This window comes from Coregonus clupeaformis, chromosome 4 (genome assembly GCF_020615455.1).
Source record: "Coregonus clupeaformis isolate EN_2021a chromosome 4, ASM2061545v1, whole genome shotgun sequence".
NCBI classification, from domain to species: domain Eukaryota; kingdom Metazoa; phylum Chordata; class Actinopteri; order Salmoniformes; family Salmonidae; genus Coregonus; species Coregonus clupeaformis.
The window spans coordinates 16698342-16835958 of NC_059195.1; the positions used below are offsets into that span (position 1 = coordinate 16698342).

General features: G+C 41.4%; 5 protein-coding genes and 1 long non-coding RNA gene across 9 annotated transcripts in view; 2 read left to right on the forward strand and 4 right to left on the reverse strand.

Annotated features, from left to right (window-relative positions):
• Positions 1–7015: 7015 nt before the first annotated feature.
• LOC121556106 lies at positions 7016–8905 on the reverse strand. The gene is made up of 3 exons (XR_005998082.1): positions 7805–8905; positions 7494–7643; positions 7016–7312 (listed from the first exon to the last, which is right to left on the reverse strand). It is a non-coding gene; the product is annotated as an uncharacterized LOC121556106 (long non-coding RNA).
• A 1627-nt stretch (positions 8906–10532) lies between these two features.
• On the forward strand, positions 10533–54572 carry mettl8 (methyltransferase 8, methylcytidine). 2 transcript variants are annotated; one of them, XM_041865264.2, is made up of 10 exons: positions 10533–11287; positions 29108–29271; positions 29416–29507; positions 29606–29967; positions 30121–30170; positions 32293–32353; positions 51671–51810; positions 53366–53472; positions 53680–53745; positions 53864–54572. In XM_041865264.2, exons 2-10 carry the CDS (start codon positions 29120–29122, stop codon positions 54019–54021), a joined length of 1188 nt encoding a protein of 395 aa, XP_041721198.1. In that variant the 5' UTR covers positions 10533–11287; positions 29108–29119; the 3' UTR covers positions 54022–54572. The 2 variants fall into 2 exon arrangements, with proteins under 2 accessions (XP_041721198.1, XP_041721206.1); XM_041865272.2 differs by having other exon boundaries at positions 29621–29967.
• A 4336-nt stretch (positions 54573–58908) lies between these two features.
• On the forward strand, positions 58909–80377 carry LOC121552367 (serine/threonine-protein kinase tousled-like 1-B). Its single transcript, XM_041865253.2, has 22 exons — positions 58909–59244; positions 69888–70009; positions 71288–71359; positions 72807–72845; positions 73135–73210; positions 73301–73344; positions 73639–73734; positions 73910–73996; positions 74094–74186; positions 74484–74594; positions 74729–74865; positions 75118–75306; positions 75434–75500; positions 75865–75962; positions 76265–76346; positions 76432–76523; positions 76791–76880; positions 78126–78295; positions 78422–78557; positions 78669–78780; positions 78868–78975; positions 79279–80377. The coding sequence occupies exons 2-22, from the start codon at positions 69893–69895 to the stop codon at positions 79447–79449; spliced, it is 2187 nt and encodes a 728-aa protein (XP_041721187.1). The 5' UTR covers positions 58909–59244; positions 69888–69892; the 3' UTR covers positions 79450–80377.
• A 2607-nt stretch (positions 80378–82984) lies between these two features.
• LOC121556094 (Golgi reassembly-stacking protein 2) lies at positions 82985–88521 on the reverse strand. 2 transcript variants are annotated; one of them, XM_041869976.2, is made up of 10 exons: positions 88321–88521; positions 87798–87878; positions 87184–87387; positions 86943–87029; positions 86708–86838; positions 86488–86620; positions 86226–86358; positions 85543–85629; positions 85325–85441; positions 82985–83633 (listed from the first exon to the last, which is right to left on the reverse strand). In XM_041869976.2, exons 1-10 carry the CDS (start codon positions 88381–88383, stop codon positions 83356–83358), a joined length of 1314 nt encoding a protein of 437 aa, XP_041725910.1. In that variant the 5' UTR covers positions 88384–88521; the 3' UTR covers positions 82985–83355. The 2 variants fall into 2 exon arrangements, with proteins under 2 accessions (XP_041725910.1, XP_041725917.1); XM_041869983.2 differs by having other exon boundaries at positions 86235–86358; positions 88321–88520.
• A 12709-nt stretch (positions 88522–101230) lies between these two features.
• Positions 101231–120908, reverse strand: LOC121552360 (glutamate decarboxylase 1-like). 2 transcript variants are annotated; one of them, XM_041865230.2, is made up of 17 exons: positions 120430–120908; positions 119336–119416; positions 117051–117113; positions 114756–114896; positions 113848–114090; positions 113607–113697; positions 110867–110979; positions 110592–110707; positions 110216–110295; positions 110077–110131; positions 109477–109593; positions 109248–109312; positions 109079–109157; positions 107819–107968; positions 102780–102887; positions 101926–102015; positions 101231–101820 (listed from the first exon to the last, which is right to left on the reverse strand). In XM_041865230.2, the coding sequence occupies exons 1-17, from the start codon at positions 120578–120580 to the stop codon at positions 101647–101649; spliced, it is 1917 nt and encodes a 638-aa protein (XP_041721164.1). In that variant the 5' UTR covers positions 120581–120908; the 3' UTR covers positions 101231–101646. The 2 variants fall into 2 exon arrangements, with proteins under 2 accessions (XP_041721164.1, XP_041721175.1); XM_041865241.2 differs by lacking the exon at positions 117051–117113.
• A 14961-nt stretch (positions 120909–135869) lies between these two features.
• The window catches only part of LOC121556086 (transcription factor Sp5), a 2315-nt gene continuing 567 nt past the window's right edge, over positions 135870–137617 (reverse strand). Inside the window, exon 2 of the mRNA XM_041869965.2 lies at positions 135870–137414. Coding sequence (XP_041725899.1) covers positions 136347–137414 — 1068 coding nt within the window. The 3' untranslated portion in view covers positions 135870–136346. The remainder of the gene's footprint in view (positions 137415–137617) is intronic.

Sequence of the window (137617 nt, forward strand, 5' to 3'; positions counted from 1 at the left end):
TGTTCACTCATTAGATTGTTCTCCAATTGAACGTGTTCCCGCACATACAGTTGAAGTTGGAAGTTTACATACACCTTAGCCAAATACATTTAAACTCAGTTTTTCACAATTCCTGACATTTAATCCTAGTACAAATTGTCTTAGGTCAGTTATGATCACCACTTTATTTTAAGAATGTGAAATGTCAGAATAATAGTAGAGAGAATGATATATTTCAGCTTTTATTTCTTTTATCACATTCCCAGTGGGTCAGAAGTTTACATACACTCAATTAGTATTTGGTAGCATTGCCTTTAAATTGTTTAACTTGGGTCAAACGTTTCGGGTACGCTTCCACAAGCTTCCCACAATAAGTTGGGTGAATGTTGGTCCATTCCTCCTGGCAGAGCTGGTGTAACTGAGTCAGATTTGTAGGCCTCCTTGCTCGCATACGCTTTTTCAGTTCTGCCCGCAAATTTTCTATAGGATTGAGGTCAGGGCTTTGTGATGGCCACTCCAATACCTTGACTTTGTTGTCCTTAAGCCATTTTGACACAACTTTGGAAGTATGCTTGGGGTCATTGTCCATTTGGAAGACCAAGCTTTAACTTCCTGACTGATGTCTTTAGATGTTGCTTCAATATATCCACATCATTTTCCTTCCTCGTGATGCCATCTATTTTTTGAAGTGCACCAGTCCCTCCTGCAGCAAAGCACCCCCACAGCATGATGCTGCCACCCCCATGCTTCACGGTTGGTCATTATGGCCAAACAGTTCTATTTTTGTTTCATCAGACCAGAGGACATTTCTCCAAAAAGTATGATCTTTGTCCCCATGTGCAGTTGCAAACCGTAGTCTGCCTTTTTTATGGCGGTATTGGAGCAGTGGCTTCTTCCTTGCTGAGCGGCCTTTCAGGTTATGTCGATATAGGACTCGTTTTACTGTGGATATAGATACTTTTGTACCTGTTTCCTCCAGCATCTTCACAAGGACCATTGCTGTTGTTCTGGGATTGATTTGCACTTTTCGCACCAAAGTATGTTCATCTCTAGGAGACAGAACGCGTCTCCTTCATGAGCGGTATGACGGCTGTGTGGTCCCATGGTGTTTTTACTTGCATACTATTGTTTGTACGGATGAACGTGGTACCTTCAGGCGTTTGGAAATTGCTCCCAAGGATGAACCAGACTTGTGGAGGTGTACCATTTTTTTTCTGAGGTCTTGGCTGATTTCTTTTGATTTTCCCATGATGTCAAGCAAAGAGGCACTGAGTTTGAAGGTAGGCCTTGAAATACATCCACAGGTACACCTCCAATTGATTCAAATTATGTCAATTAGCCTATCAGAAGCTTCTAAAGCTATGACATAATTGTATGGAATTTTCCTAGCTGTTTAAAGGCACAGTCAGTTTAGTGTATGTAAACTTCTGGAATTGTGATGCAGGGAATTATAAGTGAAATAATCTGTCTGTAAACAATTGTTGGAAAAATTACTTGTGTCATGCACAAAGTAGATGTCCTAACCGACTTGCCAAAACTATAGTTTGTTAACAAGAAATGTGTGGAGTGGTTGAAAAACAAGTTTTAATGACTCCAACCTAAGTGTATGTAAACTTCCGACTTCAACTGTAAATACTTAGGCATCTGGATTGATATGGATTTGACGTTTAAAAAATGTATAGATGAGCTGGTTAAGAAGCTAAGATTTTAAGTTGGCTTTTTCTACAGAAACAGATCGTGCCTTTCTCTAAGCAGTAGGAAGCAGATTATTTAGTCAACCTTTTTATTTGTTCTTGATTATGGTGATATTATTTATTAAAGTGCAGCTGCTACTACTCTTAAACCATCTACCATAGTGCTTTTCATTTTGTTACAGGTGACAGTTTTGATACTCATCACTGCATCCTGTATCAAAGGGTTGGCTGGACTTCGCTAAAGACCCGTAGATCTCTACATTACTATCTTTTTGTTTCCAAAGCCCTACTTCATAAACTTCTATTTTATCTAACTTTGCTGTTGAAGTATAGACACCTGAGTTGCCTAACCCGTTCATAGGATTGGTTAACTCTTGACGTTTCTAGGGTCTCCACCAAGCTAGGTAAATCTGTTTTTAGTTTTAAAGCACCATATTTCTGGAACAAAATTCAAAATACATTTAATCATAATGTTCTGGTGCCGTTCGGGCAGTTTAGAATATTGACAGGTGTCTTATTTGTGGAGAAATTTAACTGTTTTTCTAGGTGATTTGTGATGTTTTACTTGTGCTTCCCATGACCCATTTTAATGTGTGTGTATATACAGTATATGTATATGTTGTGTATAAAAATCAAATCAAATCACATTTTAGTGCAAATAGTCCGGGTAGCCATGATTAGCTGTTCAGGAGTCTTATTTTACATTTTAGTCATTTAGCAGACGATCTTATCCAGAGCGACTTACAGTTAGTGAATGCATACATTTTCATACTGGCCCCCCGTGGGAAACGAACCCACAACCCTGGCGTTGCAAGCACCATGCTCTACCAACTGAGCTACAGGGGATTATGGCTTGGTGGTAGAAGCTGTTGAGAAGCCTTTTGGACCTAGACTTGGCACTCCGGTACCGTTTGCCGTGCGGTAGCAGAGAGAACAGTCTATGACTAGGGTGGCTGGAGTCTTTGACAATTTTGAGGGCCTTCCTATGACACCACCTGGTATAGAGGTCCTGGATGGCAGGAAGCTTGGCCCCAGTGATGTACTGGGCCGTACGCACTACCCTCTGTAGTGCCTTGCGGTCGGAGGCCGAGCAGTTGCCATACCAGGCGGTGATGCAACCAGTCAGGATGCTCTCAACGGTGCAGCTGTAGAACTTTTTGAGGATCTGAGGACCCATGCCAAATCTTTTCAGTCTCCTGAGGGGGAATATGCTTTGTTGTGCCCTCTTCACGACTGTCTTGGTGTGTTTGGACCATGATAGTTTGTTGGTGATGTGGACACCAAGGAACTTGAAGCTCTCAACCTGTTCCACTACAGCCCCGTTGATGAGAATGGGGGCGTGCTCAGTCCTCTTTTTTTTCCCTGTAGTCCACAATCATCTCCTTTGTCTTGATCACGTTGAGGGAGAGGTTGTTATCCTGGCACCACACGGCCAGGTCTCTGACCTCCTCCCTATAGGCTCTCATCGTAGTCGCACCCCTGAGGGGCCCCCGTGTTGAGGATCAGCGTGGCAGATGTGTTGTAACCTACCCTTACCACCTGGGGGCGGCCCGTCAGGAAGTCCAGGATCCAGTTGCAGAGGGATGTGTTTAGTCCCAGGATCCTTAGCTTAGTGATGAGCTTTAAGGCCACTAGGGTGTTGAACGCTGAGCTGTAGTCAATGAATAGCATTCTCACGTAGGTGTTCCTCTTGTCCAGGTGGGAAAGGACAGTGTGGAGTGCAATAGAGATTGCATCATATGTGGATCTGTTGGGGCGGTATGGAAATTGGAGTGGGTCTAGGGTTTCTGGGATAATGGTGTTGATGTGAGCCATGACCAGCCTTTCAAAGCACTTCATGGCTACAGACGTGAGTGCTACGGGTCGGTAGTCATTTAGGCAGGTTATCTTAGTGTCCTTGGGCACAGGGACTATGGTGGTCTGCTTGAAACATGTTGGTATTACAGACTCCGTCAGGGACATGTTGAAAATGTCAGTGAAAACACTTGCCAGATGGTCAGCACATGCTCGGAGTACACGTCCTGGTAATCCGTCTGGCCCTGCGGCCTTGTGAATGTTGACCTGCTTAAAAGTCTTACTCACATCGGCTACGGAGAGCGTGATCACATAGTCATCCGGAACACCTGGTGCTCTCATGCATGCTTCAGTGTTGCTTGCCTCGAAGCGAGCATAGAAGTGATTTAGCTTGTCTGGTAGGCTTGTGTCACTGGGCAGCTTGCGGCTGTGCTTCCCTTTGTAGTCTGTAATAGTTTTCAAGCCCTGCCATATCCGACAAGCATCAGAGCCGGTGTAGTACGATTCAATCTTAGTCCTGTATTGACTCTTTGCTTGTTTGATGGTTCGTCGGAGGGCATAGCGGGATTTCATATTAGCGTCCAGGTTAGAGTCCCGCTCCTTGAAAGCGGCAGCTCTACCCTTTAGCTCAGTGCAGATGTTGCCTGTAATCCATGGCTTCTGGTTGGGGTACGTACGGTCACTGTGGGGATGATGTCATCGATGCACTTATTGATGAAGCCAGTGACTGATGTGGTGTACTCCTCAATGCTATCTGAAGAATCCCGGAACATATTCCAGTCTGTGCTAGCAAAACAGTCCTGTAGCTTAGCATCTGCGTCATCTGACCACTTTTTTATTAACCGAGTCACTGGTGCTTCCTGCTTTAGTTTTTGCTTATAAGCAGGAATCAGGAGGATAGAGTTATGGTCAGATTTGCCAAATGGAGGGTGAGGGAGAGCTTTGTATGCGTCTCTGTGTGTGGAGTAAAGGACATTTAACATGCTGGTAGAAATTAGGTAGAACAGATTTAAGTATCCCTGCATTAAAGTCCCCGGCCACTAGGAGCGCTGCCTCTGGATGAGTGTTTTCCTGTTTACTTATGGCTTATACAGCTCATTGATTGCAATCTTAATGGCAGCATTGGTTTGTGGTGGTAGATAGACAGCTATGAAAAATATAGATAAAAAGTGTCTTGGTAAATAGTGTGGTCTACAGCTTATCATGAGATACTCTACCTCAGGCGAGCAAAACCTCGAGACTTCCTTAGTATTAGATTTTATGCACCTGCTGTTGTTTACAAATATACACAGACCGCCACCCCTTGTCTTACCGGAGTCAGCCGTTCTATCCTGCCGATGTAGCGTATATCCCGCCAGCTGTATGTTGTCCATGTCGTCGTTCAGCCACGACTGTGAAACATAAGATATTACAGTTTTTAATGTCCTGTTGGTAGGATAACCTTAATCTTAGGTCGTCCAATTTGTTTTCAAATTATTGAACATTGGCTAATAGGATTGATGGAAGAGGCAGTTTACTCGCTCGCCGTCGGATCCTTACAAGGCACCCCGACCTACGTCCACGATATCTCTGTCTCTTTCTCATGCGAATGACGGGGATTTGGGCCTTGTCGGGTGTCTGTAGGATATCCTTCGCGTCCGACTCGTTGAAGAAAAAATGTAGTCCAATACGAGGTGAGTAATCGCTGTCCTGATATCCAGAAGCTCTTTTTGGTCATAAGAGACTGTGGCAGAAACATTATGTACAGAATAAATTACAAATAACGCGAAAAAACACACATAATAGTACAATTGGTTAGAGGGCTGTAAAACGGCAGCCATCTTCTCCGGCACCACTTCCTGACTTATGTGTTGTATTGTGCAGGGCACATTTGAAAAAGAGACCTAGATCTCAATATGTGTTCCCTGGTAAAATTAACAAAACAAAAAATATCCAGCAACTTCGCACAGCCATTGAGGAGGAGTGGGACAACATACCACAGGCCGCAATTAACAGCCTGATCAATTCTATGCGAAGGAGATGTGTCACGCTGCATGAGGCAAATAGTGGTCACACCACATACTGACTGGATTTCTGATCCACGCCCCTACCTTTTTAAAAAGGTATCTGTATTCCCAGTCATGTGAAATCCATAGATTAGGGCGTAATGAATTTATTTCAATTGACTGATTTCCTTATATGAACTGTAACTCAGTAAAATCTTTAAAATTGTTGCATATTGCGTTTTATATTTTTGTTCAGAGTATAAATATGCCCCCAATGCAATTCTGACTTCAAATACATCCACAGTGCGATTTCAGATTTTTCAAATTAACTAATTGTCTGTTTAATTTTTATAAAAATATTCCAACCTTGTTTAGCATTATCTTGTCCAATTGTGGCATGATTCCATCATTTTTGCATCAGTTTCAATGGGGGACTTTTATTTTGAAGGAGAACTGCTGATTCCTCTATTATTGCTCACTCTAATGTTGTGCACAACTGCTATGTGTCTGTCTGGCCCTTTTGTAACAAAGGAGGTTACACAACTTTGGTATTTGAAAACATTTGCAGACCAGTTATTGGAAAATCATGATGTATGACCCATCCCCCCGAGTAACCTCTTGAAATTCCTCTAGTTTGAGACATCACCTCAAGTCACTTCCTCCGTTAATCCAGTGTTGGCGATGAAGAATTTCAAGCAATTCCTGTTTGCTCTGTCCGCTGCTGTGTCCGTCGGTTTTGTGTGGATAATTTTTGTTTTGAGATGGGTATTCTACTTCAAGGAAGATTTAGCATGGGATGGAGGAATGGCCGAATTCAATTGGCACCCGGTTTTAATCGTTACCTACTCAGTGACACTCACAGAACACAACTATGTAGAGTTTACACAAATATTAGCGTCTTAGCTCTTATTGCGGGACCTTGAAACCACTGAAATGAGCAACATTAAGCTAACTGGTGAGTTTAATGTTGCTCGTTTCAGTGGTTTCAAGACCCGCAAATGCCGCAATAAGAGCTAAGAGGCTAATATTTGTGTAAACTCTTCACAGTTGTGTTCTGTGAGTGTCACTGAGTAGGCTGTACCCCATTTCATAGGTGCACAATCCATAAATTAGGCTGTACAGTGCATATAAGTATGCCCCCAATGCAATTCTGAATTCAAATACATCCACAGTGTGATTAACTGATTTTTATTTTAAAATATATATATTTAATATTTGTTGATTTTATATAAAAACATTCCAACCTTGTTTAGCATTATCTAATCCAATTTGGTCATGTTTTCACTATTTCTATCAGTTTGCATCAGTTTCAATAGGGGATTTTTATTTTGAAGTTGCTCACACTGTTGTTCACAACAGACACACAAACAGATCAGGCCCTTAATTCACAGCTCTTCTTAAAATATAAAACATTTACAACACTGTTATTCAGTAAATTATGAAATTGAGAGACTTCCTTCATATGTCCTAAAAATAAAATGTAGAAGTAGCCCAGTTAGGCAACAGGTGGATTGGAATAATAAAACATTAATGACAATTTCAGACTTTATTAGAGTACCAACAACATCTTGAAAAGAACAGGATGACAACATGTAGTCATTATTGGCAAAGAAATAAGCGGGAAAAAATAAGTAGAAAAACATATTCAACAGGGCTATTTACTTTAGGAATATTTTTTAATTACATAATTAGCAGTTGGAAGGAATGTCCCATGATTTATCCCAGCTTCAGGTGATCATTTCACTCATCTGCTTGTCCACGACTGATGATTTTGTAGACATGGCAGCAAAAGTTATTATTCTTAATCTGTTCAATATAAAGAATTGTATCTCTGTCAAAGAACAAATTGTAGCTGTAAGTCTGAAACAAGAAAAGAGAATATATTATTAAAATCATTTGAAAAGGAGAGATTCACAAATGTTTCTCCTTTACACTAGCCTTGTTCGACCATCCCGAGCTTACGTTCCATTGAAACAAAACGAGAGTGCAGTGGTCAGGATATCTTTACACAATATAATATACAATATTATAAAGAACTCACCACATCCCATGACTCCACAAGCGGAACCCTCTTCAGTAATGCGCCAGTGTTGTTGTCGTGGAGTCTAACGTGGGCTTTCCCCTCATCCTCTCTGTGGGTCACCTCCACAATAGCCAGAAGGTCAAGCTCATTCTCCACCATCCAGAATGTCTTTGAAGTAGCATGTTACAAGAGGCATCAACAAAAACACTCACCAGCAATAACCAATTTGGCTGCATGGAATGCCCCTGAATTGTCATTCAAAGTAATTTAGTCAGGAGTCAGGTCAGGACAACAGTCCAACTTCTCATCAGTATACATAAGCTACTCACATTAACTTCAGTGAGGCAACCTTTCCAGTGTTGGCGATGAAGAATTTCAAGCAATTCCTGTTCGCGCTGTCCGCTGCTGTGTCCGTCGGTTTTGTTTGGATAATTTTTGTTTTGAGATGGGTATTCTACTTCAAGTAAGATTTAGCATGGGATGGAGGAATGGCCGAATTCAATTGGCACCCGGTTTTAATCATTACCTACTCAGTGACACTCACAGAACACAACTATGTAGAGTTTACACAAATATTAGCGTCTTAGCTCTTATTGCGGGACCTTGAAACCACTGAAATGAGCAACAATATGCTGACTGGTGAGTTTAATGTTGCTCGTTTCAGTGGTTTCAAGGTCCCGCAATAAGAGCTAAGAGGCTAATATTTGTGTAAACTCTTCACAGGATATGCAAAAAACACATTCCTATTTCACACCACACACTTGTGATACTGATCTGGGAGGTAGCCTATGGAGGTGTTTTATGAATCCAGTACAGCAAGAAAGGCACTTTTAACCCTCATATCTCTATGATGGAGAAAATGTATTATGACCAATGGATAAAAAGGTGCCAAAACACTATGTTAACTCACATCATCTCGATGAGCTGTGATGGGAAACTCCTTCACTATATCGAACTGTGACTCACTCTCCAGTTCACTCAGAATTTTCAGCACACAAGGGGAAAGTATTTCAAGATTCAGACAAGGTATAGGAGAAATATCATTGTGTGAAATCTGACTGATGAATAGCACTGACCTAAATACCATAATGCCGCAGTGACTGCATGGTCTTGTGGACAACTGTGTTGGGGGGTTTTAGACTCACTTTATGGTGCAACATGGATGATTATTCCTGAGTCATCACGATGGAAGTAGATCCAGTCAGACTCCAGAGAACAGCACTTAATGTCTTGCATTCCATTCTTTGCGTATTTAGAAATGTGTACAGCGGGAATATTGAAGATATTTGTACTGGGTATGACAACTACAAAGCACTTTGGACCTTTTCTCAAAGGGAATTTACTGTAATTATATTGATCAGAGTATGTCAAATAAGTGTATGTATAATGATTTAGTAGAAGCTTTCATTCAAAGCAACATAGCACCCAAAGTATTTGTGAGCCACGCATAAATTGACTTCATAAGAATGGTGCTGCCAGTACCATGCCCCAACCAGCTGAGCCATCTAGACATCCTTTTATTGGGGATTATTTGTGTTTCTCAGTAATACATTTGTTGTGACAGTTAAAGACAATGCCTGTCAAAGACACCTGCATCTGAAAATGACATGCACAAAAGGCTCTGACACACTAGCAGCAGGATACTTAATATGCTTAACGGTCCAATGCAGATGTTTTTTTATCTGGATAACAATGAAGTACCTTACTGTGCTTGTTTAAAAAAAAGAAACAAACATAGCTTCTTAGCAAAGAGCAATTTCTCAAGCAAGAATTTTGCTAGGGCAACACACTATGTTAACTCACATAATCTCGATGAGCTGTGATGGAAAACGCCTTCACTATATCGAACTGTGAATCACCAACAAGTCCCTTCCTTATTATCCCTACCGCGTTAGAAGTCCAAAACGGCGAAAGAAAGTGTAGGCTCTATCGATGATAGAAATAATGACAGGCTAATGCATGTTTTCTATGTTCATTTGGATGGGGGGATTAATAGCCCATCAATCTAATCGAGGTGTAGGCTAGACAATAGTACATTATGCATTCAAGTGTTTGAACTTGTAACGCGGCTGCATGAACTGTAATGCGACTGCATGGGATTTGACGGATATAAAGTCTGGTGTGGTTTCGTTGCATCGAACAGAAGTAAGCCTACAGTAGTTCCTGATGGTAGTCATGTAATGCAGCATAATAACAATGCCACATAATGTAGTTTGAAAATAAAATATACACATTACCTACTGTAGGCCAAGATGTACTCTTAAGGAGCCTACCATTACTCATGTAAGGTCCAAGGACCTTATGTTATTTTCAGAGGTAGACTGGCTCTGGCAGCCAAAACAGCCATCTAAACGTGAATCGATTCTCAATTGCAATACGGTTCTAGAAACATAAAGCCCTTTATTTTCATATCACATCAAAATAATTTAACAAATGCAAAATACACCGTTTTAACCGGCTTTATCACAGTTGCAGCTGACAGTATTTTTCAGTTATAACACGTTTCTGGCGGCCTTCATTACACACAGGTGTTCGGAGCATGCTACATAACTAATTAACACAGGTGGTCCCTCTGGCTTCTGTAAACACGCCATAACATGGAAATATGGCTTGTGGGAACACTAACTATTGCTTATATGAAAGATAAGGTCCTTATTCTTCCAAAACCGTCCCGCAAGCGATGCGTGTTAATGTTCAGACCAAGCGTTAGGGCTCTTAACAAAACGCCCCCGTACAGAAGATGCCTTCTCCAATTATTATTATGTGTAATGTAATAGAACTAAGAGTCATCAAGGGCTATACCTACTGTAGCAGCACTGATCATTTTCCAAATAAATCCTCCCACTCTCATAAGATATTGTGGATTTTCAAATCACATTTTATTTGTCACATGCTTCGTAGACTAACAGTGAAATGCTTACTTACGGGTCCTTTTCCAACAATGCAGAGTTAAAGATAAGATAAATTTAACATATAAAGTGACAAGGAATAAATACAGTGAATAACAAATACAAATTACGAGTAAAAAATAACATGACTATATACAGGGAGTACCAGTACCGAGTCGATGTGCAGGGGTATGGGGTATTTGAGGTAGCTATGTACTGTACATATAGGTAGAGGTAAATTGACTAGGCAAGAGGATAGATAGACAGTAGCTGCAGCGTATGTGGTGAGTGTGAAAGTGTGTGTGTGGCGTCAGTGTAAGTATGTGTGGTCCAATGTGTGTGCATAGAATCAGTCAGTGCAAGAGAGTTACTGCAAAAAATAGTAAATAAGGACTTGGTCCTGACTTTGGTTTAGTCTTTGTCCTGGAGTTAATTAATAAAAGCCTTCAACTAGAATCTTCAAGTTGATTCTTGACAAAGTGGCAGCATAAAAAATGGCTCTAAATCTCAGGTCCAGGTATGCAGCAAACGTTTTCCCTCTCAGCTGAGGCGTCACTAGGGGGCGCTCAATGCACAGGGGCTTGTCCACTCCACACAAAAACAAGGTCGTTACCAGCACAGCAAAGTCCTAATTAAACCCCGCCTATTTCTACAATTTATCTTATTAAAATCTGATTTTAAACCTAACCAGACTGCTGTGCTAACCTTGACATACACAAATAAATGTATGCACAAATAAATGTATGCACGCATGACGGTAAGTCGCTTTGGATAAAAGCGTCTGCTAAATGGCATATTATTATTATTGACCTTAAATTAAGACTATAAAGCTGCATTTTTACGATATAGCCAATATTTACTTTGTGGCTGTGGTAACTAGTGACAACCCAAGAACACCAGACAGTGTGCCTAAAACAAAGCAAGGTAAGCACAGTTCAATTGTTATCCACGTCGGTATTCGATACTCCAACCATTTAATTGATACATTTGTCTATACAAACCTGGTCCTTTAGATAATGATAATTAAATGGGTATAACTAACAGTCATGACTGCTAAAATGACGTGTCCTTAGCTACACACGGTGATGTTAGCCGTTCTTTTATAACTAGCTCAATCATGTTAGCTAGCTAGCAGTCTGTGTTGAACGAGACGATGAACTTCCTTCCTTATGAAGTTCATATCTAACAAACAATCTTAGATTTTACATTTCTGAGTCCAATATTAGTTAGAATTTAAGATTTTCCTCAATAACATCCAACTAGTTGGAAAAGCATTTCAAAGTAGTGTTGCAGTCGCGTGGGTTTCTTAAATGCACTGCAGCATGCTGGTATGTGCAATTCTTGAGGGCACACTTCAAAGTCGTGATAGAGGGACATGCCACTGATAAACTAAACATAACCTATGGCAATGTCCTTTCGTGTCTAATTTACAGTTTAATGTAATTGTATAGTTTTGATTTGAGTTTTAATACTTGCTTTGATCACTTTCCCCAAATGTGTAGTTTCATCCATTTCCCAGCTACTTCCGTTTGTTATTATTACCGAGTTCATGGTTCATCCAGAGAGGAAGTGGGCATTTCTCATGTTCCCTCTGATTTTCTACAATCTTTGATAGCTCAATGGATATTCGCATGAATTTGCTGTCTCTGAATATGCACTAGTGAGTTTATTTTTTCAATGAAGAGAGGATGCAATTTGAGAGACAGTAATTTCCATGTAAAAGGACCCATGATCAACAACATGTGAAGTTCATAGGAGCACGTCAAATTGGGTGTCAAATGAAATCTGAATATTTTTTATTAAGACAGTGCATTCGGAAAGTATTCAGACCCCTTGACGTTTTCCACATTTTGTTAAGTTACAGCCTAATTCTAAAATTGATTAAATGGTTCCCCCCCTCCTCCATCTACACACAATACCCCAAAATGACAAAGCGAAAACAGGTTTAGACATTTTTGCAAATGTATATAAGCTGGGCATACCTTTATTTGGATAGTTTCTCACATTCTTCTCTGCAGAACCTCTCAAGCTCTGTCAGGTTGGATGGGGAGCGTCACTGCACAGCTATTTTCAGTTCTTTCCAGAGATGTTCGATCGGGTTCAAGTCCAGGCTCTGGCTAGGGAACTCAAGGACATTCAGAGACTTGTCCCAAGCCACTCCTGCATTGTGTTGGCTGTGTGCTTACGGTCGTTGTCCTGTTGGAAGGTGAACCTTCGCCCCAGTCAGGTCCTGAGCTCTCTGGAGCAGGTTTTCATCAAGGATCTCGCTCTACTTTGCTCCGTTCATCTTTCCCTCGATCCTGACTAGTCTCTCAGTCCCTGCCGCTGAAAAACATTCCCACAGCATGATGCTGCCACCACCACGCTTCACCATAGGGATGGTGTCAGGTTTCCTCCAGACGTGATGCTTGGCATTCAGGCCAAAGAGTTCAATCTTGGTTTCATCAGACCAAAGAATCTTGTTTCTCATGGTCTGAGAGTTCTTTAGGTGCCTTTTGGCAAACTCCAAGCGGGCTGTCATGTGCCTTTTTACTGAGGGGTGGCTTCCGTCTGGCCACTCTACCATAAAGGCCTGATTGGTGGAGTGCTGCAGAGATGGTTGTCCTTCTGGAAGGTTCTCCCATCTCCACAGAGGAACTCTGGAGCTCTGTCAGAGTGATCATCGGGTTCTTGGTCACCTCCCTGACCAAGGCCCTTCTCCCCCGATTGCTCAGTTTGACCGGGCGGCCAGCTCTAGGAAGAGTCTTGGTGGTTCCATACTTCTTTCATTTAAGTATGATGGAGGCCACTGTGTTCTTGGGGACCTTCAATGCTGCAGAAATGTTTGGTACCCTTCCCCAGATCTGTGTCTCGACACAATCCTGTCTCTGAGCTCTACGGACAATTCCTTCGACCTCATGGCTTGGTTTTTGCTCTGACATGCACTGTCAACTGTGGGACCTTTATATAGACAGGTGTGTGCCTTTCCAAATCATGTCCAATCAATTGAATTTACCACAGGTGGACTCCAATCAAGTTGTAGAAACATCTCAAGGATGATCAATGGAAACAGGATGTAACTAAGCTCAATGTCGAGTCTCATAGCAAAGGCTCTGAATACGTATGTAAATAAGGCATTTCAGTTTTTTTATTTTATTTTATTTTTTTTATTATTATTTTTTTTTTATTTGGGGGGGAATGGATCAGCTTAATATTGCAGATAGATTGTATCTTCTATCAATGTAATTGTCTGCATCACTTCCAATCCCCCATGTTTTTTTTTAAATGTTTTTTTTTAAATATATATATTCCCCTTTATTACTTTTCAACCCCACCATCCTTTCCCTACTTGGAGTAAATTAGTGAACAACAACGCCCAGGCCTCTACTTCCGGTCTATACTTACTATCTACACCTTATGGACAGAGTTACTTTTACAATAATTCTATTATATATATATATATATATATATATATATATATATATTTTTTTAAATTTATTGCTCCTGAACTTCTTCTACTCTCAACCTCTCCGATCATTTTCATGATGTCCATCCGGTTTGCTTCTATATGCCATATCTTTCTAACTGTGCTCTTTCCCAAAAGCTCCCAACATACAACCTATATACTTATTATGGACACAGTATGCTTACATTATTAGCTATCTTTGTTATTATTTGTTGTTATTTGTTATTAGTCCCATCCTTCAACTCTATTCAATACCTCCCATCTATCTCTTAACACCATCCATATAGGATTTATATTTGCCATATATATTTCAACCGTACTGTGATGTTTTACAAAAAGTTCTGAACCTTTCTATTCTCATTGCTTCTACAGATTGTGAATTAAAAATAAACATTTTTGCTAAAAGTATTATTATATTATTGATTGATTGACTATGACTTTTCAGATCACCCAGTAATGCTATCTGCAAGGTTAGTTCCAGGTAAATATTGCAATCCTTTAGCCATTCCTGGACCTGTGTCCAAAAACAAGCTACAAATGGACAGAACCAAAACAAATGATCTAATGATTCTGTCTCTTCACAGCAAAATCTGCAGAGCTGGGAAGATTGTATCCCCCATATAAATAACATTATATTGGTAGCAAGAATTTTATATAATAATTTAAATTGAAAGATTCTAATTTTTGAATCCGGTGTCGTTTTTGCGTGTCAGTTCATAAACACTATGCCATGGGATCGGTACGTCAAAGATCTCTTCCCAACTATTTTGCAATCTATATGGGACGGCTGTCAATCCTTTGGTCCTTAAGTGAAACTGATATACTTTTTTATTTATCACAGTTTTCCTTAACCAATTATGTTCTTTAATGCAAGGCCGACAGACAAGTTCCTTACTTTCTCCCCCTTCAACTTTCCTCTTCCACTTTTGCGGTAAGGCTGCAATTATTTGGTTGTAATTTTGGGTAGAGCAGACATTTCCATATGTTTTTGTTAGCTGCATGTGCGACATAACTCCACCAGTCCTACCGATGATATCATTTACGAAGATTATACCTTTTTTAAACATTCTGTCAAAAAATAAAGGTTTTTTGTCAATTAGTATATTTGAATTTAACCACAATATTTGTTGCATTATTTGTTCTGTCGTTTCTGGAGGATTAAATTTCTATGGCTTGTTTTAGAAATAGTGACATTTGGGAGATTATTTCCTTTTCAAATAACTGAAAGTGAGAGGTTGTAATCTGAATAAAGGGAAAAAGGCCTTTCTTGAACAGTGGGTGAGACAATCTTACTAATTTGCTTGAGAACCAGTTCGGATTTAAGTATAACTTTTGGATGACTGAAGATTTTAGTGATAGGTCTAATGCTTTAATATTTAATAATTTCTGTCCTCCGAATTCATATTCATTATATAAATATGCTCTTTTAATTTTGTCTGGCTTGCCGTTCCAAATAAAATGGAATATTTTTTTCTCATATAATTTAAAAAACTGTTTGCTAGGCGTAGGCAAGACCATAAGCAAATAGGTAAACTGGGATAATACTAAAGAGTTAATCAGGGTGATTTTTCCACAAATTGACAGGTATTTTCCTTTCCATGGTAGTAAGATCTTATCTATTTTTGCTAACTTTCTATTAAAATTTATTGAAGTGAGATCATTTATTTCCTTTGGGATATGTATTCCAGTATATCCACATCACCATCAGACCATTTTATTGGTAAACTACATGGTAATGTAAAAATTGTATTTTTAGTGATCCAATACGTAATATAGTACATTTGTCATAATTTGGTTTTAATCCAGAGGTTAGAAAATGTATCTAGATCCTCTATGAGGCTGTGGAGGGATTCTAGTTGTGGATCTAAAAGAAAACATGAATCATCTGCGTACAATGACACCTTTGTTTTTAAGCCCTGTATTTCTAATCCCCTGATATTATTGTTGGATCTGATTTTAATAGCTAACATCTCGATGGCCATAATAAATAGATATGCCGATAGTGGACAACCTTGTTTCACTCCTCTTGACAGTTTAAAACTTTCTGAGAAATAGCCATTATTTACTATTTTACACCTAGGGTTACTATACATGATTTTGACCCATTTTATAAGAGATTCTCCAAAATTGAAATGCTCCAGGCATTTATATATAAACCCCAGTCGAACTTTATCAAATGCCTTTTTCGAAGTCTGCTATGAATAGCAGGCCTGGTTTTCCATATTTTCCATAGTGTTCTATTGTTTCCAATACTTGCCTTATATTATCTCCAATGTATCTTCCATGTAAAAAACCTGTCTGATTAGAATGAATAATATCCGACAATACCTTTTTTAATTCTATGCGCTATACATTTTGCTAGGATTTTTGCATCACAACACTGAAGTGTAAGGGGCCTCCAATTTTGTAAATGGACTGGATCTTTATATTTTCCACTTGTATCCTGTTTCAGTAATAATGAGATCAGACCTTCTTCTTGAGTGTCAGATAATCTACCATTTACATAGGAGTGGTTAAAACATGCTCTTAACGGTCCTCTTAGTATATCAAAAAAGGTTTGGTATACCTCGACTGGTATGCCATCCAACCCTGGAGTTTTCCCGGACTTAAAGTCTTTAATTGCATCCAGAAGTTCCTCCTCTGTAATTTCACCTTCACATGAGTCTTTCTGTGTGGCTGTTAATTTGACATTATCAATAGAAAAAACATCTCTACAATTAGCTTCAGTTAGAGGAGATGGAGGCGACTGAAAAGAAAACATATGCTTAAAGTACTTTGTTTCTTCCTTCAAAATATCATTTTGTGAATTATGGGTGACTCCGTCAATTGTAACCAGTTTCATTAAGTTATTTTTGGTAGCATTCCTATGTTGAAGATTAAAAAAAAAATGGTGCATTTTTCCCCATATTCCATCCAGTTTGCTTTATTTTTATAATATATTACACTTGATCTTTCTTGAATAAGTTTCTCCATTTCTTTTTGTTTTTCCTCTAATTTATTCTGAGCCTCTATGTTACAGTTTTTATTGCCATCTATCTGTTCTGTTAGACTTTCTATTTCCTTTCTTAGTATAAACTCTTTTGACCTAAATTGCTTTTGTTTTCGAGATGAGTACTGAATTGCATGGCCTCTAAAGGCACATTTAAAGGTGTCCCATACAATAAGGGGATTCGCTGTACCTATGTTATGTTGGAAAAAGTAAGTTATAAATTCCTTTGTTCTAATTATAAATAAATTATCATCCAATAGGCTTTGATTAAATTTCCAATATCCTCGCCCACGTGGAAATTCAGTAAGAGTAATGTTTATGCCTATTATATGATGGTCCGACCGCATTCTGTCCCCTATCAACACTTTTTTTTACTTTTGGTGCCAACGAGAATGAGATAAGAAAGAAGTCAAGACGACTAGCTTGATTCAGTCTCCGCCATGTATATCTCACTAGATCAGTATATTTAAGCCTCCATATATCTACTAGTTCTAATGTATCCATGACATTCACAATTTCCTTAAGAGCATGTGGGTGATTGTTTGTGGTGTGATTTCCTTTTCGGTCCATTGAGCTATTTAAAACAGTATTATAATCCCCCACCATAATAATATTGTCTTGAGTTGCTTGCAGGCTTGATAATTTATTATATATATTGTCAAAGAATTGTGGATCATCATTATTTGGTCCGTAAAGGTTAATGAGCCATATCTGTTTATGGTCCAATAACATATTTAAAATAATCCATCTACCTTGCGTATCTATTTGGACAATTTGCACATTCGGATCGAAATTACTATTAATTAATATCATCACCCCTTTTGAATTTCTTTGCCCATGGGAGAAGTATATTCCCCCCATTCTTTTTTCCACGCTACTTCATCTCGAATTGTTGAATGAGTTTCCTGTATACAATAGATATTATATTTAGGGGTGTAACGATTCGTTTTAACAACGATTCGATTTGTATCACGATTCGTGGTTGTCGATACGATTCAAGGACGATATTGGTTCATTTAGAACGATACGATCCGAAACGATTCAGTGACTTGAAATCGATTCAGTAACCTTTTAGCCAAAAATTCAACCAGTGTGACTGAAATAAATACCTGGATACTGGACAGTGCAGGTGAAGTTTCCTAGATTCCTGTTTCTTGTAAGGACCGCAATGGTGGCTTGATAATTTCTCGCTCGTCGGCTTCTCCTCTGTCGTCCGCCATGCTATGTTTTGTTGTCTTTGCGCCTTTGCGCTGCTGCTGGCGTGGGGCGATGACGTCACGGATAGGCAGACTGAATCGAGTAATGTTTAAAGCCTTTATCATTAAAAGTGCTAAGAAAAAACATCCATATAAAGTCTGACGTGCTTAAATCCGATGGGTTATTTCCTAGTATCGATACAATCGATGTATTACATTTTAAAACGATGTTAGATTGATATATGTTGTCCAAAAGGCCAACTCGCCGAGCACAGATCGATGTAGTTGGATCATAGGAATATAAATCGATACATCGATGTAGTAGATGGATCGTTACACCCCTAATTATATTCCTTCTCTTTGAGCCATGTAAATATTGTTCTTCTTTTGTTATTATCAGCTAAGCCATTGCAATTTTAACTGGCTATACTTATTTCACCATACACCATAATGAGATACAAGTTTCAAGTCTATTTATCATTATATATGTTTGTAAATTTACCAATAGAAAATAGCGTAATGATTGAGTGTCCATATAGCTGTACCGTGATATTTGCATTGCTACGGAGTAACCCTTCAATTGTTCTCCACTAATTCCCCCGCTAAAGCCCCTCCCCATCCCAAGTTGAGCCGTCATCCCAGTGATCAGCATCCCACCCACGTCCCTCCGTATCCCTAAGGCCCCGAGAGGCCAGGACCCATCCATCGAAAACAGCACACAGTGCCACCCACAAAACAGAAGCAGATTAACCGCCAAAAGCATTTCCAATGCTTTCACCTCTATATATATATATATATATATATAACTATATATTTGTAAATTATGCATATCCTATTTTCCATCATTATCAATTAATATGCGTAATAATGTCGGCAGTTCACGCATAGGATTCTAACATATAACCTGGATTGCCATTGTATTACATTTAATTCATTGACAAGCAATTATTATCCTAGCAAATAATTCCCGTGGTCCATCCCATACCCTCCCCCCCAACATCCCCACCCCCCCACAACAGATGCCAGACAAGCACACACGCACATACTCACATACTCCAACACACTCAACCCCCCTCCTCCACAATCCACCATAAAATCAGATACTCAACGGCTGTTATATCCCAGAGCCCAACTCGAGAAATAACTTGATCTACGAGTGCACATACAGTTAAAGCTGATTGAGAAAGCATGCAGATTGAGCAGAAATTGATAACAATGTGAGATTTGATTAATCTACTTAATCTATGTCAAGTCCTAGGTGATGGAGATCAGATCCACCCTCTTCACCTGAGACACAAACACTCTGATCCCCCTGTTGTAACCATTTTCCCAAGCATCTCCATGTGGTCAGACCTTTGATTATTTTGTGCCACCTGGGCCACAATGATAAACCCCCTCTCTGATTGTCCGAGTGTGACCCCCTCCCCATGGGTTACTGCAGCCAGTGTTGCCAGCACTGCCACTACCTGGGTGGGCGTACCCCACCGGAATCCCCACCGGCTAGGTAAAAGGTCGTCAAGGTTCTCATTAGCAGCTTTGAGAATTTCCTTGTATATTATGCTCTCCCATCAGGGGCTCTGGCTTTGTAGGACCAACCCTGCCAGGCAGGCTCAGAATCTTGAGGGGGCGGTGCTGCTCAAGTAGGTCTCTGACCGCATTTATTTCTCTGTTTAGGCTGCATATTCACAGCAGGTCCATAAAATAGATGGGAACTTCTCTTTTGTGTATGGGTCGCTCAGGTGGGTGTCCAGGTTATAGGGTTAGGGATCTTTCCATCATGATAGGACAATGAATAATTAGATTAGATGTATACTATATTTAAAAATGTATATCCCTCATCTACACAAAATTGAAAGCTCTCTCTCTCACTACCCCTGCTCATAGACCCCCGGTCGGCTCTGGGATATGCAACCATTTCCCCTCTCACTCACTTAACGCCGCACCTTTTCAAACACAAAAATGCACACCACATGGTTGACTGCGGAAGAAATGGGCCGAGCGTGCAAACGCACCCGCATCCACATCTGCCGCAAGGGGGAAAGGACGCCAGAGAGAACACAGGACCAACCACAACAACCATCCGCCAAAACAACAACCTCCCGCCAAAAAAGCCATGTTCTAATTATTTGTATTTAAAGATGTATTATTCTGCTTGTTATATTTACATTTACATTTACGTCATTTAGCAGACGCTCTTATCCAGAGCGACTTACAAACTGAAGGTACGGAGGCACTGCTCCATAGGCAAGCACCATGGTCTTGTAACGGATGCGAGCTTCAACTGGAAGCCAGTGGAGTGTGCGGAGGAGGGGGGTGACGTGAGAGAACTTGGGAAGGTTGAACACCAGACGGGCTGCGGCATTCTGGATGAGTTGTAGGGGTTTAATGGCACAGGCAGGGAGCCCAGCCAACAGCGAGTTGCAGTAATCCAGACGGGAGATGACAAGTGCCTGGATTAGGACCTGTGCCGCTTCCTGTGTAAGGCAGGGTCGTACTCTCCGAATGTTGTAGAGCATGAACCTGCAGGATCGGGTCACCGCCTTGATGTTGGCGGAGAACGACAGGGTGTTGTCCAGGGTCACGCCAAGGCTCTTCGCACTCTGGGAGGAGGACACAACGGAGTTGTCAACCGTGATGGCGAGATCATGGAACGGGCAGTCCTTCCCCGGGAGGAAGAGCAGCTCCGTCTTGCCAGGGTTCAGCTTGAGGTGGTGATCCGTCATCCATACTGATATGTCGGCCAGACATGCAGAGATGCGATTCGCCACCTGGTTATCAGAAGGGGGAAAGGAGAAGATTAGTTGTGTATCGTCAGCGTAGCAATGATAGGAGAGGCCATGTGAGGATATGACAGAGCCAAGTGACTTGGTGTATAGGGAGAAAAGGAGAGGGCCTAGAAATGAGCCCTGGGGACACCAGTGGTGAGAGCACGTGGTGCGGAGACAGCTTCTCGCCACGCCACTTGGTAGGAGCGACCGGTCAGGTAGGGACGCAATCCAGGAGTGAGCCGCGCCGGAGATGCCCAGCTCGGAGAGGGTGGAGAGGAGGATCTGATGGTTCACAGTATCAAAGGCAGCAGACAGGTCTAAAGGACAAGAGCAGAGGAGAGAGAGTTAGCTTTAGCAGTGCGGAGAGCCTCCGTGACACAGAGAAGAGCAGTCTCAGTTGAATGACCAGTCCTGAAACCTGACTGGTTTGGATCAAGAAGGTCATTCTGAGAGAGATAGCAAGAGAGTTGGCTAAAGACGGCACGCTCAATAGTTTTGGAAAGAAAAGAAAGAAGGGATACTGGTCTGTAGTTGTTGACATCAGTGTGATCGAGTGTTGGTTTTTTGAGAAGGGGTGCAACTCTCGCTCTCTTGAAGACAGAAGGGACATAGCCAGCGGTCAAGGATGAGTTGATCAGCGAGGTGAGGTAGGGGAGAAGGTCACCGGAGATGGTCTGGAGAAGAGAGGAGGGGATGGGGTCAAGCGGGCAGGTTGTTGGGCGGCCTGCAGTCATTAGTCGCAAGATTTTATCTGGAGAGAGAGGGGAGAAAGAAGTCAAAGCATAGGGTAGGGCAGTGTGAGCAGGACCAGCAGTGTCATTAGACTTAACAAACGAGGATCGGATGTCGTCAACCTTCTTTTCAAAGTGGTTGCGAAGTCATCCACAGAGAGGGGGGGATTCAGCAGTGAGGAGAATGTGGCAAAGAGCTTCCTAGGGTTAGAGGCAGATGCTTGGAATTTAGAGTGGTAGAAAGTGGCCTTAGCAGCAGAAACAGATGAAGAAAATGTAGAGAGGAGGGAGTGAAAAGATGCCAGGTCGGCAGGGAGTTTAGTTTTCTTCCATTTCCGCTCAGCTGCCCGGAGCTCTGTTCTGTGAGCTCGCAATGAGTCATCAAGCCACGGAGCTGGAGGGGAGGACCGAGCCGGCCTGGAGGATAGGGGACACAGGGAGTCAAAGGATGCAGAAAGGGAGGAGAGGAGGGTTGAGGAGGCAGAATCAGGAGATTGGAGGGAGAAGGATTGAGCAGAGGGTAAGTGATGATAGGATGGAAGAGGAGAGAGTAGTGGGAGAGAGAGAGCGAAGGTTGCGGCGGCGCGTTACCATCTGTGTAGGGGCAGAGTGAGTAGTGTTGGAGGAGAGCGAGAGAGAAAAGGATACAAAGTAGTGGTCGGAGACATGGAGGGGAGTTGCAGTGAGATTAGTAGAAGAGCAACATCTAGTAAAGATGAAGTCAAGCGTATTGCCTGCCTTGTGAGTAGGGGGGACGGTGAGAGGGTGAGGTCAAAAGAGGAGAGGAGTGGAAAGAAGGAGGCAGAGAGAAATGAGTCAAATGTAGACGTAGGGAGGTTGAAATCCCCCAAAACTGTGAAGGGTGAGCCATCCTCAGGAAAGGAACTTATCAAGGCGTCAAGCTCATTGATGAACTCTCCAAGGGAACCTGGAGGGCGATAGATGACAAGGATATTAAGCTTAAATGGGCTAGTGACTGTGACAGCGTGGAATTCAAATGAGGAGATAGACAGATGGGTTAGGGGAAAAATTGAGAATGACCACTTGGGAGAGATGAGGATTCCTGTGCCACCACCCCTCTGACCAGATGCTCTCGGGGTATGCGAGAACACATGGTCAGACGAGGAGAGAGCAGTAGGAGTAGCAGTGTTTTCAGTGGTAATCCATGTTTCCGTCAGCGCCAGGAAGTCGAGGGACTGGAGGGTAGCATAGGCTGGGATGAAGTCAGCCTTGTTGGCGGCAGAACGGCAGTTCCAGAGGCTGCCTGAGCACTGGAACTCCAGGTGTGTGGTGCATGCAGGGACCACCAGGTTAGAGAGGCAGCAGCCACGCGGTGTGAGGCGTTTGTGTAGCCTGTGCGGAGAGGAGAGAACAGGGATAGGCAGAGGCATAGTTGACAGGCTGTAGCAGATGGCTACAATAATGCAGAGGAGATCGGAATGAAATGAACTAAACATCTGGGAAAGGAGAGAGCAGGGCCTCCCTCACCAAAAAAATATAACTCTCCCAACTTCCACCTCAGAAACTATAATTGTTTCACTGAACCACCCGAATAAAACTCTCCCAACTTCCACTTTAGAAATTAGAATTGTTGTAAACTACAGCGGTTCAATGTTTCAATGAATAGACTCAACTTACTTTATTCAGCTAGCTAACTATGACGCCATAGCTAACTAGCATGCTAGCATCCAATAACACACAGTTTAGCACCAATACTTGGTTACAACAAACTACCAATAGTGTGTGAACACACTAAACAGATAATTTGTGTCCATGTCTAGTTCTTTCATAACGCAGCAATGATTAAACGTTGGCTAGCTAGCACAAAGATATTGTATTTAGCTACTACAGTACAGCCAGCTGGTAGTGTTGGCTAGCTAGCAATGGCTGCTGTGTTGACTTTGTTTGAAAAATGGCGTCGCTGCGAACGAATGTAGCTGGCTAAAAGGATATTGTTTTTAGTTGCTACCGTTGCTAATAGCTACTCGCCAGCTAATCCAGGAGGTGAGTTAGCTAGCTAGCTCAGTGCTACACCCGGCACCGCCGAATACAAAAGTAACCTACAATAACTACATACAACAACTACCCACAACAGCCCACGATGCCTACCTATACTACCTAATAATATACAGCCCACGATGCCTACCTATAATACCTAACTACAATCTAAATACATAGTTTAAGCCTTACTCGACAAAGCCCAAGCTATGTATAAAGCCAAACTTACCCGACGCCAGCTGTCTGGGTGGCAGACTGCAATCAGTAGCTGTAATTAAGTACAGCAGCTACCAACCACCTAACGTTAATGCCTCGGATAATGAGGTTAGAAAAACAGCTGAATGGTAGGCAGCTAGCTGGCTCAATCACAGGTACTCTTAAGCGTGAAATAACATTGGAAACAACTAACCACAGTTGCTAAAAGTTACCAGTAGCTACCCGCTAGCTAGCTAGCTAGCTTTGTTGGTCCAAGTAGTGGGTAAGCTGGCCTCGTGCTTCGCCGGGGTCCGCCGAATACAATACTTACCTACAATAATTACCTACAATAACCTACAATAACCTACAATAACTACCTGAGTAAACTACCTATAATACCTAACTACAATACCTACCTACAATCTAAATACATGGTTTAAGCTTTACTCAACACCATATAAGAAGCCAAGCTTACCTCCTGCTAGAGAAAACACAACCTCTCCCGACAACCGCGATACGAAGTCAAAAAAAAAATATATATCGTTTTATCCTTTTATAAAATACTATACGTACTATAAATGTTATTTAATATTACAATCCCTATCATTGCTAGTATCAGGTGCTCCAATATTTGACTCCTCTATTACAACTTTTAGAATAGCCATGGAGTAGTCTTTGTGTCTCTGAACATTTGGTTGTCAATATATAATTTATCCACCACTAGTGCAACACATTTCCCTTTTAATCTGTTTTCCTTGAAGATTGGATACAGAACTTTGCGCCTTTCTACAATCTCCCTCGGGAACTGATCATTCATGCCTATTTTCGTGCCAGCAAGTCTTTTTCCTAGGCTTTTCACCATAGCTTTATCCTTAAAAAAAGCAAATTTGGCAACGATTGGGCGCTCATATTTCTGTCCTCTTTTTCCAAAACGATGTACACGTTCGAGTTGGATTTTATCGACAGCCTCGAGTGGGATTTGTAGCGCTGTATGCAGGAAGTCCTTCATAATATTCTTTGTTATTTCTCCCTCCTTTTCCTGAATACCCGTAAGTACTAGATTTTCCCTCATCGATCTAGTTTGGATGTCTAGTAAGGCTTCTCTCAGAAGATTGTTCTCCTTTTTTAGTTCCCTAACGTCCGTTTCCATTTTAGAGACTGTCACTTTTATTTCTTTGGTTTCTTTCTCCATTACCAAAGCTTTTTCGTCACTCATTTGAAGACTCGCTTTCAACTCTTTTACGTCTTTACTGACCAATTCTAGTATGCGTATGCCCAATTTGTCATTTATCGACTTCAACAGGTCGCTTTCCACACTTACCATACCCAGTGGTGAAAAGCATATATCATCTGTATCAGTCAATGAGTCGCGTTTCCTTTTGGGGATCGGCTCTCCACGCTTGTCTTCAGTCATGTTTGGGTGTTGCTTGTTGTTGTAATATTTGTCGATATATTTCTCTAGCCTTATGATCTTATTTCTGTTATTATCCAGATTGAATTATATTAACTGCGAATATATGAAATGCTAATATTTAGTCTAACTTACTGATTTTGAATATTATGTTTTTATCTTGAGGTGTTTTGTACCGATTTCTATTCAATACGCCATCTTGTCTACGCTTGCCCCGCGTTAATAGGTTAATAGTTTCATTTTTAATACATTTGCTAAAAATTATAAAAACCTGTTTTCGCATTGTCATTATGGGGTATTGTGTGTAGATTTATGAGGAAAATGTTGTATTTAATCCATTTTAGAATAAGGCTGTAATGTAACTAAATGTGGAAAAAGTCAAGGGGTCTGAATACTTGTCGAATGCACTGTATATAAATTTTTCCAAAACGTTCCATCCCCAAAAAATTTGGAAAAAGCTAAGGCTTTGATTTCTGGTCAGATGGGAAAGGGGTCTTTATAAAATATCTACCAGGAAAAAGTCGTAAAAGGTATTATAAATACATCAATACACAATAATGTTGAAGACCCTTGCCAACTAATATCAACAATTTATTTTTAGTATTGAAGAAATATCTCTGCCTTCTGTAAGAAACATTGCCTTGTGCCTTGAAATTCCGTTTCCAAAAACCCACATATTTACATTTAAGTCATTTAGCAGACGCTCTTATCCAGAGCGACTTTAAGATATTTACTCATTTCTCTCCCTCAAGGAGGGAGGATAATGAAAGTTCACAGAAGTAACAAGTAAAGGTAGACCTATCAATTAGTTAATGTTTTTACTGATATGAATTTTGTTTATGAATTAAGTTATTAAATCTCGAAATTCTGTTACCAAATTGGTAACGGAATATCAGCAAAATCTGTAACGGAATCTCTGCAATTGAACAGCATAATACAGTAAAGAAAAGTATAATATGGTTCAGTAGTGTACAGTAGAGAAGTTCAGTATAGTCAGCACAATAGAATAGAGTACAGTAAAGAAAAGTAGAGTACAGTACTGTAAAGTTCAGTACGGTACACAGTAGAGCATACTAGTCGAGTACAATATAATGTACTGTACTAGGCTATACTTTACTGTACTGAACTATACTCTACTGTACTGAACTATACTCTACTTTACTGTACTGAACTCTACTCTACTGTTCTGTGCTGTAATGTACTCTACTCTACTGTACTCTACTGAGATCTATGCTGTATTTTGATGTCCAAACTTGTGAAACATAGACGTATATTATTGGTTCAGATTTGGTCCGGTCCAGACCAACCAAATGTGGTCTTATTTGGGGGCACCTCAAGCTCATTAAAATAGCCAGTGTGTAGAATAATACCCAGATATGCAAAGGAGGATATTGCATATTTATACCTTTTTGTGTACCTATTTAGGATACATCACCATGAAGAGAATTACATTTTTATATCCATAATTATGCATTTCTGTGTAGTACAGATCAGGGACCCATGATGAAATGCAGTTACCGGGTGTAAATCCAGTTACTGTAGTACATTAAAAAGTCAATTTGCCATGTCATAGCTGACACCCCATTCTTTCTGCAGACATCGTTGAATCTTAATTTGGAGCAGATATTTACGTTTTTGGAAAACGTGAACACAAAAAACAGAGGAAGATTTTACTGAAATTCTGTTACCAAATTTGCATCTGCACAGTTCTTCCAGTAAATGTGTTTTTATAAAAATGTCAGTTTAAATTGTTAAAAGTAGTCCTTGTGCATAGATGTATGGTTTGTTAAACTTTGAAATCAATGGTTTTTGTTTGGCGTACATTTTAAGTGAATAATCTGAGTCTCAGCTCAATTCCATTATCGTGGAATTGCCCAGACTTGTCATTATGATTAATCAGAATTTGTTGGTACAATTTGGGTATACCCAGTTTACAGCCGTACAGCCAGCCCCCCTTGGGTTCTCAGCTGATAGTACTGATCACAGCTGGCTCCCTCGAACTACAATCCCAACGCTCTGTTTAATCCCGACGGTTTGTGTCTAAACGAAAATATGCCTCACTTGCGATACAGTTTTGGTAACCTTTGGAACTTTCATATACAGTGCATTCGGAAAGTATTCAGTTTTTCAAAATGTTATGTTACAGACTTATTCAAAAATTTAATTAAATAAATAAAAATCCTCAGCAATCTACACACAATACCGCATAATGACAAAGCAAAAGCAGGTTTTTAGAAATCTTTGAACATTTATTAAAAATAAAAAACAGATACCTTATTTACATAAGTATTTAGACACTTTGCTATGAGACTCGAAATTGAGTTCAGGTACATCCTGTTTCCATTGATCATCCTTGAGATGTTTCTACAACTTGATTGGAGTCCACCTGTGGTAAATTCAATTGATTTGACATGATTTGGAAAGGCACACAACTGTCTATAAAAGGTCCCACAGTTGACAGTGCGTCACAGCAAAATCCAAGCCATGAGGTCGAAGGAATTGTCCGTAGCGCTCCGAGACAGGATTGTGTCGAGGCACAGATCTGGGGAAAGGGTACCAAAACATTTCTGCAGCATTGAAGGTCCCCAAGAACACAGTGGCCTCCATCATTCTTAAATGGAAGAAGTTTGGAACCACCAAGACTTTCCTAATGCTGGCCGCCCGGCCAAACTGCGCGATCGGGGGAGAAGGGCCTTGGTCAGGGAGGTGACCAAGAACCCGATGGTCACTCTGACAGAGCTCTAGCGTTCCTCTGTGGAGATGGGAGAACCTTCCAGAAGGACAACCATCTCTGCAGCACTCTACCAATCAGGCCTTTATGGTAGTGGCCAGACGGAAGCCACTCCTCAGTAAAAGGCACATGACAGCCCGCTTGGAGTTTGCCAAAAGGCACCTAAAGACTCTCAGACCATGAGAAACAAGATTCTCTGGTCTGATGAAACCAAGATTGAACTCTTTGGCCTGAATGCCAAGCATCACGTCTGGAGGAAACCTGACACCATCCCTACGGTGAAGCATGGTGGTGGCAGCATCATGCTGTGGGGATGTTTTTCAGCAGCAGGGACTGGGAGACAAGTCAGGATCGGGGCAAAGTAAAGCGAGATCCTTGATGAAATCCTGCTCCAGAGCACTCAGGACCTCAGACTGGGGCGACGGTTCACCTTCCAACAGGACAACGACCCTAAGCACACAGTCAAGACAACGCAGGAGTGGCTTCGGGAAAAGTCTCTGAATGTCCTTGAGTTGCCCAGCCAGAGCCCGGACTTGAACCCGATCTAACATCTCTGGAGAAACCTAAAAATAGCTGTGCAGCAACGCTCCCCATCCAACCTGACAGAGTTTGAGAGGATATGCAGAGGAGAATGGGAGAAACTCCCCAAATACAGGTGTGCCAGGCTTGTAGTGTCATACCCAAGAAGACTCGAGGCTGTAGTCACTGCCAAAGGTACTTCAACAAAGTACTGAGTAAAGGGTTTGAATGCTTATGTAAATGTGATATTTCAGTTAAAAAATATATATAAATTAGCAAACATTTCTAAAAACCTGTTTTTGCTTTGTCATTATGGGGTATTGTGTGTAGATTGATGAGGAAAAAAAGCAATGTAATACATTTTTGAATAAGGCTGTAACATAACAAAATGTGGAAAAAGTAAAGGGGTCTGAATACTTTCCGAAGGCGCACTGTAAGCGAGAAAGAATCTTTCAAATACAAAAGATACAATTACTGTGCGCAGTCTAGCAAAGATGCACCCTAAACTGCATACAATAATGTATAAAAATGATTTCTCGCTTATACTAAAGTTACATTCCAAGTGTTTTCAAAACTGTTTCGCGTGCGAGGCGTATTTGTGTTTAGACTGAGCATTTTGGGAGCGTCGGCAAAATCCCCTCAGGCTACAGACAGCTTTGTGAATAGATGGTATAATGTTTAATAACATTTACAGTCTATTTGAATGGGCTAGGTATCCCATAATAAAAATTGATTGACGGTTTCTTGCCTGGTTTTCCCAGTCCACAGTCTAAATGAGAGGATTACGACACCTCTCCCTAGCCTCAGTGGCTATGGTTTGGGGCAGGGTTCCCTGCAGACTAAACAGCAGAGGGGGACGACCCCCTGCTCCTTTGGGAGCAAGGATTCTGACCAACTCTGAGGACATCTTCCAGCATAACATGTGGTATGTGTTTGCACATCTATTATTTTTATTTAATGCAACTTTCAATGTGAAGTCTGAAGTTGATAATATACTGTGTCAAAGGGCACAGCAGTGTATTTTGGGTCAAGCATACAGTACATTCATGTTGAAATGATTGTGTTTTAGGGACCATGTGAAATGGTCTGAGGAAGAGAAAGAAAAAGCCAGACAAAAGGCAGACGATAATTCTAGCTTACGCATTCCATTAGAAGAGCAAGGTAGCCCTTTTCTAAACGTTCCTAGCAAATTATGTTCTTAATTTTGATTATATGAAAACTAATATTTCTGTTGTTTTTGTTCTTCATCCCCCACTCAGGCAAATATGACGTAGACGCCTGTAAATACTGGGACAGCTTTTATGAGATGCACCAGGACAAGTTCTTTAAAGATCGCAAGTGGCTGTTCTTGGAGTTCCCAGAGCTTCTTCCTTTGGGGCCAGAGAGCAGTGCTACTGAGGAGAGACAGTGTGGGCTGCGGGCCACATGCCCAGAGCCTGGTGTGTCTGGCAGGGACACAGAGATGGGGAAGCAGCGGCAGCATGCACCCAGTCACCAGCACATAGATCCACTGACTAGTGATTGCCAGCAGTCCTGTAATCAAGATGGGAGAGACACTGCAGAGGCTGCAAGGCAGACCAGCTCTTTCCCAGGCGAACATGCAACTTTCAGGATCTTAGAGGTATTTTCATTTTGCTTTTATTCCTTACCCCCCACACTGTTCACATATTATGTAGTTAGAATGCTTGTGTGTAGTTAGAACTTTGGTGTTGATTTCACTGGCTCAGTAGTTGAGTCAAATGTCTATTTTGACAGAATGTTATTTTTGTCATAGGTTGGATGTGGGGCTGGTAACAGTGTGTATCCTATTGTCAGTTCTATTAAGTAAGTACAACATCATTACATATGTTTTATCCAGTCTAATTATATTTTATATTGTTATACACTCGGATCAGAAAAACTGATTGATGCATGACATCACAAACTGAGCCTGTGGTGTTCAATGGTTGATAAAAATAGAAATAAACCTAATTCTAGAATAACATTGTCTCTCTTGAAGGCAAATGTTTTGATATTTACTTTGTTATGCAGACAACCTCTGCCAAAGAATGATGTCATCTTGCATAGAACATTTTGTCCAGAGGACATGGCAAGGCTAGGAGAGGAAAGTAAGGAGGAGGAAGTGTTTAACCTTGATCTGCATGTATAATCCTATGAATGACTCTTCAATGAAATGGAAAGTATGTTATCTTATAGCCAATGTATTAGTCCCTCAGTCTCCCTGCTGGGTGTGTGATTAAGAGCTTTTTTGTTCAGTAAATATTTACTGATTGCTACTGTAGATCTTATACAGTTAAGTCAATGAATGCCAATCTACCTGTCATTATACACTTAAATCTTATATCCCTACTCCACACCCCTTGACTTTTTCCACATTTTGTTGTGTTACAGCCTGAATTGAAAATGGATTAAATTGAGATTTTGTGTCACTGGCCTACACACAATACCCCATAATGTCAAGGTGGAATTATATTTTTAGACATTTTTACAAATTAATAAAAAATTAAAAGCTGAAATGTCTTGAGTCAATAAGTATTCAACCCCTTTGTTATGGAAAGCCTAAATAAGTTCAGGAGTAAACATTTGCTTAACAAGTCACATAATAAGTTGCATGGACTAACTCTGTGCAATAATAGTGATTAACATGATTTTTGAGTGACTACCTCATCCCTGTTCCCCACACATACAATTATCTGTAAGGTCCCTCAGTCGAGCAGTGAATTTCAAACACAGATTCAACTACAAAGATCAGGCTGTTTAGCAATGATCAACAACCAACTTGACAGAGCTTGAAGAATTTTAACAAGAATAATGTGAAAATATTGTACAATCCAGGTGTGCAAAGCTCATAGAGACTCACAGCTGTAATCGCTGCCAAAGGTGATTCTAACACTAAGGGGTGTGAATACTTATGTAAATGAGATATTTCTGTATTTCATTTTCAATAAATTTGCTAACATTTCTAAAAGCTATTTTTCACTGTCATTATGGGGTATTGTGTGTAGATGGGTGAGAAATATATTTAATCAATTTTGATTTCAGGCAGAAACACAACAAAATGTGGAATACAGTGAATTCGGAAAGTATTCAGACCCCTTGACATTTTCCAAATTTTGTTACGTTACAGCCTTATTCTAAAATTGATTTAAACGTTTTTTTCCCCTCATCAATCTACACACAATACCCCATAATGACAAAGCAAAAAAAGGTTTGCAGAAATGTTTGCAAATATACTACAAATAAAAAACGGAAATATCACATTTACATAAGTATTCAGACCCTTTACTCAGTACTTTGTTGAAGCACCTTTGGCAGCGATTACAGCGCTGCGTGCTTAGGGTCGTTGTCCTGTTGGAAGGTAAACCTTTGCCCCAGTCGGAGGTCCTGAGCGCTCTGGAGCAGGTTTTCATCAAAGATCTCTCTGTACTTTGCACCGCTCATCTTTGCCTCGATCCTGACTAGTCTCCCAGTCCCTGCCGCTGAAAAACATCCCCACAGCATGGTGCTGCCACCCATGCTTCACCATAAGGATGGTGCCAGGTTACCTCCAGACGTGATGCTTGGCATTCAGGCCAAAGATTTCAATCTTGGTTTCATCAGACCAGAGAATCTTGTTTCTCATGGTCTGAGAGTCTTTAGGTGCCTTTTGGCAAACTCCAAGCGGGATGTCATGTGCCTTTTACTGAGGAGTGGCTTCCGTCTGGCCACTCTACGATAAAGGCCTGATTGGTGGAGTGCTGCAGAGATGGTTGTCCTTCTGGAAGGTTCTCCCATCTCCACAGAGGAGCTCTGTCAGAGTGACCATCGGGTTCTTGGTCACCTCCCTGACCAAGGCCCTTCTCCCCCGATTGCTCAGTTTGGCTGGGCGGCCAGCTCTGGTGTGTTTGTTGTGAAAATGATATAAAATGAAGCTGACAAGTTCTCTATCTGTGTTGCTGTCTTATAGAGGGACAGGGGCATTCTTATACTGCTGTGACTTTTCTCCTCGTGCTGTCCAGCTGGTCAAGGTAAGCTCTCAAAGATCTAGATACAATTTTCCAAACAAGTGAGATTCTTACAAAAAACATTGGAAACAGATTGAAATCTGGTTGAAATTGCATCATTACAAACGGGTTGAAATCTGGGTGAAATAACGTCATTACAAACAGGTTATTACATCACGGTCAAGCTACTTGTTTGTCTTGTTTTTCACATTATCTTTCTTTTCTACTCAAAATGTCTGCCATCTCACCTTGCTTGATTCGAGGCCTGGTGGACATTTGATGCTCTTGGAATTGACAGTCTTTTATCAAATGGCCATGACCAGCAGTCCTGACATTATTACAATAATGTCAGCAGTCTTGACATTATTGTATAGGGTCCTTGAGATGCAGAGCAATTCTCTTTAATCTGAGACTAGAGCAATCTACTAGGAACAGACTGTGTACCCTCATTAGAGGTTGTTACATTTATCCTTCTCTGTTTTCAGTTGCTTTGCGATTTATGGGTGCAATCCTTTCCAAGCCTATTTAAGAGCTTAATATGATGTTGCTCAATTAATGCTACGTATCTACTCATGAAACTCTAGGAAAACACCTCGATTTTTTCACATTGCTAAGACTATTGCCGGCTTGAAGTAACTACCTCATAATAGCTAAATTATGTAATTCTGTCAAACTATACTGTAAAGTTCTGGTGTGTTTACGGGTGCCTTCAGTTATATGCACCTTTTACTGTAAGGTCTTGCCACAACGGCTTATGTTTTTTTAGTGGGGAGTGGTTCAGTTTCCAAGAGTATTATTCATCCCCTTTTAACCTGATAATGGTAATGTTCTTTCAGCAACTGTAAGAAAATAAGTGAAAAATAGTTTTTCATTCAAAATTGCTTACATTCAACATGCCTTGTTATCTTTTTGCATAATGCATAATCGATGTATGTTTGTCAAATCAAATTGAACAAAAATTGTCACATGCTTTTTAAACTTGCTTACGGTCCTTTTCCAACAATGCAGAGTTGAAGATAACAAAAATGTAAAGTAGAAATATAAATAACGACACAAGGAATACATAAACAGTGAATAACGAATAACAATAATGTGTAAATATAACCTGGCTATATAAATCAAATAAAATCAAATTTTATTGGTCACATACACATATTTAGCAGATGTTATTGCGGGTGTAGTGAAATGCTTGTGTTCCTAGCTCCAACAGTGCAGTAGTATCTAACAATACACACAAATCTAAAAGTAAAATAATGGAATTAAGAAATATATACACTACCGTTCCAAATTTTGGGGTCACTTAGAAATGTCACTTTTTTTGTCCATTAAAATAACATCAAATTGATCAGAAATACAGTGTGGACATTGTTAATGTTGTAAATGGCTATTGTAGCTGGAAACGGCTGATTTAAAAAAAAATGTAATATCTACATAGGCATACAGAGGCCCATTATCAGCAACCATCAGTCCTGTGTTCCAATGGCACGTTGTGTTTGCTAATCCAAGTTTATCATTTTAAAAGGCTAATTGATCATTAGAAAACCCTTTTGCAATTATGTTAGCACAGCTGAAAACTGTTGTGCTGATTTAAAGAAGCAATAAAACTGGCCTTCTTGAGACTAGTTGAGTATCTGGAGCATCAGCAATTGTGGGTTCGATTACAGGCTCAAAATGGCCAGAAACAAAAAACTTTCTTCTGAAACTCGTCAGTCTATTCTTGTTCTGAGAAATGAAGACTATTCCATGTGAGAAATTGCCAAGAAACTGAAGATCTCGTACAACGCTGTGTACTACTCCCTTCACAGAACAGGGCAAACTGGCTCTAACCAGATTAGAAGGAGGAGTGGGAGGCCCCGGTGCACAACTGAGCAAGAGGACAAATACATTAGTGTCTAGTTTTAGAAACAGGCGCCTCACAGGTCCTCAACTGGCAGCTTCATTAAATAGTACCCGCAAAACACCAGTCTCAACGTCAACAGTGAAAAGGCGACTCCGGGATGCTGACCTTCTAGGCAGAGTTGCAAAGAAAAAGCCATATCTCAGACTGCCCATCTTAATCTTTTATTTTTATTGGCCAGTCTGAGATATGGCTTTTTCTTATTGCTTCTTTAATCAACACAACAGTTTTCAGCTGTGCTAACATAATTGCAAAAGGGTTTTCTAATGATCAATTAGCCTTTTAAAATGATAAACTTGGATTAGCAAACACAACGTGCCATTGGAACTCAGGACTGATGGTTGCTGATAATGGGCCTCTGTACGCCTATGTAGATACCCCATTAAAAACCAGCCGTTTCCAGCTACAATAGCCATTTACAACATTAACAATGTCTACACTGTATTTCTGATCAATTTGATGTTATTTTAATGGACAACAAAATTGCTTTTCTTTCGAAAACAAGGACATTTCTAAGTGACCCCAAACTTTTGAATGGTAGTGTATATATTAGGAAAGCAGTATCTAAACATTATTAAAGTGACTAGCGTTCCATTATTAAAGTGGCCAGTGATTCCATGTCTATGTATATAGGGCAGCAGCCTCTAAGGTGCAAGGTTGAGTAACCGGGTGGTAGCCTGCTAGTGATGGCTATTTAACAGTCTGATGGCCTTGAGATAGAAGCAGTTTTTCAGTCTCACGGTCCCAGCTTTGATGCACCTGTACTGACCTCGCCTTCTGGATGATAGCGGGGTGAACAGGCCGTGTCTCGGGTGGTTGATGTCCTTGATGATCTTTTTGGCCTTCCAGTGACATCGGGTGCTGTAGGTGTCCTGGAGGTGTCCTGGAGGGCAGGCAGTGTGCCCCCGGTGACGCGTTGGGCAGACCGCACCACCCTCTGGAGAGCCCTGTGGTTGCGGGCGGTGCAGTTGCCGTACCAAGCGGTGATACAGCCCGACAGGATGCTCTCAATTGTGCATCTGTAAAAGTTTGTAAGGGTCTTAGGGGCCAAGTCGAATTTCTTCAGCCTCCTGAGGTTGAAGAGGCACTGTTGCGCCTTCTTCACCATTTCAGATTGTCAGTGATGTGTACGCCGAGGAACATGAAGCTTTCCACCTTCTCCACTGCGGTCCCGTCGATGTGGATAGGGGCGTGCTCCCTCTGCTGTTTCCTGAAGTCTACGATCAGCTCCTTTGTTTTGTTGACGGTTATTTTCCTGGCACCACTCCGCCAGGGCCCTCACCTCCTCCCTGTAGGCTATCAAGTCATTGTTGGTAATCAGGCCTACTACTTGTGTCTTCTGCAAACTTGATGATTGAGTTGGAGGCGTGTGTGGCCACGCAGTCATGGGTGAACAGGGAGTACAGGAGGGGGCTGAGCACGCACCCTTGTGGGGCCCCTGTATTTGTATTTATTATGGATCCCCATTAGCTGCTGTGTGTGTATGCATGTGTCTGCGCCTATGTTTGTGTTGCTTCACAGTCCCCGCTCTTCCATAAAGTGTATTTGTATCTGTTTTTTAAATCTGAATCTACTGCTTGCATTAGTTACCTAATGTGGAATAGAGTTCCATGTAGTCATGGCTCTCTGTAGTACTGTGCGCCTCCCATAGTCTGTTCTGGACTTTGGGACTGTGAAGAGACCTCTGGTGCCATGTCTTGTGGGGTATGCATGGGTGTGTGCTAGTTGTTTAAACAGACAGCTCGGTGCTTTCAACATGTCAATACCTCTCACAAATACAAGTAGTGATGAAGTCAATCTCTCCTCCACTTTGAGCCAGGAGAGATTGACATGCATATTATTAATGTTTGCTCTCTGTGTACATCCAAGGGCCAGCCGTGCTGCCCTGTTCTGAGCCAATTGCAATTTTCCTAAGTCCCTCTTTGTGGCACCTGACCACACGACTGAACAGGAGTCCAGGTGCGACAAAACTAGAGCCTGTAGGACTTGCGTTGTTGATAGTACTGTGAAGAAGGTAGAGCAGCGCTTTATTATGGACAGACTTCTCCCCATCTTAGCTACTGTTGTATCAATATGTTTTGACCATGACAGTTTACAATCCAGGGTTACTCCAAGCAGTTGAATCACCTCAACTTGCTCAATTTCCACATTATTTATTACAAGATTTAGTTGAGGTTTAGTGAATGATTTGTCCCAAAATACAATGCTTTTAGTTTTTGAAATATATTGGACTAACTTATTCATTGCCACCCATTCTGAAACTAACTGCAGCTCTTTGTTAAGTGTTGCAGTCATTTCACTCGCTCTAGTAGCTGACGTGTATAGTATTGAGTCATCCGCATACATAGACACACTGGCTTTACTCAAAGCCAGTGGCATGTTGTTAGTAAAGATTGAAAAAAGTAAGGGGCCTAGACAGCTGCCCTGGGTAATTCCTGATTCTACCTGGATTATGTTGGAGATGCTTCCATTAAAGAACACCCTCTGTGTTCTGTTAGACAGGTACAGTGGGGAAAAAAAGTATTTAGTCAACCACCAATTGTGCAAGTTCTCCCACTTAAAAAGATGAGAGAGGCCTGTAATTTTCATCATAGGTACACATCAACTATGACAGACAAAATGAGAAAAAAAAATCCAGAAAATCACATTGTAGGATTTGTAATGAATTTATTTGCAAATTATGGTGGAAAATAAGTATTTGGTCAATAACAAAAGTTTCTCAATACTTTGTTATATACCCTTTGTTGACAACGACACAGGTCAAACGTTTTCTGTAAGTCTTCACAAGGTTTTCACACACTGTTGCTGGTATTTTGGCCCATTCCTCCATGCAGATCTCCTCTAGAGCAGTGATGTTTTGGGGCTGTCGCTGGGCAACAGACTTTCAACTCCCCTCCAAAGATTTTCTATGGGGTTGAGATCTGGAGACTGGCTAGGCCACTCCAGGACCTTGAAATGCTTCTTACGAAGCCACTCCTTCGTTGCCCGGGCGGTGTGTTTGGGATCATTGTCATGCTGAAAGACCCAGCCACGTTTCATCTTCAATGCCCTTGCTGATGGAAGGAGGTTTTCACTCAAAATCTCACGATACATGGCCCCATTCATTCTTTCCTTTACACGGATCAGTCGTCCTGGTCCCTTTGCAGAAAAACAGCCCCAAAGCATGATGTTTCCACCCCCATGCTTCACAGTAGGTATGGTGTTCTTTGGATGCAACTCAGCATTCTTTGTCCTCCAAACATGACGAGTTGAGTTTTTTACCAAAAGTTATATTTTGGTTTCATCTGACCATATGACGTTCTCCCAATCCTCTTCTGGATCATCCAAATGCACTCTAGCAAACTTCAGATGGGCCTGGACAAGCAGGGGGACACGTCTTGCAGTGCAGGATTTGAGTCCCTGGCGGCGTAGTGTGTTACTGATGGTAGGCTTTGTTACTTTGGTCCCAGCTCTCTGCAGGTCATTCACTAGGTCCCCCCGTGTGGTTCTGGGATTTTTGCTCACCGTTCTTGTGATCATTTTGACCCCACGGGGTGAGATCTTGCGTGGAGCCCCAGATCGAGGGAGATTATCAGTGGTCTTGTATGTCTTCCATTTCCTAATAATTGCTCCCACAGTTGATTTCTTCAAACCAAGCTGCTTACCTATTGCAGATTCAGTCTTCCCAGCCTGGTGCAGGTCTACAATTTTGTTTCTGGTGTCCTTTGACAGCTCTTTGGTCTTGGCCATAGTGGAGTTTGGAGTGTGACTGTTTGAGGTTGTGGACAGGTGTCTTTTATACTGATAACAAGTTCAAACAGGTGCCATTAATACAGGTAACGAGTGGAGGACAGAGGAGCCTCTTAAAGAAGAAGTTACAGGTCTGTGAGAGCCAGAAATCTTGCTTGTTTGTAGGTGACCAAATACTTATTTTCCACCATAATTTGCAAATAAATTCATTAAAAATCCTACAAAGTGATTTTCTGGATTTTCTTTTCTGAATTTGTCTGTCATAGTTGACGTGTACCTATGATGAAAATTACAGGCCTCTCTCATCTTTTTAAGTGGGAGAACTTGCACAATTGGTGGGTGACTAAATACTTTTTTTCCCCACTGTATCTCTTTATCCACAATATAGCACAGGGTGTAAAGCCATAACATATACATTTTTCCAGCAGCAGACTATGATCGATAATGTCAAAAGCCGCACTGAAGTCTAACAAAACAGCACCCACAATCATTTTATAATCAATTTCTCTCAGCCAATCATCAGTCATTTGTGTAAGTGCTGTGCTTGTTGAATGTCCTTCCCTATAAGTGTGCTGAAAGTCTGTTGTCAATTTGTTTACTGTAAAATAGTATTGTATCTGGTCAAACACCAAGTTTATGAAGGGTTGGTAACAGGCTGATTGGTTGGCTATTTGAGCCAGTAAAGGGGGCTTTACTATTCTTAGGTAGCGGAATGACTTTTGCTTCCCTCCAGGCCTGAGGGCACACACTTTCTTGTAGGCTTAAATTGAAGATAAGGCAAATAGGAGTGGCAATATTGTCTGCTATTATCCTCAGTAATTTTCCATCCAAGTTGTCAGACCCCGGTGGCTTGTCATTGTTGATAGACAACAATACGTTTTTCACCTCTTCCACACTCACTTTACGGATTTCAAAATTACAATTCTTGTCTTTCATAATTTGGTCAGATACTTGGATGTGTAGTGTCAGTGTTTGTTGCTGGCATGTCATGCATAAGTTTGCAAATCTTGCAAATGAAAAAATCATTATAGTAGTTGGCAATATCAGTTGGTTTTGTGATGAATGAGCCATCTGATTCATTGAAGGTGCTCCAAAGCTTTTTACTATCATTCTTTGTCATTTATCTTTGTTTCATAGTGTAGTTTCTTCTTCTTTTTATTCAGTTTAGTCACATGATTTCTCAATTTGCAGTACGTTTGCCAATCGGTTGTGCAGCCAGACTTACAGTGGGGAGAACAAGTATTTGATACACTACCGATTTTGCAGGTTTTCCTACTTACAAAGCATGTAGAGGTCTGTAATTTTTATCATAGGTACACTTCAACTGTGAGAGACGGAATCTAAAACAAAAATCCAGAAAATCACATTGTATGATTTTTAAGTAATTAATTCACATTTTATTGCATGACATAAGTATTTGATCACCTACCAACCAGTAAGAATTCTGGCTCTCACAGACCTGTTAGTTTTTCTTTAAGAAGCCCTCCTGTTCTCCACTCATTATCTGTATTAACTGCACCTGTTTGAACTTGTTACCTGTATAAAAGACACCTGTCCACACACTCAATCAAACAGACTCCAACCTCTCCACAATGGCCAAGACCAGAGAGCTGTGTAAGGACATCAGGGATAAAATTGTAGACCTGCACAAGGCTGGGATGGGCTACAGGACAATAGCAAGCAGCTTGGTGAGAAGGCAACAACTGTTGGCGCAATTATTAGAAAATGGAAGAAGTTCAAGATAACGGTCAATCACCCTCGGTCTGGGGCTCCATGCAAGATCTCACCTCGTGGGGCATCAATGATCATGAGGAAGGTGAGGGATCAGCCCAGAACTACATGGCAGGACCTGGTCAATGACCTGAAGAGAGCTGGGACCACAGTCTCAAAGAAAACCATTAGTAACACACTACATTAGTAACACAAGGTCCCCCTGCTCAAGCCAGCGCATGTCCAGGCCCGTTTGAAGTTTGCCAATGACCATCTGGATGATCCAGAGGAGGAATGGGAGAAGGTCATGTGGTCTGATTAGACAAAAATAGAGCTTTTTGGTCTAAACTCCACTCGCCGTGTTTGGAGGAAGAAGAAGGATGAGTACAACCCCAAGAACACCATCCCAACTGTGAAGCATGGAGGTGGAAACATCATTCTTTGGGGATGCTTTTCTGCAAAGGGGACAGGACGACTGCACCATATTGAGGGGAGGATGGATGGGGCCATGTATCGCGAGATCTTGGCCAACAACCTCCTTCCCTCAGTAAGAGCATTGAAGATGGGTCGTGGCTGGGCCTTCCAGCATGACAACAACCCGAAACACACAGCCAGGGCAACTAAGGAGTGGCTCCGTAAGAAGCATCTCAAGGTCCTGGAGTGGCCTAGCCAGTCTCCAGACCTGAACCCAATAGAAAATCTTTGGAGGGAGCTGAAAGTCCGTGTGCCCAGCGACAGCCCCCGAAACCTGAAGGATCTGGAGAAGGTCTGTATGGAGGAGTGGGCCAAAATCCCTGCTGCAGTGTGTGCAAACCTGGTCAAGACCTACAGGAAACGTATGATCTCTGTAATTGCAAACAAAGGTTTCTGTACCAAATATTAAGTTCTGCTTTTCTGATGTATCAAATACTTATGTCATGCAATAAAATGCAAATTAATTTCTTAAAAATCATACAATGTGATTTTCTGGATTCATGCTTTGTAAGTAGGAAAACCTGCAAAATCAGCAGTGTATCAAATACTTGTTCTCCCCACTGTATTTGCCATTCCTTTTGCCTCATCCCTCTCAACAATAAAATTTTTCAATTCCTCATCAATCCACGGGGATTTAACCATTTTTTGAGTCATTTTCTTAATGGGTGCATGCTTATTAGTAACTGGGATAAGCAATTTCATTAATGTGTCAAGTGCAACATCTGTTTGCTCCTCATTACACACCACGGACCAACAAATATTCTTTACATCAACAACATAGGAATCACTACAAAACTTACTGTATGACCTCTTATACACTATATTAGACCCAGCCTTTGGAACTTTGGTTTTGCTAGATATGGCTACTATATTGTGATCACTACATCCGATGGATCTGGATACTGCTTTTAAGCACATTTCTGCAGCATTAGTAAAGATGTGATCAATACATGTTGATGATTTCATTCCTGTGCTGTTTGTAACTACCCTGATAGGTTTACTGATAACCTGAACCAGGTTGCAGGCACTGGTTACAGTTTGAAGCTTTTTCTTGAGTGGGCAGCTTGATGAAAGCCAGTCAATATTTAAATCCACCAGAAAATATACCTCTGTTGATATCACACACACTACCGGTCAAAAGTTTTAGAACACCTAATAATTCAAGGGTTTTTCTTTATTTTTACTATTTTCTACATTGTAGAATAATAGTGAAGACATCAAAACTATGAAATAACACATAAGGAACCTAAAAGGTGTTAAACAAATCAAAATATATTTTATATTTAAGGTTCTTCAAATAGCCACCCTTTGCCTTGATGACAGCTTTGCACACTCTTGGCATTCCCCCAACCAGCTTCACCTGGAATGCTTTTCCTACAGTCTTGAAGGAGTTCCCACATATGCTGAGAACTTGTTGGTTGCTTTTCCTTCACTCTGCGGTCTGACTCATCCCAAACCATCTCAATTAGGTTGAAGTAGGGCGATTGTGGAGGCCAGGTCATCAGATGCAGCACTCCATCACTCTCCTTCTTGGTAAGATAGCACTTACACAGCCTGGAGGTGTGTTGGGTCATTGTCCTGTTGAAAAACAAATGATAGTCCCACTAAGCCCAAACCAGATGGGATGGTGTATCGCTGCAGAATGCTGTGGTAGCCATGCTGGTTAAGTGTGCCTTGAATTCTAAATAAATCACAGACCGTGTCACCAGCAAAGCACCCCCACACCAAAACACCTCCTCCTCCATGCTTTACGGTGGGAAATACACATGCGGAGATCATCCGTTCACCCACACCGCGTCTCACAAAGACACGGCGGTTGGAACCAAAAATCTCCAATTTGGACTCTAGACCAAAGGACACATTTCTACTGGTCTAATGTCCATTGCTCGTGTTTCTTGGCCCAAGCAAGTCTCTTCTTCTTATTGGTGTCCTTTAGTAGTGGTTTCTTTGCAGCAATTCGACCATGAAGGCCTGATTCACACAGTCCCCTCTGAACAGTTGATGTTGATGTGTCTGTTACTTTTATTTGGGCTGCAATTTCTGAGGCTGGTAACTCTAATGAATTTATCCTCTGCAGCAAAGGTAACTTTGGGTCTTCCATTCCTGTGGCGGTCCTCATGATGGATGGTTTTTGTGACTGCACTTGAAGAAACTTTCAAAGTTCTTGAAATGTTCCGTATTGACTGACCTTTGTCTTAAAGGACTGTTATTTCTCTTTGTTTATTTGAGCTCTTCTTGCCATAATATGGACTTGGTCTTTTACCAAATAGGGCTGTCTTCTGTATACCCCCCTACCTTGTCACAACATAACTGATTTGCTCAAACGCATTAAGAAGGAAAGAAATTCCACAAATTAACTTTCAAGGCACACCTGTTAATTGAAATGCATTCCAGGTGACTACCTCATGAAGCTGGTTGAGAGAATGCCAAGAGTGTGGAAAGCTGTCATCAAGGCAAAGGGTGGCTATTTGAAGAATCTCAAATACAGTGGGGAAAAAAAGTATTTAGTCAGCCACCAATTGTGCAAGTTCTCCCACTTAAAAAGATGAGAGAGGCCTGTAATTTTCATCATAGGTACACGTCAACTATGACAGACAAAATGAGAAAAAAAAATCCAGAAAATCACATTGTAGGATTTTTAATGAATTTATTTGCAAATTATGGTGGAAAATAAGTATTTGGTCAATAACAAAAGTTTCTCAATACTTTGTTATATATCCTTTGTTGGCAATGACACAGGTCAAACGTTTTCTGTAAGTCTTCACAAGGTTTTCACACACTGTTGCTGGTATTTTGGCCCATTCCTCCATGCAGATCTCCTCTAGAGCAGTGATGTTTTGGGGCTGTCGCTGGGCAACACAGACTTTCAACTCCCTCCAAAGATTTTCTATGGGGTTGAGATCTGGAGACTGGCTAGGCCACTCCAGGACCTTGAAATGCTTTTTACGAAGCCACTCCTTCGTTGCCCGGGCGGTGTGTTTGGGATCATTGTCATGCTGAAAGACCCAGCCACGTTTCATCTTCAATGCCCTTGCTGATGGAAGGAGGTTTTCACTCAAAATCTCACGATACGTGGCCCCATTCATTCTTTCCTTTACACGGATCAGTCGTCCTGGTCCCTTTGCAGAAAAACAGCCCCAAAGCATGATGTTTCCACCCCCATGCTTCACAGTAGGTATGGTGTTCTTTGGATGCAACTCAGCATTCTTTGTCCTCCAAACACAACGAGTTGAGTTTTTACCAAAAAGTTATATTTTGGTTTCATCTGACCATATGACATTCTCCCAATCCTCTTCTGGATCATCCAAATGCACTCTAGCAAACATCAGACGGGCCTGGACATGTACTGGCTTAAGCATGGGGACACGTCTTGCACTGCAGGATTTGAGTCCCTGGCTGCGTAGTGTGTTACTGATGGTAGGCTTTGTTACTTTGGTCCCAGCTCTCTGCAGGTCATTCACTAGGTCCCCCCGTGTGGTTCTGGGAGTTTTGCTCACCGTTCTTGTGATCATTTTGACCCCACAGGGTGAGATCTTGCGTGGAGCCCCAGATCGAGGAGATTTTCAGTGGTCTTGTATGTCTTCCATTTCCTAATAATTGCTCCCACAGTTGATTTCTTCAAACCAAGCTGCTTACCTATTGCAGATTCAGTCTTCCCAGCCTGCTGCAGGTCTACAATTTTGTTTCTGGTGTCCTTTGACAGCTCTTTGGTCTTGGCCATAGTGGAGTTTGGAGTGTGACTGTTTGAGGTTGTGGACAGGTGTCTTTTATACTGATAACAAGTTCAAACAGGTGCCATTAATACAGGTAACGAGTGGAGGACAGAGGAGCCTCTTAAAGAAGAAGTTTCAGGTCTGTGAGAGCCAAAAATCTTGCTTGTTTGTAGGTGACCAAATACTTATTTTCCACCATCATTTGCAAATAAATTAATAAAAAATCCTACAATGTGATTTTCTGGATTTTTTTTCCTCAATTTGTCTGTCATAGTTGACGTGTACCTATGATGAAAATTACAGGCCTCTCTCATATTTTTAAGTGGGAGAACTTGCACAATTGGTGGCTGACTAAATACTTTTTTTCCCCACTGTATATAAAATATATTTTGATTTGTTTAACACTTTTTTGGTTACTATAGGATTCCATATGTGTTATTTCATAGTTTTGATGTCTTCACTATTATTCTACAATGTAGAAAATAGTAAAAATAAAGAAAATCCTTGAATGAGTAGGTGTTCTAAAACTTTTGACCTGTAGTGTACATTATCAAGCATTTCATACATGTTATGCAGATACTGACTGTAAGCACTTGGTGGTTTATAGCAGCTTCCCCCAAGAATGGGCTTTAGGTGAGGCAGATTAACCAGTAGCCATATTACTTCAACAGTATTTAACATGAGATCCTCTCTAATCTTTAGAGGAATATGGTTCTGAATATAAAGAGCAACACCTCCACCACTGGCATATCTGTCTTTTCTGTAAACGTTATAACCTTGTATTGCTACCACTGTATCATCAAATGTATTGTCTAAGTGAGTTTTAGAGATATTCAGAATATGAATGTCATCTGTTACTAGCAAGTTATTAATTTCATGAACCTTGTTTCTTCAGATACATACAGTGGGGAAAAAAAGTATTTAGTCAGCCACCAATTGTGCAAGTTCTCCCACTTAAAAAGATGAGAGAGGCCTGTAAAAAAAAATCCAGAATATCACATTGTAGGATTTTTTATGAATTTATTTGCAAATTATGGTGGAAAATAAGTATTTGGTCACCTACAAACAAGCAAGATTTCTGGCTCCCACAGACCTGTAACTTCTTCTTTAAGAGGCTCATCTGTCCTCCACTCGTTACCTGTATTAATGGCACCTGTTTGAACTTGTTATCAGTATAAAATACACCTGTCCACAACCTCAAACAGTCACACTCCAAACTCCACTATGGCCAAGACCAAAGAGCTGTCAAAGGACACCAGAAACAAAATTGAAGACCTGCACTGCAATGGGAAGACTGAATCTGCAATAGGTAAGCAGCTTGGTTTGAAGAAATCAACTGTGGGAGCAATTATTAGGAAATGGAAGACATACAAGACCACTGATAATCTCCCTCGATCTGGGGCTCCACGCAAGATCTCACCCCGTGGGGTCAAAATGATCACAAGAACGGTGAGCAAAAATCCCAGAACCACACGGGGGGACCTAGTGAATGACCTGCAGAGAGCTGGGACCAAAGTAACAAAGCCTACCATCAGTAACACACTACGCCGCCAGGGACTCAAATCCTGCAGTGCCAGACGTGTCCCCCTGCTTAAGCCAGTACATGTCCAGGCCCGTCTGAAGTTTGCTAGAGTGCATTTGGATGATCCAGAAGAGGATTGGGAGAATGTAATATGGTCAGATGAAACCAAAATAGAACCTTTTGGTAAAAACTCAACTGAAATCGTGTTTGGAGGACAAAGAATGCTGAGTTGCATCCAAAGAACACCATACCTACTGTGAAGCATGGGGGTGGAAACATCATGCTTTGGGGCTGTTTTTCTGCAAAGGGACCAGGGACGACTGATCCGTGTAAAGGAAAGAATGAATGGGGCCATGTATCGTGAGATTTTGAGTGAAAACCTCCTTCCATCAGCAAGGGCATTGAAGATGAAACGTGGCTGGGTCTTTCAGCATGACAATGATCCCAAACACACCGCCCGGGCAACGAAGGAGTGGCTTCGTAAGAAGCATTTCAAGGTCCTGGAGTGGCCTAGCCAGTCTCCAGATCTCAACCCCATAGAAAATCTTTGGAGGGAGTTGAAAGTCTGTGTTGCCCAGCAGCAGCCCCAAAACATCACTGCTCTAGAGGAGATCTGCATGGAGGAATGGGCCAAAATACCAGCAACAGTGTGCGAAAACCTTGTGAAGACTTACAGAAAACGTTTGACCTGTGTCATTGCCAACAAAGGGTATATAACAAAGTATTGAGAAACTTTTGTTATTGACCAAATACTTATTTTCCACCATAATTTGCAAATAAATTCATTAAAAATCCTACAATGTGATTTTATGGATTTTATTTTCTCATTTTGTCTGTCATAGTTGACGTGTACCTATGATGAAAATTACAGGCCTCTCTCATCTTTTTAAGTGGGATAACTTGCACAATTGGTGGCTGACTAAATACTTTTTTCCCCCACTGTATGTTAACGTGGGCTATTTTAAGCACTTTTCTGGGATGCTTGCTTGTTTTCATTGTTTTACTGGGAAGCTTAGCAGAAGTAGATATTCTCATGTTATTTATGTTAGTGCAGGGTGAGCTGCACACAGTGGACTTCCTACTAGGGCACACCGCCTCAGTGCTAACAGCATAAATCTGGTTCATGGGCACATGATTGCTGCATACAATAGCTGTTCAAAAAATTCAGAACTAAGAACAGATATAGCCCCTGGTTCTCCTCAGACTTGACTGCCCTTGACCAGCACAAAAACATCCTGTGGCGTAGTGCATTAGCATCGAACAGCCCCCGCGATATGCAACTTTTCAGGGAAGTCAGGAACCAATATACACAAGCAGTTAGGAAAGCAAAGGCTAGCTTTTTCAAACAGAAATTTGCATCCTGTAGCACTAACTCCAAAAAGTTTTGGGACACTGTAAAGTCCATGGAGAATAAGAGCACCTCCTCCCAACTGCCCACTGCACTGAGGCTAGGAAACACTGTCACCACCGATAAATCTGTAATAATCGAGAATTTCAACAAGCATTTTGCTACGGCTGGCCATGCTTTCCACCTGGCTACCACTACCCCGGCCACCAGCTCTGCACCCTCCGCTGCAACTTGCCCATGCCCCCCCGCCCACCCCCCGCTTCTCCTTCACACAAATTCAGACAGCTGATGTTCTGAAAGAGCTGAAAAATCTGGACCCCTATAAATCAGCTGGGCTAGACAATCTGGACCCTTTCTTTCTAAAATTAGCCGCCAAAATTGTCGCAACCCCTATTACTAGCCTGTTCAAGCTCTCTTTCGTAACGTCTGAGATCCCCAGAGATTGGAAAGCTGCCGCGGTCATCCCCCTCTTCAAAGGGGGTGACACTCTAGATCCAAACTGTTACAGACCTATATCCATCCTGCCCTGCCTTTCGAAAGTATTTGAAAGACAAGTTAACAAACAGATCACCGACCATTTCGAATCCCACCGTACCTTCTCCGCTATGCAATCCGGTTTCCGAGCTGGTCATGGGTGCACCTCGGCCACGCTCAAGGTCCTAAACGATATTATAACCGCAATCGACCTGGCCAAGGCTTTCGACTCTGTCAACCACCACATTCTTATTGGCAGACTAAATCGCCTTGGTTTCTCAAATGACTGCCTCGCCTGGTTCACCAACTACTTCTCAGATAGAGTTCAATGTGTCAAATCGGAGGGCCTGTTGTCTGGACCTCTGGCAGTCTCTATGGTGGTGCCACAGGGTTCAATTCTCGGGCCGACTCTATTCTCTGTGTATATCAATGATGTCGCTCTTGCTGCTGGTGACGCTCGGATCCACCTCTATGCGGACGACACCATTTTGTATACATCTGGCTCTTCATTGGACACTGTGTTAACAAACCTCCAAACGAGCTTCAACGCCATACAACACTCCTTCTGTAGCCTCCAACTGCTCTTAAACACTAGTAAAACTAAATGCATGCTCTTCAACCGAACGCTGCTTGCACCCGACTATAATCACTACTCTCGGCGGGTCTGACCTAGAGTATGTGGACAACTACAAATACCTAGGTGTCTGGTTAGACTGTAAACTCTCCTTCCAGACTCACATTAAGCATCTCCAATCAAAAGTTAGATCTAGAATCAGCTTCCTATTTCGCAACAAAGCCTCCTTCACTCATGCTGCCAAACATGCCCTCCTAAAACTGACTATCCTACCGATCCTTGATTTTGGCGATGTAATTTACAAAATAGCCTCCAACACTCTACTCAGCAAATTGGATGTAGTCTATCACAGTGCCATCCATTTTGTCACCAAAGCCCCATATACTACTCACCATTGTGACCTGTACGCTCTTGTTGGCTGGCCCTCACTACATATTCGTCGCCAAACCCACTGGCTCCAGGTCATCTATAAATCACTTCTAGGCAAATCCCCGCCTTATCTTAGCTCACTGGTCACCATAGCAACACCCACCCGTAGTCTGCGCTCCAGCAGGTATATCTCACTGGTCATCCCCAAAGCCAACACCTCCTTTGGCCGCCATTCCTTCCAGTTCTCTGCTGCCAATGACTGGAACGAACTGCAAAAATCTCTGAAGCTGGAGACTCTTATCTCCCTCACTAACTTTAAGTGTCAGTTGTCAGAGTAGCTTTCCGATCACTGCACCTGTACACAGCCATTCTGAAATTAGCCCACCCAACTACCTCATCCCCATATTGTTATTTATTTTGCTAATTTGCACCCCAGTATCTCTATTTGCACATAATCTTTTGCACATCTATCATTCCAGTGTTAATACAAAATTGTAACTATTTTGCGCTATGGCCTATTTATTGCCTTACCTCCACAATTTACTACATTCGCACACACTGTATATATATTTTCTGTTGTATTTTTGACTTTATGTTTTGTTTACCCCATATGTAACTCTGTGTTGTTGTTTTTATCGCACTGCTTTGCTTTATCTTGGCCAGGTCGCAGTTGTAAATGAGAACTTGTTCTCAACTGGCTTACCTGGTTAAACAAAGGTTAAATAAATAAAAATAAAATAAATACATAAAAAATGGTAGGGATTAACTGAGCTGGGCTAGGGTCATTGATAAGTCATTATCTCAACGCAGCCTTATAATGCTGTGAAAGGATCCAGGAACCCAAATGATTTGGGTGGATCCCATCCTCCTTATAAAACGTGTTGAGGATCAGCAAAGTGGAGGTGTTGTTTCCTACCTTCACCACCTGGAGGCGGCCCGTCAGGAAGTCCAGGACCCAGTTGCACAGGGCGGGGTTCAGACCCAGGGCCCCGAGCTTAATGATGAGCTTGGAGGGTACTATGGTGTTGAAGGCTGAGCTGTAGTCAATGATCAGCATTCATACATCGGTATTCCTCTTGTCCAGATGGGATAGATCTGTGGATCTATTGGGGCGGTAAGCAAATTGAAGTGGGTCTAGGGTGTCAGGTAAGGTAGAGGGGATAGGATCCTTAACTAGCCTCTCAAAGCACTTCATGATGACAGAAGTGAGTGCTACGGGGCGATAGTCATTTAGTTCAGTTACTTTTGCATTCTTGGGTACAGGAACAATGGTGGACATCTTGAAGCAAGTGGGGACAGCAGACTGGGATAGGGAGAGATTGAATATGTCCGTAAACACTCCAGCCAGCGGGTCTGCACATGCTCTGAGGACGCGGCTAGGGATGCCGTCTGGGCCGGCAGCCTTGCGAGGGTTAATACGCTTAAATGTCTTACTCACGTCGGCCACGGAGAACGAGAGCCCACAGTCCTTGGGAGCGGGCCACGTCGGTGGCACCGTGTTATCGTCAAAGCGGGAGAAGAAGGTGTTTAGTAATCCGTGATTGTCTATAGACCCTGCCACCTACGTCTCGTGTCTGAGCCGTTGGAATTGCGTCTCCACTTAGTGGGATAGTCATTTAGGCAGGTTATCTTGGTGTTCCTGGGTACGGGCACTATGGTGGTCTGCTTGAAACAAGTTGGTATTACAGACCGGGTCAGGCATAGGTTGAAAATGTCAGTGAAGACATTTGCCAGCTGGTCAGCGCATGCTCTGAGTACGCGTCCTGGTATTCCGTCTGGCCCCGTGGCCTTGCAAATGTTATCCTGTTTAAAGGTATTACTCACATCGGCTACGGAGAGCGAGATCACACAGTCGTCCGGAACAGCTGGTGCTCTCATGCATGGTTCAGTGTTGCTTACCTGGAAGCGATCATAAAAGGCATTTAGCTTGTCTGGTAGGCTCGCGTCGCTGGGCAGCTCGCGGCAGGGTTTCCCTTTGTAATTCGTGATATTTTGCAAGCCCTGCCACATTCGTTGAGCCTCAGAGCCGGCGTAGTAGAATTCGATCTTAGTCCTGTATTGACGCTTTGCCTGATGGCTTGTCGGAGGTCGTAGCAGGATTTCTTATAAGCGTCCGGATTAGTGTCCCGCTCCTTGAAAGCTGCAGCTCTAGCCTTTAGCTCAGTGTGGATATTGCCTGTAATCCATGGCTTCTGGTTGGGGTATGTACGTATGGTCACTGTGGGGATGACGTTGTTGATGCTCTTATTAATGAAGCCAGTGACTGATGTGGTAAACACCTCAATGTTATTGGATTAATCCCGGAACATATTCCTGTCTGGCTAGCAAAACAGTCCTGTAACTTAGCATCTGCTTCATTGGACCACTTCCGTATTGAGTGCGTCACTACTTCCTGTTTTTGCTTGGAAGCAGGAGGATAGAGTTGTAGTCTGATTTGCCAAAGGGAGGGCGAGGGAGGGCCTTGTATGCGTTTTCGTATGTGGAGTAAAAGGGATTTAGAGTTTTGTCGCCTCTAGTTGCACAGGTGACATGCTGGTAAAAAATTAAGTTAAACGGATTTCAGTTTCCCTGCATTAAAATCACCGGCCACGAGAAACGCCACCTCTGGATGTGCATTTTCTTGTTTGCTTATGGCCCTATACAGCGTGGTCTTAGTGCCAGCATCGGTTTGTGGTGGTAAATAGACAGCTACCAAAAAAAACATTACATAAATTGGTAAATTGTATGGTCTGCTGCTTATCATGAGGTATTCTAACTAAGGCGAGCAAAAACTTGAGACTTCATTAACATTAGAGATCGCGCACCAGTTGTTGTAAACAAAGAGACACACCCCTCCTCCCTTCATCTTACCCGAGTCTGCCGTCCGGTCTTGATGTATAGAAAAACCAGCGAGATGTATATTATCCATGTCCTCGTTCAGCCACGACTCTGAGAAACAGAATATTACAGTTTTTCAGGTCCTGTTAATAGGATAGTCTCGAACGGAGCTCATCCAGTTTGTTCTCCAGTGACTGCATGTTCACCAATAGAACAGAGGGCAATGACAGTCTATTTGCTCGCCGACGTACAGTAGTCCAGTCAGGATGCTGCCTCACCTGCCTCTCTTTCGAAATCGAGGTTAGTGATCGCTGTTCTGATGTCCAGAATCTGTTTCCGGTCATAGGAAATGATGGCAGAGAAATAATGTAAAAAATAATCATTTACAATCATTTACAAAAACCCACAAAATAGCAGAATTGGTCAGGAGCCCGTAAGACTGCTACTATCCACTGCAGCGCCATCTTGGTTTCGTAACTAACTGTAGGATTTGTTATGTCTTTGAGGAGCTTGTAATACATTCAGGGCCATTTTTATTTTGTGTGAATTAAGCAAGAATTTTAAGAAATCCAAATTGCCATTATAAGAGCTCAACAGTAGGTTTTAAGCTATCCACTATATTTAACCAATAAATGCGTTTAATTGTTAACATATTGATATTATTGTGCTATTTGGAATCAGTGGCCACTTAGTCCCCTCTTTTCCCCCATGTAGGACCACCCAAACTATGACCAGTCTGTGTGTCACGCCTTTGTTCAGGACGTCTGTGATGAGGTGGGCTACTTTCCGTTCCCTCCACTGAGCCTGGATGTTATTCTGCTGGTCTTCGTGCTCTCCTCCATTCACCCCAAGCGGTAGGTGATGGTTAGGAGACAAAGGCAGGAGCGCCAACTCTCATTTATCACCTCCCCATGCTTTGTCTGAATGTCATTACTAATCCAACCCTCTCCACCCTCCAAAAACAGGCCCTCTCTCACACTCTGAGGTTATGCTATTTTGTACTACCGTATGTGTTTTGAATCAAGATCATTCTGGGTTTATTTATACAGATTATATGCATTTGCTAATTGCAAATGTTTTGTGTGGTGCTTGTATGATAAGGCAGTTGCAAGTGAATACACAAAATACCCATTGAAATAGCATGCTGCTTCAGATCAGTTTAGAATGTAAGGTCTGGTGTACTGTTCATGTAGCTAACCCCATCCCTTTAAAAGTAGCAAAGAATATGGGAGCCTGGCGGGTAGGCGTGTTGGGCTAGTAACTGAAAGGTTACTGGATTTAATCCCAGAGCCGACAAGGTAAAAATCTGTTGTTCTGCCCATGAGCAAGGCAGTTAATCCCCAATAACAAATGCTCCCCTGGCGCTGATGACGTGGCTGTCAATTTAAGGCAGCCCCCCGCACCTCTCTGATTCAGAGGGGTTGGGTTGAATGCGGAAGACGCATATCAGTTGAATGCATTCAGTTGTACAACTGACTAGGTATCCCCCTTTCCCCTCATATATAGTACTGTATGTGCCTATTTGCAGCCTATTTATGATTCACTTCAAAATGGCATTAAGTCTAACTGCAGATCCATTTGCACTGGGTATTTGGATGCTTGCTTTTTGTAACAAACAGTGACATTTCACTTCATACTGAGGCCCCTGAAGATTGCAGCTGATTAGAATTATGGATATAGCTGGCTCCCAGCCAGCTCTCACAGCAAGCCGTAATAGATTTTCCTGTATTCCATCACTTTTCATTTTATATTTGATGTGGAGGTAAGTTGGTTCTGTCCTGGGGTTTCATCTCAGTACCTCCTGCCATTTTCTTGCTGTGTGAAATCTTTAATGGTTCAGGTTGTTATTGAGCTCTAAGTGAGTATTGAGTGTAGTGCCAGGAGTATCATGGAGCATATTGTCTCTACTATGGGCCATTGATTGCTGATTCGCTTCGGTCATTAGAAGCAGCTTGTTACTGTATTTATCAGTCACAACATAAGACAAAGTCAAAAGGCTTCTACTGCAGGCATTTTCTGTGGGTGTATAACTGTGTGGTTTTGAAATATGCTGTGTCTCTAGCTAACTAACTTTCTGTCTGAAATCACAGCTGAGATGCTACAGTACATTTGGCAACTGAACAGCTAACATATTGGGGAGGAGAGTACAGTCAAATTCTTACCCCTTTTCTCCCTTGTAAAAACCTTACAGCTTGTACAGTACTGTATATGTTAATTTCCTGGGAAGCCTTGCTCTGGAATGATAAAATGAACATCTCTGAAAATGTCTATCCTTATGAAGTTTTGCATCAACTGCTCAATTTTGTGTATCATACCTTTGCAAATGAAAACAAACTCAGAATCTCTTATTATTTTGAGAAGGAAACTGATTAATTGATTGGTTGGTCGTTTGATTGATTTCTTTGACAGAGTCCAAGGAGTTGTTACCCGGTTGTCTCAATTCCTGAAACCCGGAGGGATATTCCTCTTCCGGGATTATGGCAGATATGATTTATCACAACTACGGTTTAAAAAAGGTGGCTTTCTAATCTTAACTTTATTTAAAGTGCATTTTCACAAAGTATACACTTGACAGAGGAAATAAATATAATAAAAATGGGGGAAACAGCAGATCATAATCATTTGAAATAGGTAGGCAGTTCATACTTAGTAGTGAATACATTTTACTGTCTAGAGTGGCTATTTGTTAATAATGACAGTGAGATCTTTTCTCTGCTCAACAGGTCGGTGCTTGTCAGAGAATTTCTACTCAAGGGGAGATGGAACTTGTGTTTATTTCTTCACAAAAGGTAAATTGATTCAAAAGTCTCTGTAAATATTGTATCTCTGAATATTGTGTGTAGACATAATTTCAAGTCTAATCTCAAATAATTTAGTGGTGGTAATATTATGTTACTCTTACCACAGATGAAGTTCACCATTTATTTTCCAATGCTGGTTTGGAAGAAATTCAGAATCTGGAGGATAGGCGACTACAGGTGAACAGAGGGAAGAAAGTTGTAATGCACAGAGTGTGGATGCAAAGCAAGTTCAAAAAACCTCAACCACTAGCACCACCATCGTAGTCTACCAACACTGTCCCTGCTCGGACGAACATGTTGCCCCAGGTTTGCTTTACCACGGACTCGTCTATCCAGATCAGAGGTCAGAAGCAGGTCATAAGCATGTCTCAGTGCAGTGAGATGTGTCCGTGTGATGCATTTACAGTATCACTGGGATGGTCCACTATCGTGCTGAGGGAGTGGCCAACTATCGTGCTGAGGGAGTGGCCAACTATCGTGCTGAGGGAGTGGCCAACTATCGTGCTGAGGGAGTGGCCAACTATCGTGCTGAGGGAGTGGTCAACTATCGGGCTGAGGCAGTGGTCAACTATTGTGCAAAGGAAGTACCTTCTGGTTGTTGTGTGCTTATTATGGGTTTCAAATGCCATGTATGTAAAACCCACTTTTTGTAAGAAGACCAATTGAATTTATTTGTCTGGTTGAGTGTATGCATGCATATAAATATTTAATTAAACATTTTTATATGTTGTGTAAACCCATAAAATGAAAATCTGTGAATGATACTGTCATAAAAGTTGGATATCTAACAATGCATTAAAATTGCACCTACTATAGTTGTAGTTGAGTGATTGATTTCCAATTATTTGCACACAACAGAAATATAACTCACAATAAGTTGTATGTTCTTTCTCAGTAGATGAAATATATGGATTATATACATTAAACTTTTGACATTATGGTAGTACCTAAATGTTAATGAATTGTGGTGATGCAAATTCTTGAATTGTGCCAATGTATCCCATTTCTGGCACCTGGTATCTGTGTTTTGTACCTATATGCTAAGCAATATGTAATATCTGATTGATATCAAATGGAAATGCAACTCATTTATTTGGTAATGCAGTGAACAAAATCAAAAGCACAAAAAACATATTTAATTGAAATGTTATTTCAATTAATCAAATGCAGAGTAAATTAGTTTATGGATAATATTCTGAAAGTAAATTATAAACCGGTTTATTTTAACGTCCTATTTCAATTGGTATTTACCTAACATTTATCATGAAAGGACATGACAACTATTAAATAGTATGGGTATTTTCTGATACTTACAGTACCTTCAACCCAGTTCATAACTACATGGATGGTAACAATAGTAGTTGCAAATAAATACCAGGTCAATAGTGGACTGCAAAACAATCCAGAACCAAAAATGTAACTTGATGACCAATTAATCTTTAAATAGTAGGCCTAGCCCTAGGCATAACACTGGAGACACACTAGGGCTTTCCTCTGTAGCCAGTCAGTCAGTGCTTGACTTGGTCAGGAGCTCACCGGAGTCGAGTACCGGCACCTCATACAGTATGTTCTGCTTGAGCTCCTGTTCTTTTAGAATATTAGCTCAAAAGTATTGTGGAGCTCCTGCACCGAAATATACCGGTACCTATTTTAGTCCAAGTCAAGCACTGTCTGTAGTATCTTGAGCTTTGACTTTGTCTTGCTTCTGCCGCCCCTCCGTGTTGTGCAGTTTGGTCCAGGGTATCCCTCTAGTGCCTCCTCTGGTTCCCTGCGCCTCTTGCTGGGGCTGGGGCCAGCCTGGTGGCTCTCGTCTCCCCGAGTCAGACTGCTGTGGCTGGGCTGGGGGAGGTAGCTCTGGAGCCTTTCCATGGGTTGCATCCAGAATGGGCCAGGCTGGTGGGTCTCGAATCACCGATATGGAGTGCTGCAGCTGGGCTGGAGGCTGGGGCTCCTGGGGGTCTCTCTATAGCTCACGTTGTCTTCTCTTTCTGGAGGGTATGGATGAGCAGGAGGAAGGTGGGACAGGAGATGGTTGATGTTCATGGCTCCTGGTAGACCCCACTGAGGATGATGAGCTGGAAGGCAGGTATGGATGAAGGCACTTTGGGTGTCTTGGAGGTCTCGTTGCGGCTGAGACAGAGGATGAGCAGGTGCGCAGGCCTGAAGACCGGGCAGGCCTAAACCCCGGGTGCTCCTTACGTGAGGGGCCTGACTGGTTCCACCACCATGGGAGGAGGAGAGGGACAACGCCTGATTATCTTGCTGTAGAGGAGACTACAGTCCTGCCGGGGTTCCCAGCTGGACAGGAGAGCAGCCAGGCTGGGGAAGGGCAGCTGACCCAGGGCACACTGGTAGCCCTCAGAGCCCTGGAGCATGTGCCCTCATTGGAGACCTGCAATACAATACAACTTTATTGTCCATATGTTACAGTGAACAACAGAAATGTGTGTTCTGCTCAATTCTCAACCACCCACCCCCCAGATAGCACACAACACACAGACCTGGCAGGAGACATAGTGGAGAAAGTTGGCTTGGAGGTGGTCAGTGCATCTGCCTTGCCTTGATCCCAGTTTCGCCTCAAGGCTGTCAGGGACGGGGTAGAGACAATGGGCCCTAAAAGGCTCCTGGTCCTGCTGATCATTGTGGACTGGGCTGGGGGAGGATGGCTCCTCAGATACCTACACCAATAGAGGAGGAAGAGACGGACACAGTCTGATCATGTCACTGTGGAGGCGGTTACAGTCCGCGCTGTGCCTATAGCTGTCCAATAGGTGGGCTTTGAGGGCAGCAAAGCTGGGGAGGGGCAGCCCTGGTAGTCTGGTCCCTCAGTGAGATCCTGGTGGATGCAGACACAGTAGCGGAAGCCAGCCTGAAGGTGGTCTGGAACTCTGGAGGTGCCTGCTCTCCCCAGCTTCACCTCAAGGTCGTCCGGGACGGGGTAGAGGCATTCTGGTTCGGCCTTCTGGTTCTGCTGATTACTAGATGCTGGGCTGGACATGGCTGGTTCCTCAGGAGAATACACTGTGGATGGAAGACAGACAGAAGTCTGTCCCAAATGGCACCCTATTCCCTATATAATGCATTACTTTTGACCAGAGCCCTGTATAGGGAATAGGTGCCATTTAGGATGCACACAAAGTCAAGCCAGAAGTTGGAAATGTATGCTGGCTGACTTTTTACAGAGAAGAAGTAACATTCAACAAATACATCATGCTGTATTTAATCAACTTTGTATGGAAATACATTCTAAAATAATAATTAAAAGTCGATTTTTGCCACCAAAATCTTTGTAGTCTTACCACTTCGTACATCACAGGAGGTTGGTGGCACCTTCATTGGGGAGAACGGGCTAGTGGTAATGGCTGGAGCGGTATCAAATACATCAAACACATGGTTTCCATGTGTTTGATGCCATTACATTTGCGCCATTCTAGCAATTATTATGAGCCGTCCTCCCCTCAGCAGCCACAACTGTTGTACACCCACTTCTTGGCTGAGGATGATGGATTTTAAAAGTATGTTGGATTCCATTGTAACTGACACACATCTGCTCTTTGAAAATAATGTTTGAATTATGAAATGATTTGCATGTCTGGTGAAAAGAGAGTTCCAGTGTAATATTTTGTTCTGTTTCACTGGGAAATAATGTGAAAATTAGGAAACATTGGAACCCTGATGTCATAATAGGACTACTCGGTTTTTTTGACAGTCCTACCTGAAACAGAACCAAACATGTGACTTTTTCAACAAAGAAACATGCTTACTAATGTATTTTTTAAATTTGTAATTGTATTATTTTTAAGTGTTAAAATATATTTCATGGTATTTAATAAATATTATTCAGTAGCTATTATTGTAATTTTATGTTTGCTTATTGTCTAACTCTAGGTAAAAAAAAACGTTTAGGTAGATCATAGTGTGAAAAGTGCTTGGAAGCTAATTTATTATTGTAACAGATACTGATGGAAATAGTGGGTAATTTTTTCATTCAATTTTGACACCATACAGCTAGCTAGAGTTGAATCAATAGGCCTATGCAAGTGTTAAAATATTCTCAAATTTTGATAAAATTCAATAGGCTACATTTTATTCCATATTTTCGTGTGTGTGTGCATGTTTATGTACTGCTATATCAATTTCTAAATTAAATGAATCACGTTGTGTGTGTGTGTGAGACAAAGCAAGATAGAGTTTGTGGTGATTTTGTTGATTGGAGAGTTTTGTTGATGTGAGTTGGTGCCTGTTTGATGACATCTGGTTGACATCAGATTTAATTAATTAATTAATTCAATTCAATCCATTAAAGGGGCAATCTGGGATTGGTACATCCATTTTTTGACATTTGAATTATTACTATATAGCCATTGATTCTTGTAGAATGTAACTTAGAAATGCCTCATGAGCAACGGTTAGAACCCAAAATATAAGCTTGTTTTACTCCATTGTTTGTAGAAAATGTAATTGTAAACAAACACTGTATAGCTTCAGAACATGGTTAAAACTATAATTTTGTTCTCATGGATGGTCAGTCCTTGCATCCATATGTGAAGTCCTTGCGTCTATGTATTTGACAGTGGTTACATTTCTCCTGCCACATTCCTCAGCTGTTTACCAAATAACGTGGTGGAGAAAATGCTTTGTTAATGTTTGAATCCCAGATTGCCCCTTTAAAATGGGTCAAACTGAAGGACTATTCAATGATCCAAACTACTATCTAATAATTAGGACTTACATATCTCATAATAATGACTTACTATTTCATAATAATGACTTACTATGTCATAATTATGACTTGCTATTGCTATCTCAAAATAATGACTTGCTATCTCATAATTACGACTTACTATCTCACAATAATGACTTGCTATCTCATAATTATGACTTACTATGTCATAATTATGACTTACTATCGCATAATTCTGACTTACTATCTCATAATTCTGATTTACTATCTCATAATTCAGATTTACTATCTCATTACTGATTTACTAACTCCTAGTCATAATTATTTTGGGGGTGGCGGGAACGGGCTTCCATATATTGTATATCAGTTATACGTTCTCTTTCACACATACTTTTGATGGCTTTTTCACCAGTGACATTTTGCCTGGGTGCATGAACCTCGCGATAATGTTTGCACACGATGCGTGACGCTTGAAGTAAGGTACAACAGCACAGGGCACTTCCAGACGCACTGCAGAGGTGTGAGGAGGTTTATGTCCAAAATGTTAAATTTCAACATTTTGTGAGGTTACCGGTGGCAGCTGGGCTTATGTGTAAACATTACCAGGTTTCAAAAATCGAGATTTTACTGCCACTGACAGCGGCGTTTGTTTGCTTTGTCGTTTCAAAAAGTAGCTTGATGAGTGTCCAAAGTAACATTGGAAGTTTGGAGGGGACGCCATCTTGGCCCTAGCTCTCCACGTCCCCGACAACACGGGTTGCTTTCTCAGCAACAAATCACGGCAGTGGTGAAGGCCAAGGAAGGTACTGTAAAATAATATTGGAAGCAAAAGTACTTGCTACATGTTTTGTGAGTCGTTTTGTGGTACGTGCTAAGAATCGTCTTGAAATTAATTGCGACTGAGTTACACGGAAGCCTGCATGATGGGCAGCTGCCTGCTAACGTTAGCTAGCCACTACAGTGCTAACTGGTGGTGTCTGACTGCAAATGTCCATGAGAAATAGTATGATGCAAGCTAGCTAATTAGTTAACGTTAAGCACGGTACTGTAAACTACTGGTACTTTGCTCGTGATATAAGTTAATTAATTATTTACATGCTGAAGTGGAGTAGCGAGCTAGCTAGTTGCCTTACTGGCTAGCAAGTTTCCGAAACAGAATTTGCTATCAGGTAGCTAGCTAACGTTACTACTAACTAGCTGTCTCTACCGGCTACAAAGACAATGTTGGCTATTACTTTATCGGTTGTTAAATGTTATATTTGCTAGCCAACCAGCGAAGATGTCTGATTTAAAACAGGGACGTGACATGGAGGACCCATGGATTCAGTATTGCGATATTTTCATGCGATTCTGTGGACTACATGAATATATACAGTAGTCAGCTAGAATGATTTACTCCTTATCGATATCTAGCTAATGTAATGGTGTTTGGCGACCGTCCTTGCCTTTTTTTTGTACATTACATTTACATTTTAGTCATTTAGCAGACGCTCTTATCCAGAGCGACTTACAGTTAGACATGAAGTTGGGATTGTATGTTTTTATATTGCAGTAATCAGCTAAGTACAATTGTGTCATGAAAACCCACTGTGCAATGGAGCATATCAGATTCAGAAACTGGTGTTTGTAATCAGAATTTTATTGCACTCATTGACTATCAAGAACAGTATAAGTGACTATCAAGTATCCATCAACTATTACTGTGCTAAAAACAGCACAGCATGCACATTAAATGGTTTGTGTGGACAGGACGGTGGCAATAGTTTGTAATAGGGCAGTGGATTACTCGGTATGAAAATGTATGCACTCACTAACTGTAAGTCGCTCTGGATAAGAGCGTCTGCTAAATGACTAAAATGTGTAAATTACTTTCGGCAAGTAATCAGCCTAAATGTTCTGCATGAGAACTCAAGTCTTTGTGATGGTCTTTGCATGCCTTGTTATTGTTGTGATCTTTGTTTGCACCAGGTAGCAGTACATGTTGTTATTATTATTATTCTTATTATTATGTTCTGTCAGCAGTGATGCACTGATTTCTAGACATTGTGATGGTCACATTCCTTAGATGTCTATATTTTCTGAGCAAAATAAAACATAACAAATAAAAAATAACAATAATAGTCTTGGACATAAGACTGTAAAATCACCAGGAAACTATTTCAAAGTAATTTTAATTTAGGGAATCTGTTCCCATGCATAAATAGAGGCATATTTCATCATATCCCAATGTTATTAAGGTTTGAAATGATTCTGTTTTTGTCAAATACTACATCTGTTTGGGATTCTTGCGGTCAATTTGCAGAGTACAAATTATTTCTAACTATAACCAGGTTTCCATCCAACCTTTTTATGGGAGTAAAGTACTGTTGGATAAAAAATGTAATGACAGGCCTAATAGAAACAGCAAAGTTGTCTGTAAACGTTCAACATGTTGACAAAACAAAATACACTAGCAAGGTGGGATCTTTTTGTTGGTAAAATTATGGCTTTATGTGCAAATATTAATATAATAACCATCATATAGAAGTACATTTGAAGTCATGCGATGATATGGTGTGTGGTCCTCCGCTACGACTTGGGAAACCATGCAGTTTGTTAGGCTACATATAAAATAAGATATATGAACTTCACAAGGTGGTGAAAGTGCACGCGGTTGATTCAGCGTTCTAATAAATATCTGGAGACATGATCGATGCTTGGCTGGCATTTGGCAAATAAAAAATAATCTCACTCTTTTGTCCATAGTAATCTCATGTAGGCTATCGTAACCGCACTGTATCTGCGATCTGTTGGCTAAAGTGCACGTGCCAAGACCAGAGTGGGCACATTAGCGATGTAACTCACATTTTCAACAGTAGAGTTGAAAATGTAATGGAAACCCATTTAATAACTTGTATTCTTTATTTGGTACATGGGAATTTAACCGCAAAAGTTATTTTCACGTGCACTAGGTCATCACAAACAGCCTTTCATCCGCAACAGGTCAATTTGATGGAAACACATCTCTGGTGGCAAAATGCGCATATTGTTTTTATGCGGATGCACGTTTTGGAGGGGGCCAGGACCGAGTTTCCTGAAATTCCACGTTTTGTCATGGGGCTGAGAGAGAAATTGCTGTTTTAAAGCTAATTTCCTGACAAATCTGCACATTCAATGGGGGCCCATGGTTCAGAACAGTTTGAAAAGTGTTCTATAGCACTTGTCTGTCTGCTTCATTTCAATCCTAAAATCATTAGGCAATCTGTGAAGGGGATAATGATATTTGGCAGCAAGCATTATCATTAACTCTGCTACATCCTTGTTACATGACATTTCTCAAGTTACTTCATGATGCACTGAAATATCTACTGGCTAGCTATAACATTACAGCACTCTACATCATGTTACTCTCACTCGCTTTACTCTCAAATCAAAATCTGTTATTTGTCACATACAACAGATGTAAACCTTACTGTGAAATGCTTACTTATGAGCTCTTAAACAACAATGCAGATTTTTTTTTTTGAAGTATGAAAAATGTGCTATATAAACTAAAGGAAAAATTGTAGCACAATAAAATAATAACGAGGCTATATACAAGGGGTACTGGTACCGAGTCAATGTGCAGGGGTACGGGTTAGTCGAGGTAATTGAGGTAATATGTACATGTAGGTAGGGGAACAGTGACTAGATAATAAAAACGAGAGTAGCAGCAGCGTATGTGAAGGAATGTGTTTGTGTGTGTGGCGTCTATGCATGTCTGTGTGTGTTGGAGTGTCAGTGTAGTATGTGTGTGTGGTTAGAGTCCAGTGAGTGTACATCAAGCCTGTGCAAAAAATAAGAATAAAATAATGGTGTCAATCAAATGCCTACCCGGACTATTTGCATTAACTGTTCAGCAGTCTTATGGCTTGGGGGTAGAAGGTGTTAAGGAGCCTTTTGGTCCCAGACTTGGCACTCTGGTACCACTTGCTGTGCAGTAGGAGAGCGAACAGTCTATGACGGGTGGCTGGAGTCTTTGACCATTTTTAGGGCCTTCCTCTGACACAGCCTGGTATAGAGGTCCTGGATGGCAGGAAGCTCGGCCCCAGTGATGTACTGGGCAGTACGCACTACCCTCTGTAGCGCCTTGCGGTCGGAATGCCGAGCAGTTACCATACCAAGCAGTGATTCAACTAGTCAGGATGCTCTCTGGTGCAGCTGTACAACTTTTTGAGGATCTGAGGTCCCATGTCAAATCTTTTCGGCCTCCTGAGGGGGAACAGGCGTTGTTGTGCCCTTTTCACGACTGTGTTGGTGTGTTTGGACCATGATAGGTCTTAGTGTAGGCCGTCATTGTAAATAAGAATTTGTTCTTAACTGACTTGCCTAGTTAAATAAAGGTTACATAAAATAGAAAAGTGATGTGGACACAAAGGAACTGAGGGAGAGGTTGTCCTGGCACCACACTCACTTGTTTTCATTAGGTTAAATGTGGTAAATCATGGATGGTTTTCCATTTGTTTAATTTTATCATGTTATTCTTTCAACTTTTCCACTTTTGATGAACTTCTGAATGATGTTATTGCCATGCATAACTGCTGCTTATGATTACAGTATCACTGAAAAATGCTAAATACCGTAGTCTACATAATGCAAGTTCCACTTGGGCAGCTGTTACATACAATTGCATTAAATCAAATGCATGTTTCTAACTGGAGATGCATAGCATTATGTGTTGCACTGCATCTTCCTTGGTTTGTATGTAGATTCCCTAGAACCCCAGAGTACCAAATTTTTTTCACCTCTACTCTACAAATGAGCTAAAGTGGCATCCATCTTGGGTGCCTTGGAACCTGCTGTGGTACCTGATCCTTTGTGTCCCCAGGGTGTTGTCTTTTTCTTTCTTTCGACTGTTTTGTATTCCCTGGCAGTTAGACTGCCTGCATCTGGTGTTGCAGCGACCACCAGACTATGCAGATGAACAGCAAACTCCAATCACAGTAGGCTAGTTGACATTAGGGATGTTAACATTTAACCGTTAATCGGTTAGCTGCCAAAAATACATTTGACCAGTCATACTTACTGGTCTATAGGATAATTTGCATAATTATGTTGAATTCAATTGGCGCGTGTGTATTTTCGTTAGTAGTCATGCATCTTATTTATCACATTTGCACAGCATACAGAGCCTAGTTTGAGGAGTGGAATAGCATACCACCTGTCAGACCGTGCAAGAGTAGCTCAAGTCTGTAGGCTACTGGAGTGAAACCTGCTTTTGTAAGTCCAGTCATTGGGCAACAAAAAACAAATCTAAATGCAATCGTGTGTTAAACTTTGGTGGCCACGATATAAAAGGAGCTATTATTATTTCTTAATCTCAACTCGTAATTAAAGCGCGCCTCTTATTCGCCATTCGGATGTATAGGCTATAGTCTGCCTACCGTTGACTATTAGCCCGTAACCCACCACTTTGCAATGTGAGCTTGAGGCAGTATAATTGTTTGAAACCTGCATGTTTTACTTTACTTCAAATAATGAGGCATGTCTTAACTTGCTTCAAAGTAGCCTTGCTAAAATCCATTTGTAGAGGCAATTATTTTATAAGGACTTCCTCATGCCATTAACCAGCATTTCTCTCCTGTTCAATTGGTTTTCATATCAACTTTCTTTCGTTGTCCAGAAGCCAAAGGCACAATCGTAGTCATATTAGCAACCCATCATAGTTGTTGCTATTAGATTCCCCCTCTTTCTAAATTTCTAACTGAGATTTTAATCTTTGTCACAACTGCTCGCATTAGGTTTAGAACTGTTTTCCGCTAATTGTGTTTTGGCAAATGTTTGAAAATGACATTTTATTAGCATTTTATTAGCTAACAGGAGTTGCATGTTCAATAATAGGCTATAGCCTTTTGAACTGTAAGACGATAAGGTTGCTATTGTTGCATGTTTCCATGAAGCTCTTAATGAAAAATGTCCGGTCCTTTTATGCATCCATAGTATCAGAAAGGAAGAGGCAAAGCGAGGTTTCACTCTTGCCAAAATCTGTCCAAATAGAATAGTAGCCTAAATGGGCTTGAATGTGATATGAGCTATAAACTAGGCTGTAGATTAGTTATTTTTTAAATTAGCCTATTTTATGCCTTGGCATGGTTTATACATTGAATAAAAGAAGTATTTATGTCTGTAATAATAATAATAATAATAATAATATAATAATATGCCATTTAGCAGATGCTTTTATCCAAAGCGACTTAGTCATGTGCGCATACATTTTTACGTATGGGTGGTCCCGGGGATCGAACCCACTACCTTGGCGTTACAAGCGCCATGCTCTACCAATTGAGCTACAGAGGACCTACAGAGGATTATTGAGCTAATAAAGCCCTTTTGTGGGGAAAATCTCATTCTGATTGGCTTGTCCTTGCTCCCCAGTGGGTGGGTCTGGCTGCCAAGTGGGTGGGCCTATGCCTTCCCAGGCCCACCTATGGCTGCACCCCTGCCCAGTCATGTGAAATCCATAGATTAGGGCCTAATTAATTCATTTTAATTGACTGATTTCCTTATATTAACTGTAACTCTGTAAAATCTTTCAAATTGTTGCATTAATATTTTTGTTCAGTATAGTTTGTCTTTTTTTCACTTGTTCTTGCTGATTAGGCTATCCCCTGGCAATAATAAGATGGCTGGCAAGCTCCCTGGCAATAAGAAGTTGGCTGGCAAGCAATTTTTTTCTGTGGACATTTTGGTAAGATGAGCTGGAATGGTCTTGTTTCTCGTGAAATTAGAAATTGTTGGATAGGACAGTAGATTGAACGATGGGTAGTTAGATTGTTCTTGTGGATTTTGTCAAGTGATGCCGATACAGGGAACAAATGACAACGGTAGTGCTAATGAGTGATATCTGGCCTAATTTCTTGCTCTTGCATTCATCTTTTCAGAACAAGCCTATTTTGTGGGCTAATTGCTAGGTTGATGTAAGGGTGTTGATTTTAAAGGAGAACTGCCAGAGAAGAATTTGATATAGATGTTTTTTCTCTGTTCCAGCTCTGATACTTTGGTGTTCTTTTATGTGAAAGCCAAGTGACACAGCCAGCCCCATGTCCCTTGGGCCCACTGCACTAGTGGGAATTGTCTTGGAGACAGGCCTGCATTGTTCTCCAAGCTCATGTTAGACAAGGTAGAGGAACTGTGTCGTCTTGTCTGTGGGTGCCTTAAACCACAGGCTGATGGGAAACCACCATGGGTCGTACTGACCAGAGTAGAGGGGCTTGTAATGTTCTGGTACTGGACACAGAAAACATAGGGCTTTTATTTAGGCGTTTCCTCCACCCAGTCTTCAACTATACTGGATAGTTGAGCCGAATTCAGAAGATTTATGGCAGTACCCGAATGCCCTTTTGAAAATTAAATGTAGACTTAGTTTTGACCAACATTGCATTTGTAGTGCCCTATAAAATAACATTGCATTCTTAGGGCCCTATAAAATCTGTTTTATTTTTTGCCTGATTCAGTTTTTTCCCAAATTCTGTTTAGTTGTTTTTCTAATTTTTCAGGTTTTCGCTGGCAAAATCACACTTTGTTAATAGAAAAGTAACAATTGGATGTTCTTAGTCCACAACAACGCTTAAACCACATCAGGAAACCACTTTTAAGGTCTGGGAAAAAAGGTCTAAGAAATTTGGATTTTGGGGTGTAGTTACCCTTTAATGCAAGTGCACACTAGCAAAATACATTGTTTGGTTAGCGATGTTTCTGTAGCTCTCATGTGATTGCGGAGTTGCCACTGGATTGGCCACTGGATTGATTAAAGTAATCATGATATCATTCTGGCAGGTAGGCATAACCACAAAGTAGCCTAACATTTAATTGAGTAGGTTTTTGGGAAAGCCTTTCCATCTCTACCAGAAGATGGTTATCATTAGCATCATCGCTAAGGGCTACACAAGGTGTAGACATGCGTGCACCGCACACACAGATAAGGGCATTCCTGTGCCATTTCAGAAAGTAGCAGGGAAAATACAATCACTGATACATTTTGTTCGTGTCTTATGATTAACTTGGGCAAATGAAAGAATGTTCTAATAAGTTCAATACAATTTTGAGTATTGTTGAATTCTGTTTTAATGTCTGGATTCCATGAGGTGTATTCAAAATCAGTGTCTCTCTGGCATTATCTATGGTCTGACTCTTGACAGTGGAAGTGTTGCGGCAGACATGATGCACTGACTGAACAGGTGTTATGAGACCTCATAGCCCTTTGTAGATCCAAAATAAAGTGCTTATTAGAGCAAGGCCATGTCAGTAAGTAGACCCCCACAGAGTCTGCTCTGAGGCTGTAGCCTGGAGAATTCCTTTAGCTGAGCTGTCTCCCAGAGTCCCTCAGGCTTGAGGGAGATTGAGAAAAGGAAGAGGATTGGACTGTTTAGGATCCAGCCTACTAGTTGAAATCCTGTTTTTGCGGCTGTAGGCCTAATGCTGTGTGCTTGTTTACATGTCAAATTATGAAGATCTAGCTTAGGCCAGTGTATTAAATAAAATAAAAAAATAACAATCATTAGGAATTCTGAGGCTTTCAACTTACTCTTGGAAGTTGTAATAGTAGAATGCACAAGGTGCAACTTTTGAAATTGGGTAATGCATCAGCAGTTTTCCTCTTGTCATGTCAGTCATTGCAGACCTTAGAGCTATTTATAACTTGTAAATAAAAATGTCCAGATGAACTTACTAGGTTTTGTAGCCCATTAATTTTCTTGGAATGTTTGAGTCCCTCAGATATCACATGAAAACACATAAGACATGGCAAAATGTGTAGAATTGCAGGAAATTCAGATTTTCCTGCGGTGGGGAATGGGGGATCCAGAGTGGAAAAGGTTTGGGAACCACTGGCCTAGGCTATTATCCTATTATCCTGGCCTCGAACACTCATCAGGCAGAATGTTGTCAGCCATGTACCGGGATTAAGCAATATAAAATATTTGAGTTTTTATAGAATGGTATCTTGAGGAGTATAAGGAAATTGTCTCCCCTTCTCTGTTCAGACATGAAGTAACGAGACATTTAGCCTAGTAAACATTTCAGAAATTGCTTTCAGCTGTTCTTTTGTGTGTGACCAGGGAACAATCCTCTCATTAGTTTTGCTTTATCACACCCTTATTTTAGTTTGTGCTTAATGGATAGCTCTGTGGTAATGCCTTGTTTTAACAGATTATCTCTGCAGCCTTAGATCAGGGTATTCCCCAGGACAAATTCTCAGTCTTATTCCGAAGGCCTTCAGGATTATAAGTCAATTGTGTTATTACCTTGCAGTTAAGACTTTGTGGCAGGCAGAAACTGACTTTCCTTGTTGAATTAGCTGTATACCTGATCTCAGTTTTTCTGTCCAGAGCTTCAGAGCAAATCAATGAAATGCAACAGTTTTCAGATAATGGTGTATTTTTCTGTAGTTTGTTTGTCTCATTTTTGTCATGAACAAATTATAAAAAGACGGACAGTCTGGTTTTCCTTTTGTATAAAGGAATACAGAGGATAGACGCAAGGATACTGAGTAGTAGGCTGCATGAAGATACAGAGTTCAGCCTACCTACAGATTGTAACACCAGGTGATTTAACTAAAAAACAATTGGTATCAATTATACTGGGAGTTACAGGTTAGGTACTGTTTGGTGTAGCACAGATCATTTTTGACCAACCTTAGCTTGGCGATTTACTGTCGTCGTCCTCGATTCGTGGAAACAGGAGTCTCATAAAATGTCCAGTTGCAGGGTTTCTGTTGGAATTTAGAAAATGCTCCGTTATTAAAATAAATAAAAAAAAATCTCCACGAAGTAATCCAAGTTCCAACAATGTGTACGCTTCCATCTTGTCTATTTCGAGTCTTCTCTCATTGATTGAGACATTTTATGAGACTCCTGTTTCCACAAATCGAGGATTAAGACCTTATTGCTAAGGTAAGTGGAAAATTCTCTGTGCTACACCAAACAGTACTTAACCTGTAACTCCCAGTATAATGGATACCCATTTTTTTTGTTAAATCACATCATCTGGTGTTACAATCTGTAGCTAAATTCAGCCTACTGTTTGTCAGGACTAAGCCATTTCTCAGGGCATATAGCACTCATGTCATGGAGAGGTGCCATGTCCCTCAGGAAGTCTTTGTTTTGTGCAGCTATGAAACTGAACTAACCTGGTTCCGAGGGAAGTGGTGTTGGCTGGGACACATCTTGGTTCCAGCTGTAATGATGTATGGAATAGGTGATGATCATGATGCAGTCAGATCTAATCTGCTTTCAGGTATGTGAGTGTGTCACGATACCATCATTTTAACTTCGATACCAGGTTTAGTATCACAATGCGCGATACCAAAACGATACCGCAAACAAACAAAAGAAGGCGTATTAGCCAAAGTCAAAGAATTGTACTTGATCGAGACCAAGAAACTCAGCTACTGCTTTGTTCAATCGTTGGGCATCTTTTGAGTTCAATATCATTCCATTTGAACATTTGTATCTTCATTTTATAGAGACCCATGTATATATGAATTAATAAACTCTACAATCATACAATCAATTTTACTTTGTTTTTACCAATCTAACTACAAAACAACATAGTGGTAATCATTTATTGAATGGTAAATCTCCATTCATAAACTGGGTAAATCAAGATGTAGCCTAGGCCTATCCACAATACAGGTGAATGCGTATTATTCAATAGGAGTGTGTGCATGCATTGAGTTATTGAGCTTGTTTTAGCTGATTTCATGGGGCTACAGATGACAAACAATCCCTTCCATTTATGACTTATTTCATTGGCAACTGCTATTATTTTATTGTACTGTTCAACAGCATTTGCATAGAAAAAGCAATCTCTTCTATTATAAAAGTGTGTGCTGTCTCTTTAAGAAAGTAATGAAGTTGAAGAAGTTAATGAGTTTTTGGTGGTGAGAGAGAATAAGTGAATTAAAGTTTAATTAAGTTTTTGGTGACAATCAGCTTTGAATTCATCATATTTTGCATTATGGTATCACAAATTCATTCAGCTGTAAGCTAGCAAGGAAAGTTAGCCTACAATTAAAGCTGGAAGCTACCGGTATCGTCTTGCATTGTAAAAGTGTTCTGGCATGTATGGACATTGTTTTGCGAACAGTAATGAACAGTGTCATCTTCTATACATGCCGTCTTGCATTATTCAAGTCTGTTAACTTCTGTGCAGCATGAGTGGGGGAGCAGCCCAGACGGCTTTAGCAATGAATGAGTAAGTGGAGCAGGTTCTTTTCTCTTCACGCTATAAAGGGGAGCTGATAGACTTAATCCTCTCAATCACGTGAGACACATTTGACAGAAGTACCAAACATAACAATTCTAGGATTGTTTTTGTTTAATTGAATAAGTACAGAAGTTTCGGTATACTGTGCAACGCTAGGAGGAGTAGGCAATAAGTGGTTTATATGATAGTGTGCAGGTTCTGAGGTGTTGCTCCTCTCTTCCAGACACCATGGAGGAGCTGCACAGCCTGGACCCCCGGAGACAGGAGCTGTTGGAGGCTCGATTCATGGGCGGGGTCAGTGGCAGCACTGGGGGCAGCACTGGCAGCACAAGCGGGGGAACCAAAGTGAGTGAGCGTGCCTCAAACCCCCAATAATCCTCATACACTCACACAGTGTTTCCCCTATATTCATTTAGCAGCGGTGCCCCGCCACTGCTAAATCATTGACGCCACTCCCAAAAATATGATTACACTTTATGTATATATACATGCATGCATACTGAACAAAAATATAAACGCAACAATTTCAAAGATTTTACTATGTTACAGTTCATATAAGCAAATCAGTCAATTGAAATAAATAAATTAGGCCTTAATCGATGGATTTCACATGAATGGGAATACAGATATGCATCTGTTGGTAACGGATGCCTAAAAAAAAAAAAAAAAACTAGGGCCGTGGATCAGAAAACCAGTCAGTATCTGGTGTGACCACCATTTGCCTCATGCAGCGTGACACATCTCCTTCGCATAAAGTTGATCAGGCTGTTGATTGTGGCCAGTGGAATGTTTTCCCACTTCTCAATGGCTGTGAGAAGTTGCTGTGTATTGGTGGGAACTGGAACACGGCTTTCGTACACGTCGATCTAGAGCATCCCAAACATACTCAATGGTGACATGTCTGTTCAGTATGCAGGCCATGGAAGAACTGGGACATTTTCAGCTTCCAGGAATTATGTACAGATCCTTGCGACATGGGGCCGTGCATTATCATGCTGTAACATGAGGTGATGGCGGCAGATGAATGGCATGACAATGGGCCTCAGGATCTCGTCACGGTATCGCTGTGCATTCAAATTGCCATCGATAAAATGCAATTGTGTTCGTTGTCCGTAGCTTATGCCTGCCCATACCATAACGCCACCGCCACCATGGGGCACTCTGTTCACAACATTGACATCAGCTAACCGCTCACTCACACGACGCCATACACACTGCCACCTGCCTGGTACAGTTGAAATCGGCGTTCATCCGTGAAGAGCACACTTCTCCAGCGTGCCAGTGGTCTTCGAAGGTGAGCAATTGCCCACTGATGTCGGTTACGACTCCGAACTGCAGTCAGGTCAAGACTCCGGTGAGGACGATGAGCACGCAGATGAGCTTCCCTGAAATGGTTTCTGACAGTTTGTGCAGAAATACTTAGTTTGTGCAAACCTACAGTTTAATCAGCTGTCCGGGTGGCCGTTCTCAGACGATCCCGCAGGTGAAGAAGCCGGATGTGGAGGTCCTGGGCTGGCATGGTTACACATCATATGCGGTTGTGAGGCCAGTTGGGCGTACTGCCAAATTCACTAAAATGATGTTTCAAAATAATATTCTAATGAACTTCTGTTTTGATTTCAGGCCTTGACAAATAATGAATGTTCAAATCAAAGTTTTGGAAGCCTGGGGTCCTCCAGTGACAAAGAGTCAGAGGTATGTTTATTAACATGATGTTCTTACAGTTTTAGTGAAAAATGATAATGTTATCATCAATGTGCAGTTTGTTTGAACAGGCTGTCGGACAGTATAACTGGTATCCACGGCTTTTCTGGATTTGTTTCTTTAGTCTTTGACATTCCATCTTGTTTGGATTAGACCTATGTTTTGATTGGATGTGGGCTGGTTGGTGTGAGCAGGGAGTTCACACGGAGAGAGAGGGAGAGGAGCTGGGCCCTCTTATCCTCCTTGTCGCTGGTGAAAACGTCAGACGCAACCTAAGATGGCGCTAGAGAGTAAAAATGTGCGGAATCTTGCTGTAATTAAACTGCGTTCTTGTGACTCATAATGCCACGAGCTCTTACCTCTCTGTACAAACACGGTCTGTGCCTCTGCCAGGGCAGCTTGATCACGGGCATCTTCATCCTGCATGCTGAGTCTGAGCCTCCCTCCACGCTGCTCTCCTGTGTTTGGCAGCACAGCTTGCTAATGAAGGGAAAACACAAATGGCTTACAATTTGGAGGGGCACAGCCTGTGTGTGGGGTGGTGGACTGTAGGGTTAACCTAAGTCTGAACCTCTGCAATGTGGAGTGTGCAAGTAAATAAGCAGCCTGACTGTGCGGGTGACTGTCTGCTCCCCTCCCCTCTGTGTAGTTCATCGGCTGTTGTAATAAGTCACTGATGGAGGCCTGTGTGCGAGCATGATCGAGGAGGGGAGAGAGAGGAGGCAGAATAAACCCTCTCTGGCCTTCTCTGCCGCAGAGATGATGAATCTGCACAGATGTCACCCAAACAGATGCCCCCCATATGTCACACACTCCCTAATGATGCACTGGTGACACTGTCAGACCAGCACCTGTCAGCAGATTCCCTGCACAAGGCTCTGTCCTGGTTCTGGGGCCTGTAAATCTTGTTTTGTAAAAATATCAAGAGGATTCCTGTGCTCTGTTGAAATGGGCTCCTCTTTTTAGACTTAGATTTGGTTAGTGTTTTCGCAGTTTAAGCATTTCTATGCATGCTTTTTTTTGTAGGGCAGAAATAATCCTCATATCCTCTATCTTGATGAATGAAAATGGTTAATTTAGCTGATTCCTTGCTTTGTTTGGTGATACCTTGTTTTCTTATGTTTAGCTCAAACTGATTTGAATCACAGACATTAGAAAAGGCTAGTTAGTCTGTGCTACAGTTTAGTTATCTCCTGTAGTCGCTTTTCCTCTTTATTTCTCACAGCCTTTGGCCCAAAACTGCCAACAAGGGGCTGCGTCGGTCATAGATAAGCATCCTCTCCCCACTTGAAATTCTTGCACAACTACCTCATTAAAGCTTTCCATTACAATGAATCTCTTTCAAAACAGGCTAATTATAAACTAGATTAGTTATGTATTTTAGTTTTACGTTGAACTCATTCTCTGTACCCCTCCTGCCTTTCTTTTTTGTTTGCAGAGCTCAGACGTGAAAAGGGGGAGCTCTCCTGCATACTCGGTAGGTGCTCATTGTATTTGGATACTAGGCTATGTTCCCCGTCATTTGTCAGATACTGGGCGGCAGGCAGCATTGGTCGGTCAGTTCACCTACATTCAGGAACTCCCTAGCAGGCTGTAGACTTGGGTTTTATGTGTTGCTGCTGCTACAGTATATTCACTATGCTTTTGTTTTTCAAACACAGACATTTAATCCTAATCTGGACATTTTCAAGGAATCAAAATAACTGTATTTGTACAACCTACCAGATGATAGTGGTCATTAGTGAAACTCAGTTTCTCTTTTACAGACTCCTGAAAAGAAACACTCTGAATTGTCCAGAGGAAGAAAAAGGAAACCTGACATCCAGTCAGAAAGCAGCCAAGGTAACTTTCCTCAAGCTGTTTCTTTTATGCTCCAGATACACAGTCATCGCTGTATAAAAGTCAATGCTAATTATATTTTCTCTCTCACAGGGAAGTCTATTGTGCGAGGACCCAAAATTAGTGATTATTTTGATGTAAGTTACTCTTTTTTGGGGGGGGAGCAGCATTCTAAATGTGTTAAATTGAAATTCTACTCTTAACGTGAGTGAGCCGTGCTAAGTCCCTGTGTAGTGGAGCACCACGTTTGATGTTCAGCTGAGAGGTTTTGTGTTTTTAGAGAATATCATTGAAGCCGTGATGTGATCCATTTCACACAGAGGCCAGCTCTGAAATAAACAAAACAGGCACAGAAAGCCTCCTTTATTCCGGTTTTGTTGCCAAGTGGCAGGCAATGATGTCACTCACACTGGTGGCCTCTCTTTCTCCAGTTCCATGGAGGGAACGGGTCCAGTCCTGTGAGAGGTCTCCCCTCTGTGATCCGCTCACCCCAGAACTCACATTCCCACTCCGTGCAGGGTTCCAGTGTAAGTTACCCCATAACCACTTCAATTTGTTTATCGCTTGTTGGTTTTTAAACATATGAAGAAAGCAAGTAGCCTTGTCCAAGACCGAATGGCCCATTTTAAACATAGTCAATGTTTCGAAGAAATTGACGGTACCATTTAGATATGCTAACAATTGTTGTCCCTTGGGTTTCAGACTAGGCAAAACAGCTCATCGCCTACGAGTCTGTCTTTTGGGGACCATGTGATGCATCCAAAGCAGTTAGCAATCAAATGTGTGCAGGTGAGGATGACCACCACTATAGTATGTGTGTTCAGCACTTTGGATTGTGTGTTTAGAACAAATTCTTAACACATTCTTTATTTGTTTTTAATTGCAGACTGACCTGACGGGGCTAAAGTTGGCTGCCCTTGAAAGTAACAAGAACCTGGACCTTGAGAAAAAAGAAGGAAGAATAGATGATTTGCTTAGAGTAAGGAAAAGATGGCTAATGGGCACAAACAACACATCAGCGGAACATTCTTAACTCCCTCATTGAGTTTAAGCGTCAGTGATGTATTACTGTGACACCACTGAACACACAGATCAATTAAAACGTCTCATCGTGCTGCACGTAGACTTAAAGTACGTACAAAAATGTGTGTTATTCAATGCTAGACTGACATGCTTGGAAAGTTAACTGCAACGGTCTTATTTCTACGATAAGAGTGAGGGCTTTGGTTTTACTAGGATTGTAATATGATAAACCTAATTTGTTTCTTCTCCATAGGCAAACTGTGATCTCAGGAGACAGATAGACGAACAACAGAAATTACTTGAAAAGTACAAAGAACGCTTAAATAAATGCATCACCATGAGCAAGAAGTTGCTCATAGAAAAGGTACTTCCCTTTTTATTTCAAGGCGAAATGTCTGAAGCTAGCGCGTCTAGTTTTTTTACATTGACAAGTCTGTATGAGTGCAGTGGTATGAGTACTCAGTCAGTGATGTCTGTCATTGTGTTTGTGTTGCCTAGAGCACCCAGGAGAAGCAGGCGTGCCGGGAAAAGAGTATGCAGGACAGACTACGATTAGGCCATTTCACCACTGTGCGACATGGCGCCTCCTTCACAGAGCAGTGGACCGATGGCTTTGCCTTCCAAAACCTAGTCAAGTTGAGTATCTTAGTCTCCGGGTCAAAGTTTTCTCAAGTCAACTTAACTTTCTCAACTGTGATATGGTTATCAAGCTACACGTCGTTCTCTTTCAACAAAGTTCAATCTGTTCAGGTATCGAAAATATATTTGTAGAATTTGTACTGGAATTTCTACTGAAGTGTATCATTTTCCTCTTATTCTAAAGCCTTATCCAGGGTAAAACACAAGCTTGGCAGAAATTGTATTGATTAGAACATCTTTATCTGCAGACAGCAAGAGTGGATAAATCAACAGAGGGAGGAAATCGAGAAGCAGAGAAAACTCCTAGCCAAGAGGAAACCCCCATCATCCAGCAACTCCCAAGCACCAACCACAAACTCTGAGCCAAAGCAACGCAAAACCAAGGCAGTGAATGGAGCGGAGAATGATCCCTTTCTCAAGCCCAGCCTACCTCAGCTGTGAGTGCCCTTGTCCTCCCGACGTTTGGCTTAGCTAAGCACACCAAGACGCTAGATATCTATGAACAAAGATGCCTGATCCTGTTGCTTTCATTTTCTCATGGTCTTTTGTTGGTTCATTCCAAAGGTTGACTCTAGCTGAGTACCACGAGCAGGAAGAGATCTACAAACTACGACTCGGGCATCTCAAAAAGGTCAGTGTGCCAACCTGGCAGGTCTAGGCATCACGAGCTGACCTTTTTTTGTTTACTGTGTCACATTGATCATCAAGTCAATTAAATAGGGATTAGACATCCTGACTCTGTTCCCTGATATAGAACCACAAACAGTTCCACTCTGCTTAGAGATTCTGTGGACATTTTCCCAATCCCCAACCTATAGTTAATTCTATTGTTTCCCTGGTGAATAAGCATCAAGAGGGATTGCCCTAGACAGACTTGCTACCAATTCAACCGCTAGTCAGCCGAGGTATAGAAGTGGGTTTTGATGAGCTCCCCTCTCCTTGTAGTCAGTCCTCTGATGTTCCTCTGTATGTTTGTGTGTGTGAATCATTTATAGGAAGAAGCTGAAATCCAGGTGGAGCTGGAGCGTCTGGAGAGAGTGCGGAACCTTCACATTCGGGAACTTAAGAGAATAAATAACGAGGACAGTTCACAGTGAGTCTGATCACTGGCATCTCTGTGACGTCAGGGCATACGCACAGGGGCTCCTGCTGACAACCATAGAGATTGTTCAGTTAGACACTGGAGAGGCAGTAATGGCCATGTCATGGTGCTTGCCACAGTATGTCACAAGTCATTCTGAATGTCTGTGTTTTCCATTCTGCCAGTCGATGTAAAATGAGATCCCTCTTTAAGAACTTAATCTTTCTATGGATTGGTTGTTTTTGAGTTGGTGAAAGTCCTACCAACGAGTTAATTCGTAAAGAGAGTCTGACCTTGTTTTGTTTCTTTGAAAGATTCAAAGACCATCCGACTTTGAACGAGCGGTATCTACTGTTACATCTTCTGGGAAGAGGAGGCTTTAGTGAAGTTTACAAGGTGAGTTTATATTCAACCTGTGTATTCATCAGTTGCATCTACAAGTCTTTGTTTGAATGGACCAGTCAGAACTTTTCTGTTATAGGCGTTTGACCTGATTGAGCAACGCTATGCTGCTGTGAAAATTCACCAGCTCAACAAGAACTGGAGAGAGGAGAAAAAGGAGAACTATCACAAGTATGTTCGACATTAAATCGTTGCCATTTTCTGCATGTTGTATTCATCAACACTGTGGCGGTATCGATTCAGTTTTATGAATCACCGTGACGATGGAGTTTTTATTTATTTACTTGTAATGCACAGGCTTTAAGCCTATCATTATTCTACTCCATCAGCTTAATGTCTGGGTTATCCAGTCAATCAGTCATACCTCCACTTCGCTGCGCTCCTACTGCCTGGAGTCATTCAGTTGGTTGCCCATGGTAACTGGTCACCTTGTTGCAGACACGCCTGTCGGGAGTACAGAATACACAAGCAGCTGGACCACCCCAGAATCGTCAAGCTGTATGACTACTTCTCACTGGACACAGACACGTAAGTTAACCTTGCTTATTGTACTGACAATACAGCGCATTCGGAAAGTATTCAGACCCCTTGACCTTTTCCACATTTTGTTACGTTACAGCCTTATTCTAAAATGAATGTAATAGTTTTTCCCCCCCTCTCATCAATCTACACACAATACCCCATAATGACAAAGCAAAAACAGGATTTTCTAACCTTTTGCAAATGTATTAAATATAAAACACTGAGTGTATTCAAACCCTTTACTCAGTACTTTGTTGAAGCGCCTTTGGCAGCAATTACAGCCTCAAGTCTTCTTGGGTATGACGCTACAAGCTTGACACACCTGTATTTGGGGAGTTTCTCCCATTCAGATCCTCTCAAGCTCTGTCAGGTTTCTCATGGTCTGAGAGTCTTTAGGTGACTTTTGGCAAAATCCAAGCGGGCTGTCGTGCCTTTTACTGAGTGGCTTCCGTCTGGCCACTCTACCATAAAGGCCTGATTGGTGGAGTGCTGCAGAGATGGTTGTCCTTCTGGAAGGTTCTCTCATCTCCACAGAGGAACTCTGGAGCTCTGTCAGAGTGACCATGGGGTTCTTGGTCACCTCCCTGACCAAGGCCCTTCTCCCCGATTGCTCAGTTTGGCCGGGCAGCCAGCTCTAGGAAATGTCTTGCTGGTTCCAAACTTCTTCCATTTAAGAATGACGGAGGCCACTGTGTTCTTGGGAGCCTTCAATGCTGCAGAACTGTTTTGGTACCCTTCCCCAGATCTGTGCCTTGACACAATCCTGTCTCTGAACTCTACGGACAATTCCTTCGACCTCATGGCTTGGTTTTTGCTCTGACATGCACTGTCAACTGTGGGACCTTTTTATATAGACAGGTGTGTGCCTTTCCAAGTCATGTCCAATCAATGAATGTACCACAGGTGGACTCCAATCAAGTTGTAGAAACATATCTCAAGGATGATCAATGGAAACAGGATGCACCTGAGCTCAATTTCGAGTCTCATAGGAAAGGGTCTGAATACTTATGTAAATAAGGTATTTTATTATTCTTTATACATTTGTAAAAACCTGTTCGCTTTGTCATTATGGGGTATTGTGTGTAGATAGATGAGAAAAAAAGATGTAATCCATTTTAGAATAAGGCTGTAACGTAACGAAGTGTGGAAAAAGTGAAGGGGTCTGAATACTTTCTGAATGCACTTTATATTCTCACGACATCCTATCGTCACTGCCTTTTACACATTTCTCCTTTTATGATGCCCCCACAGGTTTTGCACAGTTTTGGAGTACTGTGAAGGCAATGACCTGGACTTCTACTTGAAGCAGCACAAGCTGATGTCTGAGAAGGAGGCCCGCTCCATCGTCATGCAGATTGTGAATGCTCTCCGATACCTGAATGAAATCAAGCCCCCCATCATCCACTATGACCTCAAGCCAGGTGAACGCACGCTCACGCGCACACACACACACACACACCGGAATTATATCCCATTCTGGTAACCCTGTAAAGAGCTCCCAATTATTTCTGATGCTATGTGCTCATTTGTTCTGTTCCAATTTCAAGGTAACATCCTGCTTGTGGATGGCACAGCTTGTGGGGAAATCAAAATCACAGACTTCGGTTTGTCCAAAATCATGGATGACGACAGCTACGGTGCAGATGGCATGGACCTGACATCACAAGGAGCAGGGACCTACTGGTAAAAGAAATGCCACCATATACACATCTGTATCATGGGACCAGCATGTGGTTTGGGTGATATGATGCTTGACATATGGGCAGATATCATTTTGTTTTTGTTTTCTCAAAGGTACTTGCCACCGGAGTGTTTTGTTGTTGGCAAAGAACCTCCAAAGATCTCCAACAAGGTGGACGTGTGGTCTGTGGGCGTCATCTTTTTCCAGTGTTTGTATGGAAGAAAAGTATGTTTTAAAGAGAACTGGTTTTATTGACTTACGAAAATGAGTGTCGTGAAAATATGTTAACTCGTCGCCTTATTTCTGTTTCAGCCGTTCGGCCACAATCAGTCTCAGCAGGATATCCTGCAGGAGAACACAATACTTAATGCAACCGAAGTTCAGTTTCCTGTCAAGCCTGTTGCCAGTAATGAAGCAAAGGTGAGAGAGAATTTGTGTTCTGAATATTACCATCTGACTGCAATTGTCACTTCTACTTAATCTTCTTTTATAATAGTTTGGCATTTTTTTATGATTGATCAATTCCTGTATTTAGCGTTGCTTTTGTCGAGACCTCTAGTGTTCATAGTAAGGCACAGACAGACATTACAGCCCCTTTTGAGACGCTTTTCTGTCCAGCCATAAAAGTTATGATCACCAGCATACTCAACATATTGCTCCAATGTTTCATTTTAATTGGTTCTCAGTGCTGTGTTTTGAACAATGTCTCCTTTATTCCCTAAGTCCTTTATAAGGCGCTGCCTGGCATACAGGAAGGAGGACAGGTTTGATGTTCACCAGCTGGGAAGGGATTCTTACCTGCTCCCTCATATGAGGAGGTCCAACTCTACAGGGAACCTGCAGCTGGGTGCTGGTGGCTCAGGACCTGCCTCCTCCAGCATAATTTCATACTGAGGGCTGGCCCTGGACTGACTGAATTACTGACTGGCTGGCCCACGCCTGCAGAGCCCCCTCACCCACAGGACCGTGTGAGAGGAGTTGCCTGCCAACTAGCGGTGTATGGAAGGACGAGGGGGTCCGTTGGCCATAGACACTGCAGACTGAATGGTGTGGAGTTTGGCCTTCGCCTGGACTGTGCTGGGTTTCAAATGGGTGTTTTCTAAAGACTAATGAAAGGATGTTTAAAGAACATAAGTGAATGACATTGTAAAGGTTGAATAGCGCACTGCTACAGACAAAGTACCTTAAAGAAATGTGACTGGACACTTGTGAGTTTGGTTTGCTGGTGGAAGCCTAAGGGATACCTGGCAGCCCGCCATTTAGAATAATTAACATGCTCCTGCAAGGGTGCAAATGCTTAAGCTGCAAGGAGTTTCCTTAAGGAGCGGACATTCATAGTTTTTGTAGCTCAACAATGATTTCACCATCAATTTGGCTGTATGTTTGGTTTTTGTTTTCAGAGAAAGTGTTAGGCTTTAATTTGAGTTGTACAATTAGCCATGAGAATGTAATTTTAGCATACAAGTTGCATCTATTGTCATTTAGGCCCAGGCAGCATACTAATGTTGAATGCACAAAATAACCAAATGTAGACAAATGGCAATGTACAGAATAATATGCAGGACGATTTAAAATAATTCCTTCAAGAGTAAATGTATATTTTCTGTACAGAAGATGATTTTGAATTGCAGCTGTACCATTCTGTACCAAGGTTGAACAATTTCCCTTACTTGTACATTTGATGTCCTGGAGTGTTTTCATTTAGCTGCTTTTGATGTTACTCTTACTTTTTAAAGGGCTGTATGATCCACTTTGGGTACAATTGTACAGTTCTGTAAAAATAATTCATGATGACTATGATAATAAATACCAGGAAATCACAGCATGCCATATAAGTGACTTCTTTTGGAGACATTGGTGGGAGAAGTGCGCCTGTGTTCCATTGACTTGTGTATATTTTGATGGATAAGGGCGTCATTATTGAAACGGGGGAAGATAAAAGTAGGATGAGTACACCTTGTCGTTGCGGTCAGGCATCTGCGACCGACGAGATGGGGAATGAAGAGCTAGGTGACCGTCAGGTTATTTGTGGGTATGATGGAGTTCCTTACACTGCCCAATAAGACAGTAGGCTTGCGTTGGTTCTAATGCTAGCAGCAACTGGGAGCCAGCACCAATATCTTCTGTTCCACTGACCATCGAAAAACTTAGCACAAAATGTTGAAGGGCTCAATAGACCCTATGCTACGTGCATTAGGCCTACAGAGTGGTGAATCGTGCACATTTCCATGTAACACTTTTGAACTTCATTTGGGGAATAATTGTTTGAACCTACTTGGATCTTTAGCAACAAACATGAGTGTTTCATTTGCATATAAAGTATGACGTATCCGTAATGAATATTTTTTACCCAACATGTACACTTCACGAACTTTGTAATTGTGAGTGCGCAATGAACAATCCCATTGCAAAGGAATATACTCAGCTGAACAATGTCACATTTCATTGTGGTCCTACACTGACACCCTGTGGTTTTAAAAGTATGAGTGTGAACTCATACAAAGAGTACAAGACGAAAAATACACCCATTTAATCAAGAAAGGGATGATTCAATTACACACTCATTCATATTCATTGTTTTAGTACTTTTTGTACAAGCTGAAGCATTAGATTCCGCGATTAGAATTTTTGGACTTAAATTGATATGGACCTATTGATTCTTGGAGAATATAACTTTTAAATGCCTCATGAGCAGAGTTCAGGTTCTTTATGGGTTACCATAGTTGAAATATAAGCTTGTTTTACTCCAATGTTTGTAAACACACACAGCCTCAAAACGTGGTTAAAACTATAATTTTGATATCATGGACAGTCAGTCCATGCATCATAGCTCTGTCTATGAATTTGAGTGGTTACATTTCCCCAGCCCCATCCCTCAGCTTTTTCCCAAAATGGGTGGGGAGCACGCATTATTGTTTCTACTGCTGATTGCTACTTTGAGCTCACATACAGTGGGGAAAAAAAGTATTTAGTCAGCCACCAATTGTGCAAGTTATCCCACTTAAAAAGATGAGAGGCCTGTAATTTTCATCATAGGTACATGTCAACTATGACAGACAAAATGAGAAAATAAATTCCAGAAAATCACATTGTAGGATTTTTAATGAATTTATTTGCAAATTATGGTGGAAAATAAGTATTTGGTCAATAACAAAAGTTTCTCAATACTTTGTTATATACCTTTGTTGGCAATGACACAGGTCAAACGTTTTCTGTAAGTCTTCACAAGGTTTTCACACACTGTTGCTGGTATTTTGGCCCATTCCTCCATGCAGATCTCCTCTAGAGCAGTGATGTTTTGGGGCTGTCGCTGGGCAACACGGACTTTCAACTCCCTCCAAAGATTTTCTATGGGGTTGAGATCTGGAGACTGGCTAGGCCACTCCAGGACCTTGAAATGCTTCTTACGAAGCCACTCCTTTGTTGCCCGGGCGGTGTGTTTGGGATCATTGTCATGCTGAAAGACCCAGCCACGTTTCATCTTCAATGCCCTTGCTGATGGAAGGAGGTTTTCACTCAAAATCTCACGATACATGGCCCCATTCATTCTTTCCTTTACACGGATCAGTCATGGACTGGACATGTACTGGCTTAAGCAGGGGGACACGTCTGGCACTGCAGGATTTGAGTCCCTGGCGGCGTAGTGTGTTACTGATGGTAGGCTTTGTTACTTTGGTCCCAGCTCTCTGCAGGTCATTCACTAGGTCCCCCCGTGTGGTTCTGGGATTTTTGGTCACCGTTCTTGTGATCATTTTGACCCCACGGGGTGAGATCTTGCGTGGAGCCCCAGATCGAGGGAGATTATCAGTGGTCTTGTATGTCTTCCATTTCATAATAATTGCTCCCACAGTTGATTTCTTCAAACCAAGCTGCTTACCTGTTGCAGATTCAGTCTTCCCAGCCTGGTGCAGGTCTACAATTTTGTTTCTGGTTCCTTTGACAGCTCTTTGGTCTTGGCCATAGTGGAGTTTGGAGTGTGACTGTTTGAGGTTGTGGACAGGTGTCTTTTATACTGATAAAAAGTTCAAACAGGTGCCATTAATACAGGTAACGAGTGGAGGACAGGGGAGCCTCTTAAAGAAGAAGTTACAGGTCTGTGAGAGCCAGAAATCTTGCTTGTTTGTAGGTGACCAAATACTTATTTTCCACCATAATTTGCAAATAAATTCATTAAAAATCCTACAATGTGATTTTCTGGATTTTTTCTCAATTTGTCTGTCATAGTTGACGTGTACCTATGATGAAAATTACAGGCCTCATCTTTTTAAGTGGGAGAACTTGCACAATTGTTGGCTGACTAAATACGTTTTTTTCCCCACTGTATGCAGCGTTTACCGTGAATACAGTCTCCACTAAAGGAACATTGCCTTTAAATTTATATCACGCTGTAAAGCTGAACTTCCGCAACACAGATTGAATAGAGACCGTAGCTTGTTGTAATGCAGTATCAATTTACTAAAGTGGGTCTCTCACACAATTCTCCCATCCTTCTGAGGACTCTTGCTGTTGTTTCAACAACCATGGCTACATCATGATTCTACACCCTTTTTCCAGTGTGCACTTGGCTGCACACTTCCCATCATGAATTTAACAGTGGGGGGAAAAAACACACTCGCCAATGATTACACCAATCCAGAGCATGTAAATCCATGACAGGAAGTGTGCAAGTATACACACTTTTAGAAAATAGTGGAGAATTAGGGGTGCAACCATAGTTTCAGTAGTACAACTAGAAGTGTTTCCAGATTATTTATTGTTGAGTTTTAAATACAATAGAGCTTGTTGGTAGATGGTTCTCTGTTAGGAGGACTCAGAGGTCACTGCTGCTTCTGTTGGTTCAAAGGAGGCCACTGGTGTAGGGAGGAGTGTTTCTGTCAATGTGTCAATGACCACTGGGGCACTGGAGGATTTTGCATTCAGCATGAGGGCAGGTCTCTGCTCATAGGAGACTTTGATGCTTGCGGAGACAGGTGGAAGAGTGAACTCAGATGGAGGCAGAGTTACCCCTGGGACCAGGGGCAGCTGGGAGTTGAGCATGGATAGATTTAGGGGAGGAAGAGGGGCCAATGGAGGGAAACCTGAGGAACATAGGTGGAACATTTTAGCAATATTACTGAAAGTAGTATTCAAATAAACATACAGTACCAGTCAAAAGTTTGGACACACCTACTCATTCAAGGGTTTTTCTTTATTTGTACTACTTTCTACATTGTAGAATAATAGTGAAGACATCAAAACTATGAAATAACACATATGGAATCATGTAGTAACCAAAAAAAGTGTTAAATCAAAATATATTTTATATTCTTCAAAGTAGCCACCCTTTGCCTTGATGACAGCTTTGCACACTCTTGGCATTCTCTCAACCAGCTTCATGAGGTAGTCACCTGGAATGCATTTCAATTAACAGGTGTGCCTTGTTAAAAGTTAATTTGTGGAATTTATTTCCTTCTTAATGCATTTGAGCCAACCAGCTGTGTTGTGACAAGGTAGCGGTGGTATACAGAAGATAGCCCTATTTGGTAAAAGACCAAGTTCATATTATGGCAAGAACAGCTCAAATTGACATTTTAGTCATTTAGCAGTGGCAAATAAGCAAAGAGAAACGACAGTACATCATTACTTTAAGACATGAAGGTCAGTCAATGCAGAACATTTCAAGAACTTTGAACGTTTCTTCAAGTGCAGTCGCAAAAACCATCAAGCGCTATGATGAAACTGGCTCTCATGAGGACTGCCACAGGAAAGGAAGACCCAGAGTTACCTCTGCTACAGAGGATAAGTTCATTAGAGTTACCAGCCTCAGAAATTGCAGCCCAAATAAATGCTTCAGAGTTCAAGTAACAGACACATCAACTGTTCAGAGGGGACTGTGTGAATCAGGCCTTCATGGTCGAATTACTGCAAAGAAACCACTACTAAAGGACACCAATAAGAAGAAAATACTTGCTTGGGCCAAGAAACACGAGCAATGGACATTAGACCGGTGGAAATCTGTCCTTTGGTCTGATGAGTCTAAATTTGAGATTTTTAGTTCCAACCGCTGTGTCTTTGTGAGACGCAGAGTAGGTGAACGGATTATCTCCGCATGTGTGGTTCCCACTGTGAAGCATGGAGGAGGTGGTGTGGGGGGGCTTTGCTGGTGACACTGTCTGTGATTTATTTAGAATTCAAGGCACACTTAACCAGCATGGCTAACACAGCATTCTGCAGCGATACGCCATCCCATCTGGTTTGTGCTCAGTGGGACTATCATTTGTTTTTCAACAGGACAATGACCCAAAACACACCTCCAGGCTGTGTAAGGGCTATTTGACCAAGGAGAGTGATGGAGTGCTGCATCAGATGACCTGGCCTCCACAATCCCCCGACCTCAACCAAATTGAGATGGCTTGGGATGAGTTAGACCGCAGAGTGAAGGAAAAGCAGCCAACAAGTGCTCAGCACATGTGGGAACTCCTTCAAGACTGTTGGAAAAGCATTCCGCATGAAGCTGGTTGAGAGAATGCCAAGAGTGTGCAAAGCTGTCATCAAGGCAAAGGGTGGCTACTTTGAAGAATCTAAAATAGAAAATATATTTTGAATTGTTTAACACTTTTTTGGTTACTACATGATTCCATATGTGTTATTTCATAGTTTTGATGTCTTCACTATTATTATTCTACAATGTAGAAGAAAAAAAATCTTGAATGAGTGGGTGTGTCCAAACTTTTGACTGGTACTGTACATCTTAAAAACCATCAAAGAATCTTGAAAACATTGACAGTACCTGCTGGTGGCATCCCTCCAATACCTGGTAACGATACAGTGCCGAAGTCTGGCAAAGTGAAATTCAAATTGGGCAGGTTGGGAAGGGGAGGTAGGCCTCCGGGTAACGACATTAGACCTGTACAGGAAATATGAATATAATTAAATACACAAAGCCACATGCAAATTATACATGCAGGATAATATTGTTACCAAACTAGAACCGTGTCTAACACATACCTGGTAACGTGGTAGCAGGGAGGATTGGAGGTACAGTGCTTAGCAGGGGGCCGACTTGGCTAGGCAACAGTGGTACAGTAGGTACTCCTTGGACAAACACAAACCATCGTAATCAAATCAAATCCATTTTTATTTGTCACATGCGCCGAATACAACAGGTGTAGACCTTACCGTGAAATGCTTACTTACAAGCCCTTAACCAACAATGCAGTTCAAGAAATAGTTAAGAAAATATTTACTAAATAAACTAAAGTAAAAAATAAAATAAAAAGTAACACAATAAAATAACGAGGCTATATACAGGGGGTACCAGTACCGAGTCAAGGTAATTTGTATATGTAGGTAGGGGTAAAGTGACTATGCATAGATAATAAACAGCAAGTAGCAGCAGTGTAAAAACAAAGGAGGGGGGTGTCAATGTAAATAGTCTGGGTGGCCTTTTGATTAATTGTTTAGCAGTCTTATGGATTGGGGGTAGAAGCTGTTAAGGAGCCTTTTGGACCTAGACTTGGCACTCCGGTACCGCTTGCCGTGCGGTAGCAGAGAGAACAGTCTACGACTTGGGTGACTGGAGTCTTTGACAATTTTTTGGCCCTTCCTCTGTCATCACCTAGTATACTAATCTTTTACGTGGTGATATCAAGTCAGTAAGCAATATGCATCTAAATGAAGAGTAGTGATACCTAGCACACCTGTTTGTAGAGTGTTTGGGACAGTGGGAGGAGCTGAGCTGATTGACAGGTCAGAGAGATGTTGTTCCAACCCAGTAGGAGCAGAAGGCACTGCAGGTTGAGGACTGACAGCAGAGAGCTGAACCTGAGGGACAAATTAAAACTGGGATCAACACCTGGAGCTGTAGAATATTCTCATTGTATACAAATTCCCTCATGTGACTGGCCGGTATTGGGAGTGAAAAGAAGTCGGTAATTTACAAAAATGTTTTACCTCTGTGAAGCCATCTTTGAGTGGGGAAACCGGTTCACTTGGAATCTGTCCAGGGAAACTGATCTTCTTACCCTCTTCAAATGGCTGTGTGGGTATCCTGTGTAGGTAGCCATAGCCAATCCCACAGCCTAGGCTGAATAAGGGCAGAGAGTTAGTGTGCTACGAGGCAGCCTATCGGCATGTCAGCTAAATGAATTAACAACAAATGTCAATGCCATACCTGCCCTCTCCCCCCCACTCAGAGTTTGGAGTGATGACCACCTCCCGACAGTTGTCCGTGTCAGTGTTATACACATACAACTTAAGCCCTTTCCCTTCATGCGTTTCAATGAGGGAGAAGAGATCTTCAGACTGCGGGGAAACCAAAGTCAAACACTATAACAATCATCATCATCAACAGCTTAGTGTAGGGAGAACATAATTGAATTGTCACTAAAGAAAGGCATTCCACATACCTCGTTCATGACAGTGTCTGCACCTATGATGTAGTCAGTGTGTGGTCTCAAACCAGCCAGGGCTGCAGGAGAATTTGGCTCCACTTCCTGAGGACAAGAAATAGAATACAGACCGATATTGTAAATAAATGCACTCTGGTTACTGAAAGTCTTCACATCATGATTAGGCTACACATCATGGCATTTCCAGTTTTACATTCATTCATGTCCACAGCTCTAAACTTCAAGGCGATTCACTCACCAAAACATGCCAGACATTCTCATTGGCTCCTTCGAAGCTGCAGAATCGGATGCTGACACCCAGCAGCCCCTGGCCTCCCCACATGTTGCTGGGTGTGACTGTTGTCTCCCTCAGCTCAAGTGTCTTGCTGCTGTATACCAGCATCTTGATGGGTTTCTCCACATTCACCTTCAGCATGTCTTTTAACGTGTCATTATCTTTGTTCTGACAAAAATGAAGACGTTAGCAGATGTTAAAGGGTTTTGACTAGGTGGTATACAGCTACGATGTGACTTTTCGTAGCAGGTTAGGAGAACTTACACAGCAGGTTAGGAGAACTTACACAGCAGGTTAGGATAACTTATACAGCAGGTTTAGAGAATGAATGTAGCAGGATCAGGATAATTAGGTTAGGGTTAGGAAAAGGGCTAGGGTTAGGTAAAATGCTCTCCTAACCTGCTACAAAAAGTAACTTCTGGTTGTAACTACCTAGTCACAACCATGTTAAAGTGCATCACCTGTAAACAAAGTTAGTCCACCTATTGGTTGTCTTGTATCCCTGGCTTTGAAAATATTTGAGCTGCAAGGGATCTGACAGATACAGGAGGTAGATAATTCGAGAAATGACAGCTTACCAATCTTGTGTCACTGATGGAAATAATAAAGTCAAAGAATGGTTCCAATCCTGCACGATGACCAGGGGAATTCTCTTGCACCTGCAAATTGAGACAGGAGGTTTGCACATGGCATATTCATATTATATTACACTTTTAGAGCGCCCTTTGCAAATGTGTTCTGGATTGAAAGGACATCACACCCCGTCACTGCACATTGACAGACCGGTTCCTCAAGTCAAGTGATGGCCTAGCTTCATGGCTGGCTGGCAAGCTAGCCAAATCAGCTAGCAGGTTGTCACTCGTTGTCAGACATTGCTCTGTTTAATTGGTTACACTACACACTGTTTGTTTTCTGAACGGCAAACATGTGGTGAATTACTCATAGGAAGCCCCTAAACTACACACTGACAGGCTACAGCAACCTGAAGGCCGCAACATCATTCAGTCTGTTGACAAGCATTTCTCTGTTGTTCACATTATCAGATATCCCAGTTACAGCTCGTGGTTTAGCATGACCCCATGTGCTAACAAAGATCCATACTCTGAGGACGTGATAACCTTCGGATCCTCCTCCAGGTATTTCGATGCTCTGTGCTCCCCCCATGTCTCCTCGAACCCTGGATATTTTTGTGGGGAAACTGCGATTAGCTGGCTAGCCACAGTAGCTATTATTTTCCTCAGTTTCCGGAATAATGCTAAAGATAGGCAAAATTGCCTACATAGCAACACTTCCGGTACACTGCAAGAGAGAGTTTCTAAACCCAGAGACACAACATCGCGAGACTTCCGGGAACGCTTGCCAAGCAGACAAGGCCGCGGTTTGGGGTTTGAGAGGTCAATAAGATAAGTGAAACATTGTTCCTTTGTTGTTAATTTTCTCGATATCTAAAAGCACAATTTAGATTCGAGCCAGTGTCTTGAGTAGTTGAACATGTTATTACTCCAACCTTGTGAAATTGACAAACTGACACGTTTTCATTTTCGTCAAAAACAACTATATATTGAAGGAGTGCCTTTTATTTGACGGCATGCACAGGCGCAGTTTGGCGCAAGACAACCGTTGACGTTTTTCTGCGCTTGCGCTTAGCTAGCCAACGTCGCCATGACATCGCATACAAGCGTGATCGAGGATTTCTATTGGAGAAGCAGTTTCTGCCTATCTTCATACTGTACTGTCTTTGGGTTCTGGCATCATCAAAAATAAAAGGTACTAAAACCTTGTAGCTTTGTTGTGTGTTCAATGTGTTATTTTAAATACGATTTTATCCAGTTAAACAAACGAATGTGTGTGATATGGAAAGTTACAAAGAAAACAAAAAAGTAACTCAGGAAAGACCCCTTCTGAGCAGTTTAGTAGGCTATGCATTTATACATTTACATTTTGGTCATTTAGCAGACGCTCTTATCCAGAGCGACTTACAGTTAGTGAGTGCATACATGATTTTTTTTTCATACTGGCCCCCCGTGGGAATCGAACCCACAACCCTGGCGTTGCAAACGCCATGTTCTACCAACTGAGCTACATCCCTGCCGGCCATTCCCTCCCCTACCTTGGACGACGCTGGGCCAATTGTGCGCCACCCCATGGGTCTCCCGGTCGCGGCCGGCTATACAATTGTTATGCTATTATTTAATGGTTATTTAAGGTCACTCTAAAGAAAAAAGATGTTCATGTGAAGGGCATATAATGTTAAATCACCTTGCATTGGCTATTTTCCATGTTTTAGAATTAGACAGTGCCTTCAGAAACTATTCACACCCCTAGTATTTTTACACATTCTGTTGTGTTACAGACTGCATTTAAAATTGATTAAAATTAGATTTGGTGTCACTGGCCGACACACAATACCCCATCACGTCAAAGTGGAATTATGTTTTTAGAACTTTTTACAAATTAATTAAAAATGTAAAGCTGAAATGTCTTGAGTCAATAAGTATTCAACCCCTTTGTTATGGCAAACATAAATAAGTTCAGGTGTAAAAAGCTTAACAAGTGACATAATAAGTTGCATGGACTCACTCTGTGTGCAATAATTGTGTTTATCATGATTTTTGAATGACTACCCCATCTCTGTACCCCACACATACAATTATCTGTAAGGTCCCTCAGTCGAGCAGTGAATTTCAAAAACAGATTGAACCACAAAGACCAGGGAGGTTTTCCAATTCCTTGCAAAGAAGGGTACCTACTGGTAGATGGGTAAAAAAAAAAAAAAAAAATATTGAATATCCCTTTGAGCATGGTGAAGTTATTAATTACACTTTGGATGGTGTATCAATACACCCAGTCGCTACAAAGATACAGACGTCCTTCCTAACTCAGTTGCCGGAAAAGAAGGAAACCGCTCAGGGATTTCACCATGCGGCCAATGGTAACTTTAAAACCGTTACAGAGTTTATGGCTTTGATAGGAGAAAACTGAGGATGGATCAACAACATTGTAGTTACTCCACAATACTAATCTAAGTGAAAGAGTGAAAAGAAAGAAGCCTGTACTGAATACAAATATTCCAAAACATGCATCCTGTTTGCAACAAGGCACTAAAGTAAAACTGCAAAAAATGTGGCTAAGAAATTAACTTTATGTCCTGAATACGTTTACATTTAAATTTTAGTCATTTAGCAGACGCTCTTATCCAGAGCGACTTACAGCGCTATGTTTGGGGCAAATCCAACACAACACATCATTAAGTACCACTCTTCATATTTTCAAGCATGGTGGTGTCTACATCATGCTATGGGTATGGTCATTGGCAAGGACTAGGGAGTTCTTTATGATAAAAATAAATGAATTAGAGCTAAGCACAGGCAAAATCCTAGAGGAAAACCTGGTTCAGTCTGCTTTCCAACAGACACTGGGAGACAAATTCACCTTTCAGCAGGACAATAATATAAAACAGAAGGCCAAATATACACTGGAGTTGCTTACCAAGACCACATTGAAGGTTCCTGAGGAGCCCAGTTACAGTTTTGACTTTAATTGAATATCTATGGCAAGACTTGAAAATGGCTGTCTAGCTTTGATCATCAACCAACTTGACAGAGCTTGAAGAATTGTAAAGATAATAATGTGCAAATATTGTACAATAAGAGCAAAGCTCTTAGAGACTTACCCAGAAAGACTCACAGACATAATTGCTGCCAAAGGTGATTCTAACATGTATTGGTTCAGGGGTGTGAATACTTATGTAAATGAGATATTTCTGTATTTCATTTTCAATACATTTGCAAGAATTTCTAAAAACATGTTTTCACTTTGTCATTATGGGGTAGTGTGTGTAGATGGGTGACCATTTTTTAAATATTTAATACATTTTGAATTCAGGCTGTAACACAACAAAATGTGGAACAAGTCAAGTGGTATGAAACATTTCTGAAGGCAGTGTATCTCATGATTGGGGAATCATCACAAAACAGGTGTGCCAAGTGGAACCTTATCAATGTGTCTCATGATGTTCCATCATGTTCCAGGTCTTACTTTTGATGAGAAAGGAATTTCATGTTGAACAGTTGGATGATAGACGACCTGACATAAACATTGTAAATGAAAACAACAACATGGTTGTTGATTCCATAGGTGCTGGATGGTGCTGTTCAGTACCATCATTGGGAGGAGCACTGCATATTGTTGTCATCTCAGAGCAGGAGTGGACAAGGCTAAGGTAAGAGGATCGTGTGGTGATAAGGGAGAAGATCACTATCATAAGGAACGTGGGTTGCACAGATTAATGAATACATAATTGAATATCTCTGTGATGCAGGTCTTATCATATAATTTGAAATAAAGTTATTCAGGGTTGTGCTTCCACTCGTCAATCATGAGCAGCTCCTTCAGTATGAATGTCCATGTGATCAACTTGATATACTCTGATCTAGAGTAGCTTTCCACAGCAGCCTCTTGCTGTGAACAAAATTACTTAGTAGCCTATATGTTGGAGTGAAAATTATATTACAGGTAAACAACTGTTTCCACTCTTGTTGGGGTGTGAAATTAAACAAAGCAGAAAAGCATTGATTTTGTTTATACAATAATACAGCTGAGATGAATCAACCAATGTGGCGGACTGGATAAACATCTGCCAAATGCAGGGGGTTGTTTGGATAGTGAAATGAATCTCTCAATATCAGAGATTAGACTTACTAATCAATATTAAACCTATACATCTAGTCAATTACCTTTATTTGTATTGTACAAAACATTAATGTATTGATTAAGCAAATACATTAACTTTAAAGGAAGCTTATTATTTATCTTACAAAGAAGGATATCTATGAAAGGATTCAGTAGCTTATTGTACTGCATGTTAGGCTAGGCCTCTATAAACTCTGTGGTTGTAAAAGTTCCATCTTACTGGCCTTTTGCCATTATAAGGGGGACAATTTATCATACTGGGAACAAAATCTCCACAGCGGAAGGATACCTTTGTGCTCTGATTTTGAGGCCAAATTACCCCCACTTCAAAGCACTACACCCATCATATACTAGAAAGAGATAGTCATTATCTGCCCTCGCCTTTTACACATTATATTCAAAATGGTCTACATTTACATTTACATTTACGTCATTTAGCAGACGCTCTTATCCAGAGCGACTTACAAATTGGTGCATTCACCTTATAGCCAATGCTTTCAAGGCTGGGAGGACAACAATAATTCTGTCCTTCTACAAGTATTTTAATAATAATAATAATAATAATAATAATATGCCATTTAGCAGACGCTTTTATCCAAAGCGAATTACAGTCATGTGTGCATACATTTTTACGTATGGGTGGTCCTGGCAATATGATCACCATGGCTCACGTAGCACTGACTCTGATCAACTGTAAGAATTAAATCATTCTTAATCTGCATTCCTGGACAGAAATTAATACAATATGTGTGCCTTTATAGGCATACTGCATTTGCAATTCTTGAATTCAGTACTATGGTAATACTTTTTTTATTTATACATATGATTCATATATTGTGCTAAAGTATTACATTTGTGACATTACAGTTTTTGGCCCTATTACTTTTAATCAGTGAACAATTCTCGGTCTAGTGTCTACAATGACACTATCCTACTAGAAGTAAATAAATAAACTCAGTATTTCACTAGCAGCATGCTGACGCCTTAAGTCCCTGCAATCATCATTCCTCTCAGGGCCGCTCTATGTGGCTGTCACAGATTTATACCCATTCAGTCCTCCAAGTGATTTACACTGCAAGTCTGGACCAAGGAAATATAGTATTCTTAGTGTACCTGAAAATCAATTTTTACAGTACAATAAAATATACTCTGGGGAGTTTTCAGGAAACAGACCTGGACGTTTTGTGAGAGTCAACATTTTCATGGTGAATACTACTGAAGAAGGACCCAAAAAGTTTGGGAATGTCAATACTAGCGAATGCTAAACACAGAAGCCTGTAAAATAAATGAGTATATTTTACTTATGAACTGGCAACAATCTGGACAAGAAAATTAGTAGGTAGATCAGATGACCAATATTTTAATTTATGGTAAGGGTTACAATACTCTTTAGAGCAGAGCAAATACATTACCTCTGGGTTAAATGTGGCAGTCCACATGTTTGATCCTTCAGCGTGCACCACGTGGCAAAGAGCTGTCTCTTCTCTGGGCTGCCATGCTGACCACACCAACTGCCTGGCCTGGCCTGTCATGATGGTGAATGGATCTTCCAGAGCTGTGCTCGCCAGCCATGATCTCCTTCCTGTCTGGCTTTGGCTCTCTGCTTGTGGTCCAGTAGTGAAGCTAATGAGAGCCTTCCAAACATATTCTGACAGAGCTTAGTGATTGCAGGCATAATCAGACCGAGTGTAAAAAATGAATTGAATTGTGCACTGCAGCGGGTTTGTATTTTAATGACATAAACTTAATGAATCCTCGGTGACAGGTCATTACCCCGGGGAAGAGAAGACTGTCAAAATAAAGGGAGCCTGTGGTTAGAGGAGCTGTATCTTACAGACATACTGTGCTGGGAGGCAGAGATAAAGTCCTCCTCAGAGAGGGAGAGAAAAGTCTGTGTTTAGCTGGCAGTTCAGTACAGGTTCATGCTGGTGAAATGTTTATCACACAGTTATCACTGTTTATTATTTTCATTTCAACCACTGACATCGTGTACCCTGCAAGGCCAGTTCATGGCTCATAATTAGTACCCTGGCAGTGTCAGCCCTCCTCATGTTAGAAACACTGAACCATGTTAGAGTGAGGCTGAGCACTGCATTACTGTCACATTCCGTGGGTCCTCTTGTTCCTATAAAGTACATGATGGTAATCAGCATACAGGGGCATGGCTGCAGTGTAATTGCTCTTGGCAAACACTAATTGCCGTTAGAAACTGTCTAAGAGAGACATTTACTAGCAGTCTTTCTCAACTTTAACAAGAGCCCCATTAGGGGTTCAGACACTATAGCCAAAGAAATGAACAAGTTGCTGTCGATGCACTATTCATCTTGCACTTATACATTTGCTTTCTGCCAAGACAAATCAAGCCTTGCACTGGGAGTGAACCACAAGGTCAATAAGAGGCTATTTAGATAATTGTGAACTATGATCATTGCATTATGAGTGAAAAGCCCAGGCCCCCAGTTTGATAATTAATGTCATTGTTACCATCACTGCTAAAACACCCTTAACTGAGAGATATTGCCGTTTTTATATATCTGCAAAAGAAGAAATGAATAAACTATGATTATGACAATATAATACACTCCTCTCCACTTGGCCTAGAGTTTTGGAATAGAGGCATGGATGAAAATAAACATGTTTAGCAACATTTAAGAAGATATGGTCTTTATTAAGAGGCTATTTATGGAGTACGTGTGCGTGCGTGCGTGCATGAAAGAGAGAGAGACCGAAAAGGGGGTGGCATGGCAATGAGCCCCCGTCAATATCATCATCACCATTTCATTAGACTAGCCGCGCACAATGGGAATGTCAGTATCTATCAGGAGCATAATGTGACAGTGATTCCCCAGGGTGGGAGATGGATCTGGCACATCAGGAACCCAATGACTAGACTCATGGATAGATATGAGAGGAGAGCTCTATAGTTGAGGGGGGATAGGGAAGAACCCTATGGTGTGGAAAATGTCTGGGACCTCAGTGACCACATGAGGACGCTGGAGGTGCAAAGAGATACTGTTGAGAGGAAACTCCCTGTGCTATGGTTAGGAGGAAGATGCTGCATCTAAGACCTCTCTAAAGCACAAATCATCACAAATATCAATATCCCACAAAATCGATGGAAAGATTGTATTACAAGCACATGAAACCAATACCATATCTGGACACATTCTGACAAACTACCAGTAAATGATTTATAGAATAATTAAAAACCAGAGGTCAGCTAAATTAATTCCGATTGAACCTTGGGTTTGGTTCATTTTCAACTGGACAGGAAAACTAAAGCCTTTTTAGGACCACCATCTCCTCATAGGCAGTGTGTTGGGCACAGATAAGTTGTAATTGTGGATGGTGTGAAATGGAGGGTGGTCATCCCAGTGGCCAGTTAGACAGCAGGCATTTCACAGTCTGGTGTTCATAGACAGTCTACCCCGAGAGACTGAGAAAATAGAGAGGAAATCAGCCATGCTTGTTATTTTCAAAGGCCTGCTTTGGACTTGATCAAAGCTTAATAATGCTTGTAATTGGAATTGATGGGCTTGGTTAAAATTAAGGTGATGGAGCAATATGAAAAACAATTCAATATGAATTTTATGCTCCATATCAGAGAGCTGTTCCAAAGCATTTGTGATTGGTTAACTTTAAAAAAATGAATGAGAATGTAAAGGCTGTGACATCAATGCAAATTAGAACATATTCCTCTTACATGTTTCTGTTAAAATTGACATTTTGTTCAAACAGTCTTGGGGATGCTAATATAGGTCTGGAGATGATACATTTTGCATTGTGTAGAAGTCCAAGGACTAATATTTATGTTCCAGTGTAAGTTGAAAATGTAACTTACTGTGGGAAGCCATTCGTCTCTGCTGAGTCACTGGACTGTGATGACTAAAGGAGCCAATTATTGGATGATACAAATGCTGGTTCAGTTAATGCAGCTCCTTTGTTTTCATTAACTTTCAATTATTTCAAGAGCCTCAGACACCTGCTTCCAAATTATAATCATGCATCAGTTCAATTAAGGCCAGACAATATTATCACAATTACTGATGCAAACAACTAACCACTTTATTTAACACACTTTGATGCAAAGAAAAGAAGAAAGGTTTATGATTTCAATTTCCAATCCTGTATTTTGTGTTGCTTTACGAAACATTCAATGACATCACGTCCATAATGATCACGGCAGTGAACCGTGAAACAAAGAGGAGTGTCTCACAAGGGGGTGGGGGTAGTATCTCGCCTAGCACCACTGAAACACTCCGCTCCTGTATCACTGGATTCAAATAAAATGCACCCAGGCAGAGCCTTGAAATGGGCTTCTCTGAGAGAAAAAAAAAATGTAAAGGGAGCACAGTGTGATGCTTTTTATGAGAAATATCTTCAAAGTGTGATTAATGGGAGGATTGGAGTACACGGCAGGGCCTCGTGAAAGCTCAGCTGTGAGATGATCAGCCAATAAAACTCCCCTCCAGGGTGATTCATTTGAGGAATGGAGAATGACAATCACATAGAGTCTTTGGAAAGTTTGGACAAGGCACTGGAAATACACACACATTTGCTCATACCAGATCTTTGGCCTGGGGGAGTGGGGGGCTGATCAGTTCATTGGCCATGGTTGAAAAGAATACCTGAATTGTTAATTTTTACTGGCCATACTGGATTTTGGTACTGTGGAATTGCAACTTCCATTTTTGGGCAATCAGAAATATTCATACTTTGTAAATGCAGAGTATTTGAACATGCAACTTCATCATTGAGATGACTGCATTCAGTTGCATCTGATGATGGATGGATGGTGGGTGGCAAAGGCCGAGTGTGAGGTAAATCAGCTCCAAATTGCTCTCACATCATTGCTGTTCCCCATGGCTGACCTGAGTCCATAAAGGCAGGTCTGTCACCTAAAGCCACATCATTGCTGTTCCCCATGGCTGACCTGAGTCCATAAAGGCAGGTCTGTCACCTAAAGCCACATCATTGCTGTTCCCCATGGCTGACCTGAGTCCATAAAGGCAGGTCTGTCACCTAAAGCCACATCATTGCTGTTCCCCATGGCTGACCTGAGTCCATAAAGGCAGGTCTGTCACCTAAAGCCACATCATTGCTGTTCCCCATGGCTGACCTGAGTCCATAAAGGCAGGTCTGTCACCTAAAGCCTTTTTATTATTCAGCCACCAAAAACAGGACCCCAGAGGGTGCTATAGGAAGATCACTGCACACAGTAGGGTATGAAAAACAGTAAGCCATTTCACTCAAGTCGAGCAGACTTATAGCCACAGATTTATTTAAACAGTGCGATGCATAGCAGATGATCATTGGACCTCATTAACAAGAACAGCAAAAATATGCCCCCAAATGTTATTAAAGCTGAGATTTCTGTTAATGCTGTAAATAGGACAGTAATGTGTTATACATAGTATGAGGTTAAAGTGCCTACCTTGACAGGGGATATCCATCCCACTGAGGAATGTATTCAATATATCTTATCACAGAAACAACATCACCATAACTGTGCATTTGTGTTGTTTAAATCAACATCTCAATGACAAACAATTGGTCTTTTACAACATGTCGATTCTCACAGGATAATATTGTGCACATATAAAGACAAAAAAATCCATGAAATAGTTTATAGATTTGAAAGGTATGATATATTTCATTTAATGGCCCACTTCATGAAGTGAAATACTTCAAAACAGTCAACGCTCTAAAAATGTGCCACTGTTAAAATACAAACAATCTTTTGTCCCTAGGGTAAAATCTTTCCCCAGATAGTTTAGCATTGTGGTTCTCACTAAATAAAGCACCAGCAAATCTGCTGACGGAGCTCAGCTTCCCTCCCACAGCTAGTCATGTGACGTTCTAACATTTCAGTCACTGTGATTCACAAAGACATATTACAATTACACAACATAGATTGCACTAAGGTTAAGGGTGGTGACTGAGTTACACATTACTATACAAATATCTTAATCCATCTATTGGTTATATTAAGGGCGGTATTTATATATATTTGTAAGCATACCCTTCTTTGGTTCACATATACACTAAAATACCTTTAATATTATTATTCAAAACATTTCGGAAATATACAGTTGTGTTTCAAAATATAAGTAAGGATACATTACAAATGGAATAGATAACTATTTCACACATATACACTACCAGTCAAAAGTTTGGAACACCTACTCATTCAAGGGTTTTTCTTTATTTTTTTACATTGTAGAATAATAGTGAAGACATCAAAACTATGAAATAACACATATGGACTCAATCAAAAAACAAATCAAAATATATTTTATATTTGAGATTCTTCATGTAGCCACCCTTTGACTTGATGACAGCTTTGCACACTCTTGGCATTCACTCAACCAGCTTCATGAGGTAGTCACCTGGAATGCATTTCAATTAACAGGTGTGCCTTCTTAAAAGTTAATTTGTGGAATTTATTTCCTTCTTAATGCGTTTGAGCCAATCAGTTGTGTTGTGACAAGGTAGGGGGGTATACAGAAGATAGCCCTATTTGGTAAAAGACCAAGTCCATATTACGGCAAGAACAGCTCAAATAAGCAAAGAGAAACGACAGTCCATTACTTTAAGAAAATGTCAAGAACTTTGAAAGTTCCTCAAGTGCAGTCACAAAAACCATCAAGCGCTATGATGAAACTGGCTCTCATGAGGACCGCCACAGGAATGGAAGACCCAGATTTACCTCCGCTGCAGAGGATAAGTTCATTAGAGTTACCAGCCTCAAATTGCAGCCCAAATAAATGATTCACAGAATTCAAGTCACAGACACATCTCAACATCAACTGTTCAGAGGGGACTGTGTGAATCAGGCCTTCGTGGTTGAATTGCTGCAAAGGAACCACTACTAAAGGACACCAATAAGAAGAAGAGACCTGCTTGGGCCAAGAAACACGAGCAATGGATATTAGAGTCCAAATTGGTCCAAATTGGAGATTTGGTTCCAACCGCCGTGTCTTTGTGAGACGCGGTGTGGGTGAACGGATGATCTCCACCGTAAAGCATGGAGGAGGAGGTGTTATCGTATGCTTTGCTGGTGACACTGTCTGATTTATTTAGAGTTCAAGGCACACTTAACCAGCATAGCTACCACAGCATTCTGCAGCGATACGCCATCCCATCTGGTTTGGGCTTAGTGGGACTATCATTTGTTTTTCAACAGGACAATGACCCAACACACCTCCAGGCTGTGGTAAGGGCTATTTTACCAAGAAGGAGAGTGATGGAGTGCTGCATCAGATGACCTGGCTTCCGCAATCCCCCGACCTCAACCCGATTGAGATCGTTTGGGATGAGTCGGACGGCAGAGTGAAGGAAAAGCAGCCAACAAGTGCTCAGCATATGTGACTAACTCCTTCAAGACTGTTGGAAAAGCTTTCCAAGTGAGATGCCAAGTGTGCAAAGCTGGCATCATGGCAAAGGGTGGCTATTTGAAGAATCTCAAATAAAGATGTGGGATCTTAAATTTGACCAGCTTTGTCGCAGGAGGATCTGATTATTCTCAAAAAAGTGATCATTTCTAACAGGAAATTAGTGAATATATTTCAAAAAAATGTAATCACTTTTTGGGTTACTACATGATTCCATATGTGTTCTTTCATAGTTTTGATGTCTTCACTATTATTCTACAATGTAGAAAATAGTAAAAAATAAAGAAAAAACCTTGAATGAGTCGGTGTGTTCAAACCTTTGACTGGTACTGTACTTCCTTGATATAAATAAAGTGATTAATCTATTAAATACTTATATTTAGTGGTTTTTATAATCATTGGAACATGTGTTACTGAAAAACTAGGACATATATATTTCCAACAAAAGCAATGTAACAATACTATACACAATCTACACAAACTTCATTAGCTCTAAAAACGCAACAATAGAATACAGTACCTGTTACAATGACTGTTATATTCCTTCTACTTAATATGAAAGGGGAAGAGCAGCTAGGATACAATGTAGTGTTGCATATGGCCTAATCATTACATGGACAACACACAGCACCAATAGTCAGTACATTATAATATACTGTATATATATACACACGATTGAAGTTGGAAGTTTACATACACCTTAACCTAGTTTAAATGTATTTGGCTTTTCACGATTCCTGACATTTAATCCTAGTACAAATTCCCTGTCTTAGGTCAGTTAGGATCACCACTTTATTTTAAGAATGTGAAATGTCAGAATAATAGTAGAGAATCATTTATTTCAGTTTTTATTTCTTTCATCACATTCCCAGTGGGTCAGAAGTTTACATACACTCAATTAGTATTTGGTAGCATTGCCTTTAAATTGTTTAACTTGGGTCAAACGTTTTGGGTAGCCTTCCACAAGCTTCCCACAATAAGTTGGGTGAATTTTGGCCCATTCCTCCTGACAGAGCTGGTGTAACTGAGTCAGGTTTGTAGGCCTCCTTGCTCACACATGCTTTTTCAGTTCTGCCCACACGTTTTCTATAGGATTGAGGTCAGGGCTTTGTGATGGCCACTCCACTACCTTGACTTTGTTGTCCTTAAGCCATTTTGCCACAACTTTGGAAGTATGCTTGGGGTCATTGTCCATTTGGAAGACCCATTTGCGACCAAGCTATAACTTCCTGAGTGATGCGCCTTGAGATGTTGCTTCAATATATCCACATCATTTTCCTTCCTCATGATGCCATCTACTTTGTGAAATGCTCCAGTCCCTCCTGCAGCAAAGCACCCCCACAGCATGATGCTGCCACCCCCGTGCTTCACGGTTGGGATGGTGTTCTTCGGCTTGCAAGACATCCCCTTTTTCCTCCAAACATAACGATGGTCATTATGGCCAAACAGTTCTATTTTTGTTTCATCAGACCAGAGGACATTTCTCCAAAAAGTACGATCTTTGTCCCCATGTGCAGCTGCAAACCGTAGTCTGGCTTTTTTATGGCGGTTTTGGAGCAGTGGCTTCTTTCTTGCTGAGCGGCATTTCAGGTTATGTCGATATAGGACTTGTTTTACTGTGGATATAGATACTTTTGTACTTGTTTCCTCCAGCATCTTCACAAGGTCCTTTGCTGTTGTTCTGGGATTGATTTGCACTTTTCACACCAAAGTACGTTCATCTTTAGGAGACAGAACGCGACCCACTGGAATTGTGATAGTGAATTATAAGTTAAATAATCTGTCTGTAAACAATTGTTAAAAAAATTACTTGTGTCATGCACTAAGTAGATGTCCTAACCGACTTGCCCAAACTATTGTTTGTTAACAAGAGATTTGTGGAGTGGTTTTAATGACTCCAACCTAAGTGTATGTAAACTTCCGACTTCAACTGTGTGTGTGTGTGTATATATATATATATATATATATATATATATATACACATGTCATGAGGTCCCTTGCATTGTGCTCTGTCTCCTACTGAAAAAATCTCTCTAGGTCACTCAGTATGTGAATATGTATTCTCTTGTGTAGGCTATACTGTACAATAGTTATAGTTAAATCTAACAATAGCATAGTCACTGCTAAAAGACAGAACAGACAGGAAACACATGAGACGGATCACAGGTTACCTGTGGTCTAAAAAGTCCTACAAGCAGCTGAAGTTTCAAAGTCCTACATGATTGGTCAAGAGACAACAGGAATATGAAGCTTGTTGTAGTTCAGGGTCTTTTTAGAGCTGGACATGACAAAGCTGAGAAGGAAAGTTCAAAGGGCAACATCCTCCCAATGAGCGTGGCCCTTACAAGTCATGCCCCAGTCTCTCAATCTCATCGGTCAAGAAGTCGATATCTGACCTTGTGGCGGCAGGATTGGAGATGACCATGCGGAAGAAGTTGACCTTGTCTCCCTGAGGCTGGTAGCCCACCATGGTAGTTCCAGACTCCATCATCATCGCCTTGATCTTGGGGGCCACCTGGTTAAGAGGCAAGGACAATTCAGAGAAATGTACAGTCGGTCAGTGCTGTCTCATTTGAATACAAAATATAGTCTTTATAGACCAAAGCTGTTGAGTCCTTACCTTATGCAACCTCTCCCGCCTCTCCTGACCATCGGGCATGTCACGAATGCCTGGCGGAAGGTACCAGAAGCAGACATTCGTGTGCTGGGGCTGTGGAAAGAAAACAGAGACTATTGTTTGTCAGTGTCTTTACTCAATGGATGGTCTGTCGAAGAAGTAGCCAACCTCAGTAAGAGGCCAAATTGAGAGCTGAGGCTATGTAAGGTATAGATGTAGTATCTTAATTAGATTAGTCTGTTGTCGATGAGGATTTTCATGCATCGCAGGAAATTCAAATTAGCCTTGTAATTTACATACATTCACTGAAAATCCACAGTTCTCTTTAAAGCACCAGACAGAATAAATGTCCTACTACTGTAGGTCTAGGTCCTACTACTTCGACATTGAAATGTAAAAAATTGTATCTGAAATGCAGCCATGTTTTATATATCTTAATAACACAAGATCGAAATTGGTCTCCATCACGACATACAAGTGTATCTGAAATGGAGCCATTGGCTACACCTAAACTATAGCCTACTGTAGTAGCCTATCAACACTAATTTCCTGTTAGAAATGATCACATTTTTGAGAATAATCAGATCCTCCTGCGACAAAGCTGGTCAAATTAAGATCCCACATCTGTAAATTCATAAATCCACAAGGAGTTCAACTGAGGATTCTAAAGCATAGCACCACCTCAGGCAGGCCTGCCCACTACATTATGTTGCTCAGAACCCAGTTGGGCACCTCAGTGAATGACTTCTGATTCATCAGATATTTCCGATATCTCTGACGCTTAGGGTAATCCATTGGAAGATATTACTATCTTTGGAAACAGAACAGAGTAGAAAATGCAGTGCGATCAATCTCACCTCTCCCTCGAACACCATCTGATAGCCCTCACGGTTCCTGATTTTAGTGTAGAGGTAATGCGAGAGGTCCAAGCACTTGTCGATGTGGTGTTCAAACCCTATTGTTCCCTGTTGGAGCGGAAATATACATAGAGAATTAGTACAGTGAGGGAAAAAAGTATTTGATCCCCTGCTGATTTTGTATGTTTGCCCACTGACAAAGAAATGATCAGTCTATAATTTTAATGGTAGGTTTATTTGAACAGTGAGAGAAAGAATAACAACAAAAATCCAGAAAAACGCATGTCAAAAATGTTATAAATTGATTTGCATTTTAATTAGGGAAATAAGTATTTGACCCCCTCTCAATCAGAAAGTTGTCTGGCTCCCAGGTGTATTTTATACAGGTAATGAGCTAATCTCAGTTTGTTGCCTGTATAAAAGACACCTGTCCACAGAAGCAATCAATCAGATCCCAAACTCTCCACCATGGCCAAGACCAAAGAGCTCTCCAAGGATGTCAGGGACAAGATTGTAGACCTACACAAGGCTGGAATGGCCTACAAGACCATCGCCAAGCAGCTTGGTGAGAAGGTGACAACAGTTGTTGCGATTATTCGCAAATGGAAGAAACACAAAATAACTGTCAATCTCCCTCGGCCTGGGGCTCCATGCAAGATCTCACCTCGTGGAGTTGCAATGATCATGAAAACGGTGAGGAATCAGCCCAGAACTACACGGGAGTATCTTGTCAATGATCTCAAGGCAGCTGGGACCATAGTCACTAAGAAAACAATAATAAATAATTGTTTTCTTGGTGACTAAAAATAAATAATGTATGCACTCACTAACTGTAAGTCGCTCTGGATAAGAGCGTCTGCTAAATGACTAAAATGTAAAATGTAACACACTACGCCGTGAAGGACTGATATCCTGCAGTGCCCGCAAGGTCCCCCTGCTCAAGAAAGCACATATACAGGGCTGTCTGAAGTTTGCCAATGAACATCTGAATGATTCAGAGGATAACTGGGTGAAAGTGTTGTGGTCAGATGAGACCAAAATCGAGCTCTTTGGCATCAACTCAACTCGCAGTGTTTGGAGGAGGAGGAATGCTGCCTATGACCCCAAGAACACTATCCCCACCGTCAAACATGGAGGTGGAAACATTATGCTTTGGGGGGGGGGGGTTCTGCTAAGGGGACAGGACAACTTCACCGCATCAAAGGGACGATGGACGGGACCATGTACCGCCAAATCTTGGGTAAGAACCTCCTTCCCTCAGCCAGGGCATTGAAAATGGGTCGTGGATGGGTATTCCAGCATGACAATGACCCAAAACACACAGCCAAGGCAACAAAGGAGTGGCTCAAGAAGAAGCACATTAAGGTCCTGGAGTGGCCTAGCCAGTCTCCAGACCTTAATCCCATAGAAAATCTGTGGAGGGAGCTGAAGGTTCGAGTTGCCAAACGTCAGCCTCGAAACCTTAATGACTTGGAGAAGATCTGCAAAGAGGAGTGGGACAAAATCCCTCCTGAGATGTGTGCAAACCTGGTGGCCAACTACAAGAAACGTCTGACCTCTGTGATTGCCAACAAGGGTTTTGCCACCAAGTACTAAGTCATGTTTTGCAGAGGGGCCAGGTCTGTGCCCGAACAGTTTGAGCTTCTACTTCTAAAAATCCACCTTTCCAGAAATAATGCCGCTTGCTACAGACCCCCCTCAGCCCTGTGCTGTGCCCTGGACACCATATGTGAACTGATTGCCCCCCATCTATCCTCAGAGTTTGTACTGCTTGGTGACCTAAACTGGGATTTGCTTAACACCCCGGCCAACCTACAATCTAAACTAGATGCCCTCATTCTCACACAAATTATCAACGAACCTACCAGGTACAACCCTAAATCTGTAAACATGGGCACCCTCATAGATATCATCCTGACAAATGTACCCTCTAAATACACCTCCGCTGTCTTCAACCAGGATCTCAGCGATCACTGCCTTATTGCCTGCGTCCGTAATGGGTCCGCGGTCAAACGACCACCCCTCATCACTGTCAAACGCTCCCTAAAACACTTTAGCGAGCATGCCTTTCTAATTGACCTGGCCCGGGTATCCTGGATAGATATTGACTTCATTCCATCAGTAGAGGATGCCTGGTTGTTCTTTAAAAGTGCTTTCCTCTCAATCTTAAATAAGCATGCCCCATTCAAAAAATTCAGAACTAAGAACAGATATAGCCCCTGGTTCTCCTCAGACTTGACTGCCCTTGACCACCACAAAAACATCCTGTGGCGTACTGCATTAGCATCGAACAGCCCCCGCGATATGCAACTTTTCAGGGAAGTCAGGAACCAATATACACAATCAGTTAGGAAAGAAAAGGCTAGCTTTTTCAGACAGAAATTTGCATCCTGTAGCACTAACTCCAAAAAGTTTTGGGATACTGTGAAGTCCATGGAAAATAAGAGCACCTCCTCCCAACTGCCCACTGCACTGAGGCTATGAAACACTGTCACCACCGATAAATCTACAATAATCGAGAATTTCAACAAGCATTTTGCTACGGCTGGCCATGCTTTCCACCTGGCTACCACTACCCCGCCACCAGCTCTGCACACTCCGCTGCAACTTGCCCATGCCCCCCCCCCCGCTTCTCCTTCACACAAATTCAGACAGCTGATGTTCTGAAAGAGCTGAAAAATCTGGACCCCTACAAATCAGCTGGGCTAGACAATCTGGACCCTTTCTTTCTAAAATTAGCCGCCGAAATTGTCGCAACCCCTATTACTAGCCTGTTCAACCTCTTTCATAACGTCTGAGATCCCCAGAGATTGGAAAGTTGCCGCGGTCATCCCCCTCTTCAAAGGGGGTGACACTCTAGATCCAAACTGTTACAGACCTATATCCATCCTGCCCTGCCTTTCGAAAGTATTTGAAAGCCAAGTTAACAAACAGATCACCGATCATTTCGAATCCCACCGTACCTTCTCCGCTATGCAATCCGGTTTCCGAGCTGGTCATGGGTGCACCTCAGCCACGCTCAAGGTCCTAAATGATATTATAACCGCGATCGATAAAAGACAGTACTGCGTAGCCGTCTTCATCGACCTGGCCAAGGCTTTCGACTCTGTCAACCACCGCATTCTTATTGGCAGACTAAATAGCCTTGGTTTCTCTAATGACTGCCTCGCCTGGTTCACCAACTACTTCTCAGATAGAGTTCAATGTGTCAAATCGGAGGGCCTGTTGTCTGGACCTCTGGCCGTCTCTATGGGGGTGCCACAGGGTTCAATTCTCGGGCCGACTCTATTCTCTGTGTATATCAATGATGTCGCTCTTGGTGCTGGTGACGCTCGGATCCACCTCTATGCGGACGACACCATTTTGTATACATCTGGCCCTTCATTGGACACTGTGTTAACAAACCTCCGAACGAGCTTCAACGCCATACAACACTCCTTCTGTAGCCTCCAACTGCTCTTAAACACTAGTAAAACTAAATGCATGCTCTTCAACCGAACGCTGCTTGCACCCGACTATAATCACTACTCTCGGCGGGTCTGACCTAGAGTATGTGGACAACTACAAATACCTAGGTGTCTGGTTAGACTGTAAACTCTCCTTCCAGACTCACATTAAGCATCTCCAATCAAAAGTTAGATCTAGAATCGGCTTCCTATTTCACAACAAAGCCTCCTTCACTCATGCTGCCAAACATGCCCTCCTAAAACTGACTATCCTACCGATCCTTGATTTCGGCGATGTAATTTACAAAATAGCCTCCAACACTCTACTCAGCAAATTGGATGTAGTCTATCACAGTGCCATCCGTTTTGTCACCAAAGCCCCATATACTACCCACCATTGTGACCTGTACGCTCTTGTTGGCTGGCCCCCACTACATATTCGTCGCCAAACCCACTGGCTCCAGGTCATCTATAAATCACTGCTAGGCAAATCCCCGTCTTATCTTAGCTCACTGGTCACCATAGCAACACCCACCCGTAGTCTGCGCTCCAGCAGGTATATCTCACTGGTCATCCCCAAAGCCAACACCTCCTTTGGCCGCCATTCCTTCCAGTTCTCTGCTGCCAATGACTGGAACAAACTGCAAAAATCTCTGAAGCTGGAGACTCTTATCTCCCTCACTAACTTTAAGCATCAGTTGTCAGAGCAGCTTACCGATCACTGTACCTGTACACAGCCATTCTAAAATTAGCCCACCCAACTACCTCATCCCCATATTGTTATTTATTTTGCTAATTTGCACCCCAGTATCTTTATTTGCACATCATCTTTTGCACATCTATCATTCCAGTGTTAATACGAAATTGTAACTATTTTGCACTATGGCCTATTTATTGCCTTACCTCCACAATTTACTACATTCGCACACACTGTATATATATTTTCTGTTGTATTTTTGACTTTATGTTTTGTTTACCCCATATGTAACTCTGTGTTGTTGTTTTTATAATAATAAATAATAATAATAATATGCCATTTAGCAGACGCTTTTATCCAAAGCGACTTACAGTCATGCGTGCATAAATTTTTGTGTATGGGTGGTCCCGGGGATCGAACCCACTACCTTGGCGTTACAAGCGCCGTGCTCTACCAGCTGAGCTACAGAGGACCACCTGCTTTGCTTTATCTTGGCCAGGTCGCAGTTGTAAATGAGAACTTGTTCTCAACTGGCTTACCTGGTTAAATAAAGGTGAAATAAAAAATACAAAATACTTACTTCCCTCATTAAAATGCAAATCAATTTATAACATTTTTGACATGCGTTTTTCTGGATTTTATTGTTGTTATTCTGTCTCTCACTGTTCAAATAAACCTACCATTAATATTATAGACTGATCATGTCTTTGTCAGTGGGCAAACGTACAAAATCAGCAGGGGATTAAATACTTTTTTCCCTCACTGTATCAAACATTACTCTTTTTTTTGTTACATGATCCAAGATCAGCATCCAAGATCAATCCCTGTCATATGCTTTACATAATATAGCCGGATTTAGTATTAGAACAAAAGCTTGGGGAGATATGTGCACATACCTTTGCTTTCCACATGAGCCAGAATTTGAAGATATCTACGTGTCGTCCACACTGGATGGCCTTGTCCCCTGTGTCGTACGATACATCATACTGTTTGTCTGGTTGGAAGAGGTAGCCAGCACACATTGAGTTGCAGCCTGATAAAACTCCCTGTAAAGATCAATGGTGTGGTTAAAGGACAAAGGCGAGAGGCGAGAGGCAGATACTTAAAGTTCAATGGTGCCTTCAAACTGGGCTCTATTCATATGAATAGTATGCCAAATCTCTGTGACTTGTGACCTAACTTGAGTGTTTCATGGTATACACTAGCAGCGCGCATGCCCCGCCCACCTGAGGATCTGTCTTTTTCAGCCATCTATTTCCTGTGTTTGAGGGGTGCAAAATCCACTTGTCACTTAAATCTCGCTAGATAGATTGCTTTAATTTTACTCCTGCGACTGTTTCATACTCTTGCTTGTGCCTGTCATTTTTTCCCGTTAACATTACGACCGCTGAAATGTTTGTAATGACCTGTCAAACACACCCCGGTAATGGCTGAAATGGGCTCAATGGAATCTATAAGAACGCTGAAGCTTATTCTGGGTTTTAACGCACCGTCTCAACACTTACATCACAAGACAGAGAAGAACGATAACTTTATTTTGATGGGTTTTCATTTTTTGTGGAATTGAAAAAATGAATCATTTAACAGTTGAAATGTTTACATATGAGAAAATGAACACTCAGATTATTGTGATATTATGTCTGATCTCGCAAACAATGTGAAGTATGTATATATATGTTTAATCTAGAGCTAAGTGTGTAGATTTTTTATCCGAGGGTATCCTTCTATGACACACAGAACGTGACAACATTAATTAATGAGGCAGTCTAGCCATGCAGGTATAGGGTAGACAGAGCAAGTGTTTGGTGGTTGCAGCCCTGTTCCACCCCTTCATGTTAATGTATTCATATATGCAAGTACACCAGGTGTATTTACGCAAATGAGGCACACATATATAAGAAAATTATATGCGCATTCTAAGAAGAAAAAAACTGAAATTTTACAATAAATTGAATAGCTGAATTCCCAACAAAATCCCTGAACTCCATTCATTATTTGTCCGTGCCAGTAAAATGTTTTATGTGCTATAATTCAGTCAATATCTGAAAAAGTTTGAAGTATCTTCATCCATTGTCCAATTGTTACATTTATTACAATTTCGATGACCATTGCTAATCATACACCATAAGTGAAAACTCAGTCAGTATTGCTCTTACCCGCTCTCTGACCAGAATGGCAGAGCACTGCAGTGGCACACCCATCATCTTATGAGGGTTCCAGGTGACTGAGTTGGCCCTGTAAACATGGAACACCGGCTGTAAGACAGGCCACAGTCACCAATGTGTGTGTGTGAGACCATGGTAGGTTGTCAGGGCTGTAGCCTACCTTTCCACGCCACTCAGCTTGTGCCTGTGCTTCCTGGACATCAGTAGGCCTCCTCCCCATGCACCCTGAACAAAAACAACCGTTTGTTTTGAGGATAAGGATTAGACCTGAAAGTGGCTTATATGTTTAAACTAAAGCTTAGCCCACCATGAAAACGTATTGCAATCAACCCTGAAATGATCAATATCACAATAACCTTCCTGTATTCATAGTAGGAAGATGCACTTACATCCACATGTAGCCACATGTTGTATTTCTCGCAGATGTCTGCAATCTCATGGATGGGGTCGAACGCTCCATACACTGTGGAACCAGCTGTTGCATTCACGAACATTGGGACACAACCCTGCAAGCATAATCCATCAGAATGAATATGGGTTCTTATATTATTGCAGTGAATTGAAATGGTTGCATTCTTCAGTTTCGGTAATGTTTGACTGAAAATAAATAGGTTTGAGCAGACTTCACAGACATTTGACTATTTCTCTTGGCAAGCCTTTGTCACAGCAGAACTGCACACGCATTGCAGAGACCCTGCTATCACCTCCCTCCTCTAACGGAATTAGCTTCAGGAGACTGTGCTTTGGAACTAGTGGCAGTGAGTAAGATAATATTTTAGGAGGCATAAGCACTAACCCTAAAATGAAAGTAGACATGTTTTTGTTTTGTAAACAAGTAATGACCTGACTATTCAGGTAACGACTGGATTCATATTAGGCAGCTGGTCTCATAAGAATTCAGTTTCAGTGCAGAAACAAACAGAAGGTAATTAATGTCTTCAGCGGGAACGAATCCACAATTTCAAGTTGATTGTCTGACTGAAACTCACCCGCGCCTTGGCATCGATGACCTTGGCTTCCAAATCAGCAGGAATGACTCTCCCTCTAAAGAAGCAAACAGACAGTCAAAGGGATGTTTTCATTGGGTTGTTTGACACAGTGCAGTGTATTGGACATGGATCCACAAACCTCTCATCTGTGTTCAACAGGATCAGGTTTTCTGTTCCAAAGCCCAGAGCAGCACTGGCTTTCTTTATAGAGTAGTGACTCTGTCAAAACACATGACCATGGCATCAGACTACTAGCCTATCAGCTGAGGTCTGAGATACAGTCAGCTGTACTGTCCAATTGTTTTATCAGTTTCAATGAGGGCCATATCGTAGCTTTGAATCAGGCATGCCATGAACTCTTTACACAGAATAGACAGGGTCAATTGAGTAGTGACACAATAAGTAACAGTAAGACTGTTTTGGTAATATAATGCTGTTTCTGAGACTGGAGACATATTGTGATGTGAAAATTCATGTTATAATCAGATGTTATGAGGAGACTGTATGTGGCTTACATGCTCTGAGGTGAAGAGCACCAGTCTGGGGGCAGCATTCATGCCTTTGGTCTTGACTTCAGGGAAGAACTTATAGCGGGCGGTCATCACACTGTACATGTTGGATATCGCTCCACCTGCACAGACGGTGCATACAATGTTTCACTTAACTGCATTTTATTATCTGAAGTTTTGCGTAAGGAATATTCATCTGTAACAGTAGGTTTATTCCCTTCTCAGATTCTCAAGGCATGGCCGAATTGACAACCGTTGATCAACATAGGCTTTGCACTCACCTGGTGAGAATATCCCATCGCCCTCTCCATCTGGCCAGCCAATGATCTCCCTCATCTTCTTCAGCGTCAGCTGTTCCATGAGCACAAAGACTGGAGCTATCTCATAGGTGAACCTGAAACAGAGCACCTGTCTCCAGTTACCCACTACCATTAGAAATCCATTCTATCATTGGTCTTGAACTCTCATATTGCCATTTGTTTCTCATATCTACATTGTCTATATTGACATAAGCAGAATCAGTGAAGGTAGGTGGCAGAATCCCAGGATAATGCATCACCATAGTGATAACAGCCAATAATTTTTTGTTTGCTGTGTTCTTGAATTGTCATTACATATGTTTCTTATAGTGTATATTAGCAGTGCCACATTGAAGCCAGAGAAAGCATGGAACATGCATACTACTTTTAACGTAGCCACGTTTCAATGATAGCGCTGTCACATTGTATTAGGGATACAATTTGTTGCAGTGGAATGAGAGAGAACACGAATGTCACATAGGCGGAAGTCCATTAAGAATATGCCACCAAGAGGGAGCTCTTGTCTCTGAGTTAGCAAGAAGAAGAGGCTAGAAATTTGATGTAACACAATGAGAATGCCATTGCCTTTGTATCAGAGGTTTGTCTGGAGGCCAGCTTCCACTGAGTTTGTTTTTAATACAGACAGTATATTACACTCAAGGCCCATCTCTGAGAGTAATGATGGAAGAATGGTTGTTTCTCCTTTACAATAGGAATGATAGGATTACAGTCATGTTTATTCAATGCAATCACGATTACAAAATAAAGGATTGCTTCCATATCATTAGAACATGTTATATAATTCCCTCCAGGGTAGTGCAATATCAATGTAGAATTAAATGGATGCCCAACCACAGTAGCTCATCCATCTTCACTATGTTCTGCCCAATGCTCTCCTAATTACACTGCCTGTCTATTCATGCAATGAAAGTCAATGCATTAGTGGGACAATACGGTGTATCACACTGTGCCATCCACACAGCACATATGTTTTATTTCTCTTGCTAGCATATCCAGTAACAATGTAAAAAAAAAGCTAGGAGTTATGTCCCAAATGAATTTTCGCTTGCTCACTCATGTAGACTAATCCTGATAATAACCCTATGACATGATTGTCAACCAATTAGTGTCAATCAATAAATGTCAGGGGTAATGAATGATGATGGAGTAATTAGCTAATGCAAATATGTATGCAGTCAGAGCCCAACCTCTGATTCAATTTCGTCTACAGTAGTGTTGCCATGTAGCACACGGGCTAACACTCTCACCAGAACACTCTTCAGCATCACATCAATGCGATGAGCTTGACAAACTAAAGACTCTTCAAAACATTGGGGGAAATCCTTTGGGGATTACAATAAATAAAAAGCTAAATCAGGAGAGGGTTGAACTTTTTATTAAGCCAGGGGCCAGGCATAATAAATGAATCCTTGGCATGAAGAGCCTCAGCGTTGGTGGTGAGCTTGTATTTATGTGCTGTTTTTAAATAAGAATGGCAATATCATGACCACACAGATGACTCTGGCTCTTACCACACAGATGACTCTGGCTCTTACCACACAGATGACTCTGGCTCTTACCACACAGATGACTCTGGCTCTTACCACACAGATGACTCTGGCTCTTACCACACAGATGACTCTGGCTCTTACCACACAGATGACTCTGGCTCTTACCACACAGATGACTCTGGCTCTTACCACACAGATGACTCTGGCTCTTACCACACAGATGACTCTGGCTCTTACCACACAGAAATGCAATGTTTCATCAATGCTTAGGCTACAACATTTTTCATATCGTTTTTTTTGTTTTGTTATGATGATTTTACAATGCCCTGATGGGTTTTAGGCTGAGGTCGTAGACAATATCAGCATGTTACAGCAGCTGATACACTCTGGCCAGTACCTTAAATGACTCGGCAGCCTCAGCTGGTAATCTGTGTGTGAACCGGTCAACAATAGCCCATGGCCAATGAAGCATCAACGTTTATCCTGGACAAGCCCCTGGACACCTGGTGTATCATAATGCTGTCTCTTCCAGATTGCCCTTCCCACGGAAAAACATCACTATGTCTGTTGTTCACATTTCTGCTGCACATCTCAAGGGAGAATATCATTCTGTTGTTGTACCATTATCTCTGATCCAAAGAGTGTTACATAAAACAACCTTTTCCTGCAGGGCTGTATTATGACTACAGCCACAGTGTTTGTCGTCAACAATAATACAGCAAACAGATAACTAACTCACAACTCTCCTCTTCATGCTTGCCATGTCACATTTTACTTGCTTAAGTGGCAGCTTGGAGAGCATCCTCAGGATCCTTCATTTAGAAGCTCATCAAGGGCCCCAATTATGTCACTTCTACTGATCTTCATCTTCAACAAAAATCTTCTAAGGCCATTTGAAAAATGGTAGGAAATGTCATTTTTCTTCAGTGCCAGACTTACATCCACCCAAACGAAAACCACTCACTGCTAAATTAGATCTTTCAACCCCTTATCACAATCCCAGCCTAAACCGAGAGCTATGGAACTCTAACTAAGACCATGGGTTTGGGCTAATTGTCCACATGACATTTTTGCACAAAATCGAGAGGACTTTAATAATTCATATACTGTACACATATTTACAATATTTGAGGATCCTTCGATTTTTGATTATAAACATATTTAAATGTATCATAAATGTGTAATAACTGGGGGAGATCAAGACCACTCACATGTTAGTGTTTGCAGTGGAGGTGAGCCATTCTCCTGCCAACCCAATGATGTCTAAGCCAGTGGATAGCTGATTGAAAAACCTGGGGTGACCTAGGAGGAAGACAACACCATTTGTCGTTAATACATTTCTCATGAAAGCTTCATAATTTAACTATGGGATTATCTGTAATCATTGTAGACAAATGGGAGATCTTGATTATGCTGAGGGTTAGCTCTGCATCATGCCTCCTCTGTCTTCACCTGTTCTCACGCCATACTTCAGGGTATCCCTGCAGTCCACCAGGATCTGCTCCAGGGACTCAGGCTGGTCGGACAGCTCCAGGTTGAAGCCCTCCATGCCCTCCAGTAGCTGGTGGGGGTGGTGGAAATCCAGGACCTTGGTGGATCTGTCAAAGGTCTTCCGGACGTAGTTTGTGAGAATATCCACCACCTCCAGCAAGAACTGCATGGTTGGCTCCTCTCCATTTTTGGCTGGTAATAAATCTAGGGTGAGAAATTGAAGCACATCGATATTTTGTGTTTTTCTCATTTTCGAAAATAAATCAATCACTTTTTTTTTGCATCCTTCATCACTTAAGTGTGTTTTAAAGAGGTCACTTTCACAATATTCTGTAGAATTTATCATGACTTCGTTCTACTTCCCAACTCCTTGAAAACTATTTATTTGGGTTTCCTCTCTAAAGCTGGTGTAAATTGTATCAATTAGAAAGTCATTTTCAGCAACAAATGAATGACCCTTTAAGCTATTCCTCCAGTGAGTGTCCCTGAGTAACCTAGGCTATTTTACAGCTATTACAAATTGATCTAGAAGGTTATTATGGTAAAACAAATGGTGAATATTAAATTTTTTATATACTTATTATTTTTCACAAAATGTGTTTTAAAAACTTCCCCTGATCTGTGATATTTCTATGTTATCTATTGCCCATAATGTCAAACATCACTGAGATTTAGACCGATTATAAAGATTTGATCAATTAGGCTAATCTTCGCATCAGTAAGATAATTAACATTTTCAAGTTGACTCATTTTCCATTTATTGTAAAAACAACTGCACAAAACGAACATTAACAAGATCCCTACATAATTTTTATAATTTTGACTGATAGACCTACATTTCCCATAATGGAAATAATTCAGCCAATTACCTCTAGCAAATAGATTGGAAAAGTCTGTCTCGGTGCGTCTGAAACGGGAATCCCTGTCGCTGTTATCAAGCAGGTCCTTAGACGATCTTTCCTTGAAGGAACTAATCTTCTCCTCGAGGTTGTTGTTCTTCTGCAAAAATCCTAAATTGTTGCGAGGGGCAGAGGATTCAAATGAGTGATTACTATCATCACTCCCAATCATTTTGATGACACCCTTTTTACACAAAACACATGCATAACTACTCTCACTGGTTGAGCTGACAATGCTGTGATGTAGGCTAGTTTTGAGGTAGCCTAATTCCCATCCTGTCCAGGGAAGCCTATTTATGGGAGGAAGAGTCAGTGGGAGGTTGAGCCCCGTGACATCAGCACGAAAATCCAGCCAAGCAAAAACAAATATCCGTAATTTAGTGTATGTACATTCGTATTAAGTCCCTCCAACAGATTCCACTTCAGTAAGCAGGGAAGAGCACACAATGAACCGATGTCATTAAAGCCTGAAGAGAGACCTAATAGTTGGACTGGGCTGAGATGATATATGGGACATTTTATAGCCCGTCTGCTCATAGGCCTGTGGAGAACACCACATTAACTCAAATGTTATTTAGCCCTACCGATTTCTCCCAAACTAAATCTGATTTCTAGATTGGCCCTTCTAAAAATAACACATTTTCCAAATCTCCTGCTGAGATTATTAATAACAATAATAATTCCTGCAATGTGATCTTATTTATTATCTTATTTTACTATAAATAATGCAATATTTAAGATGAGATAGCTAGGCCTATAAGATGTGAAACCCAATTATATGCCATAGCCCACACCCTTTGGAGTAATAAATAAAAGTATATCAAAAGATGAAAGTTGGTTTTATTTCATGTTAATTCATTTTATTTAGTTTTTAATATAATGTATTTTATTATTTCACTTTCAGAAAATGAGATGTTAGACTATAGTCTGAATAAGCTTGCTTCTGTCTCACGTGAAGTCATTTAAACCAACATTTCACTTGGTCAAGCAAGAGAGACAGGTTTTGATGTTTTTAGACCAATATCATTGCACTTAAAAAACAGAGATGAAACGTGCCATACAGGCCTATAGGTCTATAACCGGATAGTGAATCAGATAAAACCAAAACGTTACAATTGCGTCAACATCGCATTAAAACATCAAACTAGATTTGTATTTGCATTATGCCTATACTCTTGGGCATTGATTGGCCCTGATGGAACAATAACTGACTCAACGCTTGGCCATATCAGATAGGGCTAAGGCATTTTGCTTCCACTTAATCGGTTCGTATTGTGGAGCAGAAGACTGACTGACAGCACTATCTCGGTAGAACAGAACCTTGACGAATTGCGATTTCAGACGCGTCTCGTTCATCTTTTCTCTTCAGATGGGCTCTTATGATAAGGACCGATACCAACCATTCCACCAAATAGGATATAGCTTTAATGAATGACACCCGCTCAGTTATCAAACTATAGGCTACCGAGATATATTAAGAAAAAGACAAAGGTATGGCAAGCAAAAATAAAGACAGTAGGCTATCATACTTGTTGATTAGGCCTACTACAACTAATGTAGTCAAATCCACTGTATATGTTCATGTTTATTAGAAATTACCCCCCAAAATTGAAGGGGGTTGGATAACCTACAGTTGGCTAATTGTGTATTCCAAGGTCATTACACATCGGCAAACGTAGGACTTTATTTCTCAGGTACGCCATGGGAGGCGCAAGAGTACGATTTTATTAGGGCCTAAGAATTTAAAAATGGAATAGCTGGGTAAGAAAACACACTCATATTGAAAACATATGCAAGACTAAAGAGCGCTCATATTCCATTTTGAGACGCCAATGTAGACCTTTCTATTTCTTTCTGGACCAATAGCTAGGCATGTGGTCTCTGCAGTTTTTCAAACTGCTTTTCATATTCATTAAAAACAAGTTTGTCACTATACATTCCGTGGTAATAATCATTATGGACATTATCATCCTTTCCGCATGAAAACCCACTCATGCGACAAGAGAAAACCTAAAGGGGCAGAAGGCCGAAACCACAGCCACCCAGGCTGCAGTCTTTGTGTTTCAGACCAACATAGCCCATATTCCTCAGATATGAGAATGGTCCGCTTGCTCAGCGTTGAGTAACATAAAATATGCAACATAGGCCTACATATGCAAACTATGATCTTTTTTTCTTGTGAAAAACTTAGGAACAATATAGCCTACACATGAAAATTAAATATTTAGTCCAAGAAAATACATGACATGAAAATAGCAAACTTACCACATATCTTCATTCCCAATTTTCTAGTACATCCATGAGCAACTCCACACCAAGCGTCATAGCCTAAAATAGTTTTGGAAAACTATTGACAGGGCCCTTACATTAAGCCTCAAATGCATTATTTCTGCTAAAATAATTACAAACTCAAAGCGATGGATGGGGAAATGTTGAAACGTGTTGAAGCAGCAGACAATGTATAAGATTATATATTAATATTTAACAAATTATTCTTCTTTAGCCCAATGATATTACAATAACGGGGCATTTCAGATTTACAGTCGTCATTTAGCCGTTTGGGATTGTGCTAAGGAACTAATTGGGTGAGAAAATGCTGAAAATATCGGTATGCATCACCAGACATGAGGCAGTGATAAAGGGTTGAGCGTTACACCGCTATTAAGGGCTTCCGCTTCCAGGGATTAAATTGGGGAGATGGTGTGTGTTTGTGGGAGCATAGTCTAGGTCTAGGAATTGAATAATTTTGTCAGAGGCCAGTGAAAGGGACAAGGGACAGATAGCTCCACACAGAATCCCATAATTCTGGACCAGAATCTACGCCAAGGTTTCACTCATGAAAGAAAACAAAAAGGCAACAGAAATATCTTAAATATTACGTTTAGAATGCCAAATAGCCTAATTGGGCCAATTATGGGCGGAATAGGCTTGAGATCCACGTGCGTGATTCGGGTTTTCGCGTAAATCAAGCATTGATGTCAATAGAGACACAGACAAAATGTAAGTTCCAAATTTCTGCATGTAATACTGGCATGACGCCAGTCTAATGGTTTTGGCAAACCATCAAGCCAAGGAAGCGACAAAGCAAGCACAGTTTGGCAAGCAAATTCAGCAATGACTAAATCCCTTGAAAAACTTGAGGTGCAGTTTTACTATTTGAATACATCTGAACTGACTTCATTTTAAATTGCGTAGCTTAATCGTTTACCTTTGCAAATGCATAATTGACACTGGGGTGTTGTCGATATCAAAATCAGAGCTTTATGATTGCCCAAGGAAAATGCCATTTATGGAAAACTTTGCAACAAAATTTGAATGTGCTTGGACGACTAATTGGGATGTAGGCTATGTGTTTTTCACCAATAGCTCTTGGATAATGAAGAGTATTGAGGTAGAGCAGGGCTACATCCCCGCTCAGCTGATGGAGGTTACAATAAGGCGCCTGAACACATGCCATTAGGGCCAATTTAAGCCCAGTTTATACCTGGTGCTAACATGGGTCCTTTGTCCTGATCTTGTATACATTCTGCTTGTACCCACATTTCCAGTAATGTGTCTACACATGGTATTAAAATGTGTCTGTTATTTGCCCACTGTGTCTGCATCGTGACCAGATTTCCTGGTCCCTTCCTTCATGCAAATTATGCAGAATAATGATTTAAATGGTTTCTATGTCCAGATCTGTCTACACTTGTAAGATATTCAGACACAATGTGTGTCTGACTACCACCGGAGTTTGGCAGGATTATCTGGTCACAATCAGATCACAATGTGTCTTTTGATTGTCTACACCTGTCTAAAAATGTGGGCACAACAATCAGAATGGGAAAGGATCAGGGCAAAGGACGCAAGTTAGAACCAGGTATAAACGGGGCTTTAGTGTGGCTACAATTAACGCTACTTCGCACATAATTACCCCCTAAACCTCACTCACTCTCACTTTCCAACCACGACGGAAGAAATCCACTGAAATAATATAACCTACTTCTTTCTGAAATGCAATAGTAATCTAATAAAAGCATAATAAATAATATTTTTCATTATTTAACTAAGCAAGTCAGTTAAGAACAAATTCTTATTTACAATGACGGCCTACACCGGCCAAACCCGGACGACCATTTGTGCGCCGCCCTATGGGACTCCCAATCACGGCCGGTTGTGATACAGCCTGGAATCGAACCAGGGGGTCTGTAGTGACGCCTCAAGCACTGAGATGCAGTGTCTTAGACCGCTGCGCCACTCGGGAGCCCAAATAACATAATAATAATATTTAAAGTAGGCTGTAATATTATTTTGAAAGATATAGCTACATTATTTGGCGATTTTCGTCTTTATCAATACCGACAGTTCGTGTTTTTAATTTTGACAGCAAGATTCGTCTATCAAGCATGATGCCGGGAGGTCCGCTGCGCATGCAATGCTGCGGTGATTTGTTGGGTGGCATTTAAAATGGTAGTCTACAGTTATTTTCCTCCATGGAAATGTTTAATGCCATTGCTCACAAAGTAAATAGCACAATTGAAATAGCGTTTTATTTGTGATGGACCTACTTGTGCCTGGTGGTCGTAAATTTGTCGAGTTGGGATCGGGTTCCCCGCCAGAGGAGGAAGGTGCAGACGCCGCCATCACTCCTAAAATACAGTACAAAAGTCCTCACTCCAAAGCGCACTGTCAATTTCAGTGAAACCTCTCTTATTTTATCCAAGATGAAAAGTCACATTAACTGTAAGGAGAGGAGAAAGAATAGCTGTCGGAGACATAAAATATAGGATATAGATAATGACATGCCTAACTATTTTAAATGTATCAATAGGATATTTTAAGATCGATTCTTCATACAAACGCTGACAGAAATCCACAACTGCGAATAAACAAGGGTCATGACACGACAGACATGTCGAAGACATCGTCTGGCAGCCAGGGTAGATTTATTCTCAAACATCAATTAACAGGTTGGTTGAGGCTGCACATAATTTTTTAATCCTGATTCCATACAGATATGAAAGTAAAAACCTATGGCAAAATAACTTATTGGCTATATAACCTGATCTACTGTCAATGTGGATAATGAGGCATCACAGCAAGTGTCTTTGGTTTCAGAGAGGTTGATATTGATCTGCCTTTGATGAATAGGACTTGAAAAGTTTAAGCCTAAAACTAATTAAACATTGAATTAGCCTTGATAAATGATCAACTAAATGCCATAACAGCTCATCTGGTGATTTATCATATAGGCAAGTTAAGTGAACCGTCAAACCTCCGATAAATTAAGTATTCATTTGATAAATAAATAACCCAAAATAGTCTGTTAACAGAATTGATTGACAAACAGGATAGTGACTCCTTAATTAAGAGGATGATTTGTAAATATAATGATGACCCTGATCTAGGTCAATTTCAATTCAACAAAAACGCATGCCCATACAATAATAAACCGTCCGTCATAGCTCGATCAGCAAACAGACATATCAATTAATATGAATAGCATGTATTGTTCTCTGTATGTACCTTACAACACCTTGTGGAATAATTTAAAACACCTGTTAGAGCATCTCAAACGTCAATTTATCATAACGCTTCAATGAACAAAGAAGATTTAGCCTGCTCTTGTAAAATAAGAATCCCCTGTTAAAAAGAAGCTTACCGTGCTGAGGATGGGTACAGGTGACCAAGTAGTCCAAAAAAGAAACTATGCGAAGACGATCAAATAAAGTCCTTTGGCAACGCAACGTCTGGTGCGCTTTTGACACTAAGAAAAACAGGGTTTTGCATATCAATTGTCTACAAAATCCCATCCACCGTGACCTTTTCGGTGAAGTACGTTTGATTTGCTGATATTTAGAGCGTGCATTGCCTATTTATTCGTTACTACGCACGCATGAGTCACACCAATACCGTCTCTGGTGCTGCATATTTCCACCCAATATCGAACAGATCTGCTTTGTCTGCAAATTTACACTGAATCTTGTCGCTTTCAGCTATAACGTGACTTTTGGGAAGTGTTTGATTGCCTTTGAAGCTATATACCTCGATTTGGAATCCTGGTCACGAACATGGACTTAGAAAGTTTGATCCTATGAGCAGAGCAACACATTACGCCCATAAGGGATGAAGGAGGGGGGAGGAGAGAGGTCGTTGCCTTGTTCTTGAGAAATCCGAATAGTAGGCAACCATATTCAAAAGACCCATCTCCTTTTAGGTTATTGTTGATTTTCTTCTTTAACGGGTCAGGGAGCCTAGCGGTTAAGAGCGTTGGGCCAGTAACTGAAAGGTCGCTAGTTCGAAATCCCGAACCGACTAAGTGAAAAATCTGTTGATGTGCCCTTGAGCAAGGAATTTAACCCTAAATGTCCCTCTGGATAAGTGCGTCTGCTAAATTACTGAAAAGTATGGGATTAGGATGTTTTGTTAATCTCAGTATGTATGGGTTCATCGGTTCCTCTATAGCCCTCAAACTCAACTCTGGACTTCAAAGCCAGTTCCACTGCGTTTTTTTATTGTTCCTCTCTAATCACGGACTGATTTAGACCTGGGACACCAGGTGTGTGCAATGAATTATCAGGCAGAACAGAAAACCAGTAGGCTCCGGACCTGGTAGGGTATGAGTTGAATGCTCCTGCTCTATAGGCTAGAAGCAATATGTTATCAATAATACAATTTAGAGACAATTAATGCCCAAAGCAATATTGTCAAAATCTTCTAATTTTCAAGATGATTGCGCAATATTTATATTTCCTTTATTAGCAGAAAAATTGAGAAATTCGAAGTCAGTGCGTAAGGTTTGTAATGAAATCCACAAGGTGGCAGTAAGGAATCATTAATGATTCCTCCCAGAACTCCGCACAAGTGAAGTGGGCAATTCCGCAAATACTTCACGAAGCTAATGATAAACCGAGACGTTAATCAGATGATTTGCTACATCATACCAAAGCTACATGGGTGCAACGGAACAAGAATAGGCCCTGTGCGCAAGAATAAGATTCAAGCGAACAAGCTATTCATATACAAAGACATTTAACGTCTGACCATTCAACATGTCTGAGTGAGACTGTATCTAACATCATGTAACATAGCTCTTACTTAAGCGCACCTGACCTCAGCGGACCTTGGTAGGGGATGCTGTCTGTCTTTTACATTTTCAGCACCTGGACGGCTCCAGCGCGTTCCAATTGAGTGGACGCTGCCAGACCTGTTAATGACATAGACCTGCTGGCAACAGTCAAATGGTTAGGTGCAGCGTTACGATTTCACAAATAAATGACATATACCTGTTTTCAGAGCAGTGAAGACATTATTTTCCACTTTATTTACAGGTTTTGGGTGTCTCTTATTCAGATTGTGATAGGCAACATAGGATACTGCCAATGTGATCCTGAATAGCCCAATGTAGGCTATCATGTTTGTGATTAATCTATTTTTATACTTTAATTTTTTTTAAATACCACGTGGCAGTCGTTAAAAATCAGACGTCAGATGGTCATTGCCATCCATAGGAAAGTGAAGGATGAAAGTCCTCTTCATCGCGTCGCATAGAGTTGAGGAACATCAGTCTCCAGGAGATGGCGCTTCATCCTACCATTCAAATCAGACAAACCGTGAAACACTTTGAAACTACATTATGAGCATGGAGAGATTGCCCACAGAATGCAGAGGGAAACACTATTGTAAACCATTTAAGGAGAATGTGAGACTTGAAAAACACATCCAGGGTGTACTGTTCATAAATTAGGTTCTGTTCTTGATAATGTCATTACTTTCAAAAAGCTAGACTATCAGAGAGGAGGCTCGATGTTGATAACAAAAATGTTATGTTCCATTTCAGTTAGAGTGCAGTTGAATAATTAAAGAGGTTGGATGTCATGTGCTGGATCACCTGAGACAATCTTAGTCATGGTCATACAGTCAAAAGACCACAACCTTGTACCTTTTCCATGCGTGGTTCATCTGAAGCGAAGCAGAATCATGCTGGTCTGGGTTAATAGGCCTTTTTTCTATTTTGTTGCCTTATAACCTGGAATAAAAATTGATTTTTTTTGGGGGGTTGTATCATTTGATTTACACAACATGCCTACCCCCCCACAGGTTTCCCTCAAGAATTTCCCTGTATTTAGCGCCATCCATCATTTCTTCAATTCTGACCAGTTTCCCAGTCCCTGCCGATGAAAAACATATCCACAGCATGATGCTGCCACCACCATGCTTCACTTTGGGAATGGTGTTCTCAGGGTGATGAGAAGTGTTGGGTTTGCGCCAGACATAGCGTTTTCCTTGATGACCAAAAAGCTACATTTTAGTCTCATCTGACCAGAGTACCTTCTTCCATATGTTTGGGGAGTCTCCGACATGCCTTTTGGCGAACACCAAACGCGTTTGCTTATTTCTTTCTTTAAGCAATGGCTTTTTTCTGGCCACTTTTCCGTAAAGCCCAGCTCTGTGGAGTGTACGGCTTAAAGTGGTCCTATGGACAGATACTCCAATCTCCGCTGTGGAGCTTTGCAGCTCCTTCAGGGTTATCATTGGTCTCTTCGTTGCCTCTCTGATTAATGCCCTCCTTGCCTGGTGGGCGGCCCTCTCTTGGCAGGTTTGTTGTGGTGCCATATTCTTTCAATTTTTTAATAATGGATTTAATGGTGCTCCGTGGGATGTTCAAAGTTTCTGATATTTTTTTATAACCCAACCCTGATCTGTACTTCTCCACAACTTTGTCCCTGACCTGTTTGGAGAGCTCCTTGGTCTTCATGGTGCTGCTTGCTTGGTGGTGCCCCTTGCTTAGTGGTGTTGCAGACTCTGGGGCCTTTCAGAACAGGTGTATATATACTGAGATCACGTGACACTTAGATTGCACACAGGTGGACTTTATTTAACTAATTATGTGACTTCTGAAGGTAATTGGTTGCACCAGATCTTATTTAGGGGCTTCATAGCAAAGGGGGTGAATACATATGCACGCATCACTTTTCCGTTATTTATTTTTTAGAATGTTTTGAAACAAGTTATTTCTTTCATTTCATTTCACCAATTTGGACTATTTTGTGTATGACATGAAATCCAAATAAAAATCAACTTAAATTACAGGTTGTAATGCAAGAAAATAGGAAAAACGGCAAGCGGGATGAATACTTTTGCAAGGCACTGTAGCTACTAGAAGTGTTGGTGGAAGGCCTAGGGGCCACTCTTACCCCAGTGCCCTTGGGAAGGGATAGGGACACTTCCCTGTCAAGTGTGCTGTTTTTCAGTTGAGACACCCTGACTCGGTATGGTCACTCAAGACCTCATGGCTAAATCTAGCAGGGATGGGTTAACTCCGCTCTAGCTAAGGCTAATGTGAGCTGTGACTGTTTGTGATGAGATGCAAGACACATTTACCGAAAGGGCCACAATAAACACATTTGAATTATTTTCCCTACTTGAACCTCTTTTATGATGCACTTTTCACCTCTAGCCCAGTCACAGAGCCAGTTGGATATGTGGTTCTAGTGGGTTGAAACACATTGCACCATGCCACCTCTGCCCTCTTGAGTTCTTCACTATTTCTGAATGTAGGAGCAGCTGTCAGAGGGTGTATCACTGGTGTCACAACAGTTTTCTGGATCATCTTCGCCACAGAAATCATTAGTCTTCTCCCTGCTAATGTGGCATCCTTTGACAAGAGAAGGAGCCATAAACAACTTGGACGTATACTCTGATGTTGGCATAATGGTACATCCAAGCATTCACACAACTTTTCAAACCAGTGTCACAAAATGTGCTGTTTTGTGATACAACCATGATTTTCAAGGTTATATTTTATTCATAGGACTCTGAATGAGCAGGTATTTGTGAAGAACAAAACAACTGAATCCAACTAGGGTGAGGATCACCCAACCGCTGCCAGTCAGTTTAACAAAAAGGTTATATACTTTTATCGATATATGTACCATGAAATTAATATGTGAGACAATGTCACGTACTGACCAGTTTTCTATATTCACAACTTTTTTTCAGGAGATCCCTTTTCTCAAAATGGCATAAAATTCTCTCTTTATCATAACATTTTTTTTTTAAATATCCTACTAGAATGTTAAAATCCAAATTAAGAATTTTGCACGGTTAAATACCCTGCACCCTTTTTTTCGTAAAAGCCAATTAAAATATGTAAAAACACAATCCTTTAATTAAAAAATGTAAATGACTCAAAAAAGCTAGTTAAAATCTGAGGAATTATGATCAAACAATGAAAAATACATCTTTATTTCTTTATTGAGTTCAAAGCAATTGGATAATGGGGTAAAGATTGAAAGAAGATCCTTAGGGGAAAAATAAGGCATTATCATGACACCCATGTGTTAGAACAAAAAAGGACCACATGTTCATGGTACTGAAGACATGGTCACTGACCTCTTGTACAGTAAATGGACTGATCTAATTCACCATTATACACTGAGTGTACAAAACATTAAGAACACTTTCCTAATATTGAGTAGCTTTCACCTGGATTCACCTGGTCAGTCTATGTCATGGAAAGAGCAGGTGTTCTTAATGTTTTGTACACTCAGTGTATATTGTATCAATGTATTACACATTGCCCATTAGTAATTCACTTAAATACCTGCAGGTGCAACCGTTGATCTCAGATATGCAGTTCTAAACTTGAAGGTTTTCTGCATTTTTGGTATTTGTAGACAGCTAGGCTAGATTAGTATACTTGTTTTGAAGGGAAACAGTGATAAGATGATTAAGTCAGTGGAATTAAATGAATCCCAAGTGGCTTACTGTGGTAGGTGTTTTATAAGACATTGCTACATTACACCTTAATAAGGACTACATTTCATGTTTATAAGCCTAACCAATGCTAAGTCAATAGTTATCAAGAGACATGTTCAATAACATGCTGATTAAAGATAAGGGAGAAAGTGGGATCTATGTTTCCAATGCTCTATGGCTCTACAGTCTCGGCCCCTCTGGTGGGTTGTGGCAGAGATCCAGGTTGTTGCTGCATGACCCATTATATGTTTAAATAAATTCCAATACATTACACATCAACAGTCTTAATTTCTGTTGTGTGGTGTGGTGGTGGTTACTGAAAACGAGCCAAGAGGGGTCATAGGCTTCGTAAATGTTCATAGTTACATGTTGAAATAGTTGGAAATTAAAAGTTGTTTATTTCTACCTTACCCTTGGCTAAACTTTCTGTCACAGAAGACTCATGGTGGGTACCTGTGCTACAAAGCTTTTCCAGTATGTCTATATGATAATATGAAAGGGTGGCATCCTCTTCTCTACAAAACAATTGCTCCCAACAGACTCAGAATTGCCCATAAGTATATGGTGTTCCTCTGTTTGATTCTGCTGCTGTCCTAATTAATCAGTCATGTTCAGAAGCAAATTCTACACTTAACTCCTCCCCCTAACCAGTCACTGTCTGTATATACAGTGGGGGAAAAAAGTATTTAGTCAGCCACCAATTGTGCAAGTTCTCCCACTTAAAAAGATGAGAGAGGCCTGTAATTTTCATCATAGGTACACGTCAACTATGACAGACAAAATGAGGAAAAAAAATCCAGAAAATCACATTGTAGGATTTTTAATGAATTTATTTGCAAATTATGGTGGAAAATAAGTATTTGGTCAATAACAAAAGTTTCTCAATACTTTGTTATATACCCTTTGTTGGCAATGACACAGGTCAAACGTTTTCTGTAAGTCTTCACAAGGTTTTCACACACTGTTGCTGGTATTTTGGCCCATTCCTCCATGCAGATCTCCTCTAGAGCAGTGATGTTTTGGGGCTGTCGCTGGGCAACACGGACTTTCAACTCCCTCCAAAGATTTTCTATGGGGTTGAGATCTGGAGACTGGCTAGGCCACTCCAGGACCTTGAAATGCTTCTTACGAAGCCACTCCTTCGTTGCCCGGGCGGTGTGTTTGGGATCATTGTCATGCTGAAAGACCCAGCCACGTTTCATCTTCAATGCCCTTGCTGATGGAAGGAGGTTTTCACTCAAAATCTCACGATACATGGCCCCATTCATTCTTTCCTTTACACGGATCAGTCGTCCTGGTCCCTTTGCAGAAAAAACAGCCCCAAAGCATGATGTTTCCACCCCCATGCTTCACAGTAGGTATGGTGTTCTTTGGATGCAACTCAGCATTCTTTGTCCTCCAAACACGACGAGTTGAGTTTTTACCAAAAAGTTATATTTTGGTTTCATCTGACCATATGACATTCTCCCAATCCTCTTCTGGATCATCCAAATGCACTCTAGCAAACTTCAGACGGGCCTGGACATGTACTGGCTTAAGCAGGGGGACACATCTGGCACTGCAGGATTTGAGTCCCTGGCGGCGTAGTGTGTTACTGATGGTAGGCTTTGTTACTTTGGTCCCAGCTCTCTGCAGGTCATTCACTAGGTCCCCCCGTGTGGTTCTGGGATTTTTGCTCACCGTTCTTGTGATCATTTTGACCCCACGGGGTGAGATCTTGCGTGGAGCCCCAGATCGAGGGAGATTATCAGTGGTCTTGTATGTCTTCCATTCCCTAATAATTGCTCCCACAGTTGATTTCTTCAAACCAAGCTGCTTACCTATTGCAGATTCAGTCTTCCCAGTGTGGTGCAGGTCTACAATTTTGTTTCTGGTGTCCTTTGACAGCTCTTTGGTCTTGGCCATAGTGGAGTTTGGAGTGTGACTGTTTGAGGTTGTGGACAGGTGTCTTTTATACTGATAACAAGTTCAAACAGGTGCCATTAATACAGGTAATGAGTGGAGGGCAGAGGAGCCTCTTAAAGAAGAAGTTACAGGTCTGTGAGAGCCAGAAATCTTGCTTGTTTGTAGGTGACCAAATACTTATTTTCCACCATAATTTGCAAATAAATTCATTAAAAATCCTACAATGTGATTTTCTGGATTTTTTTCTCTCAATTTGTCTGTCATAGTTGACGTGTACCTATGATGAAAATTACAGGCCTCTCTCATATTTTTAAGTGGGAGAACTTGCACAATTGGTGGCTGACTAAATACTTTTTTCCCCCACTGTAAACACACAGCATATACATCGACATCTACCTGTCACTCATGTCTTCCTGCCCGCCCCCTTCCCCATCACATCATCTCTCTGTTCCTTAGGTCAAAACAACTGGGAACTCAGAAAAAAACGAGCTCCGACTTGGAAAAATAGTTTTGAACGGTCATCCAACTCGGAATTCCAAGTCGGAAAGTCGGGCATCTTTCCAGAGCTCCGACTTTCCAACCTGAAGATCACCGACGTAATGATTTGACCTCGTTCTTTTACGAGTTCCCATTTGTCTTGAAAGCACCAATAGGAGGTATATTGCATCACCAACATGAGGAGACTCCAAGTGTCCACCATGCTCTGAGCTATCCCACCAATACCAAAGTTTTTACTACCACTGGGACATCAGACACACACATAGTTACATAGGGTGAAGAACTTAGAAAACGTTGGGGTGTTTTGGAGACTCCACCAGTACTTCCTACTTCCCAGCCTATCACCAGGAGGCTGGCACAACTGATCTATTCCACCTCTAGCCATATGATGCCCATGGTCAGATCCCCAAGACCCCTTAACAAAACAAGATAATCAGCCTCTCTCTACCAAACCAATTTGGCCTAGATTATCACCCCCTAAATGCAATTTTACAAGTGGCTATGCAACGTTGTCAATTTATACCCCTATATCTCAGATGCTGTCAATAGATACAGAACGTCAAAGCAATCTGACCAACTGTACTATAATTTGATAAACATCGGTATTGGACGTTAATAGATCTATGGACAACCAGACACTCTATGAATATTCTATTCTAACAATTAAACTGAACTTACTGGAGTAACTAGGCTTTCTATTTACGGCCATGCATCCACCCCCCAACAGTCTCTATAATTCCACAGTTATTATAATCTTGGAAATGTAAAGCCAATCAGTGGCCAACAAAGCCTTTGTCTGCTATTAGAAGCCTCCATGGATGTTTTCAACGCATCCCTAGAAGTCATTGCTTCATAAGAGGATGATGAAATTTTAACCAAGACAAAGTTCAAATGGTGAAGACTCCTTCAATGATATCCCCCAGGGCCGGCCCTGGTCATAATCGACATAGGGCCCCCGGCCGCTAGGAGCCCCCGACCCAAAAGTCCCAAAACAATGTTGTTGTTTTTTTGTTTTTTTTGGGGGGGGGAACTCAGACGGGGTCTTAACTTACTGTTGAACGTTAGAATAGTAGAATAAACAGGGTACAATTTCGAAATTTGGTTGTGCATCAGCAGTTTTCCTCTTGCTAAGTCAGTCACTGACAGTCACTCAATTAATGTCAGCTAACAATTTTTTTGATTGGTAAATTAGTCTACCCAGCTATCTAAACTTGTAGCTCAGTTGGTAGAGCATGGTGCTTGCAACGCCAGGGTTGTGGGTTCGATTCCCACGGGGGGCCAGTATGAAAAATGTATGCACTCACTAACTGTAAGTCGCTCTGGATAAGAACGTCTGCTAAATGACTAAAATGTAAATGTAATCATTACCGACTAGGCAAGAAGGGCACATGCCCAGGGCCCTGACCTCCACGGGGCCCCCATTGATTTTGTTAGTCACTCTCACTCAGATATCATATTAACATGGCATAAGTCATGGCAAAATGTGTAGAATTGAAGGAAATTAGCTTTAAAACTGCACACATTTCTCTACACCCAATGGCAAAATGTGTAGAATTGCAGGAAATTCACTTTCAAACATACATTTTTTCTCTCCGCCGTCAAGATGGGGGCCACTAAAATGTTTTGCCTGCTAGGTGGGGTGGCCCCCCAACCAGTGGTGTAGTGCCACATTTCTCTATCAAAGTTTGTAGCCTGCCGACAGATGTAGCCTACTGAATATCATTGTAGGACAGGCCTACTGTCACGCCCTGGCTCTGGGGACACTGTTATGTTGAGCCAGGGTGTGTAGATCATGTGTTTTGTTTTCTATGGGTGCTATTTCTATGTTGGCCAGAGTGGCTCCCAATCAGAGGCAACGAGTGTCAGGTGTTGCGGGTTGTCTCTGATTGGGAGCCATATTTAAACAGTCTGTTTTTCATTCGTGTTTGTGGGATTTTGTTTCTAGTCTGTTTATGATAGACCGTGCACTGTCACGTATCGTTTGTTGTTTTGATCGTTTCTCTTAATAAAGAGTATGTTTGCCTGCAACGCTGCGCCTTGGTCCTCATCTGTTCCTGACGATCGTGACAGAAGATCCCACCACAACTGGACCAAGCAGCGAGTCGAGGAGCCATCGCCAGGGAAAGCCCTAGCAGATCTCCGTGGCAGCCTCGACTGGGTCAAGCCGAGTGAAGAGCAGAGAGAGTGGACTTGGGAACAATGGAGGAAGAGCTTCGACTGGGTCAAGCCAATTGAGGAGCTGAATAGCGGGAGTTGGAGGCAGAAGAGCGAGAGTTGGGCGAGAACTATAGAGGCCTGGCCCACGGGGAGGAGAGACCCCCAGAAAATTTTTAGGGGGGGGGGTCACGACGTCGGGGCAGCAGGAGGCCGCGATAGAGCGGTCCAGCGGGTTGGCAGAGGAGGCCGCCAGATTACGGGGGCCACTGGTAGAAGAGGGGATGGAAGGTGTAGAGGCACGGCGAGAGGCACTGGGGTGTGTTACCAGTCCGGTCCGGCCCGTTCCAGATCCCGGTGTAGGGCCAGTGGTGTGTGTCCCCAGTACGGTCCGGTCCGTTCCTGCTCCCCGCACCAAGTCAGTGGTGCGCTTCGTCAGCCCGGCTCGGCCCGTTCCTGCTCCCCGCACCAAGTCAGTGGTGCGCTTCGTCAGCCCGGCTCAGCCCGTTCCTGCTCCCCGCACCAAGTCAGTGGTGCGCTTCGTCAGCCCGGCTCGGCCCGTTCCTGCTCCCCGCACCAAGTCAGTGGTGCGCTTCGTCAGCCCGGCTCGGCCCGTTCCTGCTCCCCGCACCAAGTCAGTGGTGCGTTTCGTCAGCCCGGTTCGGCTCACTCCTGCTCCTCACACCAAGCCAGTGGTGTGCGTTGTCAGTCCAGCACGGCCCGTGCCTGTTCTCCACACCAAGCCAGTGGTGGGCGTCGTCAGTCCGGCACGGCCCGTGCCTGTTCCACTGGTCAGATGTTTTACGCCGGAGCTAGAGCAATCTGCTCCATCAGTGTGCAGTCCAGCCCCGGCCAGCGGGGCCAGACCGGACCAGGGGTACTTTGGGGGGTTGGAGAGGGAGCGGGGATCAGGCCCGGAGCCGGATCCGCCGCCTAGGCGGAGTGCCCACCCGGTTCCTCCCCTGTGGTATTTGGTTGACGCGGTCGGAGTCCGCGCCTTTAGGGGGGGGTACTGTCACGCCCTGGCTCTGGGGACACTGTTATGTTGAGCCAGGGTGTGTAGATCATGTGTTTTGTTTTCTATGGGTGCTATTTCTATGTTGGCCAGAGTGGCTCCCAATCAGAGGCAACGAGTGTCAGGTGTTGCGGGTTGTCTCTGATTGGGAGCCATATTTAAACAGTCTGTTTTTCATTCGTGTTTGTGGGATTTTGTTTCTAGTCTGTTTATGGTAGACCGTGCACTGTCACGTATCGTTTGTTGTTTTGATCGTTTCTCTTAATAAAGAGTATGTTTGCCTGCAACGCTGCGCCTTGGTCCTCATCTGTTCCTGACGATCGTGACACCTATGCATAAAATGCATCGTCCAATTGCAATTGCCTATGTCCACACATATTGTCTCAAGAAAATGTTATATACATTTTCTAATACCCTCAAACACCAAGTTAGGCATACCTAATTTCAAAATAGGCCATCATCACTGTCAATCGTGAATGATAATTCTTCACATTTTACTGGAGAAATGTCCAAACTGCATGCCAATCAGTTTCATGGGACTAAGCATTTAGATCTTCTTGAATGACTGTTTCACGAATTAAAGAAAATGGTGTTATCAAACTATTAACCTTTCTTGTACGCCTATTTTGTTTCAATCAAAGCATATATCCTGCCTAATGGCGCATGCTGTTGAGTTTTAGCCACATGAGGAAAAATCTTTGACTATTCAGCTTCAGATAAGAAATTACTCAGGAGGTGTTTTTGGTGTAACATATTATAGGCCTACTATGCTACAGTATTTGCTATTATATTTGGTTCTGTTATGTGAAATACTACTAACTCCTCCTCTTTCTCAATTTTCAAACAGAAATGGGGTGTGTCATACGTGCCGTGACCGACGTAGCTAGTTCGTTAGCTAAGCTAGCCACTTGTAGCTAGCCAGTAACTCCTCCAGTATGTGTTGACATCATTTCACAGGATTTGGTTTTGGAGGGAAGCTGTAGAAATTGGTAAGAAATGGCACTTCTGTAGCCAAATATCTTATTCATCCATTTAGTTTTTGTTTTTAAGCATTAAATGACCTGGTATGATGGTGCATTGACCCATTATACAGTTTAAAGCAGTTATTTTTGTGTTTTTGCCAAAAGTTGACTGTTAAAGTAACTGTCCAATGTTTCCATATTTCTATGAAATATGGCCTATAATGAACTACAATATGAGTGAAATAGTTTTCCTTCCAATTTTTTTATGAAGTATGTTAAAAAGCTGATTTTCTGTGTTGGAATGGTGTGGGTGTACCTCAACAACAGAATGGTGTGGGTGTATATTGCTGATTGGCCATCTCATCCTCGTCAGGTGGATGACAACATCCTCTATGAGGAAATAGCAAGTATTTTTAAACGATCTGTTTGAGATACAAGTTTAAGGTGGGGGTTTTTTTAAGTGTTTTTTTCTATCCAATTTATGCTTTGGCCACAAATACGAGTATAGGATGAGTCAACAATTTTTGGGGGGTATGAGTTAACAGAATATGAACTTTTACAAGTGAGATTTTCACTGTATAGTTACTTTAAACTGCAACATTTTCTATCAGACTCATGACAAAATGTGTAGTATAGCATTATAAAAAGGCACATTTTTCGCTCTGCCCCATGGCAAAAATGTGTTGAAATGCAGGAAGTTAGCTATTTTCTTTTTAAAAATCTGTTTCCCTAAAAAATATATGTATTTGTATTTTTGTTGAGGTTGGGGGCCTTCCACTTATACTGTGTTTTGAAAATACCCTCCATATACCCCTCAAGAGAGGAATAGTAAGTCATGTCAAAGGAAATGCGTTTTGAGGGAGGGCCCCCTAGACCCCCTGTTTACTGTTCATCCTCCCCAATATCTCCAACACAATCTAGCCCTTGGTGAGAAGTGATCATCTTCTATTTGTAATAATAATAATAATAGTAAGTGATAAGTAGGACTATTAGGCGTATTCAACAGATACAGGGTACGTTTCTGTAAGCTAAGCAATCGGACAGTAGGGCAAGTTCAAGTGTATCGTACATGAGCCCCAAGTCCATAACAAACTGTTTTGAGGACAGCCATTTTAGCAACCCCTGGTAGAGTTTCTGTCTGTGGCTGTTCTTGTTATGTTGGATTTGGCTCGCTCAAAGTGGTCAAGCCTCCGACCAACGGGCCTCTGCACACACCGTTACAGTTATTCATCATTCACGTCACAGCCAGAGAAAGAGAAGACAGGGAAGAAAACACAATTTACCTACCTATAGGCTGCTATAGCCTAGATATTTATTTTGTTTTTCATTCGTTTTCATGGAATTTGAGTGGTAACTAAATATACTTTATTTAGAATTTATCAGAATTAATTTTCAGAATTAAGCTCCTTGTATTCTCAAATTGAAAAAAGTGAGGGAGTGCCGCTCCCCCTCACTACAGCAGCACTACATCCCTGCCCCCAACTAAATCTCGCTTAGGGGCCCCCAAAAGGCTAGGGCCGGCCCTGGTCTCCCTGATGTATTTGGTTCACAATACCCCCTCCCTCCCCGCTTTTGTGTGATGAATGTACTGTAGATGACTATTGTTCGTCCGTGGAATGTGGAGAAGTCCTGTGGGAAAACTGGATGAAGCCCTCAAACTCATTAAGTGTTTAGATATGAATTTTCTCAAGTCCTGAGTTCTAAGGGCCCTATTCACTCAAATACTGGATTACTGGGTCTCAGGGACAGGCCAAGTTGAAAAAGCGCAATCTTCTTGTGCCGCAAAAATTCTCATTTGCATTCATGTGCACAAAATATCAATGTTTACAGCATGTTATAAATAGAAACACATTTAGACTGCATATTATTTCAAACATGCTCTGTAGCTGCAGGGGGAAATCTGGCAGTTTTCACTGCATTGGTTTTAGTAGGACCTTTTAGTCAGTTCTTATGACAGAGGTCCATTATGGTTCTCTTATGATGTTTCAGGGTTTATAGCTTGGAGCTGTGCATCACTGTTCTCAGAAGAGCCCTGCAATGGAAGGGTGATATCAGTCACTATACAACATGCACTTCAAACTACAGTGCGCACACTAGGGAGGGTATTCCTAAACCAATCACGTCTCATTTCCTCATCAATTTTCAAATAATTTACTGTATATTCAATTATATTTTTTCCATAGGGAGGAGAGTGACTGTGCAGAAATTCTGCATTTTGGGGCTAGTTGGCCTGTACCATACAGATGTAGGATGTTTAAAAAGGCTTTCTAAAGTTTGTAATTTCCACTTTAAAATTACAGACTTGATTTACCCTAACGAAAAATATATCAACCCCTACAAAAACATGCCATTAATTATAATCCACATAGTCATTCATATTTCCTGTTTCTGCAGGATTATTTTCCTGCTGTAGCAAACTCAAATTAAGATCCTACAAATAGGGGCCACAAGAACATTTCTAGTGCAATTAGAAATGTACGATAGGGGGCGCTCTTGCAAGGAAAACAAGTAACTTTTACTGCTCAGAAGTTTGATCTTTTGATGAATAGCTGGGGAGTTCTTTGATGTAGTCACGCATTTTCCTAAATTATAGCGCCCAGCGTAACATAAACTGAATTGAGGAATTTTAGTACAATATATAGCTAGATTTAAATTATAGTAAGACATGTCAGTGAATTGTAGTTTCAATTACCAGTGATAATGTTTATTAGTGACTAATTTAAGACTCTTTCCTGCTCTTACAGTATGCAACCATTCCTCATTTTGTTCTTAGTTTTTGGGACAATATTCTTGATTGTTTAGTAATACAGTACATACAGTATAAAAAAATTTTTTATGTGGGACTTCCAAGTAAACTAGATTTTTTTCTCTAAAGAAATATATCACAGAACAAAAGCCTGAATTATAGTATGGTGCTTTGACAACTCTATTTTTAAAATCTAAAAACCCTTTTCAGATTGTACACTGTAAAATGACCAGTAAGTCATGTTGTTGGTGCACCACTCTAATACCATGTCTATTGTAGCCTAAGAATATACTGACTCCATTTACTCTACAGAGTAAAGTCTAATTAACTCATGTATCGTACATTCCTATATCATATCGTATGTTTACTTCACACAGTGTTTCTCATATACTTGGTCGGAAACCATTGGTGGATCACTGATCAACTCCTACTCACAGGAAAAGCACTGGAATTGGGCAATAATTACTCTGTTCATCTGGAGGGTCACAGGAAATGTAAAGACATGTTGGGTCACAACAGAAAAAAGTTAGGAAACCACTCTCTTTATACTTCTAAGATTATTGGAGCATTTTTTCTTGACATAATCAGTCACAAGAAGAAGCTGACTTTCTAAAATGGTTTGTGTGGGCTGAAAGCCATCAATGTTATTGAATAAAATGATGTTGATCAATGCATAACAATTATCCATACATTGGACCGCACACATCACATACTCAACACGATGTCAATTACCGGTTTTATTATCAGAAAATCCTAATTGAAGAGAAATATAATGGTTCTAAATGCTCTTTTGACTGTTGGAAATGCCAACACCTCTTGTCCCCATCAGGACCAAATCCTAATCATTGGTTTACCAACTTCTCGGTTACAGCTATGGCATACAACTTTTTCCTAGTATTAATACATTCTCACTCTGAGCAGCAGCAATGGGTGAATGGCTCAGACTATGGTCAACTGATGTGGATCAAAGCGCAAGTCCTTACACATAGTAATTATGTAGGAATCAAAATTATTTGAGATAATATGTTATTATGGAAAATTAAAAGAGACTAATTCTGACATGGGAAAATGTTCTACTTTTTATTCCCACACAGTATTTGGGTCATATCAACATTAGCATATCTTTTCAAGAGCATGCTAAAACACCCCACATAGAGCGAAAACTGACACTTTCATTCAACAAAAGCTATTAAATATTATTTACAAGAAAGTGAAATCTTCCACAAAGAAAATGATCAAAACACAAGCTGAAACTTGTCTTTCTTGATATGGTATAGACAGTGAACACCACCTGCTCATGGGGTATTATAGTACAGTTTCCAGGTTCCCAAGTTAACTTTATGAGACAGATGTCATATATACAAAAATGTGCTACACAGACCAGCAATGTTAGAGAAATAATTGTTCTGTATGTAAGAAAAAATAAGGAACCAAAAATAATAGAAATGTCACTTTGTACTTGAACTAAGTAAAGGACTTATATTGCACTAGTATAGGTCTAGCTTGATTACTAATCAACTTGACTCTAATGTAGGCTACTACATGTTCCTTAAATCTTCCCTTTTAACGTGATGATCAAGTGTCTTCTCATGACACTTAGATTTTTTGTTCTGGTGGGTTTTGACATGTTTTGCCAAATGATCACTCCTCATGAACCTCTTGCAACAATCTGGACAAACAAAACGCTTCTCCCCAGTATGAGTCCTCAGGTGTCTCTGAAGCTCATCAGACCTGGTGAAACTCTTGCCACAGAAAAGCCAGTTACAAATAAATGGACGCTCTCCCGAGTGCCACCTCAGGTGCGCTTTGAGATGGGAAGTTTTGCCATAAACTTTCCCGCAACCTGGTATGTGACAGATGTGTTGCTTTTTCTTGCCGGGCTCATCGCTTGAGGTGGAGGACTGACAGTTTGGACACCTGCATCTCCGGCATCTTCGGGCTGTTGCAAGGGGGGACTTGCTGTGAAGGAGAGCAGCGATTTGAGTCTGATACTGCGCAAAGTCTGTATGTCCCATTACCAAGCCCCTCTGCAGTTGGAATCGGTGGTGACCAAGGGATTGTGTGGTGATTGAGTGGTGACTGACGTGATTTCCCTGTTGGAGACTCCACCACGGAATATCCTCCCCTGGGTTAGGGGACAACTGTCTCTGTTGCTGGTGCACAAGGCCAGAGTGTCCCGTAACGAAACCTTGCATGGCAGTTGGCGCTGCATAAGTTACAGCAGGGACGTACGTGGGTGGGCAAGAGGACTGTAAAGACGGCATGGAGCAAGGTAACATCTTCACAGGAGAAAAGTCATAGGGATATGAGGGATCCGCTGGAGGGGTGAGCGGGAGCTCGTGGTGGGAAGTAAATGAGCTTTGGATGTGGAGTTGGGATTTAGATAGTCCAAATGTAGTATTGCTAGAGAGAGTGTTTTGAGGATTTCCCTCGTTACTCCAAGGATGAAAAATTCGCGACGGTGAGCCTAAAGTAGTATCATAAGGAACCTGGAGGAAATCTGCCGGACTTGATCCGTGGTGATGTCCAATCCGGTTACAAGTGGCAGCTAACAGCGCCAGTGGAGAGTGCTTGCAGTTCTCTGGAGAAGAGTTCGGAGTACGGTCCTGTATAAGTAAAACAAATAATGATCAATTATGTGTTGACTTGGCGCTAAACTTGACTAAACTAAAGACTACAGAGTCGTAACTGTATAGAATCCAAGTTTGACAATTCGTGAACTAAAACGACATTGATTAGCCTAATATTAGTTTCAATGTACTCTCACTCCAGCAAAAGTAGCCATGCCTACAATATAAACATAAGAGTT

Excerpts from the sequence above, each read along its gene's own strand:
- LOC121556094 (XM_041869976.2), bottom strand. The coding sequence starts at position 88,383 with ATGGGGGGAGCACAGAGCATCGAAATACCTGGAGGAGGATCCGAAGGT. Across the intron at positions 86,839-86,942 it reads CAGACACTGTCATGAACGAG|TCTGAAGATCTCTTCTCCCT; the intron begins GTATGTGGAATG and ends GTTTCCCCGCAG. Across the intron at positions 86,621-86,707 it reads GAGTGGGGGGGAGAGGGCAG|CCTAGGCTGTGGGATTGGCT; the intron begins GTATGGCATTGA and ends GCCCTTATTCAG.
- LOC121552360 (XM_041865230.2), bottom strand. The coding sequence starts at position 120,580 with ATGGGATTTTGTAGACAATTGATATGCAAAACCCTGTTTTTCTTAGTG. Across the intron at positions 109,313-109,476 it reads ACATGTGGCTACATGTGGAT|GGTGCATGGGGAGGAGGCCT; the intron begins GTAAGTGCATCT and ends GTTTTTGTTCAG. Across the intron at positions 101,821-101,925 it reads GGCGGGAGAGGTTGCATAAG|GTGGCCCCCAAGATCAAGGC; the intron begins GTAAGGACTCAA and ends CCTCTTAACCAG.
- mettl8 (XM_041865264.2), top strand. The coding sequence starts at position 29,120 with ATGAGAGGATTACGACACCTCTCCCTAGCCTCAGTGGCTATGGTTTGG. Across the intron at positions 29,968-30,120 it reads CAACTTTCAGGATCTTAGAG|GTTGGATGTGGGGCTGGTAA; the intron begins GTATTTTCATTT and ends TTTTTGTCATAG. Across the intron at positions 51,811-53,365 it reads TCCTCCATTCACCCCAAGCG|AGTCCAAGGAGTTGTTACCC; the intron begins GTAGGTGATGGT and ends TTTCTTTGACAG.
- LOC121552367 (XM_041865253.2), top strand. The coding sequence starts at position 69,893 with ATGGAGGAGCTGCACAGCCTGGACCCCCGGAGACAGGAGCTGTTGGAG. Across the intron at positions 73,211-73,300 it reads CCAGTCAGAAAGCAGCCAAG|GGAAGTCTATTGTGCGAGGA; the intron begins GTAACTTTCCTC and ends TCTCTCTCACAG. Across the intron at positions 75,307-75,433 it reads AAGCCCAGCCTACCTCAGCT|GTTGACTCTAGCTGAGTACC; the intron begins GTGAGTGCCCTT and ends TTCATTCCAAAG.